This window comes from Sabethes cyaneus, chromosome 3 (assembly GCF_943734655.1).
Source record: "Sabethes cyaneus chromosome 3, idSabCyanKW18_F2, whole genome shotgun sequence".
Classification (NCBI taxonomy): Eukaryota; Metazoa; Arthropoda; class Insecta; order Diptera; family Culicidae; genus Sabethes; species Sabethes cyaneus.
Window position 1 is genome coordinate 252,011,798 of NC_071355.1, and position 144,179 is coordinate 252,155,976.

At 40.5% G+C, this 144,179-nt stretch overlaps 7 protein-coding genes across 9 annotated transcripts in view; 4 read left to right on the forward strand and 3 right to left on the reverse strand.

Moving 5' to 3' along the window:
* LOC128744505 (uncharacterized) overlaps positions 1 to 6,181 on the reverse strand; it is a 15,695-nt gene extending 9,514 nt beyond the window's left edge. The window contains exon 1 of the mRNA XM_053841566.1: positions 5,832 to 6,181. Within this exon, the coding sequence (XP_053697541.1) occupies positions 5,832 to 5,968 (137 nt within the window). The 5' untranslated portion in view covers positions 5,969 to 6,181. The remainder of the gene's footprint in view (positions 1 to 5,831) is intronic.
* Positions 6,182 to 16,186: 10,005 nt separating this feature from the next.
* LOC128740265 (dual specificity protein phosphatase 3) lies at positions 16,187 to 100,788 on the reverse strand. 3 transcript variants are annotated; one of them, XM_053835803.1, is made up of 5 exons: positions 100,187 to 100,788; positions 27,637 to 27,818; positions 18,179 to 18,307; positions 17,741 to 17,850; positions 16,187 to 17,681 (listed from the first exon to the last, which is right to left on the reverse strand). In XM_053835803.1, the coding sequence occupies exons 2-5, from the start codon at positions 27,786 to 27,788 to the stop codon at positions 17,479 to 17,481; spliced, it is 594 nt and encodes a 197-aa protein (XP_053691778.1). In that variant the 5' UTR covers positions 27,789 to 27,818; positions 100,187 to 100,788; the 3' UTR covers positions 16,187 to 17,478. The 3 variants fall into 3 exon arrangements, with proteins under 3 accessions (XP_053691778.1, XP_053691776.1, XP_053691777.1); XM_053835801.1 differs by lacking the exon at positions 100,187 to 100,788 and adding an exon at positions 65,715 to 66,226; XM_053835802.1 differs by lacking the exon at positions 100,187 to 100,788 and adding an exon at positions 65,715 to 66,223 and having other exon boundaries at positions 17,741 to 17,838.
* On the reverse strand, positions 70,968 to 71,680 carry LOC128740266 (uncharacterized). The gene is made up of 2 exons (XM_053835805.1): positions 71,380 to 71,680; positions 70,968 to 71,317 (listed from the first exon to the last, which is right to left on the reverse strand). The coding sequence occupies exons 1-2, from the start codon at positions 71,498 to 71,500 to the stop codon at positions 71,028 to 71,030; spliced, it is 411 nt and encodes a 136-aa protein (XP_053691780.1). The 5' UTR covers positions 71,501 to 71,680; the 3' UTR covers positions 70,968 to 71,027.
* Positions 76,316 to 78,590, forward strand: LOC128741088 (mucin-2-like). The gene is made up of 3 exons (XM_053836663.1): positions 76,316 to 76,322; positions 76,385 to 77,101; positions 77,854 to 78,590. The coding sequence occupies exons 1-3, from the start codon at positions 76,316 to 76,318 to the stop codon at positions 78,588 to 78,590; spliced, it is 1,461 nt and encodes a 486-aa protein (XP_053692638.1).
* Positions 83,888 to 84,601, forward strand: LOC128741089 (mucin-2-like). The gene is made up of 2 exons (XM_053836664.1): positions 83,888 to 83,894; positions 83,958 to 84,601. Exons 1-2 carry the CDS (start codon positions 83,888 to 83,890, stop codon positions 84,599 to 84,601), a joined length of 651 nt encoding a protein of 216 aa, XP_053692639.1.
* Positions 85,713 to 94,086, forward strand: LOC128741090 (mucin-2-like). Its single transcript, XM_053836666.1, has 3 exons — positions 85,713 to 85,788; positions 85,852 to 86,572; positions 93,432 to 94,086. Exons 1-3 carry the CDS (start codon positions 85,713 to 85,715, stop codon positions 94,084 to 94,086), a joined length of 1,452 nt encoding a protein of 483 aa, XP_053692641.1.
* Positions 100,789 to 107,005: 6,217 nt separating the features above from the next.
* On the forward strand, positions 107,006 to 109,781 carry LOC128740264 (polypeptide N-acetylgalactosaminyltransferase 3). Its single transcript, XM_053835800.1, has 4 exons — positions 107,006 to 107,351; positions 107,413 to 108,448; positions 108,504 to 108,605; positions 108,663 to 109,781. The coding sequence occupies exons 1-4, from the start codon at positions 107,224 to 107,226 to the stop codon at positions 109,383 to 109,385; spliced, it is 1,989 nt and encodes a 662-aa protein (XP_053691775.1). The 5' UTR covers positions 107,006 to 107,223; the 3' UTR covers positions 109,386 to 109,781.
* Positions 109,782 to 144,179: the final 34,398 nt, after the last annotated feature.

Consider the following 144,179-nt stretch of genomic DNA (forward strand, 5'->3'; position numbering starts at 1 on the left):
TTTATAACTATAGTGTTTTACAATCGACGCTGACTGCAGAAGAAAGTAATGAAACAAAAATGTTTATAGCATCCAAACAGAGTGGGACAAGATGCGAACGAGTGGAAAATTAGGTAAGGGAAGGTCACTTAAGCTACGCTTATTAGGTATGTGTACCGTTCCTTCTTTTATTTTGTCCAACCTACATGAGCCCTACAACGGGTTGGTAACCGCCTTGAAATACCGATTATAGAATGGCTTCAGCTTGGAGTTCGTCAAAAGGAAGCAAATGGAAGCGTGGATAGAGAAAGTTCCGGCGGAGATGGGAAGCAAGTATTCAAGTTTGGAGCAAAGTCAAAATAGCCGGAAAAGGAGAAGAAGACATCTCCGGCAAGCGAAAAAGGCAGGGGACCAGATAACAAACCTTCCAATCTGAAAGCACACTAAGTAGTTGCAAAGGATAAACTAGAAGCGAGAGTGATATGTTTGACAGCTGGACCGGTACTGTAGGGAGGTCCTGCTGTGGTCACCTCCCTTATGACCAGCAACACATCAATTCTGGAGGAAGTCAAAACGACAGCCACCAGCATTGACTTGCTGGGAAGAAGCAAAAGGGAATTGCGTTTTTGCACTGATGAGTGGCCTGCCTTCGATGAGTAAACTGTGCGATTAGAGATGCTGAATGGATTTTGATGAGGACGATGGGTAAACGAGTTGAGTTGCAACAGAAGGTCTCGGTGGTCCCTATAAAATGGCACTGCTGATAGAAAGAATCGCACGCAAGAAAGATCCATTGTCTCTTGTCCGAGACGAGGTTCACCAAGAAATATGGGGATGGAGTGGTTTCTGTTGCCAATTTCGCCAAATTCTCTTCCTACATCGGTGTTTGGTGTTACAAGCAAGATATCAAATTCTACGGTCCACCGTGTGGTTGGATCGGAGGCCTACATTCTTGTGCAGGACGAAAAACGGCAGAAGCACGACTACAAGATCAAGGTTCTGAAGGTAAGAAGGCGTATAGATTCCTGAGAATTCGCGCTTCCATGAGTTAAAGAGAGGAACTTTACTGTACTATAACTTATCGGAAGAAATGAGGAAGCCATCTGAAATCCTACAGAACGGAAAGGAATATCGTAGCATTTCCGGTTCTGAGCAGTCAGTTGGCCCGTATTTTTTTTTTTTTTTTTTTTTTTTTGAATTTCACCTGGGAGAGTAGCACTGCCCTTGCAATAGTCCTGCACTTTAATAGCTGGCTACGAAGTCTGTCGAATAAAAACAGAAGGTCAGGTTCCGATAACGGAATATAGCACCTAGGCTTTGCTTTTTTATTTTCCGAAGGGCTACCATATTCCCGAGCTCCAACTTCCTTGAACCGGACTACCTACTCGTGCTGTTTCAAGCAGTCGTCTCCATTTGACTTGGTAACTCAGGTCACTCGTCACCAATTACCCAGGCGCCTCAGGAGTCACTGTGGACCTGGACGAGACATCTCGCACGTTTGGCCCCATTGTTCCTGGTGCCAGTGGAGTTGCTGAAGGGTGCCGTTTTCGTCGCATTGTCGCCTGGTATCCCTTCGACGTAGCCTAACAATACACCAGATATACGATAGGAGTCTCTCCAAGCAGTGATTGCAGATCATGATGTATACGCGTCGTAAAGCTTCTCTATCAAAGTCGATTGTAAAGCCTTGCAGTTGGCAACTTTTGTTAAAACGTGTGACTCTTATTTTGATGCCGGCTCGCCGGTTTACACCTTCGATAGCGATGTTAAGTACCATACAGGGCAGTCTATTCCCTTGCAGTAACCCTCTGCGCGACTCGAGGAAACTCGAGAGTGCCACCAAAACACGTTCGTTGAACATCAATTGCTCTGGAGTAGCTTAGATTAACCGTGTAATTTTATGCGGAAATTATTTATCGTGCATTAACTATCATAGCTGTTCGTGCTCGATTGAATCCTATGCTGCCTTGAAATTCATGAAAACATGATGCGTGGGTACGCCCGTACCCCCGACATTTCTGGACGATTTGTCCGAGTATGAAAGTTTAATTTGTAGTATCACTGTAGTTGCCAATAATATATACCACTAACGCGCTGACCAAAACACAAACGTTACCATAAAGCCCGCTTGATATTGCCCTACGAAATATCTTACTATTGGAGGAAGACGGCGTAACACGATCTGGGGGAGCACTTTGTAGGAAGCGTTGACCAGCGTATTGACGCGACAACAGCTATCCAGCAGATTGCTGTTTTTATAGATCGGGCAAACCACATCTTCCATCCGTTCCTCCGGTAGTTTCTTCTCCTCCCTGCCACTGCAAGGAATTCTTTACCGTGCTTGTAGAGTTCTGCCGGAAGTCGGTCCTGTGTCGTAAAGGTGTTACGTTTTTACGACAAAAGTCCGGTTTTATCCAGCACTTATCAGATATTCAGCTGCAGATGTGTAATCTTCTCATGAACGAACGTGAGGTGATCGAGAGGTGGAAGCAGTATTATGACGAGCACCTTAACAGCGATGTAGCTGAACATGAAGGTGACGATATGGCAATAGATCTTGGAGCACGTGCAGAAGACGACAGAATACCAGCCCCCGACCTCCAGGAGGTAGCAGAAGAGATCGGTCGGCTGAAGAACAATAAAGCGGCTGGGGCTGATCAGCTACCCGGTGAGCTGCTGAAATACGGTGGTGACACACTGGCTAGAGCGCTGTACTGGGTCATTGTCAAGAGTTGGGAGTATGAGCTGCTACCGGAGGAGTGGATGGAAGGCATCGTGTGTGTCCGATCTACAAAAAGGGCAACAAGTTGGATTGTTGTAATTACCGCGCAATCACACTGTTGAACGCCGCCTACAAGGTACTCTTCCAACTTTTATGTCCTCGATTATCACCATTTGCAAAGGAGTTCGTGGGGCAATATCAAGCGAGATTCATGGGTGCCCGTGCCACCACGGATCAGATTTTCGCGCTTCGGCAAGTGTTGCAGAAATGTCGCAAATACAACGTGCCCTCGCATCATTTATTCTTTTATTCATCGACTTCAAATCGGCGTATGACACGATCGATCGAGATCAGCTATGGCAGATTATGCACTACTACGGATTTCCGGATAAACTAACGCGATTGGTCAAGGCGACGATGGATCGAGTAATGTGTGTTGACCTCCCTCCCCGGATTCATTTAGACGGTGATGAAATCGAGGTAGTAGAAGAGTTCGTGTATCTGGGCTCACTGGTTACCGCAGACAACGACACCAGCAGAGAAACACAAAGACGCACTATGGCAGGAAATCGTGCCTACTTTGGACTCCGTAGGACGCTGCGATCGAACAAAATTCGCCACCGCACGAAGTTAACAAATCTACAAAACGCTGATTAGACCGATAATCCTTTACGGCCATGAGACATGGACTATGCTCGTGGAGGACCAACGCACCCTAAGTGCTGCTTAGCTGCTTGGGGAACCACTCATCGCTCACACCGCAAAAATCGGTCGGCTGCGATGGGCTGGGCACGTCGTGCGGATGTCGGACGACAGCCCGGTTGAAAAAGTTCTCAATAACGATCCGACTGGAACGAGTCGGCGGGGCGCGCAGCAAGCAAGATGGATCGATCAAGTGGAAGGCGACCTGCGGGCCCTACGCAGACTAGGTGGCTGGCGAATTGCGGCCATGGACCGATTGGAATGGAGACGACTTCTTCGTACAGCAGAGGAAACCATGGCTTAAAGCTGATTAAGTAAGTAAGTAAGCTGCAGATGTGTTCCATTGCTTCATGAATGGATCATGTTGAGTGCCAGTTAGTGACGAAAGAGCTGGTTGCGACTGCGATGTGTCAGTTTACCATTCACCATTCTAGTTACTACAGTCGCCCCAAAGAATGTTAGCACTGAGAACGTGTGAGGGTTCACCAACCTTGAGCGCGATGATGAAAGCAGTCAAAGAACTGAAACACGGAAAAACAGCTGGGAACGATGGTATACGTGCCGAATTTTTGAAAGATGGAAGCGAACAGCTGTGCTGTGCAATGCATCAAATAATCCTTAGGCTATGGGACGATAAAGGATTACCTGATTATTACTTTGATACCTGGTTGGTACTTTTCTAGCAAATACATAGGTCACAGCCTCAACATCAGCAAACACAACTCTCTCCCACATCCTTGTCCACAGGGTAAGACCGTAGCAGGAAATCTTTGCTGGCAAATACCAGCATGGTTTTCCAAAGGGGCGTTCTCAAAGAACTAATAACCTTACGATAGATATTCGAAAACTTTTGGGGATTCAATTTGCAGACGCGCAATTTGTTAATAGATTTCAAGGTAGCGTATGATTAAGTCAAACAACATGGGTTCACCACAAAAATTACTATCCAACAGTACAGTAATATGAACAGCTAAGGCGTGAAGTAATCGAACTATTATCATTGAATCTCACAATAGAGATCGAGTGACCTGAGGGCGTAAGATAATCGATTTGTTGCCGTCAAACACGAAATTTGATTGAAATTACCTTTGAGATTTAGGAAATTATGAAAGCACAATGAATGTCCAAAAAAATTTATAATTTCACTGACGTGTTAGAATCAGAGTAGGCATTTTTTATCAGAATAAGACAAATTGTTTACAGCATAGTGTGACGTCACCGGAGCAAGTCACGAACCAATTTTCCACTCTTGCAAAGAAAACCTTCGCCTTAATTAGCTGAAGTGTTGAATTAACCCAAAGCCACGGTGTGTGATGTTCTGTGTGCAACAAGTCGTATCAAACCGTGACCGGAAGACTTCAAAATAAAAAAATAGATCAAAATTCCCAGAATTTTGAAACTTCTGCTGCTTTTTCCAGAGCAAAATTTAGGAGACTATTATGTTTGGTTCTTTTTATAGAAACGTATGCAAAACCTTGGGCTTAAACGTCTTTAAAGACTTGAAGCTCCTTTATCGACACACTCCGCAGGCAGCTGTTAGAGTACAGGGCAATTACTGATCTAATCTAATCTAACGTGAACAGTTTATTAGGTTTTACAGTCTGAACTGAGAGTGTATTTATAAATATGCTGTAAATGTAAATATAAATATGCTAAATCTGTTCACTTGTTCTAAAGGTTTTCAATATTCTATTATAGCTTTCCTACATCAAAAATTGCCTGAAAATGTGACACTTTCCATTTAATACTGATAGTGCATCGAAACTGCAAAACAAATTTGTCTTAAATTACAATTTCTGATAAAAGTGTCTTCTGAGACGAATATTTTCTCTGATCAGTGCAATTTTTCTATTGTTCTATTGTAGTTCAACACCAATCATCAGTTAAAATGAATAAGTTTTGAGTAGTTTAAATCGATTGTTGAATATTTATATACATTTTTACATAAAAAAGCACGCAGCTAAGTCCTGATAAATTTTTAGACTTGAAAACTGAGTAATCCTCAGAGAGGATGAAAATATATTTTTTTTAGCAAAATGGCTTTTCGAAACAGCATTAAGAAGTTGATTTAAGAAAATCATCAGATATTCAATCAATATTTAAACGAATCAACATATATTTTCAAAACCTGATATAAAGTGATAATCTGTTTCAATATTGGTTGCACTCATCGACGAAATAAAATAACAGAACAGTTTAAGGTTATGTTTAATTTGACAAAATAAACTATCGGTAACAATTTTCAATTATACAACCGTACAGTAGTCAGCAGATTATTCCAACGAAAGGATAGCTGAAACTCAATAAAATTCGCATGCACCTAAAACAGCTGGTGCTAGAAGCTGCTATTTTTTTTTGGTAAAAATATTTCTAGTGTTTATTTTTTGCTATGCACACTGCCTCTAAGTCTTCGTTCCCGCTCACTCACCTGGCATGCCGACACAGCTGGCCCGTTATGGCATCCCGCTTCAGCACGAATGGTAATCTGTTGGAAACCACAATCAGACTGCTCTTGGTGTTGGCCTCCTGAGGGCTAGTAATAGTAATCTCACAATTGGCCGACATTTTCACGCTGACCCGAACGGACAGTGAAATAAAGCACGTGTAAATATAAAACTCGATACACTTCCTATTTCGTTTGCTTTTTTATTGTATCTCTCACAGTCACCGACCGTTCTGCATACTTTAGATGCAAAAACTGTAACCTTTACTGCACTGTTTCCCCGCGGTCCCGTCGAGGGAATCGATTGGATACTTCCCGAACCGGAGGATGCTGCCTCTGGTGTGGTTGAGATTCAACTGACTTCCGACAGTGTGTACCGACAGCTGATAAAGGACTCATCCAACAAGCAGATTGACTGCGCCCGAGGCCAAGCCCGGAAAGTCCGAGGTGTTATTGTTTTGTTCATCTTTACAAAATCCATGTGTATAAAGTTTCGAAGTCCCAGCGCTGCTGGCTGATTACGTTGCCCGTCGTATGTGCTCGTCGTTGCCGCTATCAACCGACCGTTGCTTGCGCTGGCTATCTCGCTCCGGTTCAGAACTTTTAACAGCCAATGGTTCGGTAACAATCAACAGGCTGTGTTCTCACGAGAGCCTTTCGATAGAACATTGTTTACCCGACCGAGCACAATCTTGAGTTATTGGTTTACCGTTAAAGGAATGGTATTCGGCCATAAGTTTGCTCTATGCGCAAATTCATCATATTTAGAAAACAAAAAATTAACTTTTTGGCAATTATACGGCACCTGGGTAATAGGTTCATGCATGCAGCTAAAATTATTGTTTCGTATTGACGTAATGACAGTTATGATCTAGAGGATTTAGTAACAAAAATGAGGTTTTAATCTCTTGCTGTTGTGATCATCTGGAGAAATTGTCGAAAAATTCATCAGCTCTAACTATGAAATCGTCGGTCCGGCCTAAACACGAAATCAATTTCGTTTCCAGCCATAAACATCCAACATAATCAAATGTATTGTTGATCTTTTCTAGTATTTGTTTTGATAATAATTAAAAAATTTTAGGTACGTACTACCTGCAGAAGTGAGTGTACGCACGAAAGACAAATAATCACTCAAAGACAACGCGTCTCCTCCGACGCGTACCGAGTACTTCGTACGCGTACGATCAGTGGAGGTTATCGGAGGCAAATATTTCCCTGACTGCTGTTGTAGGCTTATCTGGGTGCTGCAGCCAAACAGTATTTCTGCTCCTCACGGCTCCTCGCAGGTCAGGTCGTTGATTTGGCTTACGAAATCATGCAGTAGAAATTCTAAACAGAGGCAAGGCCATCAAACTGGAACAGGGCTGATAGTCAGCCCTACAAGCAGGACACAGTCAAGGACGGCTGACTGGTAGGACTACTCGGAGTTCGAGGATTACAAAATTTGAAAAATTTATCTGCGCTTTGTACAAAGACCCATCAAACTCTTCCAACATAAATCAAATAGAAAGTTAAATAAACCACATGCTCCAGTGGCCAGCCACTTCGGATTCACTGTTGAATCGAGATTAAACGATTTTCTGGAAACGACTAGAATAGGTCAGTGCAAAACCACTTTCCACGAACGGAATCCGGAATTGTGTGTTCTTTGTTCGGTTTAGTAATTGCTGCTCCGCCCAATCGCGTATGCGGAATCAATCTTTGAACCCCGATGCGGACCGTAAAGATGACAAGTGGATCATCTGAATGCACTGTATGCATGACCGCCGCGCAGCTGCACTGATAAGAGAAGATGGCATTTTCAATCGCATCCTGAGCCAGTCGTAACTTCCCTTGTAAGCTGCTGGACAATGTGCACAATTGCATTCCTTCCCGTTTCAACAATGATGAACCGTTTTTGCTTACCGTTGTTTGAACGATGTGAGACGAAACACGGAATCGATGAATGTTTAAATTGTTTGGAAAACAAAATTTTGTTGAATGTCGTAGGAGCCTACACACCCCAGGGAAGACTCAATAGTTTTGTTTCAATTATGATTGTCGCCTGCGACTGGCGTGCCACGTGTCGTTGGACCGTTTGAGCAATTCAGCGAACCATAAAGTATTCTTTATTAGCTATCAATTGATTCTATAACGCAATCATTGCGAGTTCACAAACAAATTAAATTGCTAACAGTAATTCTTTCTGATTGTTGCAAAACTCGAGACAGACGTTCGAAATAAGTGAGGCGGCGGGTAGAGTAAGCCGCTATTTAATCAAACAAAACAATCACGACACGATGGCTTATCAGCTTTAAACTAGCTGATATGATAAGTAGGTTTCGACCATCACACCGTACGACGGTTAAATTTACGAGGGATTCTACCATAGTGCAGCTGCTATAGGAAACAAAGATTTTTAGATTTCCTACTTACGATACTGCACAACATCTGAAGTCGTTGCAATTTTGTCAGGATTCTAGTTCAGTTTTGATAAAATACAAACGAATGACGTTTAACCGTATCTCTCAATCGCTTGTGAATAAGGCGGTTAGTAACTCGTTGAACAAAAAGGCGTAAACGCAGACAAAGCTTGACCACGCATACGTGATTAAGTGATGATCCGGAATCACAAGGAATATATTCAGTTAGGTGTCCCTATCAAACGATGCCTTATCTATTTCTTTGCAGTCTAGAATTTTACCGGTTGGACATTGAAATTCTCGAATTGACCCACCACAAAGTCTAACATGTCCTTGGCGTTCAAAGTGCTATAACTGCCTTACTCAAGGTTCGATCTAATAACACTCAGCTGACTGAGTCGGAGACAAGGATACCAGGTGATTTATTGAAAAGTCTTCACGAATCAAGGAAAAATGTCTTCATTTATCTTCTTTCGGCTTCCCGCTCATTTAAATTGCATGGTGAAGACATGTCTTCACATGTCTTCAAACGAAGACATTTCACTTTTTTGTAACCAAAATGTCTTCAAAATGAAGACATATCTTCGCTTCTGGCATCTCTGGTCGGAGAGTCCGAGAATGAAAGCCTGTCGTGTGCAAATAGGCGAATATTTTTATCAATATTGTGTCAAATTATTCAAACATCTCTTTACAGGCTACTATCAACTACAACACTGAAATCGTTTCTTTTTACTTTTTTCATATCCGTACCTCTTTTTTAGCGCAGAGAGTTTGTAACCTATGTTGCCCCTCAGTCCTGACTAAACTGAACCACCAAACTGAAAATCCGCATGCCTCGTCTGCTCAGGCTGATTCTTCCAGATTGGACTTGACCCGTCGGGGTTGCTTCTAGTCCCTTTCTCAGCTCTACCTTCCGCTCAGCTTTCACCTTCCGTGAAATATTCGAATAGAGTAACAATTTCTTTGGCTTTCGGGTGTACGACAATCCTTAAAGTAAGAGCTTGTTCATGACTATAACGAAAAGCAATGGTTCAAGATGTTTCCTGTGGGGCACACCAGGGCATACCGGGATCCGGGAATGATGTTGACTTGTTGTTGTCGATCATGACATATTGCGATCGATTCTAGTTAATGATCCATTCCAAATTGATGTCGCCTATTCCGTACTTTGGTTGCAGTGATGTAATCGCATCTATATTTATTGAGTGAAGTCAAAAGCCTTAGCCATTTTTGTTTAAATTGCACAGTTCTCGGAACAAATTCTGCTAAATTAGTACCCGTTGCGTATCCTGAAAAATTGAAATTTTTGGTTCAATTACACGATTCAAGTGCTCATAGACGATGAATGATAATTCCTCGGTAATTTTTAACCAGTATTAGAACATTTTTTATAAATATTTTCCACAACTTTGGAAAGACACACAGTGTTGTTAAGGACATATTGGATTTGCTATGCAAGTTTTTAACATGAAACTTGGAATTCCAGCTGGTCCACAGCATTTAGATATTTTGAGAGCCAAAATCGCATTTCGGACATCCGACAACGAATTTATCGAGGGAGACCTGGGGGGGAATTGCTTGGGCTGTAGAATGGGGTGCCAGGGAACGCCAAAGGGTACAGTCTGTTGGAGGCCCTGACTTAGCTAGAAATTGCACTGTTCAACGGACGTACCGTTAGCAGTTTTCGTAAGCACGATCGCGACTCTATCATCGACATCGGTAGCCCTTGTTTGATGCCGAGCATGAACTGAAGAGTCGGTGAAGTGTATGCCCACAGCGCTCACTGAGCGATCAAATATACCGTTGACCGGCGGAATCCGGTGATAATGCAAAGAGCTAGAGCCCGCGAGCAAAAGTGGAAGACAGCGGCTTTTGACAGGAATGTTCCGTTGAGGCACGACGAGTGAACAGTGGAAGATCGAACCTGAATGTGCATTAATTGGCAAATAGCTGAAGGCTATTGTGGAGGTACTTTTCCCGCGATGACTGGTACGAATTTACGAGATGATGACTATTACGTCGAGAGTTCTATCCTTGGCTCAACGCTTTGGAACGGCATGTAAAATGGTGACTCTCTTTGAAACTGCCCAGAGGCATCGCGATCGTCGTGTTATCGGTGACAGACGAGTCACTCAGGAGGTACAAATGTTGATGACAGAGGTGATTGACCATAAAATGGAAGTCCTGCTGATAGATTACTACTTGAACGTCAACTGCCACGTTGACTATGCTGGCGAAAAGGCGGCAAAGGCTATCAATACGGTAGCCAGAATCATACCAAATAGTTACGGGTTTAGTAGTAGCTGTTAAGTCTACCATCGTCGATACTGTGGTATTAGGTATCGCAGCACTACGATCCAAGCGGAATCGCGAGAAGTTAAAAGGTACATTCCGACTCATGGCATGGCTGTAAGGACCGCTGGTGAGAACAATATCTTCCGAGGCAGTATGTGTTATCGCTGGAATCGGCATAATGCTTGTGGAAGACAACGACTGCTATGGACGACGAAACACCAGAGGAGCTCGGAAGCAGGCCTTTCGGCCAGCTATAAACGAAACAACAGATCTTAAGCACGCTAATGATAATCTACGATTTTATATTTATACTAGCTGACCCGACTTACTTCGTATTGCCACAAATCAAACTGTGTTGTACATAAATCGTGAATTTCGGATGATCTTTGTCACAATCTCGAGTTTTGCAAGTTTCTGAGGAGTTTATGGCTGTTGTAATATACAAACGTTCCTCACAGTAAAGTATAAAACAACTCCCCCATTGCTTAGCCTGATAAAATAAAGCGGATAGCATTTAAATATTCGCCCTCATTATAAACCATTTCGCTGAATACCATTTTTCGGAACACCAATTCAAGTTAAGAGTATATTTGTATTTCATTTGTATAGGAGCCCTCCCCACTGTTGAAGGGGGAAGGGTTCATAATTCCCCTCCTAAAGAGAGGAGGAGTCTCAATTCACCATAGAAAAAAAAATGCCTACAAAAACAGCCACATGCTAAATTTGGTTCCATTTGCTTGATTAGCTCTGGACTGAGGAAATTTGTATTTCATTTGTATAGGAGCCCTCCTCCTAGAAAGGTAAGGGGTCTTCAGTCATCATAGAAAACATTCTTGCCTCCAAAAACACTCACATGCCAAATATGGTTCCGTTTGATTCATTAGTTCTCGACTTATGAGGAAATTTGTATTTCATTTGTATGAAAGCCTCCCCCCCCCTCTGAGTGGAGGGAGGGGTCTCTAATCATCATAAGGACCTCCCCTGGCCCCAAAAACCACTACATGCAAATTTTTACGCCGATTGGTTCAGTAGTTTTTGATTCTATTAGGAACATCCCGACAGGCAAACAGAAATCCATTACCTATTATCTATACCTATAAATATAGATAAAATTTTGTTATACTTTGTTATAGAGTAAGGAGGGGTAAAAGTGCGATTCAATGATTTATCGGTGCAGATTCCGTGTAAATGGATGACTACTTTGACAGTTTGAATCTAACGTAAACTTTGGTTGCTTACGAAGCATAGTTGCTGAGTTATGTGCAAATGTTATTTTAGGGCGGTTTTGATGTAATTTTTCGTTATACGGCAAATACGATATCAACAGGAGGATATTACTTGTTGCACATTTGTAGCAGCGTTTTACATCACTCACATATCTGTTTTGAAAATAGGTGGGGTGGGTGAATATAATTTACAAACCATATTTCGCTTTTCCATCATTTAATCAAACCCCGTCAAGCGCCTAGCGGGGTAAAAGTACGATTCACGGACGGGGCAAAAGTGCGCTTCATGGACTAGGCAAAAATGTATAGCTAATTATATACAGCTTTAGGCACTATATTACAGATACAAGAAGTGGAAGATCTGCAGAAAACTGTGTGTTCTTCAGATGTTGGTCGTAGGAAAACAATGTTTTTCTGCTGATGAAACAAAAAACTAACGTTTGGAAAAGTTTCGATCTGACGGAGGCTGCAATACACAAGCGCAAAATAGGAAAGGTACAAATTGAGAATATTCGTTACCGAAACATACCGTAGATTGAAGGTAATATAGTTTTGTTAGCTACTGCTGTGCTAATTTCATGGATTCGAGCTTCGAACTTTTGCCCCGCTAGTAGGGTAAAAGTGCGAATCGGCACTTGATCAGAAGAATGAAAAATTTATTTTGCATAACACTATTATTTCAGATGATTTATAGTTGAATGTGAAGACACTGAGTTACTGCATTACTATAAAATATATTTTGTTGTAGTCCTTTTTTATATCTCTCGAAAATTGATGACAACTTAAGACATCGCACTTATGCCCCGCCCTACTCTATATTGTATACATGCTTTCCCGATATGCCAAAGTATTTTTACATTGCGTAGAGAATCACTGCTTCAAGAAAAAGTAATTTTGCTCATAGTTTGATATAAAAAATGGGGGATTGCTTGCTTTAAAACGCTGTATCTCGGGATCGGCAAAGAATACTTCAGGGCGATAAGTGATTCTTATGTAAAAAATCTGTGAAACCCGATGAAGTTGAAATTTTTGAGATCAAATTGTCTTCATTGAGAGAAAAATGTAAATTAAGGTTTCAAACTGAGTTTTTAAAATATTTGGCTGCCCTAGTTCTCAAAAATAATATCTTTTTCGAATTCCTTGGGTAATTTCCTTCAAAAATGTGAAAATAGTATATTTCTAAACCTAATATTTCTCGAGATATAAGCAAAAGAAAATAAGAGGTTTTGACAAAAACGGGTATTTTCCTTACAAATGGAAGTGCTCCCATTAATCGAGGAAATGTCCGATCGGCACCAAATTTTGGATTTTACTTCCTGACCGAAAACGAACAATCTGGCAAAATTTGGTTCAAATCCGTGAAGGTCGATTACACTGATCTCGGACACTTCGCGTGGAATGACCCATATGCTGATGATATCTTGGAAACTGTAATGCTGCAACATGCAGAATGGAAAATGCCGTTAAAATGGAATGCAAGATAATAACCCTAAACATACTGCTTGTTCGATCAAGTAATGATTTGAAGATAACAAAATTGATCTTAATCACTGGTCGGCACAGTTGCCTGGCCTGATTCCAATAGAAAGCCTATGGAAGATCGTAAAAAAGCCCGTGAGTCCTGTGAAATCAAAGAACAAAGAGTAACTGTTGGCGAAAATCCAGGAAGCATGGTACGCTACAGGGCCCGACAACGTCACCTTCAATTGCATAGCATCACACAACAATGAAGCAGCACCGCTTCGCTTTCAGACTGGCTTCAGTCACCGTCAGTCAAACGGGTTTCACTTCATCATGCCTATCGGGTTTAACTTTTCATTTGTACTTTTTTATCAAATATTCAGAAGCACGCTAGCAATTTTGAATGCAAATGAATTGAATTTGAGTAACATTTCCTATAATGCAACGCATATTATGATTAACCCGTTCAATATCGACAAATCGTGCCTGACTTTCAGTCGTCGTCAATTGAAACTGCCACCAACTTCAATTGAAGCTTGCTTGAAACGTTCTGCTCAACAAATGAAGCAAGTCGCTTCATGTATGAAGCGAAGGTAAGAGAAAGTCAGTTTCATTAATTTGTTTCGACGATGCCGGGCCCTGGTAGGCTATCTATCCCTGGGGCATGAGGCCATATCGCGTAGAGTTCGTGAAATTATTCGGATTATTCGGTTATACCACCAAAAATTAATGATTGGGTGAATTAATGAAACAGTTTGCCAAAGAAAGTAATTTCTGGTTTTATATTTTTGTCGTTTATTTTTAGGCTTGCTTGCTTGATGGGGCAATTTTTTAGAACATTCATATAACTTCTAAAACATGTTTATAGCGATTATAAATGAGTTACCTACGATTAAAACCGGTGATTTTATTGATTCTTGATGAGCGTTGGTCTTACTGTTTTTCCCGTTAATATAAATGTACTGACGAAGCAAGTTCCATTACAAATAAATCATAACAGATTTCTAATATTCAAATATCTGCAGAGCTAGAGCTTCAATTATTTGACGCATGTTCCTTTCAAATCAGTCAGGGTTTACAATCACTTTTTTGATAAAAATTCTTCCGCGTTAATAGCAAACTGTTACTCTACGAGCAATCTTCTGTCAAACTTACTTCTTATTCGATATAACCGAAGCAGACATATTTTGAAGCGAAATTTAAAAGCACTAAAATTGTGTAATTATTTATTAGTCCAAAACCGTTGCATTCCATTCATCGTCTCGTTGCAGTCATAAGGATTGAGGCACAGTAAGAAATATCATTTTGTCATAAGTTCATAAGCATTCCCAACCACTGTTTTACCATTTTATTTGGAATTGCTACACAAGAGCTTCATTCGATGCCTATGCCCTATGTTCTATAGTTATGTTCTATAGTAGTAACCCAATGTCATAACGAATATTTTTTGTTTCATCCTAACATATTGTAAAGCTATTTCAATTCAGTCAGCATCTCAATGCTGTTATTAAAAGAGGCTTTATTTTGTCTTCAAGTTTTACAGCGACAGTAACAAAATGACGTGGCCTTAACAGCACCCCAAGCGATATTAAAGATTTTAATGTTTTTTGAGATAACGAATCGTCCGCCCCGCTGGAACTGAAATCGATAACCTAAAGCTTAGCTTCGTTCGTATATTGACTTCAACGCAACGGCGGCGTTCCGTCATGCGTTCACAAAAAGCTATTTATTCATCCGTTAGAGTTTTTTCCGCTTTTCCGCAGTATTTTTTCGGCTGTAAAAAGCGTGATGAACGTGCTGATGGGAAAAACTACAGAGGAATAATAATTCTACTACGTGCTTGTCGAAAAGTGATAAAAATTGTTATCAAAGATTAAGGATGATTTCCTTGCCAACTTCACAAGAATTATTGCCGAATCGATACGATGGGTGCTTCTTGCACTGAAAGCGGTCGATTGGCTACATTTTATGAATTTTTTGGGTTTCTTTCTCTAATCGATGCATCTGTGAAGGTGAGCGAACCCGGTTAGAGTTACTTTCTGGTACAGACAAAATGTTAAACAAAGAACGATTAGCGATGATTATGACGATGACAAATTTAGTAGAAATTAACTATTACTGTTAGTGTTTTTTTTTAAATTTCGCTGAAAAGTAATAAATATGACAACTCTACTAGATTAAAATGAATAAAAATGTTTTGCAAAACATAATTAACACGCTTGACGCTTCTTTGATGGCTACGCATATTCCGTAACTGTCGTAGTTTGATCGATTTAATTAATGCTCAGACTTTTTTTATGTCTTCGGCAATAAAAAAAACCAACGATGAAATCCTTTCGGTTACACAAACCGATAAGCGGACGGTGAACGTCAATCTGGAAACATCAAAATCATCCTATCAACCGATGTTCGCAGCGAAAAGCGTTTTTATGAGCGAACAAGACGACATAGAAAATCGTGTAGTATTGTAGAGTAAATGAACATATATAATATACCTACCCCTCTGTTATAGTATGTTGGGACCGGTTTCTGCCGGTTTTCCAGCGGCGGTTAATGACTTTTCCGAACCCCCAATGGAGCGTAGCACGCATAAACGGAATTCACGCGGCGGCCGGCACGGAGCGTGCTGTTTCTACACCGTAAATAAAAATCACGCCAAAAATCGATCAAACGTGAGCTGCCGGCCGGCCGGCGCGGCGGCTCGGGTCTCGGGAACCGAAGCTTGGGTGTAGGTACATAATTTGTTTGCCACTTTTTAGTGTGCGTCCTCGATGGATCCATTCCATTGTGGTGTGGACAAGGATTTTCCCGTATCATGCCGGAATGAATTGTGGAAATATGCTTCGTTCGCAGGGTGCTTTTTTGTTTGTTCGACCCCGAATTGATGGCGAGACACACCCTAATGGAAGCTTTTCTTTCTGGAAAAAAAATTAGCAGCGGCTGAAAACTTTCAAATAATTTTTTTATCATCATCAGGCTCTGGTAAACCATTTGAGTAAGTTGTGTTACTAGTAATAGTTATTATACTGTTTAATAAAATTATTTATATTCTCTCAATATGTATATATGCTCTTATTAATGCTTCTATAGTTCAACACCAGTTTATCATTCGAAACATTACTTAAGTATGTCGTCTGTTGTTGTTAAACTTTTTCACAGTTGATTAAATATTTGGTGTGTTCCTGTGTTCGTGTACTAGGAGTATGTATAAGGATGTCGCTTTTAAACCTGTCCCGCGCGCGCGTTGGCTATGCTTTTTCTGATTCAAGTCTAGAGTGTTGGTTTCCAACCGAAAAATACGACAAAACGTGAACCTTTGGTTCGTCCATCCGATGAAAAAATATACATCCTTTTAAAGACTGGTTTGATTCTGTGCTCCCTTCATGGTCAGGTCAGTTGGTTGGTTGGTTGGTTGGTTCTACGTGGTGACTATTTTAGAGCTACTTCTTTGGTGGAAAGTTTCGAACCTTCCGTGCTTTTGTTTTCTACTGGTTTGTAAACGGCTAAGCCTCTCCTGCTACGAGGAAGGAAGATTTGAATGTTGAGTTTTTCGTTAAAAAATATTTCCGCAGATTGTTCGACACTGTGGCAAAATTTGTCATTGGTACGTACGTGTGAAGGCTAAGGGTTTGGGTTTGGGGAAAAGCATATGTAACAAGTCAGACATACATACAGTATTATGACTGCGCTATGATCGATAAAACTCTACCACATCTTGGGAGGGGGAGGGGAAACTATGTCTGTTCTTTTGATGACTAGTCCTTTTTATGGCAAGTTCTTTTGTTGTACGATGCAAGTTTTTTTTCTGCATATTTTCATTAGATGTGAGAGAAATTTCAACGTAAAAACAATCAAATCGTTTTAGCAATATGTACAGAAATATGTGGATTATGAAACCCGGGTTTGGGATAAATGATAAATGAAGCTGAGATCATTCCGTGGTTTTCGCTCTCAACTGAGACGCTTGCGGGGCTATTTTTCATACGTCAGCTCAATCTCCTTCTGACATGTAAAAACTGTGCCACATATCATAATCAGAAGAAGAAAAAAGCACCGCTTGGCGGGAAGTTCGGCCTCCCGTGGTTTGAATTTTCTAGCCAGACCAGCATGATAGGTGCATGTGGGAGGTTGTGATTAATGACAACAAACTGTTAAAACGAGAATGAAACGGAGACGATGACATGGGACTGGGGATTAGTTTGTTCGGGACCGTTATTTCTTTCGAAACCGTTGGCCACACTCGAGTCAATAGTACAATCGGTCCCGCTTCAGCTCGTTGTCCAGATCGGCGAGCTGCTGCAGGAAACCCTCGTTCGGTCGAATGTCACGGTGCATGCGAACCGTTCGGATCGCCTCGGCCGCCGACATCTTGCGGACGATCATCAGGTACGCCAGCACACAAGTCGCTGACCGGGACATGCCCATCATGCAGTGCACCAGGACTTTTCCTAAAAACGGATTCAAAGTTAAACTGTTTCAAGCATAAAACACCTACAGTTACACTCACCTCCACTGTTGATGCCATTTTCGATAAACTTGGAAGCGATATAAAAATATCGACTGATGTCCGTTGTCGGTTGATCAACCATCGGAAAGCCCATGTACCTGAAAGTGCAACTAGATTTTCTCAACGGTGGCATTCTGAACTCATCGCACACTGCCATCGACTGAGCCGGACGAACTTCCCACCGCTTGTGGTCTGCACGGCATCGGGGAAATCCGGCAATCAATGGCAGTCACTGCCAAGTCAACTAAATAACAAGGAACAAGTGCTGGGTGCGAGCGAGTTTTGGTGCAAACGGTTGCCTAATCGTGAAAATAAGCTGGGAAGCGTGACGTCATTTGTGTTGTGGATCTTAACAGTTCAAATTAGCTTTTACGCATCACACGCACAGATGACGCCACCGTTCAAGCGACCAAACCAAGTCTGCAAGAATCAACATACCTAACCCCGGACATGTCCCGATAGTAGCTGTGGCCGGTGTCCACCTGACCGAAGCGCGTTCCTTCGGCCGTGTTCAGTACGTGTGTGATTCCAATCAATCGTAAATACTGCTTGTTTCTCGCCGATGCCCTGAAATTGAAACATACAGAAAACAGGGAGAAGGGAAAGGTTAATTTGAAGCGACTAGTTTAATTATTTGGATTGGGGTGATTAGCCTCCGGCCGGACAGAATAAGTAATCAAACGTTCGTCAGCTCGTCCCTTCCGTTTGTTCAGTCGTGCGGGGGCACGAACATACGAGGACGAAGCTCCCCATTGACCAATCAGCGGATGTATGTTTTGAGGTTGGAAGCAGAACTCAAATGTCAGAATCAATTGTAGTTTAATGGTGGTTCTTTCTTGCTTTATTATTAAGACAAGGAAATGAAATAATCACAACAAGTTCTGGAAAGTGTTATAACTGCACACTCAAAGCACATATTTTAGGATATTTTGAAGGACGTCACAACTTGTATGATTATGTTTATAATGAGGGTCATACGCTCAATCCTACGTCTTACAATGTTAGGCGTTATGCTTTTTCCAAAGACTTGACTTAGAAATCTGAAAGACACTGCCTTTCTGTGTCCGTCTCGAGACATCCAAGTAATCAGGGACACTGGTTTTACTGGTCAAAGAAAGAAGAAAAAGTTTATAAAAAAAATCGCTACTGCAAAAGACAACTCAAAATCCGCACTAAACACCGCACTCCCCTGTTATAAAAAACCAACTTTAAAATCATTGAGGAAAATCTAAACAGAGCATAATTAAGAAAAGAGCAGTAGTATATAGTAACGATATCGATTTCGAGCACGGATTAGCCTAGTGTTCAGTTACGGTAAATTCGGCGGGCAAATATCTCCCAACAGATGTCCAAACGACGAACGCGGCAACGACGCTGCTAGACATCGAACGTGGTATCGTCCCATGATCGTAGCAGCCACTGACATGGTGACGCGTATCGAATTTTATATGGAAAACTAATATTTCGAGTTTTCCAATCTTTCCTGTGAAGTTTCCGATTTTTCTCGTCGTAAAAATGGTGGTGAAATTGCTCCATTTTCAAAAGTGATTTGACCTTTAGGGGAAGGGTGGTAAAGACCTTAAGGTCTAGACTCAATATCTACTCAAATATAACTGTATTGATCGTAATTTTCATACAAACTGAATTTTTCAGTCTCTGTCTAATATAGTTACAACGTGTGCTAGAAAATTTCTTCCAAAATTTATACTTTTTTGATTATTATAAACATTATGTATAAATCGGAGATTCTGCACATGGGCGGGAAAGACGGACACTCGCAAAAAGGTGTCAAGCGTCGTTGAATTATTAGTATTAAGAAAGATTAACATATTTCATTATGTATTTAGGAAAGAATTGGTTTGGGAGAACCCCCTTTCCGATCGCCTCTTTGAGCGAGGAAATAAAACGGTTCCCTTCAATATTTTAATTAGTGACGAATTAATCGTTTCTAAAAGTTGATCTATTTCAACTGTTATGTGACTTCTAGTTACTTTTACATATATAATATGTAAGTATTTGCAATGTTAAATCGCTGTTGGGCAACATCAGTTCTAAATCTTTGTGTCCGTCTTTCCCTACTTTTGGGTGTCCGTCTTTTCCGACTTGGAAACCATTTTTCAAACTTCAATAACTTTTTACTAAATATTCAGAAATTCACCAGACTTCGAGTGGATATTTAGTGAAGGATCAAACTAACGCGATGTCGTGGATATAGCATGAAAATATTGTTTTTTAACTACTTAACAGCTATTTTCTTCACACACAAAATTACATCGGTTAGTGTATATGCGCATTTTTTCTTTGTTTTGGTTATAAATTTGACAGCTGTGCTGCTAAAAATCGGCAGTTCAATTCAAAAGTGTTCATTCCGTCTATAGAAACATTTCCCATCATTGATTTGCTTCAAAATTTATTGTTTATGAAATATGACAAGTGTCCATCTTTCCCGCAGTGTCCGTCTTTACAGCCCTTCCCCTATGTGCAAACTAGCTGCTTGTCCGATCTTACTCGGAGTCCCTGTGTTTCCTTTGTCTCTCAGCAACTTGTACATCTGTTATTGTAACGAAAATTCTTTTTACATTTCAGAACCTCCCCCTCATTAACCGTTATGTGTGCGACAGGGTACCCGAGTACCTTTTCAGTTTTAAAATAGTTATAACTAATTCAATTTAAAACATACGTCATTGAAATTTTGCGACATCGTAAAACTCGTTGATCTTAAGTAATTGAGGTTTTTTTGGTGCATATCCATAAAGGGGTTTAGCAATGAGAGTCACTTGAATTTTTTTATTACGTAGGAGGGCGACAAGGGTACCCGGGTACCCATGATTTGCTATCTTCATAACTTTAGTTATGTTGAACCGATTTGGATGAAACCAGTGGCATTTGATTCGTACATTTATCTAGTTTTGATTAGATAAAGCGTTTGGCCATCAAATGACAAGTAGTTCCCGGGAATCGGTAGTTCCGGAGCAACATCCGGTAAAACGTGGGAAGCCGCATGTTTTGAAAGAATATCAGCTTTCAGTAAACCTATTAGCTTTGAACTTGACACTGTGGACCCTTTTTTCATCTAATTATATAAATTGGTGACTTTAGATCGCATTGGCCTCTCCAGAATTTGGTTCCTGTAGGGATACAGATGGCGAGTTGGGTGCCTAATCCAATATTAGAATTGGTTTAGCGGATCTTTTAGATGTTTTGAACTGAAATGGTCAGTTTAGTACTGATTGATAATTTCGGAACTGGTTCCAAATGTATAACGGATGGTTCTACGTTTTGAACGGTTCTGATAATGCTAAGCATTATCTTGAATCCTGCGGTATCATCTGTGACCCCGTAGAAGCCATTTTCGAAATAACCAATCAAAATACATCGAAATGTAAAAAATATCACCTACCGAACTAATTCCAAGAACTTTGATACCCATATTGCTAGGTTTTACCTCCAATCCTGGACTGGCCACCCATGACCCCACAGGAACCTACTCCGGAATGGCCAACCTGATTCATCTCATTATATGAAATAGTACATTGTATGAATTTTTAGAGTTTTTATATCCGCATGACTGATTTTCCTGCAATACAATCATTTCTCTTCCTCACAGCGGACACTCTGTCGGAATTCCGGATTTTCGGGCCCCGTATGTCTTTTAGTGGCCAAATGGCCAAATGATTCAAAACTAGATAAATAAACGAATCAAATGACACCTATTTCGTCGAAATCGGTTTGAAATTGTTGATGTTATAACAATATCAATTTTGGGTACCCGGGTACCCTTGTCGCCCTGCTAAAGGTGTTTTTTTTGTCGCACACATAACGGTTAATGGTCACCCTATACCCATTTCAGAAATCTCTTCTTGTGCAGCCGCATTTACAACTGCTATCGTTTCAAATGCAAGAAAAACGCACCCTTTTACCCATTAGAAGCTTTCTTCTCTTTGAAAAAGATTGTCTCCCACCGCGCTTAATCTTTTATGTCAAGAAAAATGTGTGCCAAATTTGAACATACCATTCATACTCACTGGGGGAGGGGCCCTCCTGTTGGCTCCTTTCCAGTCAGATCCCCTTTTTGTCACATCAATTAAGCATTCAAACAGAAGCCACTTTTTGCACGTTTTTTTTACGCGGTTTGTTTTTAACGCGCTATTTTTACGCAAATTCCTTCGGAATTTATGCGGTTTCGTTACGCGAATTTAAGAATTTACTCATTTTTACCTTTGTTATACTATAACAAAGGTTTAAAAATTGGTCGAAAAACACGAAATTGATCCGAGGCCCAGAGGGCCAAGTCACATATACCAATCGATAGGGTTCGACGATTTGAGCAATGTCTGTGTGTGTGTGTATGTATGTAATGATTTTTTCTATCGCCTGTTTCTCAGAGATGGCTGAACCGAATCGTTCGCTATTACTTTTATTTGAAAGGTATTATTGTCTAGTAGATCACTATTGAGTTGCTTCGTGACACGACGTTTCGTTTAAAAGTTATAAGCAAAAATGTGAAAAATACGTGACACGGGTTTCTCTAGAACTACATGACCGATTTTAACGATCTTAGTATCAAATGAAAGCCCCTATTAAAGCTAAATTATTCAGGAATTTTTAATTGAAAACAAACAAGTAGTTTAAAAGTTATGCTTAAAAAACCTGTTTTGACAAGGTAATAATTATCGCCTGTTTCTTAGAGATGGCCAAACCGATTGATGCGCTGTTGGTCTCTTTTGAAAGGTAATATATCCTAATAGATCACTATTGAATGATTTTTTGATTGGACGTTTAATTTGAAATTTATGAGCAACCGTATACACCACACCAAAATTAAAAATAATTTATAATGATTTTAACCAAGATAATTTACCTAATTTCAATTATTTTAATATCAAACGAGAGGTTTTGACACTACGAATATATATGCAAAATTTTATAAGAATTGGTTGTACCGGTCAAAAGATATTAACCCTCGAACACTCGCGGCTACTTTTGTAACACAATTACTCGTGCGCACTATAACCCCAAACCAAAGAAAACGTGCGCACTACAGGTTTGACTGGGAAAACTTGGTTTTAGGTTTATCGAACCTTTAGAATAGTTTCTTGAAATTAAAAGCTCTATCGTGGAATCTGAATTTTGATTAATCCCCCTAAAAGTGAAATAAAAAAAAATTCTTCAGTATCAATATAACACATTGATGTGTTCTGCAAAGTTATAGAGCATATTATTACAAGAAATTTTGCTAGAGACAGTAACCTTCCATCTCTGCAGCTAAGATAGAAAAATTTTATTTATTGTATATGAATTTGTAAACTCAGTTTTTATATTTTTGCTCTTTTTGTAATTGTTGTATGACTTTTTCTTGTATTACAAAGTTATACAAATGATAAAAATACACAGCTTTGCTGAATATAGTATACCTCTATGTTTGCTTGTTTAGGAACTGTAGAACATTGATTATAAAAAATACCTTAATTTTGACTACAAATTTCTCGACTACCAGCAGACGGATATATTTTAAACATTTTACATTGGCTAGTTTTGCTGCATACAGACACCATTTTTCCATATGAAGAAACGAGAGAAAATTCCACTTGGGGTCAATTGCGGTACACCTCGCATGCTGATTGTTTCGTTTCTGTGATGGCGGTTTATGCTGATCTATTTTCCCAACAATTTAAATTATTAATGCATTGAATAATTATGATATTTTGCTCAGAATAAGTTTATTGAAGAATATACGTTAGTTAATCAACGATTTGTAACTTTATAACAATATGGCGTTGAAAAACCTACACGTGTTGTACAAAATACAACAGCGTGAGTAACCGAAGGTTAATAAAAATTGATTAAAATTATTCAAGTAAACTCTATTGATGTGAATCAAATAGAATGGCATTACAGGACCTTTACTAGGCAATGTATATGTTAAAGAATAAGATTTCCACATACAAGTTACTTTTATTTCCACTTACTCAAATTAATAACAACTTACTTATCCTTACTCAGCAATTTTATGAAAAAAGGATCTATCAAAATTTAAAAGTATTTCTATTTTGTTCAAAATTTGTAAACTTATTCAATTTTCAAAAATTTTATGTAAACCAACGCATTACGCAACTTTAACCAATAGATGAATTATGTTCCGAAAACGTGTCGATTTCTATCTCAAATAACAAGTAAGACCGTATAACAAAGGTTCCTTTCACCACTAGGTGGATTAAATCGGGTTTTTTACGCGAATTTCGGAATTCATGCAAATGTGTTCAAAACTTCTATTTTTACGCGTAGTTTTGTAATTCACGCGGTTTTTTGAAGCGAATTTTAGAATTTACGCGGTTTTTTGAGGCAAATTTCGGAGTTTACGGGATTTTGATTTACGCGGAACGTATCCAAAAATATATCCATTCCATTTGCTTTATTACTTCTCGAGTTATGAGGAAATTTGTATTTTATTTACATGCTAGCCCCCCTCTTACGGGGAGGAAGGGTCTCTGATTAGCATAAGAACCTTCTCTGGTCCCAAAAACCGCTGCATGCAAATTTTCACGCCGGTTCTGTAGTTTCCGAGTCTATAAGAAACATACAGACAGACAGACAGCCCGCTAGTAAGTAAATTCGTGGAAAGTTACTAGGCCGGTTTTGTGGATGGGCGATCGACAACGAACCAACTCTGTGCTGCGACAGATCCTCCAAAAGTGTCATCGATATCAAATTCCTACGCATCACCTATTCATAGACTTCAAGGCCACTTACGATACTATCGACCGTGAAGAGCTATGGAAAATTATGGACTATACGGTTTTTCGGGGAGGCTGACTACACTGATTGAGGCTACGATGGATGGTGTTCAGTGCTGTGTGAGAATTTCGCGCCCATTATGTGAAAAAACCGGACAACAATCCCGCAAAAATGGTGTTCGCTTCGAATCGGTTGGTACCGCGATCCGGGGGCAAATTGATCACTTTTTTCAGGAAATTTTTAATATTTCCGTTATTATAAGACAGTGGCGACTCGTCCGCATGTTCAACCTGTTCATAGGACAGACAACAAAATTTAGCGTGGCAAAATTATTTGCATCACTCGTTCATGATTTCGTTTGCACCGACACATATGCAATATGAATTTAGTTTAGTTACGAAGCTGAAAAGCAAAACGTTCAACACGACGTTTGAACGTTGCTTTAGATATCACAATGAACAAGCAGACCAACACATTATTCCTGGTGCTGATTGTTGATACTAGCACCAGGAACAATATGTTGGTACGAAGGGGATTTGAAAATAGAGCGCGATTCGCATGCATTATTCGCAAAATTTTCTCATTAACTCGTTCATCTTTAGCATTGAACAACTTACGCATTTACCTATTCACCTATTTGCCAACGTTTGCGTGCATCACAGAAAGGTGGTTATTCTTGAATTTGGTTCAATAGGTGAATTGAACGAAAAGTTTCAGAGACGAGTTTGCTGGTAAAGTCAACTTTCGTATTCCGTAGCTATTTATAATGTTTATTTGACGCTTGAAATATAGCATTGATTTGCATTTTTCGCTGGTTGAACAGGTAAGCTAAACCCCAACGAGGCGCCACTGTTATAAGAAATATTTAAGATTATTTAAGATTTTAGGAACTGGTACTGGTATACTAGTCTAAAACTGTAATGGAAATCTCTGTTGAAGTATTTTGTTGAGTTCTAGTTTGAAAATGTTGTACTGCAAAATTTCAAAACAGCACTTTGAGGTGAAATTGTTCAATTTATTTTTTCATCATTTTTGAGTGTAATATATATTTAAACGTATAGAATTTGGCTAATTTCTTTTTTTACGGCAAGTCGATTGAATATTTAAAAGTTGTGTCCTTACATAAAGCAAACTCTTACTTCAGTCGAGCGACCAAGGGAGATGTTTTATTTAATTAATTTGTTATTCGTCATAACAACTCTTTAAAATATAATTTTGGCTTGTAATTGGACAATGAACTAAATGATAAGTCTCTTTTTGGTAGTATTTTGATGAAAAATAATTTGTTCATTTGTTTATTTTTAGGTAAAAGAAAAAATAAACACAAAGCATTGCATTGTCACATGGTAACCATGGTTACCGGGTTAAAAAAAGAGTTATTTTCGTGATACTTTTTCGAAAAGTTCATATTTTTCACTTGTTTCAATAACAATTATAATACAACGATCACTGTTTTGGATCGCAAACTGTCACCGGGGTTTGAGTTAAGATGTTTAACGTTCATTAATATCATATTGATGTTTGAAAAATATGTTTGTTTACAACGCATAAAAGTCGAAACAAATATGCCACGAATAGAATTTTATTTTAAAAGTGATTTAATGAGTAGTTCATTAAGAATTCTCAATAAAAGAAACCTTTAGCTAATTGTTCAACATACTAAGAAGTTTTAAATGTTAAATTTGTTTGAGTTGTGCGTTTGATCAATTTCACTCCGGTGATCAATTTGCTCCCGGATGACGGTACCAGGTGTGCAGCGTGCTCGACGGTTAGATCAAGACTGTCGCAGTGGCCTTTTAACCCAATGCCCTTCTGGCATACAAAAAAAATGGAGCAAGACCTGGAAAATGAGGGACATTCAAGACATTCGAGACGCACAGCCATGGACCGAGTTTGTTGGCGGAACATTGTTATGCAGGTGAACTCCTAAAGAACATCGCACCAGGATAAATAAGTAAGCCGTAGATCGTTTATCTCGTTTTGATGCCCGCATGCCGGATCACACGTTCAATAGTGATGTTGAACAACATACAGGACAGTCAATCCCCTTACCGCAATCCTTTGCCCAATTCCAAGGGACTTGAGAGTGCCCCCGAAGTATCGTGTATTATTTGGCATAGCTGTTGCAGCTCGACGGTATCGTATGCCGCCCTGAAATCCGTGAAAATATATTGCGTCGGTACGTTGTACTCCCGAAATTTCTGGAGGATTTCTCTTGCTTTTGGGGATAGACAACGTAACAAAATATGGGAGAGCATCTTGTAGGTTGTAGTATCAGTAGCCTAATTAGATTTTTTTCAACAATGTTGAGTTTCTTAAAAGAGTAAGAAATTCCACTGGGTGAACATAAAAAGTTTTTGAATAATTATATATCTCCTCTTTATTATTTCCTCATTTCCTCATCTTAAATCAACTTTTTTTGTTTAGTGTGCTGTCCAGTTCTCTTCAAAGTTGAGGTTCTGTAAGTATCCGATACCAGGGAGGTTCTCTGTATGAGCTTTTTGGTAACGGGGGTATACGGAGGCTTAATCGTAAAAGAAAATACGATTTTTGATGTGAAAGGTTTTAAAAGTATCAGAGAACGGTAAAGTTCCTAAATCGTAGAAGCAATCAGTATATTTTCATGAACACACTCTGCCTTGTACTTTTTAATAAAATTGCGATTGAAAGCATTTATTGGTATTAAAAATTGTCAAGCGTTCCTATCACCAAACTCTCCCTAGAGCCATTGGAGCCTTGCATGGCTTTCATAAAAATTCAATTTAGTCAACTTTATTGATTTTACGCATGGTCACTCATCACAAATTCATACATACAAATTTGTAATCAAATTTTCAACAGCTTTCATCACAATGCTTTCACTACGATTGCTTTCTAAATTGCTCAATAGGCTGTATCCACTTCCTTCCGTTCCAACCAACCAGCTCGGCGTTGGTTTAAAAGCTAGATTTTTTTCCCTCTAGCCAATACTTTCAGCATGTTTTGCGACCCAGTTTCTGCTTTGTGAACTGTTCACGAAGAAAAAAATCATACCGCCTAAAACTACAAGTTTCGAGAGGAAGCAAATTGGCGTTTCACTAGAGTGCACTTTGCTGCACGAACGGAACTTCCCGTTCGCTCGTCATCGAGACTTCTTGTACTTTTACTTCTAATATACTTACGCATCGCCGATGTACAGCCTAGGGTAAACTTCATCACAGTCAACGTCGTATAATGCACATTCGGAACGTCGCAGGCCCAGCAGCGGCCGGCAGGGAGTCACCGAATAGTGCAGGATCCGCTGCAGCTGCCGACCGGTGGTCTGATCTGCCATCTTGTCGTTATTGCGATAGTGGGTGAGATACTGTGGAGAGGTAGAAAGTGGAAAACAGACAAAAACTGCCGTCAGTGGTTTTCTGTTGAGCTTGAATGGTTGGAAAAAGCTGGTGGAAAGTCGCTTTTAGGTAGGGTTCCTACATTTCGTTTTTGGTTGGTTGCTATAGAAGCGGCTGTCGATGTTTGGCGATGCCGAATGCCGGTGGCACATTTTCGTGACAAGAGTAGATTTAATTTTCCTTCTTCCAGAGGTCAGGGTCGTACTGCGTGGTGGGCTGAATTGGGGGTGCCCCAAACCGGTGTCATCAAAATGTGTAAATTTCATTTGAGAATTCAAATTCCTGTGCGTTCGCAAAATCACTTCAAGGATAGGACAAAAATTTAATTGGATGTCAAGAATGACATGACTAATACTGTCGGTAGTGTAGCAAAGCAAGCATACCTTCACGGAAACTAACTGTATGCTTTTCAGGTGCTTGAATATTCCGTTTCGTTCCGTGGCTTCCAATTAGTGTACGAATGTACTGTACCGGATTATCATGTCGAGAAGCATTGGTAGGCTCGTGTTCCCATTTTACTACGGCGGGAGCCGTAGTTATGATAATCTGTCGTTAATTTATTCAGGATGTTTGAATATTCCTCAAGAGGCTCGACTGAATAAGCAGTCGTGCGGTTCAGCTCTCTGCAAGGTCACCCACACCATACTGACGTGGACAGTTTTGCTGTGGTCAGCAGTGAAATGGTTGCAGTAACGTTCTTAGTGGTTTACATTCACTCTGTACAGAGGACATTACTGTAACTTCTAGACTATATTTCTTGTCACTCGTTTGCTGTTTGTACAGTCAATAACTGTAGGTTAATATTTTTGGCGACCTCGTTAACCCCACCTCGTTAATTTATGCTCGTAAGTCATAAATTCAATTACCGTTAAATATTACAGTAAAGTGATATTGCGAAATTATATATATCCATATGTAAGATATATTTTTCCGTCGACATTAAAATTATTGGGAGTTTTTCGTTGGTGATTTGGCACACCCACTAACGAAACGTGCGAATCTAAATTGAAAACTATCCAAGATTGTCGATGATACAAAAAAAAGCAAACTGGAAAAATTGCAATGAACGGGACTCGAGCCAAATTACCTTCAGCACGATCTTTTGTACCGGTTTAATTCAACTAATCTCATCTGTTATTAAAACATTCGACTGTTAGTCAGCATTCAATGTATTTCACAATCACATTACAATCGCAATTACTTCAGCCTTCACCCTGCTGCTCCGCAGAAGCCATTCTGAATGGTGCTTAAATACTGTATGCACCATTAAATGTTCCGCATTTTCTCTGTAGTTTTCCGATCACCGAGAAGTTTGACGCGGAACATTTCCGCTGTTACACTGCTCTTTCTCTCTCTTGGTTCTTTATCCGTTTCAACATCCCGGTGTTGTCGAAATCGAACATTTGACCTACTGCTTTTTTCGGACACTGGATAGTTCAGATCTGGATTTACCTTTTACAGCATTGGTTTTATGTTCTGTTAGCCGCTTGCTCCACTGAGCATTTAGTACATGTTTTTATCTTTTTTCTTGCTCCTGAAACGGCATCATTTAGCCTAGTTAACATCCGATTATAGGCGATATCTGTTGGTTAAAATGACCTGTAATGCTCTGTAATATGTTTCTGAAATGTTTTTAGTTTTCCAGTTGTTTAATGGGGACATTGATATTTGTTCATGAAAATGTAATCAGTAGGAAGAAGTACAATGGCGAAAAACTTCAAAAACAAGGTTGCAAAACTATATTACAACCCATGAAAACTTTTAAGAGATTTCTTCTAGCTCCTTAATTTTTTTTGATTGATGTAAATTCAGTTTGTTTGTTTTTGGCTTATGATCATAAAAGTGACAAAGTTAAACGGCAATTTTCCGTATACAAAGGTAACTAGGAGTTTAGCCAAGAAAGCATGTAAGATAAAACTCCCAATTTGTTAAGTATGGCTTATAAGATCCGATGGTCAACATGATCAAATGCTGCTTTCAAATCAGTATCAATGACATCGATCTGGCCAGCCCGTTTTATAGTGCACAGGCATGCAAAGGCAACAGAGAAAGATTTTTTATTATATCGGTTTGTGTATGGGAATGAGAAATGGATATTCTTCGACGAACCTCAAGTGGAAAGAAAACGACAACCTCAAGATAAAAGAACATACTAAAATAAGCTACTTTGCTAAGTATAGTAACTATCTATCTCTTACTGGCTGCGAAATATAATGATGTGCCTAGCAGGAGCACTCAAAAGTCAATTATGCTCAATAACTTTGCTCTCGATTTTTTATTGCTTTCAAATGTTCCACAAAGTTATTCAGTATGTATGTTCAGTATAAATACACATTTTCTCTGAAGACTGTTTGTCGCTAGGAGGCATATTTAATGAGTTATAAAAATATATAAAAAAAATCTCACCATTCAAAAAAAATTCTGCTTCGGACAACTTCGCATAAACCAGACAACTAATAGTGAAAGTTCTGAAGTATGACTGAAGAAAACAGAAGAAACGACCGCGTTATCAATAGGTGTAACTCGCCTTATAAGCGGTTTTAAAGGATACTTGGTTCTCGTTTAAAAACGACGCTTTCCTTGAAATTTGACGACATTCTTCTGCAAGACGGGTTTACCTTAACAATACTGTCATAAACCGCTTAGTTGGTTGCGAGGTACGATGCTGGTCCAACAAGCCAGTCGTCGTATGTTCGAATCTCTGCTAGGCGGTGCTGCTAGATAGAGTCAGTAGAATTGTTGCACTAGCCCTGTAACTATCCTGTACTCTAATAACCGGCTGTGAAGTCTGTCGATAAAGAAGGATCAAGTCTTAGAAAGACGTTTAAGCCCAAGGCTTTGCTTTGCTGTCATAAAACACTTCTAGAACCATATGCTTTTGAAAAAGAGATCATACTGTAAAGAAAGAACATTGTAACATATACAACCAATATGCTAAAATGGACGTCTAGACCTGGGTAAATTAAAAAAGATAGGACGAACATTAAGCAAAAATCTGTCCCATATTTTGAACACTCTTTCATCTGCACGTTGCACGTTGAGCCCCTCTGTCCCTGTTTACCCTGGCGGGTAAAATAGGCCGGATTTCCTTACTAGTGTTGTTGTCCGCAGTCATCAACGATCCCAAATACACGACTTTATCTACCACTTCTAGTTCGTTGCCGTGTGTGGGAGGCCCGCGTTTGTTTCTTTTGAGCCCCTTCCTTTCATGTATTTGGTCTTCGACGCATTTATTTTTAACACAATCCTCCCAGACTCAGACCCAGACTTATCCCAACACTCACCGCGTCTCAAAGGGTCACGAGAATGTCCCGAAATACCCACGAAACACACCACTCGATCCAATAAAGCCCTAATCAGCCACGCCAGTTTATCCGGAAAACCATGTTTGTGCATTATCTGCCATAGCTGATCTCGATCGACTGAATCGTATGCTGCTTTGAAACCAATAAAAATGTGAAGCGTGGTCACGAACTCCCGACCTTTCTACAAAATCTGACGGATAGTGAAAATTAGGTCCGTTATTGCGCGATCCCCTATGAAGTCCGCTTGATAATTTCCTACGAAACCTTGTGCTATGCGTTATGCCGCGGTAGTTGCAGCAGTTGAGTCGATCATCCTTTTTGCAAATGGGAGAGACCACTCCTTCCACTCATTCTTTCGACAACTTTTCTTCTACCCAAATGTTGGAAATTACCCTGTGCACAGCCGTTTTCATCGTTTCTCAGACATGTTTATAAAGCTCTGCCAGTAGACGGTCCATACCAGTGCACTGTAGTCCAAAAGGACGAAAAGTGGAACTTTTTTCCCAGTATCTTTTGTTTTCATTCTATCAGTTACGGTCTTCAGCACTTTTGTTCGTATGAATATCCCCCTTAATCTAAAACTGTCTAAAGTTAGTCATCACTTGCTATAATGAAAATTAAAAAATAACTTTTTGTCTTAGGAAGTATGGACATAGTTTAGTATTCAAGCTTTAAATTTCCATAGTCCCCAACCACCCAAATGAGAGTACGGCAAGCATACATTTTATGTGTTCCGCGTTCGCTAAAGGCTCGATACACGTCCTTTTTTGTGTTAGTAGATAGACACATGGTTTCTTCGGCAAAGTTATGGAAAATATAAAGGCAAACAATTTTGCTAAAGAAATAACAGTTCTATCTCTATCGAGTATGCACTCATAGAGCATTTAGAGCGTTTTCCTTGGAAATGTTTTAAAAATTAGTTTTTTATATTTAGCGTATGTTGGTTATCGCTTATTTAAGCTTTATTTCTCTTTAATTTCACGAGCCAGAAGCGATAAATTTGTAAGGAAAGGTCCTAGTGATTTGCAATCTTCTACAAAAACGTGTATTTTGAGTCCTTCAATAATCTTCTAGAGCCATATATTCCTGTAAAATGCAGCCAACACAAGCTAAATATAAAAAACTAATTTTTAAAGTATTTCCAAGGAAAATGCTCTATAGCTCTGCACTAGATAGAGATAGAAAAGTCGTTTCTTTAGCAAAGTTGTTTGTCTTCATATTTTCTATAACTTTGCCGAAGAAACCATATGTCTATCTACTAACACAAAAGAATGGACGTGTATCGAGCCTATAGCGAACGCGAAACACATAAAAGCTATGCTTGCCGTAGTCTTATTTGGGTGGTTGGGAACAAGCGGAACTCATACAAGTTTATAGTACCCAACTTAAGCTTTAAGATGAAGCGCTGTTTTCATAAATCCGCTTGCCCCATTTTACCCCACACGCTCATGAAGCTATGGAAATTCAAAGCTTGAATATATGATAACTTAGAAAGTAAAAGTCCCAGACACTGCAAAAATGTGTGTTTTGAAAGCTTTGATAATTGCCTAGAACATTATATTCTTGTAAAATGCAACTGAGAAAAGCTAAGTATGAAAAACCAATTTTTAAATTTTTAAGTTTTAAAGAATATGCGCTATAGTTCAGCACTTGATAAAGATAGAAATTTTATTTCTTCAGTAAAGTTGTAGTTTTTACAATATTCACAACTTTGCCGAAGAAACTATGTCTATATTTCCTAACACAAAAAAGATATTTTTTTTATTTTCATTACAGTAAGCAATGCCTAACTTTTGACAGTTTTAGATTAAGGGGGATATTCATACGAACAAGTGTGCTGAAGACCATAAATGATAAAATGAAAACAAAAGATACTAGGAAAAACGTTCCACTTTTCGCCCTTTTGGACCATTGTGCAGTGGCTTTGTTGGTGACCATCTCCAGGTATTTTAAAATTAATTGGGATTTACTAGGGCTTTCAAAATTTGTCATGAAAAAGTTGAACCGAAATGTTTCAAATCAAAGAGCAGATATTAGGCATGCTCGATCGTGGAAAATTAGCTTGATGCAAACTTCGCCGCCGTTACTAAGCATTTTAAACTTTACAAGTCCTTATCAGGGATGCTAAAAATTTTCATTCAAGAGTCAAATCGACATTTTCAAATCTAAAAATCACAGAGGACACCCTTTAGACACAAAGATTCATTCAAATGAAGAAATCGTTTTCAACACGTTTTTGATTTAGTAATTTCAAATTTATTTTGGTAATTCTTGCTTGAATTGATTGGACACATGTCTTGGATTCTAGTGAAATACAGTAAGTTGTAAATTTCTGTTAAAATCTTTTGGCAATTTAATCAAATCAGGTTCTTTGGAAGGTTGGTCTTGCGTAAGTTGGTCGAGTATTAGCTGCTGCTATTATAAATTTTGCACCAACACCAGCCGTGCGGCTGTGTCTTGTACACAATATGCCAATTTTACGATTGCGTTATGTTTCGCTCCTGAGCTATTGCCAAAAATGTAAGGAGCAGTCACGTGCCTAGTTTTTCGGTCATAACTTAGATGTCCCTCGACATTGCATGGGAACACTATCTGTAAATTTTTGTCTTAAAGGGGACATGAACGACCAAAAATTTTGAAAAAATCATTATTTTTTTATATCAGATTTTGATTCTGCAATCTTTTCCGCTTATTTTGATACTAAATTTGTAATGATCTGACCACGGAAAGTGGCCGAAAAACGATCATACACATAACCATTCCACGGCGTGGAACAACCTCGGCGGAATAAAACGCCGCTCCTGAAAAACCATGATTTTCAAACTTTATTTACCTTTTTCTCAGAAACTACACAACGTATTGGAACAAACTTTTTTTTTTGTTTTGTTGGTAGTAGCTTGGCAAAGACTTTTATAACTTTTCAGTTTTTTAAACAAAACACAGCTTGAGAAAAAAGAAAAAGAAGACAAAATTTTATTTTTTCAGGCATCTATTTTTCTATATTATTTTTATCTATTATTCTATCTATTTATCTATAGTATTATGGAATGGTAGAGAAGAAATTTTGTAAATTCTCTAAGAATTAGAACAAAGTTTTTTCTGCTTTTCTTTGGAGTTTTTCACCACCGTGGTGAAAATCTTTTTCCAGATGATATTTTTGCTAGATTGCAAAGAAATATAAAAATTGTTCTAGAGCTATGAACTTCTGAAATAAGCGATATCCGATATCCGATAAAATCGTAAATTCCCAGGAGTTTTCTGGGAAAATAGGAGACTTTGAATTTTTTAAATATCGTTTCCATTAATAAGACCGTTATAAATATTTAATGAAGTTTTTTTCCTACCGATGTTGGGTAATATTGAAAGTGAGTGAAAACATAGCAATGAGAGTTTTTAAACAAGCAAAAAATTAAGCGTTTTTACTTAAAATTTAATCGTGAAAACCAAATCTTTTCTTATTTACCATATTTAGGTACTTTATCATTTTTCATGCAGAAAACTTTCAAAAGAGAGACATATTCGACAATTTTTTTGGCCTTCGATTTGTACATTGCAAAAATTGTACATTTGAAAGTTTGTATTTCCATTTTTTCTTTGAAATTTTCTATAACAGCAGAAAGTTGTGTCAAAAACTTCTTTCAGAGGATATTTTTCTTGAATAGATAAGAAAATTTGCTTCCGATATTTCTCCTAAATTGCTGAGAATTTTCTTACATCTGCATAAGAAATTTAAAAAAAATTTCTTTTGAATTGCTATGAGAAAATAAAAGACCTCGAATTTTTTAAATATTGTTTTTGTTTGTAAGTTCGTAATCTCTGCTCGTAGACAACATTTTATAAAATTCCGAGACGGTTAGGCTAATACCTGAAGGATAATTTTGAAATAACTATACAAGCAAAAGGTGAGATCTAAAGAAAAGTGCTTTAAAGACAGTTTTTCTTCTAAAAATTACTTTCTTCCTTCACCTCATTTTGAATTATCACGTCAGTTTTCGCAAAATCAGTACCCAAGCACCAATTCTCGTTGAACACCAATTGAACAGTTGTATTAGTATTGGTCACAAAAAAGTCGCAATTCTCAATAAAAAGAGTAACCTATAAAGGCAAAATAGTCCTTCCCATTTATTTTGATAAATTAGTTTATCGTCACTCGTCGCTTACCTTTAGGAATGACCGAGCCATGATTAAATTTTCGTGGTGTTATATAAAATAAACAACGGAATTCGCACTGACTATTTTTTGCTGACAAACACACAATTCTCTTTTCGCTTTCCCAGATTTTTCCCTAATTGCACAATTGTTTCCACTGCTTCGCTTTCCTCGTTGTTATTCCAAATAAAATAGAAACTTTTTTTTCTCTTCTCAACAACCCGATGACAATACTCGGATGTTATAAGTTTAATCTGGTGTTAAAAATCTTTGAAAAACTCCACAAATCCGACGACGTTCGTTCACTGCTCGCTGGAAGCGAGATTCAGCACCATTAACGAGAATCACGTGCCACCGAGCGACCGACCGACCGACCAACCGAATGCAAACGCAAGTCCTCGCAGAAGAAAAATTCGCACGCGCGCGCTAATCCCTCAGCTCTCCCGTCGCTCGACCGGATTGGACTACACCTGAACGCGGAATGATAGTGCCTTACTCCTGTCGGTGGGTGGGCTCCAATTTACGAACCATCGTGCTGTCACCGCGTCCGCTGTCGAGGCTGCCGAGTGCGGTGGGCCATGCAGTGCGGTCAGAAACATGCGGTAGAACAAAAAAAAAACCTCCTCCGACGATGGCCCGCAAGTTCACCCCGTTTTAGTACTACTACTAGCTATCTACTAGCATACATAGTTTGCATTCAGCGACGAATAGAATTAATGGGACCCGAGAGAAGGGCACAACAAAAGCGACAGGACATCGTCGTCGTCGTCGTCGTCGTCGTCGTGCCAGCCGCGAATCAAACCAGGACGAATCGGACGCTTCAAAACCGCGGTGGGCGGGAGAGGTTGTTGGTTGTCAAGGAAGCAGGGTATGGTTTTTATTCGGATTTTTTTTTATTGTGCTTTCATTGTCCTCGGCCAATCGGAATGGGTTGTGTTGGAACGGAAGTGCTGTCATGATGGGAAAATTGCAGGCACGTAGAGACAATCTAGCGGATGTTGATGAAAAATTGCATTGTTTCGAAATTGATTAAAGTGAAATTTGGCCAGCGGATTGAGTTGAATCGTACTAACCTAACGAAGATGGGTTACATTTGAATGACAAGCATATTTTTATGAAAATAAATTTCAGTTTCATTGCACCGCTGAACGATTCCATGATGAATAATGGAAAAGAATGCCTACAGTTGAACCGTGTAGTCCGCCGATTGTGTGGATTGTGTCTATTTGACTGAGCTATCGCTGTTGCCTTCGGATATTATCATGTTGCGGTAAACCTTTGGTTGGTGTTTTTAACCAAAAATTCAACAAACCACACAGGAACGCGACGTCCGTTTTTGTATGCCACCTGGATTTGGCGCCCAACACCTCTGCTGGGTTCTTCCATGCTGTCTGACTGTGGACAGACGTTCTCGGTCCAATTTCGATACATTATTCAGTACGCCAGCTTTTCCACCGGTGAATTGTGAAAGCTGATTGTTCCGCTCATCAACTATTTACGTACGGATCGAATTATTTGCATCGAGCAGAGCAGTGAGCTGCGCTCGATGTTACATTCATTGGTTCAGAGGTTTCCCGATCCCAGCTGGGTGTTAGGGGAGTTTTTCGAGAATGTTCCGTGGAGGTTGGCAGACTTTATTAGCGAAAAATGAGCTGTCGTAATTTACTTTTTCTATGTGCATAAGTAGTGAAATGAGAAGAAGTTTTCCAGAAGTTGTGAGAACTCGTGCGGAGATTTTCCCCTGTACTTCTGATTATAATGAATAAGAAATAAAGACTGCATCGTAAAATATTTCTGGTTGAGTTTATAAAAGCAATAAAATATTACATTCATATATTGTAATTTTTATGAGGCCGCAAGTTATGTTTCATGTACCGAATCAGTTAATGATACTAAAGTATAAAAATTTATCCCTTTTTGCAGACTACGAAATAGCGTGCTATCAAGTAGTAAAAAGAAGTATAAATAACCATCTTTTCCAAGCAACAAAAAGATCAATGCTGATGCAAGCGAACGGAACAACAAAGACTTTAATTGCATGCTGAAAACCAATATCGTGGCATCATGACATCGGAGCACTGAAAGCCCCGAATGGATTGAGCCAGGTAATGAAATCTGACACATGTCAGTCCGGTGACCCCGATTTCAAGTCACTCGCTGCAGCAAACCCAGGGCAGGCACTGCGGGTGTGGCTGCTGTGAAGCACAAAAAGTCAAAAACCCCCAAGGAACAATTTATTTTATTTTGTTAGTGGCCTCGTCGTCCACTTCCAGAGGAAAACAACAGAGCCAAGCAAGGATCGAAAAAAGCACTTTAAATAGCTTCCAACCGCAGGCGGAAAAAGTTTTGCGCTCGTTCACGGTTTTTCCTGGCTTTCCGTTGCAAAGTTGTAAGTGCATGCAGGCGGTTTGCATGCGGTTGGCGGAGGATATTTTCGTAAAAAAAAAACAATAGCCAACATTGAGTCAAGGATGGGGTAGGATTTCATGACTCTAGCTAATGCTGGACGGATTGGAACAAATCATTTTCTAGTACTAAGTAGTGGTTATGAATAGGATGCAGAATATATGATGTTTGATGTTTGAGTAAATTAAAAACTTTAGAGGAATGAGGAGAAACAGTTCATTCATCACTGTACGGTTACAAGGACGCACAATTGTTTAGAATCCGGAATGATTGCTTGGCTTAGACACGCAGAATGACTAAGTCTCCAGTCGAAACTAATGGAACAAACGTGATTGCGTTGTTTCTCTTTCATCGACCGACAAACTACGAGAAAAATTACGTGAGTCATTCGACTTGCTGGTGTCTGCACTGGTAATACATACATATGTTCAGTACAGCAACTAAACATTCAAAACACGCCAGACTTTCATGAGTAGTCGTTTCTGCTAGTTTCAGAATGGGTTTTGTTTGATTAATTTAGCTGGTCACAAAAGTATTCAACAAATTTCATTTCTACCTCAAAATTCGTTTCGGTTCAGTCATTACTTCTCATATTGACATGTAGAATAGTTGCTGTTCATAAAATTCCAATAAATTATAACAATCATTAACCCATTCCGAGGGACCGAGCTTTGAGCTCGAATTAATTTTTATTAACCGTAACCATCGTGATGGGCCACAGTCTGCGGTGCCGTTTTCGACAGCCGTCACAGGCAGACTCAATGATCGCCAATGAAGCCGGCCGGACTGATCCAGGGTAGATGATGGATGGATGATGGCGGGTCGATGAAATTGTCAGTAGCGTAATGACAGCGCAGCGACGACCGACGGTCATCGCGATAATCGGACAGGCAAATAAATATTTACAACACTGCTGCGCTGGCTGGTGATAAAGTAAAGGAAATTTATTGAATGACTCCGTGACTGCGAGCAGACACACACACACTGTAGTGTTTTGAATGGAACTTTCTTGTCAAATTAAGGTTAGATTAAAGAAAAGAAACGAAGGCATCTTTTATCAATTTGTTTTTTTTCTGCGGAAAGCTCTGTGAAGTGACGTAGTTAACTCAATTTTATTTGCAACTTTTGTCTAAATTCTGTTCAAATATTCGTTCTTGTATTGCCGCAGTCCGGGAGTCCAAGTCAAATGTTGATTACTTTCCGCTTAGTGTATTTTTTCGAACATGGTGTGCCGGTAAAAAATCGCAAATGCTAGGAATCGATTCGTATCCTGGACAATAAACCGAAAGCAGTTGAGTGGGTGTCCGCGAGGAACGGGGAACAATCACAACCGAATGAACGCAATAAAATAGTGGTTGGTAGAAAGCAAAATGCGGTTGCACTTGTCCAGAATAGTGTACGTCTACTGAATGATCATCACCAATGCATTCACGTGAACAGGAACACAGCTATCGAAATAGCTTTTTTTAATTTTAGCTACCACGTGCTGCTTCTACAGTTATGGCTGGCGTTGTTATTGGTCAGTTTTATAGCATGAATAAGCAATTAATCCTAAGCAAAGAACCATTCCAATCTGAATAAAGCATAAATTTAATTCTGGTAGCATCAATTCCAGAAAAAAAGACAGTACGAAATTTCAAAGTGCTCTAATTTTAGCCAAACTTCGTGTACTTGTTTCTTTTCGGAACATTTTAAAGTTGTAAAGTTGTTCATTTCGTACTTTGGGTGCTTGCTTCTGAAATTTTTAAAGGTGTGCCTTTGCATTAGAGATTGTGTCTGAAACGTTGTTCTGTTAGTTCCCAGAGGAAAAACTGTTTCGACACTGTCGCTTATGTCTTGCAAAATTGGACTCGAGCCTGATAACATACGGGACGTCCGTCGCACTGAATCCTTCATCATGGCCTGCAGGTTTACTATTCGGTGAATTTATCGATCAGTCAAAAAACTCGGACTCGGACGTCAGGGAATTGCTGACAAAAGTGAACGAAATCTTCTTGGCTTCTCGTGATTGATGTTTTATTATCATCATATTGACGGAAACCAGATTGAACGTTTCCATTAATTCTGTGCAGCTATTCGGCAAAAGATTCATCGTTAGTCGCTGCGACCGTTTTTCCCGTATTAGTGATAAGCAGAGTTTTGGAGGTGTATTGGTCACTGTCGCCCGGCAGTATCCTTACGTTGTTCTCACGCCATTGCATGCAAGCAGGTTAAAAAAAAATATTTTTGGCTGTATACGGTCCTCCTGACAAAAGCCAGGATCCTGGTGTTATCGAATCGCACGTATCTTCTATTCGTGAGTCGTTCGAAAAAAAAACTCGTCAAGTGACGCTATTTGCGGTGATTATAATCGATTGGTTTCGAGGTACGAAGCTGGCCTAACAAGCCAGTCGTCGTATGTTCGAATCTCGACTAGATGGTACTGCTAGATAGAATCAGTAGGATTGTTGCACTAACTCCGTAACTGGCCTGACTCTAATTAGCCGGCTGTAAAGTCCGTCGATAAAGAAGGGTCAAGTCTAAAAAAGTCATCCAAGCCCGAGACTTTGCTTTTTGATCTACTGATTATAATGAAAAAACGATCGTTTGTCTTTTTTGTTTCAAATTTTGGTTGGCTTTTGGTCACGGGTTACGTGCGAAAATATTTATTTTCCGTTTATAGTCGACGTTTCGAATCATATCATATTCGTATAATATGATTATACAATCTGTGTTCGATGTGCCCGGCTAAAATCTGTTCTAGAGTAACAGGCATTCTACATTGCAATGACACAATCCACTTGGGGACGATTCAAATATGACGTCCACTAAATTTTTGCTTTTTTAGACCCCCCTCTCCCCTCTGTCCGATTGTGTCACAAAACTCAACCCCCCCCCCCTTTGGACGTCACACAAAACTAAAATAGAAATAAAAATCGTGTTAAAAGCAAAACGTGTTTTATAAAAATAGCTTAATCTTTTAAGAAGTAGTGTAAGATTCCACGTTTTGCTAACTTTCTCCACCCAGCGAGTAGACTTTTACTGATTTTTTTACCGAATTGCTGTATGTAATGTTATTAGTAAAAAAACATTTTTATGGACACGATTTATGAACTGTGAACAAAGGCTCTAACAACTTTCAATTGCAAATCGCCACAAATCAATGAAGAAATGAAGTTTTGGTTTCAATTGAAGAGCACCGCTCCGCTTTAAAACAACTTCAATCTGCATCGGCGAGGCAGGTTTCACTACATCGTGACGATAGCTTTTAAAGTTTATTTTGTACTTATCTATCAAATATTTAGTAAAAGGCTAGAAACTTTGATTGCAAATGAACTGAAAATGATTTACCAGCGCCTCTGTGGTTCAAAGGTACACGGGTACCAGTGAGCGATACGCCCTGGCAGGTGTTATGGGTTCAAATCCGGTTATAATCTCTGATTACAGCTTGGTTCGACCCATGCACCTTCCAGCATTGGACAAAAGATAGGAGTCACAACGACAACTTGTTAAGCATAGCTACCTATTACCCCCCCCCCCTTCCTTTCCACCCTTCCCCTTCATTCCCGAAAAAAATTCTTCTTCATTACTTCCCCTTACCATCCCTTCATCAATTGTAGAATCATCGTTTCAAAAAAATATTAATAAGTCTGGTGTTCCTCAAGGAAGCATTATGAACCCTTTGCTATTCATATTATTCTCCAACGATGTAGTTATGCTACTAAAAACCGGAGGTGCATTTATCTATGTAGAAGATCTTAAATGATTCGTAACCATGCGTTCCACGGACAATTGTCGTTGGCTCCAAGGATTGGTGGATGCCTTTGTGAGTTGGTGCAAAATCAACCATCTGAATGTGATTACAACATAAACGGAAACACTCTTTGGAGGGTAGAGCAAGTTAACGACCTCGATATCTTACTGGACTCTAAACTTTTGTCGAACGCTCACCGTTCTACAGCTAGAATTTCCAGGACTCGAACTGTTTAAAATCTTTATATTGTGTCTTAACCAGCCTCTTACTTGAAAATGCCTGTGTAATTTGGCAACTACACCAGCACACCTGGATACTATTCATTTAATATCCAACGACGGCTTGTCCTTATCATCCCTCTTATCAAGAATGTTGTTTTTCTACTTTGTTTGGACACAATGGATCGGTTCGGTTCTGATGTCGATGAGATAAATTATCAACGAATCATAAAAAAAATATACAAAAATGTTTATGCTTATCTATTTAAATTTTGAAAGGATTTAAAAAACCTCGATTGGACCTTGGACGGACATTTAAGGCTTATAAAGCTACCAATTATTTACTACGACTACGATGCGAACTACGATAGAGTCAGAGACCAGTAAAACAGAAAAAACACACCCGGTTTGGTATACACTGAACCACAAATCTCACAGAGATAACACCATACTGCATTCAAAATATGGAAATCGGTACTCACAGACACAGGCTTACACAGACTTGAAGGCAGTCTCTAGCCGTGCGGGCCATGATTTGCTTTTGGCCAAAGTAAAGCATCTGGATGCGGTGTCTAACTTTGTAGACTGGCTAACGTCATATATACGCTAACCGACGTCTTTCTGTGACGCACATTCAAGTCCATTTTGTAATCGATCTGGTGTCCCCACAAGGGAGCAATCTTGGACCTTTGCTCTTTTCACTATTCTTCAATGATGCATGCGCAGTTTTACCTAGAGGATGCAGACTTCTGTATGCATATGATTTGAAACTCTTCCCCATTGTAAAGTCCATTGAAAATTGTCCCGAGTTCCAGCGGGTTGTAAATATCTTCGTCGACTGGTGCAAAACTCACGAGGGCATCATCAGGGTGCGTAAATGCTCGGTCATCTTTCTCAACCGCAAAAAGAGTTCGATTATATGGAACTACAACATCGATGGCTAGTCATTGGATCAAGTCTCCATTATCAAAGACATCGGTGAACGCCTTGATGAAAAGCTCTCGTTCCGTGAGCATTACTCTTACATACAGAGCCGGCGTTTAGTCCGGCAAACTCGTGCGGTGGGGCGGAGCCTCGCGCTTGGTGATGACTAGAGAGAAATGTTAAAAATGGATACAATACACTTGGCTGTTCAGAACGGAGGCTTCGATCAAATGGACACTTTGCTCTTTTGAACCAATGAAATCGACAGATTTAGATGGTATTTTACACGTTTTCTTACAGAAAATGTACAGCGTTATAATGTTTCGCTTTAGGACATATCCCGGAGAATTGGCGGAAAGTAGGCATACCTAAGGCAAATAATTAAGAGAAAACCATGCAAAAAGCTTTCAGACCAATTAGTCTGACGCTCTCAAGTTAATAGAGAAAATCACGTTAACTATATCCGCAATAAGTTGAGGAAATCAACATACATATCAGCACGGGAAATCTATCGAAACCGCTCTGCACTGCGTTGTGACGTTAATTGAGAAAGCACACAAACAGCAAGAGACTGCACTTTTTGTGTTTTCCTTGATATTGAACGCGCTGTAGATAATGCTTCCTTCGCTTCAATGTTTACTGCTCTCTTTCAAAATGGAACCGACTACAATGAGCTAGATTTAAGCAATGCTTTCAAGCAGAGAAATCACAGCATCGTTCGAAGATACATCGGTCAGGATTTCGGCGATCGAAGGAAGCCCACAAGGAGCTCCCTCGCGCTTGCTTTGGTCACTGATAGCCATCGCATTCCTTCACAAGCTATCACAGCTTAGTTACAAGACTATTGCCGAGGAAGTAGTACTTATCGTCAGAGAAAAGTTTGACGCAGTGCAGCTAGGAGCTAACCATGGTATGATGTTTACAAGATGGGCTTAATATGTACCGCACAAAACAGTCGTTGTATCATTCGCTTGATGAAGCAAATAATTCTGGATAAAAAACTAAACTTGGCTGCCCATCTAGATTATGCAGGGTTGTAGACTAGACAGTTAACCCTCTAACGGGCAACACCGTAAAAACGTTGCGATCAACCTAATTTTTTATCATGAAAGTACACACGAAAAAACTTTAAGTTCTGATTTTCATGCAAAAATAATTCAGGGTGTCGACTCAAATCCAAAAATAAAATTCCCTGACTTTCCCTGATTTTCCCTGATGCTTCAAATATTTGGGTGATTTCTGGCTTAAGTTTTTAATCCTTTCGCATGGCTTATGCGAGCTGCTGAAAACTAAAGCTAGATTTCTTCATGTTTTACGAACACATATCAAAGATTCTTAACCTATTTCTTACCAACGTTTCGAAAACGCCCTCTTCTATCGAGTATCGAGGGACAGTTATGTTTGAGGTATCAACTTGAATCCAAAGAAACAAAGATTGAGAAATAATCTAATCGACCTGTTTTTGCACAAAGCTTAGATGTTACATACAAAAAAATTATTGCCGTGTAAACATAACAAATCTTGCTAATTTTCAGTCAGCTCAAACTAGTAACTTTACCGCTGGAAGGTGGACACATGTCTGCGAGTTTTCAGTTAAACTAAAACAAAACTTTCCTGGGAGGGATCGCAGTAGCCCGCGAGCGCGGACGGACGTGAAAATTTTTACTTCGCGAATTTTTCTTTTTTTAAATTGAAATATTGAACTTCGATTTTAACATAAAATTTAATTAACGAATTCGTCAGAAACCGTGTGAAATCAGCCCATCGAAAAAAAGTAAAAGTGCAGTGCATTTTTCCTTTTGAAATGTGGAAAACTTTCTGCTAATTGGCGGTCGATGTGTAATTCAGTTTCAAGTTTTGCGTGGCTGGACCATTTGAAGTGAAAAATAGTGTAATATGTCGATTCTGTCGATACTTGTAAGCTAAGATTTCCTACCATTTCGTCAGTTTCGGTTGTTACTTGCCGATTGAATCTTGGAGCAAGTGAGAAGGACCGGAAGTAGGAGGATGAGAGTCCGATGTGCTTTGACTTTTGTAGCTGTGGATAGAGCTGTAAAAGTTAAATATCTCCGGCGGTCAAAGCCGGTGTTTGGCAGGATGCAACGATCTAGAATTGGAGCCAACTCTTAACAAATCGAAAAATTTGAAGAAGCCGTCGCTGTCGAATTGGTTAAATTTGAAAGTCTTGCTCAAGCGGCAGGTGCCGAGTTCATCCAACGGTGGCAGTAGAAAGGCAACAAGACCTCATTGCAGACTGATGGTGCGGCTGCTACGGGGTAATTCGAAGCAGCAGCAAAATATTTAATATTGAGCCCAAGAGGAACTGGGATCAGTGCCATCCAGAAGTATCCATCTGGCGGTTCGAATCACAGCACAAACTGGGAAGTAAATCATTTCCTCTTGTTTATTTTTTATTTGGTTATTTTTGAAAATTTGGCCTTATAAAATAATTTATGTTAATACTTTTGCTAGTTGGCTAGTTTAATCGATTTTCAGAGAGCGAAATAAGGCGCTATAACCTTGGCTTATTGCAGCCTTGCTTTTGGTCTAAAAACCATAAGTTCATCCCCGAGGGTCCGGAGTATCACTTAACCTTTATTAGCAAAGATACTCCCAACGAAACAAAGTTTTAATCAGAAACGGTTGGTACGAGACGTCCCCGTTTCTTCTTCCCCTGTTGATTTTGAAATGCATCTATGTACGAATAACTTATTCGCACAAGATTCATTTCGTAAATCGTCTTTGCGGCAATGCTTCACAGTTGGCCTGGCCGATTAAACATTTGCAATATATCACTGATATTATGCAAATGTTAATACAGACAAGAAAATAATTTGAAATATTTCTATAAATAGAAATAATTAAAATTATTTCCAGGAATCCTTAATTGTGGCTATGATGGTATTAATAAGAATAAGAATAAGAATAAGAATAAACTAAAACAAAACTTTCCTGGAAGTTCCAGCTTGTTATCTTTGCTGCAAAAAGCATGGGGTTAAGGAGATGATTTTCCAAAGATTTTTGGTACAAAAATGTGCGTTTTGCTGGCTTCGAGGTACGGCAAAACTTTAGCTAGATATATTATTGGAAAATGTCCAAATGGCAAATATTTTAACCCTCAATGGTGGACAGTTAAGACTAAAGCTGTGTGTCATGATTTCGGATTGCAACTATCGAGGCTTGAAAGCAACATTGACTCGAAGGTAGTTCGGTGGCCGGCCGTTCGGTCCGATGACCGTATATGGGTATTGAGAATTAAGGCAAATTCTTCAACTACAGCTTAATCAACGTATAGTCACCAACAAATCATAAATTCGATGGTACTAGGGACGAATTGAACCGCCCAGTTAGCTTCGAGGTACGATGCTGTTCTAACAAGCCAGTTGTGTTCGAATCTCGGCTAGCTGGTTTTTGTTAGACGGAATCAGTAGGATCGTTGCACTGACCCCGTAATTTTCCTGTACTCTAACAGTAGGCTGCGAAGTCTGTCGATAAAGAAGGATAATGTCTAGTGACGGTTAATGCTCAAGACTTTGCTTTGCTCTGCTAGGGACGAATTCTATGACAGGTTCGAAATGATTTATGGGGTGCGCACGACTTGAAAATTCAAGACTCTAGCTCCCAGATCGATCGTGTTTAACGGTCAAAACTTTTTGGAAGTCACAATAGGGGAATTGTGTATAACGTGCCCCCCCTGGCCAATGTGCCCCCCCTTCGTTTTTCGCTAAACAAGCGAAATCAAAATGCAAAACCACCCAGAAACCATAGTATTTGATGGAACTAGCCTACTATGCAAGTATGACAGTTATCACATGCTGTAAAAACAAAACAAAAATAAATTTGTTTTTGGGCAGCTTCCGATGTAACTTTTGGCGTCATTTCCATAAGCTATTTTCTTGTCAAAATCTGTAAATAACCGGTTGTTGTGATTCGATTGCGTAAAGTGAACTTCAAAAAGACATCCCTGCCAAAAATAACGGTATGAAACGCTTGATTTGCTTTAGCATTTAATATTTTTTCAAATAAGTAAAAGCAGGCCAAAATGCCCCACTTGCGGTGGTGCAATTTGCCCCCTTGCAAATGTGGCTATAAACATAGATAAACAGATCTAAGTTGAAGCCAATTGCCATTATTTAATTCAATTAGTATTGTAGAGCAACCGTGGTGGGAATAATTTGTTACCAACGTCCAAATTCTAGGTAATTCAACTACCCGGTACAAAACGCCACAGCTGCAGTATAATGTGCCCCATGCAGAAAAGAAAAAGTGCACCAGAAGGCCGAAACTAGGTTTATTTTACATAAAATAACGATATTTTGCAAAACAAAGGAAATAGTTTTACTTTCTACAAAATAGAGTTGGTCTGTCACTGGTAGAAATACTCAAATTACCGTATTGGGCATATTATACCGCAGGTGGGGCATTTTACCCCGTGCAGACGAGAAACACAACATTTAGGTGCTTTTATTAAATAATTCTTAGCATGTTTATTCCACAATACTAAATGAAATAAACAATTGCAATTGGTTGTCAGCTTAAACACCAACATATACACGTAGTTGTAACGTTAATTTGGGGAAGTATAACGGAGATATAACCATTTATTCTTAGGCGGGGCACATTATACACATTTCCCCTATACAGTCTTTTCTTAGCGACTTTGAGCACTATCTCGACGTAAGATCCACGCAAGGTTATCGAAATCGGCGAAGGCTCGCACTGAGAGGATGTTGCATTTCAACATCTAGCGGTTTACGGCATATGACGTTGCAGTGGAGTACACCAGAAAGCTTGATCAACGAATCGCAGAACAGCAGGACGAAAGGGAATAAGACGTAAGTAGGCTGTGGAGGATCCGCCATAGCGCCAACAACTACGAGGGAAATGATAGGCACGACGTGGGGAAGACAATCACCCTTATTCCGCGAGTCACGTGACTCAATACGACAATTGTCATTCGCCGTGACTCGAGTCGAATTGAGTGCTGTCACCTAGGTGACAACCGTGTCACCTAGGTAACAACCCCGTGTCACCTAAGTGACAAACCGTGTCACCTAGGCGACAATTGTCACCTCATTCGCGATGACTCCAAATTAGTTACGTCACTCGCCTCACAGAATAAGGGTGAGTGTAACAGCTTGTTTGATGTCGAATGCCAGAAAATGACAAATGAGAAGAACCAGGCCAAGAGTCGCATGCTCACTGCGGATCACGTCAGAACAGAGAAACATGTAAGCTTTCTGCGTATTACGTAACCAGCTGAACCAGTCCCGAAGGTTGCCAACTCACATAAACGCAAATTCTACAGAACGTTAATGCTCCCGGTAACCCTTAACGGACATGAATCATGGACACTGAAGGAAGATGATCAATGCTTGGGACTTCTGAGTGTAAAATTCTGCAATTGGTGAAAACGCTGTAGATCGCGTGTAAATAACAGTATGTATCCCGCTTTATGCTCTTGATGGCTGCACCGTGAAGTGCGTGAGGCCTGCCATTGCCGATTTCGAGCACTACAGCGAGTGAAGTCTGACAATTGTACGGCGCAAAACAAATAAAAAATTTACGGCAAACTGAAAGATAATCGAATCGCCACTAGACATGTAACAAGTTTTAATTCAACCGATCAATCTGCGTATATTTTACACGAAAATTGATTTGATTCGAAAGTTGATCAACAATATTGCCGGGTAAACAAAATTTCCCTGATTGAATTTCGAAATTCCCTGATATTCCCTGATTTCCCTGATCCAAAAATGAATTCCCTGATATTCCCTGATTTTCCAGGTTTTTCCAGGAAATCGACACCCTGTAATTATCTGGAGGAGCGCCAGGTAAGAAAAAGTCCAATTTCTCTTTTTCCTTTTTTATGTCTAACGCTCTGCCCAGATATTTTTTCAATTCAGATATATTACAAAATTAAAATAATGCATGAAATTTACTCATAGAAAAACTTTTTAGGTCAATCATTTTGTTCTAGATGTCCTTTTTCCACAAAAGTAAAAAAGGAAAAATTCGCACATTAATTATTTTTGGAATTTTTGTTTTTGAAAGATGATAAGTTTTGAATGCATGGTCAGAATGTTATGATATTAGTATCAGAATGTCAAGAAATCTGTTCGGAACACATTTTCGATATTGCCAATTAAAAACAAATTTCGTATGCGGCTCTGGAGCTCCAAAAGCGAAGGCCGTCTACAGACGGTCTTACCCGTTAGAGATTTAAACAGTGAGCTACGCACGATCATGGAACTCCCAACTGGTCCGCTCCGCTCTTTATCATTTAAAGAGCGTATGACGATTCCGACACATTGTAACTATGAATTTGAAAGTTCGGCGCATCTGTTTTGTGATTGCGACGCTCTTGCGTTATCTAGGCATAACTTCTACAAAAGTTTGCTTCGTACTCCATACCAAGCATAGAACCTAATACTCAAAAGGCCATTGATTTTATTATCCATGAGAACAAAATTGGGACACAACATTACAACTATCTAGCTCAACTTCATCATTGGGTGTGAGCAGTTTACAACAATCGAAGACTGCCCTAAAGACGATCATTAAGACTGTCACAGTGGCCTTTTAACCCACCGCCCAACCCAATGGGCCTCGCTGGTTAAGGTTAAGGTACAGGGCCTCGCGCACTGTTACGCCGGCTCTGCCTACATAATTGCAAAATCCAATAGAAACTTAGGATTTTGCGTCGATGGTCGGCAACTGACTGCTCGCTTCTACCGCACTACAGTTGATAACCGTCTATCTTCTCGGTGATAGAAGCAAAGGGTCATACAGAAGTAGTCACCATTGGTAGGGGTGAAAACTGGAGGGACAAAATTAGATATGAGACTATCTAATATAAAGGTGCGGTAGTAGTTTAACTGCAAAAACATTTGGGTACCAACCGAAGGAGTGTGGTGTGGAGTCCCATCTGTCATTGAACGACCTGATAAATTTTTGACCTACATAAATCGGTTGCCCGGATAACCGTACGCTTAATTATCAATTCCACGGTATGTGATGTGCAAAAGCAATTTGGATAACGAACTCGGAACCTAGAAGTGGGAAAAAGTGGCCCTTTCTGTTTATCTTTTCTGAAGCAGCACAAAGTAGAATAACTTTTCAAGCTTGACAAGCTGTCATTAGCCAAATTCGACTACACTATAGATCGTCATGTTTCATTCGAATATTAGGCGTTAAAGTCCTAGTTTTAAAAAGAAATAAGACAGCCTAATTTATGTAATTTTTTGAATCGAAGTTTCACGGAAAAACCGTATTTGTCAGTTTTCCGTGGATAGCAAATATTTTCTATAATTTTATTCGCCGTTGAATGGATTGTACCTGTGCGATATTATGAGCATAATAACGGTACATTTTTGTATAGCATGAATATAAGTAATTTGAAACTTAAAATTAATGAAAGAAGTTAGTTCATAAAGTCGTAGGGACAAACCGAATGCTTGCACAGTGCTTCAGATAAAATTTAATTTTATACGCTTTCTGAGTTCCTTCATTTAATACTCAACTTTTCAAATCTATCTCTGAGCTGGTAAAAGTTAGGATTATGACTTGCAATGGATATGACTTTCCCAAAAACCAGAAGCTAGTTGCTCGTCTTGTGCTGCAATTCAATGGATCACAATCAACTCTCTAATCGAAATAATAGTCGGACAAGGCCACCGATTGGGTTCGGTTCACTTTCCGATTCGTTTCTACACCGGGGGGGATCTCACCCGAAAACACTCACACCGACCGGGGTCGTGAGTGCCCTGCTCTGTGCTGTGGTATTTGTATCGGATGCACTCCTTAGTTACCGTATCGTTTACGATTTGTTGACTTTTCCCGCATAATCGGAATGACTTTTCCCGCTAGACACCACCCCTCTGAAGGGGTGGCGACGAAGGAAAAGTAGAAAAAACTTCAAACGTGGCACTTAGCCCAGATATTGCAGTTTGTTTTATTTTCCCCATTCGCTAGCGTTCGTCGAATCGGCGCGTCAAGGGCATCGCCGCAGCAGCGAGTCTCTTCGTCACTGCCGCTGCTGGTGCGCTGCGCTGGCTAGTGAAAGGAAGGTCGCCTGACGGTTTGAAAAATGAACTTTTCGCTGCTAGATAGGTCCTAGGTATGGGGCAATTTTCGCTTTTTATTTGAAGGATTCTTGCCAAGAAGTGGGCTTCGATAAAAACGATTAGGTACCGAAAGGGCTAACGTTACTGCGCCGTAGACAATGTTCTGCATTGATGGATGGTCTGGATGGATGGATGGACTTAGCAGTGGGTTGGATCTTCGGGCAGTCTGTTTTTGCTGCTGTTTTGTAGGGTTATTTTCAACTTGAAAAGATTAAGTATGGCTGTAAAATAAATTTGGTTCGATCCACATTGGCTTGAGTGGCCTCCGCTACGGACATCAAATATGAGTGTGAAATTAAAACACCGAATTCACAAATCCACTCCAGTTAATGGGATCGAGCAGCGCAGGCAGCCGGCTGCCCTGCTTTTTACATTTCATTCCGTTATAGTTAGATATCTGAGTAACATTTTTCGAAAGTCTGAAAATAGCTTGCGACGAGATCATTTCGCGCTACGGCCAACTGTAGAGCCGAGCGAAACAATCCCTACTAAAGTATGTATGCTTTTGCACGTTGTTTGAAAATGAATGACAGAATGTGAATCACCTTCTTTATTATGTTTTCGACACTTCCCACTCGGTTTAGATTCCTCTGAAACATTCCAACACTTTTGTCTGTGCTAATTCCAGTGTGTTAAATGTTGGGACCATGTACAAATTTAAATCTAGAACAAGATTTTTTCGATAAATCATACAGTCTACGGTTGTTCATGCCTGTATTTGTAACCTATTTCTTATCTGACTCTAGTGCTGATAACCTATTGACGACTCTCGTTTCAGTTCTACCGTGTGCCAATATGACAGCTTCTCGGTCAGTGGCATCGTATTACAATACAAGATAGATAATATTTTGACGGGCGGTATGCAAGAAGCAATCTATTTTTGGCGTCCCACTCAGGTGGAGACGGTCGTACTTTAACGTAGATACGTTCGAGTCGACTAGAGGTGAGGTGCAAATAGCTTAACACGACTCGCTAGGGTAGACAAGAATACAATTGAGAAATATCAGCTTTAATTTTTTTGTTCGTACATTCCTTGAGAGACGTGAGAGTTTGGAATAGGATGGACGTGTCGTTGTGAGCAGGAATCTACATTCTTGCTTCGAACATTATATACCATGAAGATTTTTTTACTTAGTGGTTTTCGAATGACATTTCTGCCAAAAAAAATTAATTGTCTCACCGATAGGTGAATAATTAATTACTGCACATCTATAAATATCATTCTCGACATCTATTTCGAGATTGAGCCAACTGCAGGCTAACGATGGTTACAATTAGTCGACAAAGACGGTCAGGTTACTCGCAAAACCCAATTATAATTATCCGTTCTAGTACAAATGAAAGCTGCCAAAAGCTATCCTACGGTGCAATCATTGACAAAGAATACAGTCGCGACAAACGGAAATTGATTTGCAACAACCTAAACATCATACTAATGCAAGTGTCACAAAAATTCGCAACTCATTCGACGCTGTGTCACAGAGAATGAACCATAAAATTAGCATGTCTCCGTATATTGCAATGCAAAACTCGACATTCCATTATTGGCAGGCTGATGACGCTTTTATCAAGCAACACAGATCAAAGCACGATGTCGCCATCATCATCCGTTGGTTTATTTTTGCATCCCGCCAAGCGCATGTATGTAAACAGCATCTAATTTCAATCCCGATTAGCATAACAACCAGTCAGCTCTTCCGCTGTGCAGCCCTACGGCAGCGGGCAGTCGCACAGTTCATCGGTGATGTTTTGTCCGATACGACCGATTAAGTGGTTGGACAACACTAGGCTGTAGCTCCACGCCAGCTCGTCCTGGTTGATGGGATTTCATGGTCATCGTTTGCAGAGAACAGATTTCGATTCAGCAGCGAATGAATCACGCGAAAAATGCGTGCGATTCGTGCACAGCTTTTCTATTTCTGTCCCACCATATTTGACTGTAAAACTAGAAGGGAGTTTCGTTTTCCGTCTGGTGAAGTTTGTTATTTTTATCTACTTCAGAGCAAAGCGAAATTGTTTGGAATGTTCTTTTGCCGATGGTGGAATTCCTATTTTATCAACAAACAACCATCAGCACAATTCGTAGCGTGCAGAGGTCAAACATTGGCTATATTGCATCCTATGCATGGCCCGCTTGCAAAATAAACAATTGTAGCGCGTCCGTCGGTGTATTATATTTAGATTGGTGTAGCCGTCGCGTTCTACTTTTGATTCCCGTTCTAAGCTCTACATAGCAACATCAGCTGGTTGCTATTAGTGCGCTTAACCGCCCAGTATCGTTTGATTTATGTACAAACCGCACGCACGTGCCGCTTGCCAAACAGCGTACAAATTGGGCACTACGTGGCAGTCATCATCTCCCCCCGCAGGTATATTGTTGCACAGGTTGGCACTGATACACGTGACGCGGGGTAATCGTTGATCCAGTTCCACACTTCGACAATCGCCGGAAGTCGATTGATTTGGTTTGCGATATGGCATTGAAAAAAGATGTTTGCTGATCTAAATTTGTGGTGAGGCGATTTATTGCTAACTTGTGCAAATTGAAACGGATAGAATCAACAAAGTGTAGAGCGAACTGTTTGGGGTATTATACTGTTGTTAAGGAATATTAAGTGTATTGACGCCTAGAGGACTTTCTGGAATTAGATTTCACGGTATCGAAATGAAATGAATCAGTCAAGCAGAACTTCATTTCACAGTTCAGCAGCTGTTCTTTCTCTTATCGCGGTGATGCAAACGCGTTTAAATACAATCGTCAAGAAAACTTTCCTTGAAATGTATTTATGTCGCCGTAATAATCGGAGGAGAAGAAATACTGGAATCGGTCCAGGTTTTCATCTCCTTCCCTTTGAATCCCTAAGAGTTTTTAACACCTAATATCATTTTTGGTTTGCTCATTGTAATCAGTAAAGCTAAACTGTTGCGTTTAAGTGAAGAAAATCGTCATGCCATTGTTGCAATACCATAACATCCTAAACAGTCTCTGTTTTGTGTCACTCACTAAATGGTCCTAATAACTGTATTGACCACAACTGGATGCCCTTAATGTGGAAGTGTGGTTTCAACAAGACAGTGCAACATGCCACACCGCAGTTGCTGCAATTCACTCATTTAAAAAAGAGTTCGGCAAACGAATGATTTGAGCGTAATGGACCTGTGGATTGATCTCCAAGATCATGCGATTTACTCCGTTGAACTATTTTTGTGGGGTTATGTGAAGTTCTACGGTAATCGAAGACTGCACTTCCCGATTGGACTTCTACCGAGCCACAGCGTTGCTAGACTTTGCATAAGATGAATCCGTCGTTTTACCATTAGTATTTTCATTACCGAAGAATAGGTAATAATATCGTTTCAAAATTAAGAAAGAAGTAAGTATTCGCAGAAGATACGTAGAAACATCTTTGACGAACAGATTTTTGCGTAAACAGTATGAGTGCCCAAGAGCAGATTGCTACAATTTACACTGACCATTGATCATGCTATTCTTTTGAGCAAGCTGGAGAAACTTCGGTGCACGGCAAGATTTCGTAGATCTTACGGACAGGCAAATTTTCGCATGACTTGGTAACTACCGGTCTGTCACGTTTACAAATAATTCTGATGTACCACAGGGTAGTAATTTATGGCCACTGCTATTCTGCTATCCACATAAACGATGTAGTATTACTAATGAAGGCCTAAGGTTTTTCTTTGCTGATGACTTGGAAATCTATATTGTAGTCAGACGAATCGAGGACTGCAGAATATTACAGGAGCTTCTCGATTTGTTTACTGACTGGTGCGTAAGGAGGAATTCTTATTGAGTGTCAACAAATATTGCGTCGTCAGCTTTCATCAGATTAAATGCGCAATAGTTTGATTACGAATTGTCCGGAGCCAAATTTGATAGGCTGGAACAAGTGAAAGGTCTTAAAGTAATACTTGACGAAAAACTCATCATGAAGTCTCACATTTCTGCCATTGACATTTGACAAGTCTAACGGGCGAACATGATGCATTGGACATTCTATCGCAAATCGGACTCTACGCAGAGTTTTACGATTCAAAATGATGCTTCAGGATGGTTCTTATCTTGTCAGGAAGATTTCTTCAGAACAGCTGCAGGAATTCAACATAATACGCTGTCAAGTGTCCCCCCCCCCACACTTTTATGATACGACAGTTCAACTGTTTTGCTGACCATTTCAATTGTAAACAATCTTCTCATATCTACCACCAACGAATTGTTGCACTTGACAATGCGACTGGTAATAATTAAAAAATTTAAGTTCAATTAGACATGTCTTTTCAACGAGTTCATGTCCGATGAATTATATATATAGTTAACCAGTAACGAAATTTAACCAAATTTTTAATCGTTAAATTAAATGAAAGCCTAATCAACGCTTGTATTTCATTTGAAGGTTTGCTAGGCTTTAATGTTTGTTAGTTATGCTAAAAAGTGGAAATAAATTTCGATGTCCATCTACTGTTTTCTAATATACTAGAGATTCTTTCTACAAGGATAAACCCCGCTTCATTCCACAGGAACCTATGGTCACTTTTTATGGCATTTGTTTCATAAGTTTTGTCTTTAATATTATTGCCACCTAGCTTTGAGGCTAGTCTAACAAGCGTATGTTCATATCTCGGCTTGGTGGTGCAGTCAGAGTCAAGTAGGATCGGTCAACTAGCTCCGTATTTGTCCTGTGCTCTAATAACCGGCTGCAAAGTCCATCGATAAAGAAAGGTCAAGTATTAAAGTGGTGCTTTGTTGTGATTTTTGACGGTATCTTTTCTGTCGTCATTTGTAATCTTTTTGAACATTTCTTATCGTGATTTTGCGTCTTTTACAATTTTTTCCTCGTTTTGTTTTGCGCCTTTTTGAGATTATTTGTAGTGTTTTTGGCGTTTTTTCATCGTATTTTTATTATTTTTGTCTTCATCACCTTCGCTTACTTTTGTTCATTTTTTATTGTCTTCGTTCTTCTTGACATCTTTGTCGTATTTTTGTCTTTTAATTGCTGTCATTTCATTTATCGTTTGTTTATTTTACGTCATTTTATTGTTGTCTTTTTGACGCCTTACCGCCGTCTTTGTTGTCTTTTCTTCCTATTTTTGTCGCCTTTTCATAGTTGTTTTGCCATTTTTTCATTGTAATTTTCGTCATCTGTTCATCATTTTCAATATTTGTTTTTGGCATTTTTCCTCTCATTTTGTGACGGATTTTTGACATTTTTGTCGTTACTATTTTGGCATCTTTTCTTCTTTATTTTGTTGTCTTTTCAACTTTTCATTATAACACATTTTTCAATTTTTCGTCGTCAGATTTATTGTCAAGACCAGTATTGAATCATACGATTGCGCGGTTGCTTATCGTTAGCGTGGTGATTGCCAATCATTTGACTGTTTTGCAGTCATTCGCTGCTCCAAACGGTAAAGGCAACTTGATCGAAACAAAAATGTCAACAAATTTTAGAGCGCGTTCGTTCTGCTGCGTGCGATCGGCGTTTGACTGAGCAAACTGCCAGTTGTGTTATGCATAGCGTTCGTATTCCACCTCTAAACGGACGGTGTGAACTTGAATGCGCGTTGGTGTGACTGCGGTAGAAAAAAGGATCGGTCGAAGCCCTGGTCAAGACCAATAAAAGATCTTATTACTGCCTATTCGTTCTACTTTCGTCGTACTTCCGTTGTACCTTTGTCATTTCTTTGTCGTTTTGTGCATGTTTTCAATGCAAAATGAACGTGTTAAATGTTCAACAATTTTTACATAAAAAGAGTAAAGTCAATTAATGTAAGTGGGACGAGGATTCCTGCTGCTTTATTATAAAGAACTAACGTTTGTCAGTAGTCGTTTGACAGTGTTAAATTTTAAAGTTCTATTGCACTACAGAAATTTCGTAACTGTCAAAATGTGCGAAGAAATAGAAACGTACTTCTACTAGAAAAATATTAGTATTACACTCAAAAGGCTCGTTCACTGTTGAGGGGGCTTAAAACAATCGGTCGTAAAAAACGTTAATTCACATTTTGGACATAAAACAAGAAGACGACAATTCAAATTTTGGACGTAAAACAATTCCCAAATCCGTAGATCTGGCATCCCTGTCAGTCGAGGAAACCACATCGACCACTACACCACATTAAATTCAGCCATTGCCTCGCCATTGAGGAATTAATAATATTCCAAATTAATATCATTTATTTGTATTTTCATCCTTCATCTGATTGGAAGTATTGGAACTGTATAAAGATGCAAGCCACGCACTAGAGATTATAAAAGTAAAAATTTATTACGTTACTAAAAAGACTCCATGAACTCAATGCATACTTGGTCGTAACAAGATAGAATAAAACAAATAAGACAAAAAACGAAAAAAGAAAAACAAACAAAGGTCTTATGTCTGTGTCATGTCGATTCTGTTCAATTCCTGATATACATGCTAGCTGGATAATTATTGTTACTCAAAGTTTTTCTGGCGGCGAATGTGCGTATTAGGCTTTGGAATTGTGCAATGGTCTCGTCGGGACCGAACCCGATCCTGGTGGCTGAACTGTGGGTATTGACCAGGAGACTCATCACTGCGACCATAACTCTAGATCTATTGCGATATCGTCAGGGTGTACACTGTACGCTACACTGTATTTCTTTTTGCTATAATCGCCTGAAGTGAGCGATATGTTTAATATTACTTTTTATGCGAGCTTGTGTGTATTTTAAGTTTACCCCTCCTTCAATTTTCAATTTTATCCATATTCCTCATTCCAGTACTGTCTCCAATTATAGCCAAGCCTGGCGCGGCTAACCAGTACATTTAACTATAAAAGTAGCTTTAGCATTGTCAAGCAGGTTTCATCGGGGTAATATAGAATTCAGCAAGATGGAAAGATATTGAGGGGACTAAGAATCCATGCTCTTGACATCGATTGGTTTGATTCTACTGAGATTTGAACCCACGATCATTCGCTTGTATTTGTTCTTCGATGTTGACCAGTTCTTGGATATTGTCCTTCCAAGATTCTGTAATTTGTATCGAAGCAGCCTTCTTAATCTGCGAGTGCGTATCGCACAGTTTCACATGACGCGTATTTGCGGGTATGATGCCTAATGGCATCATCATCAGCGCGGACGTAGAGTGCTTCAACCAACGTGGAACTAGAGACATACGGAGTATCACAAGAACGGCCTCGATGACCACATGGCAGCGGGCATGGTCTAATTCCACAAAAGGCAGGTGGACACTTCGACTTATCCCGGAACTATACGGGTGGTCAACAGGCGCCACGGAGAAGTCAACTTCCACCTGACACAGATTGTGTCAGGACATGGTTATTTTAGACAGTACCTGTACAAGTTTGGGCATGCGGAGTCCCCCGCATGTTCCGAATGCGTGGATGTTGAGGAAACTGCAGAACATGCTTTCTTCATATGCCCTCGTTTCGCGGGCGCGAGAAGCAACATGATGGCAGTGTCCGGACAGGACACTACTCCGGATAACTTAGCTCAAAGAATGTATTCCAGCTCGGACGTCTGGGGAGCGGTCAATGCAGCTGCTACCCAGATTGTACTTAAACTACAAAACCACTGGAAAGCCGATCAACGGCGAATAAACAGCCATGGTAGTTAGGCCCAGGCTGGCAAAGGGTGAACATGTGCATTCCATAACCTCTGTTCATTAACTCCTATTCCTACCTCCACGAGGTGCCGGCTGGGGTACGCAACTTCGGTTGTCGTATGCTAACAGGAAAGGGGGCACAGTGGCTCCCGCCCACATTAAGATGGCAGCCCCATCAGCGGGATAAGGACCTTAGGTTAACAGCCTACTGTACCAGAACACACAAAAAGTTAATGAAAATGAAAGAAGAAATCTCTCCGGATTATTGGCAACGACCTTTAGCATGAAAACACGGACACGAATCGGAACATGGAATATACTGACCCTTGCCCAGCAGGGCAAGCTGGCTCAACTTGCAAGGGAAGCTAGCCGCCTGAAGCTTGAAATCCTGGGGCTGAGCGAGGTCCGCTGGCCGGGTACTGGCGAACACAGGACATCATCCGGGCAAGTCTTGCTCTACTCTGGCATACGAGGTGAAAATGCTACTCGTGAAAGAGGAGTTGGATTCCTACTGAGCCCAGGGGCACATGCGGCCCTGATGAAGTGGGAACCAATAAATGAGCGAATAATCGTTGCCAGATTTAGAACACGGGTTAGGAACCTTACGGCAATCCAGTGCTATGCGCCAACAGATGCTGCCGACCTGCAGGAGAAAGAGAGCTTTTACAGCCAGCTGAACAGCGTGGTTGAGAAAATCCCGAAGGGGGACATCCAAATTCACATGGGCGACTTCAACGCGAAGATTGGCTCAAACAACGCGGACCTTGAACGCGTCATGGGACGCCATGGCCTAGGAGAGATGAGCGAAAACGGGGAGCTGTTTACAGAATTCTGTGGTAATAACGACATGGTCATTGGTGGATCGCTCTTCCCCCATAGACCAGTACATAAAGTCACGTGGGTTTCCCGCGACGGCCGAACAGAAAACCAAATCGACCACATCTGCATCAGCCGGAAATGGAGAAGGAGCCTTCTTGATGTACGCAACAAACGCAGCGCTGACATTGCATCCGACCATCATCTTGTTATCGCTGAGATACGTCTGCGCGTCGCGCGTGTCCAACGACGGGAGGAGAAAGTTGGGTGCCGCTACGACGTCCGCCGATTGGAGAATCCTGAGGTGAAAAGGGCCTTTGTTGAACAACTTGAATCTCGAGCCTCGGAGTTGCCATCTGGTGGAACCGTCGAAGAGCAATGGACCGGCATCAAGAACGCCTTCATCACGACCAGTGATGAAACCCTCGGCAAAGCGCGCAGTGGGCGGAGGGAGTGGATTTCGGATGAAACTTGGAGGAAGATCGACGAGCGGAGAGAGGCGAAAGCCGGCATTGAGCGAGCGCGGACCAGATCGGCTAAGACAGCTGCCCGTCAACGATACGCCGAACTGGAGAGGGCTGTTAAACGTGCTTGTAGGCGGGACAAGAGAGCCTGGACTAACTCCCTAGCCGAACAAGGAGAAACCGCCGCCGCCAATGGTGATATCCGTTTGTTGTACGATATTTCTCGCCGCCTTAGTGGTGCCAGGATGAATACAAAGATGCCGCTAAAGGACAGAGCTGGTCAGCTATTGACTGACCGTACAGAACAGCTTAAGCGATGGACTGAACATTTTGAACAACTCTTCCGAGTTTCAAATGTCAGAGACCAACAAAACCAGCAGCGTACGACGCCTACAGTTCGTCGAATAAATCGCGTGAACTCGGAGGCGCCATCGCTGGATGAAATTGTAGCAGCCACCAAGAGTATGAAATCCAATAGAGCGCCAGGGATAGATCGTATTTCAGCCGAAATGCTCAAAGCTGACCCATCTTTGTCAGCCCAGATGATGCATCAGCTTTTCAGCAATATTTGGGAAACCGCAACTTTTCCGGTGGACTGGATGCAGGGCATATTGGTCAAAGTCCCTAAGAAAGGAGACCTAACTGAATGCGGTAACTGGCGTGGCATCACGTTGCTCTGTATTACTCTCAAAGTACTCTGTAAGGTAATCCTCAACCGGATCCAGGAGAAGATGGACGCTACTCTCCGGCGGCAGCAAGCTGGATTCCGTGCTGGCCGATCATGTGTAGACCATATCACAACGCTCCGCATTATATTGGAGCAGATCAACGAATTCCAGGACTCTCTTCTGCTGGTGTTCGTTGACTTCGAAAAGGCGTTCGACCGACTCAATCACGAAAACATCTGGGGCGCACTTAGGCGTAGAGGAGTTCCAGATAAGCTAGTCCATCTCATCGAGGCTCAGTACGAGGCGTTCTCGTGCAAGGTTTTGCACGACGGCGTCTTGTCCGACCCCATAAGGGTTACTGCTGGCGTGAGACAGGGCTGCATTTTATCACCGCTTCTGTTTCTCATCGTTATGGATGAGATATTAGTTGGAGCAATTGACAGTAGACCAAATCGAGGATTGCCTTGGAATCCTCTAACGATGGAGCAGCTAAATGACCTCGACCTAGCCGACGACATTGTCTTGCTCGCACAACGCCGAAACGATATGCAGAGCAAGTTAGACGACCTCTCCGAGAGCTCCCAGGCAGCAGGTCTCACAGTCAATGTAGCGAAAACTAAGTCTATGGTAGTGAACACTGACAATTCCACCAACTTTACAGTAGCGGGACAACAAGTTGAGCAGGTAGCCGTCTTTCAATATCTTGGTAGCCAAACAACGCCCGATGGTGGTACCAAGACTGATATAGCCACACGGATCAGGAAGGCCAGGGGTGCCTTTGCAGGTCTGCGAAACATTTGGCGCTCAAACCAGATCACTCTACGTACGAAAACCCGAATCTTTAATTCAAACGTTAAATCCGTACTGCTGTATGCCTGCGAAACGTGGTGCGTCTCAGCGGAGACAACGCAAAAACTGCAGGTATTCATTAACCGGTGCCTGCGATATATTATTCGTGCCTGGTGGCCTGATAATTGGATATCCAATGAGGAACTCCATCGTCGGTGTCATCAACGGCCGATAGCCACAGAAATTCGTGAGCGTAGGTGGAAGTGGATCGGACACACCTTGAGGAAAGGAGCGAACGAGGTTTGCAGAGCAGCACTCGACTGGAATCCACAAGGACAGCGTAGAAGAGGCAGACCCAGAGGCTCATGGAGACGGAGCTTAGCCAACGACATCCGGGCTGTAGACGAGAACCTATCCTGGCGACAGGTAAAAGCCATGGCGGGTAACCGTCAGCAGTGGAGATCTCTGATTTCATCCCTTTGTTCTGCCGGACCGGCGGACATGGACACATAAGTAAGTAAGTAAGTAGTTAGGCCCAGTCCAGTAGTTATCTAAGAGAGTGCGTTAAGCACAATAGCCCTTCCCTGAAGTAATACCGATAAGGTGGTGCCAGGGGGATTGAGGCTGGAGACTCGAGTAGGGTTTTAGTGGGTTCAGATCCTCACGCCCCATTAGAGAGGTCGACATACCAAACCACACTCCCTGAGTTGTCTTCTCAGGTGTCTGATAGTACCATATCTTCTAAGGTGCTCAGCAGATTTCCCTACTCGTAAAAAAGACTTTTTTTGTGGTATTATGTGAACTCTCCGGACAAGGCCGATAGGATGATTGACGCATTGGAAGACAATATTCGCCACATTATCACTGACATATACAATGTGTACATCCTTAATTTCTGTAAACAGTGATCAAAGATTGGACTTCCCGACTGGACTTCTTCCGAGCATGTGTTGCCAAACTTTACTGAAAAAAATCCGTAGTTTTACAATTTGTATTTTTATCATCAAAGTTCGCACGTGTTTTTTTGCAAAAAAGTGACAGAAGCTCCCCGTCCCAACAGGTCCAAGATCACGACCAGTGCTGTAAAAAATCACTTTATCGAAACTCAAAATGATTCATTTTGAGTTAATACAATGTCTGTACATATACTCCCCCTCAACTGTGTTTTAGCTTATGCGTAGTTTATGCTCAAAAGGTTGGCTACATTTAATCTCACTAATATCTTCCCTACACATGGTCCCTAACACTCACGCTATCTTATTCTAAAGGGGCTCTGTAGCCGCAAGGTTACCGAGTCTGCTTTGACAAGCGAATGGTCATGGGTTCGAATCTTAATAGAATTTGGCCATTCGATGTCAAAGTGACTTTAGTATGGGTTTATTCTCAAGCCCCTCATCACCCTTCCTTCATGCTGAGTTCTACATTATCCCCAAGACGCTTCTTATGGTTAGTATACTGGTATGAAGACCTATTGAGGTAATGGTTTTGAACCTCGTGAAGATTCACCAGTACTAACTATAACGAGGCGAAACAGGTTTGGTATAGTAGGACATGCATCGAAGCAAGGGTAAAACCCTCATACACATAAGCACGCATAAAAGAAAATATAAGCTTATCGTTGACTCAATAACGATAAAGCACAGAAATGCAAGCAGAATACAGCATACACCCGGGCAATATTACAATAGATCAATAATGTGGTCAAAGTGATAAGCCCATACAAAAAAAAATCTTATTCTAACACCTATACCATTCAGGTCGCTCGGAAACGCTAGGTAGGAGAATCCTGATAAAGAAGTTTTAAGAAAGCAGAAACGTCTCTCGTCTCTTATGGCTTAACTGTCGCGCCATGCGGTGCAACCCTTAGACTCCGATTCCCCGCGGCTATGGTGCGATTTCGAAATAACGTGTTTAATTTCGTCAACCATAAAGGTGTGCAAAATCAGCGCTTTTATGGCTGATGTTTAATTTCAATTTCCAGAAGGCGAAATGTTTGCGTTCTAGGAAATTTTTTTCCCAATAATTTATGCCGGATGTTGACCGTTCTAGTTTCGGTTCAACGCGGCTCGATGGCGTGATTGAAATTATTTCGCCCTGACTCGTCCGGGATTTCATCATCCGGATCCGGGCAAGATCTAAATGGGGATAAGTAGCGGGCAGGGTCGCTACAAAGGAAACATCTGGTAATCAGTCATCAGTCGACAAACGCAACGGTGGGCCGGGTGGTGAAATCATTCAAGAAGACCCAGATGACCAAGCGCCCAAAAGTTTTTGTTTTGGCAGACCTTGCCAGGCAGTGTGGCAAGATGAGTCAGCTATACATCACGACTGGAACCACCAACGGAAAAATCTAACAGGACGAGTGCCTTCAGAATCTCCTGCTGCTCTTCTTGTGATTTCACGGAGCACGAGACGCTGGTTTGGCCGGATTTGGCATTCGGATAATCCTGTGGTCAGTGAAGTGCCAGTGATCGAAGTAAAACTGTTTAGTACATTTGACGGAATTCCATCAGTACCTCAAATTGCAGACCTGTTTAACTTCAAACATGCATTGAATATATGTTGAAGGTTGGAGGTTGGCGCTAAACTGTTTGTGGAAAAGTTCACATAAGTCGGCGGTAGTTTCTGCTTCATCATTGTTATTCATTGTTGTTGAAGGTTTGTTCTACGAATGACAGATGTATGTATTTGTCTTAGCATTCTCGAATTTGAGAAAACGTGAGGAAAAGCTTTTACGTCTTCTTCTCTTACACACGCGAATAAGCGTGCGGGCCCTCGCGAGCGATCGGTATCGAAGGTTTGCGTTAAAATGACGAGCGAGAGCGCGGGTTTAGCAACACTGCTTCCTAGGAACTCCAACAAGCAAATGAGTTTGTCGGTTGTCAAATTCCTAAGCGGGACAACGTGTATATTCCTGTCTATGGAGAACTAATTGATGGCATGGTGAGCCATTCTAGAATCACTGTAGAGGGCATGCTGGAGTCTGGTATTGCTTGTTTTAAAAATTCCAATACTTAGTTGGTAAAGATACTGAATTGTGATCTGATCCACCTAGTCCCATAAGCTCAAGTATTTGGCTTGAATATTTGAGTTTTTTGCATAGCGAGTTAGGAAAAATGAGTTACACAAGTAGTTGATTCTTACGACCGCCTAATATCGCAGTATGGTACCATGCGAATCGTGCGAATGATATTTGCTAAAAAGATACTGAACATATCTCTATTGTGTATGACGTGACGAGATAGAATAAAACAAAAAGGCACAGACGTTCGATTTCTGCTAGACATGCTAGCTGGATATCTATTGTTATCCAAAACTTTGTTGCCAAGTCGATTAGTTTTTGGATTTGTGATCTGAAAATTGTCTTGTAATTTTCATCGACAATTAGATTGGTTTTTGAAACAGGTGAATATAAATATCTCTTTCGTCGTACTGCCTTTAGCGACTAAAGGTCAATTCAGATCAACCGTCAGCGATCGGCAACAGAACGTAACGTCGGCAACGATTCGAAGTGTGCATTCACACCAGTGGGTAGCGTCACATCACGGAACATCAACGTACTCGTGTGAATGCGCATTGCAGTACAAACGCATGCAACCAACATGTTGATGTTCGGCGATTCGGCGACTTTCCGTTAATATTCATCTGACGGTTAATGTAAATAGGCTTGAATGCATCGCTTAAGATGTGAAACTAGTTAAAGAAATACTGTTTACAACGTTGTTTTCTTCTTATCTCATCTTATTTGAAATTGTGTTTATGGTGTTTGGATCCCAATACTCGGTAAATACATTCGAAACCACCAAGAGGAAGCATGGTTTTAAAGAAATTAAGTACCAACAACAAAAATAATTTATGATAAAGTATTTGTCGTTACCTCCTTCACCAAAAACGCAACCTTGCGTGTTACAACTAAGCGCAGTATACATTTAAAACAGTTGAACTCCCGTCTTGTGAATGCACTTTTAAGTGCAAGAATTTAAATGACTGCGAAGCCAATTATTCACCCTCAACGGTTGCAGCGGAATTAACCGCGCTGACCTTTTGCCAAAAGAGGTTGCACGTGCGCCAACATTCCGCATAACATTGTTTACGCCTACCGCAGCGACAAATATCGACCCAAACGGCTGCTTACTTACGTTAAGTTTACTAGAGTAGTTTAACGAATCAACAGAACCAAATCAAGCGTAAATAATACAAGCAAAAAGAGCGCAAGTGATCATCCAGCTGCAACAGACCTGCCCACCGGGTTTTTATCGATACCTACGCCTCGGTAGTCGGTACCTAAGTGATGCGATGCGAGCCGTGTGATAAGCTAATGCAGATTGAGCGATTGAACATTTGATCGAAAACGTGACTCGACGCGACGTTGATGTTTTGCCAGCAGATTTGGCTGGCCAGCACCGAACGTGGGTGACGCTGCGTCTCCATTTCGATCCCTGCATGGTCAATCAGTTGCCCTGTTTAATTTACATACGTCTAGCATCGAATTAGCGAATAATCTGATGAACCTATCTTCCAATCCGATTTGTTTTATACGTTTTTCGTTTTTTGCGACTAAACCAGTTGCATTGTAGTCACGTCAAACCAGTATCAGTTTTAGTGGGACGACATAACTATAACCTTGATATGAAAAATTTAATCACATTAAATTGAAACCTACCGCATATCTCCACGACATTTTTCTGAATAATAAGTTTTGCTATCGCGAACACTGGTGGATTTGGCTGGAATTCGGTTGAATCCGCGGGAACCTACACTCGACGGTATCAATCGCCAAAATCATTCACCCTTGGCTGGCACTTTTATCACAACACAGTGCAATTTTTCCACCTGTTTGCTGTGCACAATTGGGCTTTGCTTCCGAACCCCGCTCACGGTCGAACGAAAGCAACGAGGCCTGGACAGGAACTGCACGTATCACGGGCCTGAGCTGAATCGCCGAATCGCGATTTTCCGCACGCTCAAATCCCACGTAAATGTCCGACGATCGTCGAAATGCGGCTCCGACGGAAAGCACTTCTGGCAAGCGACTGAACGCGCTCTCGCTCTTCCCGTCCGCCGATATTCCCGTTTGGATACGTGACGAGTGGAGTGAGCTAGAACTGAGACGCTGCTGTGCCACCACGGGAAATAACATACGAAAAATTCGCAATATCACAAACACCCTCTTACGGCACGGGAGGCATGAAGGTATAGATGATATTATGATGGTTCATCAGCGTGCACATCTGAATGGTCTACTGTACTATACTTAACCAACGCGGTGGATTTTCCACGAGCTGACCTTTATTTACTACGAAGCTCTCGTATGGATGAATATCGCCCCAATTGACGGGCATCGGTGTGAGTGGTTCAAGCGCATCGGAAAATAGACCCACGCAGTGACAGACCGACCGTGAGTGACGGGGTTTTCCATTTTCCACTTTGCTGTGAACGTTCTAGCTCTGCTGATGGTTCTCGCATTGTGGGTGGGTCGGATAACCGGTGGGCAAAACGTTTCGGGAGGAAAACTCAATGGCTGGATCGTGTGTTGTATTCGAATGGTCAAATGGCACTGTTTTTTTTAATTTTTCGGAGTGACGTCATTTTCATCTTCGTCTACCACATGAGGACACTCTTACTTAGTTCTAACTATGATCGGTGCATTTGCTGGCAATATCACATACGAACAAAAAACTTTTTACTGTCCATAAATTGAATAGTTCCCACATATTAAAGCTAATTCGTACTTCTAAGTTGCGTATTAATATTAAAAGACGCAAGGACGTTCGAATTATGCTCTGCTACAATTTTTTGGACAACTTAGGTTTGCTATCTACAACAACTAAACTTTTGAAGTGACAAAAGCAGTGCGTAGTTCACTTATATTAGACAAACAATTTACCTTCAAACAATACCTTCTGTGAAAAGTTTGACATTTGAACATTCTATTCACCCTGATATTTACACCCATTTGCAGTTATAGATCTTTTCGATCTTGGTCTTCTCAATGACGCATAGGTTAGAGCCTGCATTCTGTGTAATTCTATTCCAATGCATCAAAATGCTCTTTTTATGTTATTATAGTCAGTTTGCGTCAAATGTAAGAATTATTTCGAAATATTTTTTTCTTGGGTATCAGTTACTAATGATTTTTGACAAAAATTGGATTGACAGGTCAGAAAATAGGAAAAATGCGAGAGTGAAAAGCATAAACAATGGCATGAAAAACGAAAGAATAACGTGATAAAATAGGAGGAAAAACGGGACGTGAAAAAAGAACACAAAGCGCAAAAGATAAAAACGGGAGAGAGAAGTGAGAAAACAAGGAGACTGGACAGAAAAAGATGAGAAAAGAAGGAAGAACCCTAAAGAAAACGAAGAAAATGAGGCCGAACTAGAAAGAAAAATAAAACAAACCAAAAAAGAGTAAAAAACGGTATAGAAAGGGAAGAAAAAAGGAGATAATACGAGAGCAAGACTATGGAAGCGAAAACAGAAAAGGGAAAAGACAGGACAGAAAAGAAAGAAAATAAGCAGAAAAAAGAAAACAGAAGACAAAGGGATAAAGCAGGACATAATAACGAGGATAAACTAAAAACGGGTTAAAAAAGAGTTAAAAACGAGACCGAAAAAATCAAAACAGGGCAGAAAATGACAAAGAACGGAACAGGAAAAGCGAAGAAAACGGGGAAAACAGAAGAAAAAAGTCGAAAAACGGAACAAAGGAAATCTAAGACTCAGGAAAAGGGAAAAAACGATACAGGAAAATAAGAGTAAAGAAAAGAAAGAGGAAACAGTGGGAAGTAAACAGGAAAAATGAGAGAAAAAAGAAAAAAACCTGACAAGAAAGGGAGTACCGAGCAAAAAACAAAAGAAACCAAAATGGAAAAGAAGAATAACGAGAGAGAAAAAGAAAACCGAAAGAAGAAATGAGAAAACGCGGTCAAACGGGATATAAGTGGAGAAATATGGGACAAAAACCGGAAAAGTGGCACAGAAAAAGAAGAAAATATTTACAGGAAAAATGGAAAAGAAAACACGAAAAACAAGAGATTGAAAGAAAAACCGAAGAAGCAAGAACAGAGTAGAAAGGCAGAAAAGATGGAAAAACGGCGCATCCAAAAAAGGAAAACGACGCAAAACGTAGAAAAGGATATAAAAAGATTTGGAAAAATACGAAAACTGGAAACGACAAAAAAAGAGAAAAGACTGAAAACAAGAGAAAACAAAACTAAAAATAAGAACAATGGAACAGAAATCGAATAAAAACAGAACAATAGAACAGGAAATACGTGACAGAAAAAAAGAAAAAGAGGAAAAATGGATGAAATGTGAGTGTAAAAACCAAGAAAACGGTACAGGAAAGAAGAAAGTAATTTCGTGTGCATATCGGGTTTGAAGTAAAATTTCAAGTTTTTTCCTTTTTTTATCGACTATAGGTATAGGTATAGGCACTTCTTCTTTTCCGGAAAGAGTGAACGTTTGATGTGACAAATCAAAAATAAGATGAACTGAAAATCTTGGACTGAAAATATCAAATAAGCGAAGATGACATTAAATCGTAAACCGGAGAACAAAAACGGGATATTTTTTTGAGACGATGGTTCTACAATTAATGAAGGGACGGTAAGGGAAAGTAATGAAGAAGGATTTTTTTTGGGAATGGAGGGGAAATAGTGGAAAGGAGCCAAAACAGAATAAACTTGAGAGAAAAGAAAAAACCGAGCATAGTAAGAGAGAAAAAACGAAACAGGCGAAAAGGATATCGAAAATCGAAAAGGATAGGAGATTTAAAGAGTCGGAAAAGACGAAACTAGAAACGAAGAAAGAAAAAGGAAGAGAAAAGACGAAAAACGGGAAAGAAAATTTAAAAATAAGTTAAAAATAAGAAGAACAACAGAACTGAAAATATGAAAAAAAACGAAACAATGAAGTAAAAAACACGGATCAGAAAAAAAAGGAAAAATAAGAGAAAAAGAAGAAAAATAAAAGAAAAAGAAGAAAAAGAGAAAAGATGAAAAGCGAGAACAAAAATCTAGAAGACGGCGCGGATCAAAAGAAATAACGAAATAAAAAGTGGAAAACGGAACTGGAAAAGAGAAAAAACAGAAAAGAAGTGAATCGTGTGTGAGAGTAAGACAAAAAATGACAATCCTGATTGCAAGTAAAAGTTCGTGTCTAATTTTGTGTTCATATTCAAGTTCAAGTCTAATTTAACGTCCAATATCAAGTACAATTTCCGATTTAAAGCCCAATTTCAAGTCTAACTTAGTTTAAAATTTTAGGTTTAATTTCAAGTCAAATTTAACAGCTACAAAAGACAGTCTTCATGACTGTCGCAGTCACATTTTTGAACCCAGTGGCCTCAAATGTAATGTCTAGTCCAATCTCATGTTTAATTTCAGTCCAATTTACGTCCAATTTCAAGCTTAAGCTTAATTTCAAATCCAATTTTTATTCTAAGTGTAATTCAATTCCAACTTTAAATTTAATTTCAAGTTCAATTTAAAATAAAAATTTTAATTCATTAAAATAAAAATAAAAAAGTCCAACTTCCAGTGTAATTTGAGGCCCAAAAAGTCCAAATTAAAGTCTTCTCTGATGCCCTATATCAAGTTCAATTTGAGGTCCAATTTCTATTGTAATTTCTAGTCCTACCCTAACTCAAGGTTTCATACCAAAACATTCTTCTGAAAGTGTTTTGATAATATCTGATAACTTAATGTTTTTATGGAATTGCCTGCATGCTGCATTATTCTATTCCAATATTATAAAATGTTCTTTTTATGTTGTTACGTTTTTGATAATTATCAGTTTAAGTCGAAGGTAAATTTTATTTTTTCTCTTAGTAATAGAAAATGTAAATAAAAATACTGATAAAGTCAATCGTCAAGCACATATGTTTTATTATAGTAGAAAACCACACACCATAGAATTGATTTTTTCTATATTTAAAGCCAATAAATTTTCCTTATTGACGAAAGACAAAAACTTTTAAATTTCTGCCTTTGTCAGTGTCCAATCGACTTGCAAAATTTCGTGTTCGGCACAGATACAGATTAAGTCTGCAAGTGTGAGGCGAAATGTGCCTCTGCCAGATAATGAAGATAAGAAAAAAAATAGAATTAAATGGAAAACTTTCTCAGTCTACAGATTTTACTAAGACGCTTAACAATGGTACTTTGGCACAATTTATGTAAGCGGAAAAGTTTCTTTGCAAACTTGTTTATTAAAAGTTTTGTGAATAATTTTTGATTGTTGTTCAGAAAAGTGCAACAGTTAACATTCCTTTATTCAACTTGGGTAACCTAGAATGTAATTTCGCAATCCTGTTAGCAAACTGTATTGAAAAATACCACCAACACACATAAACAAGCAATGAGGAAATTTATCTCCCATTCCCAACCCCCCACCAGGGTAGGGCGGGCTGGTGGTGATGTGAGTGACCCACTGCAACCCGACGCATTCCGCTGCCACCAGCTGCTGAGTTTCCGATCGAGGTTGACATTGGCACTCATTCTATCTAGTAAGCGAGTAAACAGCAAGGTAAACAGCGAAACCGTCTCCGCTCCGCTGCCATATAGCACCAAGCGTCGTCCGTCACCATGGCAAAGCAAGCGAACTTGTTTTTAGTTTAATTATAAAACGGACAATGGTGCCAGCAAACGGTGAGTCACTTTCGATACCGAGACGCTTTGACTGAGTACCTGCAGCTTGCTGCCAGAAGACAGCAGTGGTTGGCGAACGGACTGGGTCAGGTTTTCCGGTGGGCGTGCATTCAACCTGAAGGAAACTGTTTACGTAGTACGCCGTCAAAATAAACAATCGAACCGAAGGTATTTCCAGCGATTGGGAAATCGAGCGGGTACTGTTTGGTTTGGAAAAACAGCAAAAATTGATTAAAAAACAATTTTTGTTTATTTCACGGACCACTGAATAAAAGTAATTTGTTTGAGTTTATAAAGTTGACGTAACATTCAAAGAATCTTCGCTATTGGTGTAGAGCTGGAGCCGCAGTCGGAGGAGTTCCGATGTCCTGAATGCACACGGAGTCCGCTTCTCGGTTGCAGGCGTTGGTGATCATATCGAAGATCAAACCATCGCTGCACTGCATCGGGAAGGCATGTTCATCTACGCAGAGGTAGTATTTGGTACAATCGTCCGGATTCGGAATATTTCCTGTTCCCTGATTGCTCTGGCATGGATTACCTTCAGTTACCTTCACGATACAGACGAACAGTACTAACAATGACACCACCAAGTGGAGACTTTTCCAGTTTTCTACACAAAACAAACAATAATTAGTACCACCATCCAAGAATAAGCAATTTTACTGAACGCACTTGTCATTGTAAAACTGCTGAAACACGCGGATACCGTTCTGCACCGTTTCACCAAATTTTGTGCACTGCCAGCAATTTTGTATTGCGAAATCACTTTTAACACGACCCCATCAGTAGACATAATCCATCACTCAACAGACATATCATGTATTTTTTATCAATTGTTTTATGTCATCACTTGTCTCGCTGGACCAACGTAGTGTGGGCGAATTAAATACCACAACGCGAAGCTTTGCAAAATGTTTGATAGAAAAAGTAGACTGTAAGCTCTGTAGTCGGTAAGCATTTCTATTCGTGACGTGTTTCCACAATCATAGATAAATGATCTCAACTGGTCTATCAGCAACTGAACATTTTCGGAAATAGCAATTGCAGGTGCACTTTCCCATCGATCATGAATCAGAAAGCAACGACTTATAGAAATGTTCTGCTTGTTCTTTGCATTGATTTTTAAAAGAAAATCATACCCCACTGAATGTAAAGCAGAATTCAACATGCGTTATTTACTCGTAAATGATCGCGAAGTGATAAGAGATACCAATGGCATTCGCATTGTTTGTCGGTTTGCAAGTGAGGTCGCAATCTATAGCAGACTAAAGAAAATAAAAAAAAATCACTTTTTGTTTTATGAAATCCTGCTAACAAACACTAATAATTCTGTTTTTCATTACCCGCCAAATCATAATCCAAAATTAATTGCCCCCACAAGCGGGCGTCATTCCGTTGAATGTATCGATGTTGGAGTGTCAGCGAAAATGAACTTCTCTGAATGGGAAGTGGACGGTGGTTTTGCAAAGCAAAAGGGAAACATAACCCGACGTCAAAAGTAATGTACCTAACTGTTTACTGATTGATATATTTAAGAAAAGCACACGTGTAACGTGTGCCTCACAACTGCGATAAAATACTGATAAAATATTTTAAAATTAGATTGATGAGAATGTTGATCACAGGTGGTCCCATTGATGAAGCTAATCTAGCTGGTAATGAGTTGTTGTACAGTGGGTTGCCGTTTTTTCAGATTTCATATGAATTTAGGATGAAATCAACTAACAAAATATTCAAACGTACTTATTTGACAAGGCACAGCCGTTTGTTTTTTACTTAGGATTTATTGAAATAAATCAGCATAAAAATTAGAACGTTTTTGACGGATATAACTGATTCATTTCTTGACGGAATAACCAAATTTTCGAACAGAAATTTTTATATTTTTATAATAATTCGTAATTCTTCGCACATTTCTCGTATTCATAAACACAGACACACATGCATAAACGAACTAGCAGTTGTGAAACCAGGCTTGTTTTTGCTCATCTTAACCATAACGAGACAGAGCCATCTTCGTTTTCTATTTAATCCTTTGCTCTGCCTCCGAATGATGCCCGAATACGGGTTTCATCTTGCGCAGATAGAGTCACTGGTGTCCAGAGATAAGCAGACGATTGGATACCGACCTTTCAAAAGCATGTTTTAACCTAAAAATTATTATGTAAGCGTAGGATTACAATACGTTGGATCTTAAAAATACCAACCGATTCGGTGAAGAACTTCAAAATTCCACCATGAAGACTTTTTTTATGCAACTTTTATAGAGAAGACGGGACTAAGACATTTGCTTTGGTCTTAGCCCACCCGTATTGAAGTTCAAAGGATTTGAAATTAAACACAAAATTGGAATTTAGATTGGATAAGACTTCAAACTGGACTTGAAATTGGACTTAACCCATGGTTACTCGCGCGGTTGTATTTTGTACAACGCCTGTGAAACAGTTCACTTTATCTCGGTATATCTCGGAATTCTGGCAACAAAGATCTTTCAGTCGATGAACAAAGTTTTAAGTTGGACTTAAAATGTGAAATTAAATAGGACTTAAAATTGGACTGGACTTTAAAATAGAATTGAAAGGTGGCTTGGAATTCCACTGAAGCTAAAATTAAACTTGCGGTTGGACAAAACATTGTACTTGAATTTAAATTCGAAATCTAACTTAAATAAGGCCGTTGATTGGACCTGACATTAAAGTTAAAATCGGGCTAGAGACTTATTCTATTTTTATACAATTAATTTAGTTATCGTAAGCAGGGCTTGAAAAGGGATCGCAAGTTGAATGTGACTGCCGTGAATGCGATACTTTCCGCATTCAACCTCCGCTTTTTGAACGATCATTTGACTGTTTTTTGAATCCAGTCGATCTGCCGCTTGCGCTGCTGCCGTCTTACAATTCATGCGGCCTCTCTGCAAAAGCAAACAGTCGTACTCCCGCTTTGCCCCGCTTTGCGCATTCATCTGAAGTATCTGAACTGCAAACTGTCTGGAGGCGTAAGATGACGTATTTTTTCGTTTCTCTTTTTGTCTCCAAATCCGCTGCTCACAGTAATAGTTTGTCAAATTAAATTAAATCGCAATTTTCAAAGCAAAAACTATTGAATGTGATAAACTACGTCGATGGTTGCTAGCCAAACGCTCCGCGCACTTCTGTTCTACAAACTGTGAAAACTATATCACCTATTTTAACTCACCTTAACCCGGACGTCGGTCCGATGCAAGCAAAATGTTCGTTTGTATTGGACGGAGTCCGACTGACTTCTTCCATGCACATGTAGTGGTTATTTTTTTGTAGTAGGTTGAATATATGATAGCGCCACATAGCCACATTTGCAGTCATTCGCTGCTCCAAACGGTAAAGGCAACTTGATCGAAACAAAAATGTCAAAAAGGCATTGAACGCATTCGTTCTACTGCGTTCAATCGGCGTTTGACTGAGCAAACTGCCAGTTGTGTTATGCATAGCGTTCGTATTCCATCACTAAATGGACGGTGTGAACTTGAATGTACGTTGATGTGACTGCGGTAGAAAAAGAGGATCGGTCGAAGCCCTGATCGTTAGAATACCGGGCTATAGGAATGACAATTCCGAACTTCCCAGTTGCTGAAATAACTGAAATTATTCAGTTATACATTAAGTTTTTAGAGAAGCCTGAACATGCCAGTGGATAGAGTATAACTAGAAGCAGAGTTAATCTTTTCTTCACACACTGGAGACTAGAGACTATTTGCTCCGTATGCCAAAGGGAATATCGGACAGGCAACTATATGGACCGAATGGATTTGCTTCGTGACCTTCGGACCAAGCATTGGGTAGTGCTCCGGCAGAAAGAAAAGATGAAACCAAACTGAGCTCATTCGGGAGGAGGGTAAAGCAGCAAAGCAATGCAAAAGAAAATAAATTCTCCATTCCTTTTCAGAGAAGGTCCACTTTTACAAAGAAGAACAGATAGAGCGCAGACCAATTCGTTTTCTGAGCTTTGCCAGTAAAATGCTGAGATTAGTTTCAGATAAGCTTGTGTGAAACAACCTTCGTACGTGGAATGATAAACAAGAGAGCAAACAAGCATAGCTCGTTATTGAGTAGTTCTACCTGAAATATATAATTAACAAAACATTTCTGATTTGGATTAAGATTTACCTACATGTTTGATAGGATGAAACATGCACCTTTCACAGATATTACAACTATTTAAAACGCACTAAATGAAACTTTCGGATTGTTTTGTATAGAAAATACTGACAAAGTAGGGAGGCACCGAACCGGAATGACACACAGTACACCGTAGGCAACACTCGCGCAAGCAATCTGTACAGGAAGTGCCATACAAAATCTTGCTGCATTGTAAATGATGCATTGTGCCTTCCAAACTTTGTACACGAGTAGTCCAGATTTTATGTATATTTTTTGCACAAAACCTGTGTAATGATTGGATGACCTTATACAGTGGACTCCCGTTCGTTTGAACGATTCCTCATGCAAACTAACGGGGTTACTTTTTAATTTGAACAACTGGTAACCCGAAATATGCTGAAACCTGTGTGAACTGGCCGCCCTGCTCTTTAATATTGTTTTGGTGGTTAATTTTAGTTGGCAGTTGCAACTGCGAATATTGTATTTTCCGATCGGATTTCTATCTTAATCGTTAGGAAAACGAAATGTGAAACCGATTAATCACGCTAGGTCAGCACAACCAAATCGTGTTTATGTGCATTGTCTGCATAAACAAATGATGTCATGTTGAGAATGACATATGAACCATTTTGAATTTGCACGTCGTGCAAACCAGCGGGGTTCAAATTATAAAGCGTTCAGATTAAAAATGGTCAAACAAACGGGGGTCCACGGTGCAATCAAGAGAGCAACATCTAATTAAACTGTGAAGGTGGTAGGAAGGCGGAGGGAATTACTGATAGGTACAAATATGCAGTTGGCTTAAGATGCCAAGGCTGTAAATATTCCCAGTAACATTCTAGCATCGAAAGCTTAGTTAGTTCTTTCTGTTACGACTATCCACTATATTCTAAATTTATTTCAGTTCAAGTTTTTTGCGAAATAGGGGAGGTCTAAGAAAAGCAGTAATTTTGAAAAAATGTGAAAGAAAATCTATTATGTTTCTTTTTGTTTTTAATTTTGGTGAATTAAACAACTATGTTTAATGTAAACCAATTTATTATAAATTTCAATTAACATTCCCGAAGTTTTGTTGACCTTCAAAATCGTATGATATAAAAATTAAATGGAGGTACAATGATTAACGCAATTATTATTTTTAGAGCTGACAAAACCAAGAATAGATAATGACGGCCTTTGTAAAATCGCTTCCGTGTACGTGAATGAGCAGTGAAGCATTCTAAATTATGCTGATATCGTATCACTATCTAACTAGATACATTACGATACACGAATTGATTGCAGAACTAAATCGAATGGTGCAAATTCTTTGCACTAAGAGAAACCATGATTGATAACTACCACGTGCCGCTCGAACCACAAATGTCGATACCACCCCGTTCAATATAAGTGGTTATGTTCTGGCTCAGTGGAGTTAGTTTAAATTTGATTTCTAACAAAGTTGCACGCAGAAAGTTTAGTTACGACACAACATGTTGAGTATGTTGGCTGATGGTTTGATCATTTGTACTGTTCTATAATCATTCGTATACTATTTTCAGTTTACTGGTTTATAGCATCACTGATTACAGGTACGATAGCATTGGATAATCCATGCAAGACACCTGATTTTGTGCAACTGCCTGATCCGGATGATTGTACAGCTTTCATAATCTGCATAAACGGTTTTCCATTTGCTGGAAAATGTGGCGAAGGATTAATTTTTGACGTGGTTACTAACAACTGCAACAGAGAATCGGAGGCAGTTTGCGTGAAAGATTTAGTCACTCCACCCACCGCTGGGACATCTCCTGACGGTACTACAGCATCCACCACAGATTCCACTGGGGTATCGACTACAGCCGCCGTTACTACAGAAGCTCCTACTGCTCCAACTCCTTCTACACTCGTACCTTCGACCACAGAAGCTCCTACGGCTCCAACTCCATCTACAACCGTCGCTACCACCACGGTAACTCCCACAGCTCCTACTACTTCTCCAACTGTACCACCCACTACTACCATCCCAACTTTACCACCCACAACCACAACCACTACCAACGCTCCAACTCCTACTACCATTCCCACTGTAGCTCCCCCAACGACTCATCCACCGGGAGCTCCGGATTGTCCCCCGTTGGCAGTTTTCTTTGCTCCGCATCCGAACTGCAACCGCTTTTTCCAGTGCTACTTTGGAAGCTTGTTCGTACTCACCTGTCCGTCGAATCTGCACTGGAATCAGCAACAACAGTACTGCGATTGGCCGTTCAACGCCTCGTGTCAATCCGGAGTCTAATTTTTTTGTGGCCTAGTTGCTAAGCTAAGTTAGTAGTGCTGTGGCTAACCAGGTAATGAGATTTATAGTCTACACATTTACTCTATGAATAATTAAATCGAATTGAATTGAATAAAAGAAAACGATAAATTTTATTCTCTGCAAAAAATCACGTTCCTACTGTGTTTTACAGTTCAGATGAAAAAGTCATTAAGTTACCTTAACTTAGTTTAGCGTTCGTTTTTCATTCAGGATGCGACAGCTACGGGAGTGTCTTGTTGTTTTATTTGCTACGCAGAATGCGATATTCATGTACAATACTGAATCATATTTTAAACGCCATAATTTATTGACCAGATTAGTGTTATGTTGATTTCTGAACATATATGGTGCGGTGCATATATAAGCGGTGACTATTAACACTGTTGTATCATTCATCCAAATCAATTCAAACGATATTCGTTCAATATAAAATCAAGGATGAAGTTTATCTTTACACGAATTATAAAGAAAATTAGAAGTCATGTTGGAACAAAATGGCACACAAGCGATTTCGGAATCCCTTCCACTAAATGCTATCAAGATTGGTAGTAATCATGAATCACTCCATAAAAATGATTAGCCAATATCTCTGGCGGTTCAGTTTAAGCTTGAGTTTCGATAAAGTTGGAAGCACGAGGTCTTCAGAGTGTAAAATGATAAGTAGATTTGCTAATTATTCACCGTTTTCCATCAATAATACTCAAACCATTTTAGTGTTATGGATTTTTACTGCCTTAATTATTACTGCGGGAGCAGAGGAAAATCCGTGTCGAACCGAAGATTTTGAAAAATGGCCTGATCCAAATGATTGTGCGAGCTATATTATATGTATAGGAGGAGATCCGCATCCCGCACAATGTGGTAATGGATTGATCTTTGATGTAATAGCAAATGATTGCCGGCCTGAATCGGATTCTGTGTGCGTTAAGGATATAGCTACTCCACCTACGCCAGATGACCCTACCACGCCGCCAGTTACCACCCCGACTGTTACTCCGACGTCCACACCTGTTTCAACTCCTGTTCCAACTCCTGGACCATCTCCTACTTCCGCTCCATCTCCAACGCCCACTCCAGCTACTACTCCTGCTCCATCTCCAACCCCAGCTCCTACTCCTGCTCCATCTCCAACCCCAGCTCCTACTCCTGCTCCATCTCCAACTCCTACCCCAACTTCACCTCCTTCACCAACCCCTGCTCCAACTCCCGCTCCCACAACGGTCCCCACACCGGCTCCCACTCCAGCAACAACGCCGCCAAACGGAGGGGCCCCACATTGTCCTCCGGATAAGGTCTTCTTTGCTCCCCATGCAGATTGCTCGAAGTTCTACCAATGCTACTATGGACACCTGTACGTGCTTTCCTGCCCTCCGAATCAGTACTGGAACCAGCAACTGGAGCACTGCGATTATCCAGGCAACGTCACTTGTCCATCCGGACTATTATTCTAAGCTAAGATTAAGGGTAAGATTATTCTAGTGAGTGTTAGGTTAAGACTATGGTGAAAGTTAGTTATAATAGCAAGTCGCGTCGAATGAACCTACAATTTATAAAAGAATTAAAACAAAGGAAAAGGTATCAATTACAATTTGGATTTGGAAACACATCTGTGCTATTTGTTCAATCTGTTCAACACCTTGCCAACATTAAAATGTTTCTTGGTTCAAAAAAGTGGTCTATAAATTCTTTAATATCTCTTAATTCATTTCAATCATTGCTTAACTGTCCATTGATATATGAAACTCCACACTAGCTACACGCGTAACAGTTACCACCTTCATTCTCGCTCAATGAGAATGACTCTTGGATCAGCCTATGCACTCCTGAACGCCTGTCAGTGGTGTAACATCGAGACCCAAAATGGGTCATTTTCAATTTCAACAAACAAACGGGCAAACGGGACATCAAATAACAGTATTTCTCAATATACGAGTTCTTTATGATAGTTTTCGCTACGCTTTTTCTACACTTTTTGTGCATCAGTTAGACCCGAAATAAGCTTGAGTTAATCTACACACTTCGGAATATCCGCGACACAACACTGTTTATTTTCGAGCTTTTGTGAAATATTACGAATGTACATAATCGGAAATCGGATCTGAACTGAAAAAATACGATCCGTTACATTATACCGAACACACGCCTGAATCAATCGTTTGCTTAGAATCGAATTAAAGCAAAACCCATACTTGGAATATAGCATATCGGAGACTCGGCGGCCTTCAACTATCTCGGTTACTCAATCCTCACTTTCTAGTGCTTTGAAGGGCGGCTCAAATAGCGTCTGCCTCAGAGCGAACGACTGAGTATTTGATGCTGTCTCCTGCAAGCCATGCCTAAGATAGCAGTCGCATGAATGGTAAGGCTCCCATATACTACAAACAACAAATATGGAAATACAGAACAGATCAATCCGCATAGGACACGGTATTCTTTGCCATGAAACGATTAATGGATAATGATTGGTAAGTCGGTACCTGGAATGTCCGAACCCTTCATGAACTGAACATTCATAGCACAACTGAATAATCTACGAGAGAAGCTGTAGGTATGAAGCGCGTATAATGCTAGAGAGTGGCAAATGGAATGGACCAGGTCAGGAGTCACATGAGGCCGTATGAAGAAACGAGTTTGTTTTACTTTTCCCATAAGATTTACACGGGTAAAGCAGGATTACACGTAGGACTACGAAAGCGGGTACAATTCAACCGTGCTTGATGAAAATGTTCAGCAGTAAAAATTTGCGTAACAAAAATTTATAATTTACTGTATTATAATAAATGACCGAAAACATTTATATGCAATTGTTAAATAAAGTTAAGTTCAAATATTCTAAATATCTGTACTAACCGAAAATAAATCGGTTGAAAAAAGGGATGTTTTGCACTGTGGCATACTTCCCAAGCACAGACGTCAAATTGGTATAGATTTAAACGTTGTAAAGAACCTGTTGGAACGGGTTGGTTTGTTACTTTTTTTTGTAAAAGCAAACCACACTAAACATTGTTTGACTGTCGTTCCTGTCTAAGCAACCCGATCAGGAGGAGCTAACAAAATTATAACATGATATGTTTACCAATGGACTATTTCGTTACTGATTTTCCTAACAACGGTTGTTATAAATTAGATAAATTATAACTGCAGTTGTTATAAATCAGTGGCGGTGAGTGGTTGAAATAACAAAAATTCTAACTAAACTTCTTCTAGTAAGTATCTGATTCCGAACAGAGCTTGGTATGGTTTTATCTAAATTGTGACACATTTTGTTAAAAACCAATTGTCAGTATTTCCAGATATTTCAAAAATGTGTCAGCAAATAAAAATATTCCAGTAAATATAATAAATGTGATGCGGCATACATAGTTCATTTACTATTGAATTAATAAGAGTAATAAGACTAGTTTTGTGGTTGCAAATAACATATTATGTTATATGGGTGATATTTAGCATGTTAGTGGTGAAGCCTATATTGCTCATTCATAACTAAATAAGTTACAATTATCAGAATCTGTTTTAAATTTAAAAATTTTTGATTGCTTCTTGCTTCTTACTAATTTGTAACAGATTATGTTATACAGGGATACCTCGATATAAGACAATTTATAATTTCAAAAAATTGTTTATATCGAAATTGTCGTATATCGAAATGTGATTTAAAAAAAAAAAAATTGCATTAGCGGTCGCCAATTAGGTCTGTGTTGTGTGTTTACGTTTCATTTATTATTGTTTGAGCTATTAGTTTTGTACAATTTTTAGGATTTTTATTTTGAAATAATGAACATTTTCATGGCGCCGCTTTTAGAATGGAAAATTTGCTTTGGTGTCGTTACCAACTATGTCTAAGGAAGTTGTCTTATGTTGAGGTAAAAATTGTCTTATATTATAAATTATCGTTTATCGAGGTTCCCAAGTAACAGAATCGGTTTTATTACACTCTTATGATGGCATTTAAGACCAAAATAGTTCAAGAAAACCGCCATAAGAGTACAATAAAACTCACATTGTTACTTGGGTTGCTTTATAACGAGGTTGTCTTATATCGAGGTATCCCTGTAAATATCAAAATGTGTTATAAAACTAATAAAAGGGAAAGTAATCACGAAGAAAATATAATTCGTTAATTTTCACTATTTAGTGATTAAAAATGAAAAATGTAATAAAAATCACATTATTGCAACATCTATTATGAATCAATCCAAAAAGTAAAGCAAAACCTAGGAGCTACATTTTGTTATCGAAACTTGACCTTCTGTTTTTATACGACAGACTTCGCAGAAAGCTGTTAGAGTACAGGACAATTGCAGGGCCAGTTGATACGATCCTATTGACACTCCCAGCCTAGATTCGAACATACGACGACTAGCTTACTAGGCCAGCATCATACCTCGAGGCCAACTGCGAGACAATAAATCAATCCATTGGTATTCACACCATCAAAATTCATTCATAATTGGCAGAACGTTCAAAAATTTTCATTCTTTTGGTCACACTCGAATTTTTTGATTTTTTGGAATGACACCCTATCTCAAACCTTGCCGTACGACATTAAGAAGACAATTAGTGAACTGAAATGGTCGCTCCACAAGGACTCAGATGTTTATGCTAGTTTCGGGAGCACAACTTGCACGCTTACAATCTGTTTGTTGACTTTAAGGCGGTGTACGATTCAGTCAAACGAAATAAGCAGTGGGATAGAACCGAAAATGATGAACTTTTTGGTGGAGTACAAACAGAAAGCGGAATGTGGCGTAGGCATATGAACCTCGAGCTGGCATTGCTTGGAGAGAAATCTGCTCGCTTCAAAAACTCCACTGACACCAGGAATAGAGGAGCTCAACGTGCTAGATAACTCGAGAACGTTGAAGGGACTGTCGAGACGCTCAACGAATTGACGACAACTAGCCTGATACTGAATATACCACGGCTCAAGGAGCTAGAAGAATTGTGAGCTTCAATTTCATTGCTTTTAGTACATGCCCTCGTTTCAGTTTATTCATCACGAAAACGGCTGAGGCATGATTTTAACCCATCCAGTGTCGTACAAATCACGGTCCTTCCAGCGTCGTACACAAATAGTTGCGTTGGAAAACCGGTTCCGGTACCGACTTTCGTACGATGGATAAGAATCTCTCCAAGCAGGGCCAGCTCAAGGTTCATATGCCTACGCCACACTCCGCTTTCCGTTTTTACTCCACAAAAAAGTTCATCTTTCGTTGGAATACGGCAAGCTCACGTGTGTATATCTTCCGTAAGCAGAGCAGAGTCTCGAATCAGTGAATGAATCTCAGTTTGGTTAGCGTTTTATACATCTTCAGTCATCGACATAAAAACGTCTTGTTGGGGGAAAATTGGGCCCTATTTCCAGTTTAAATGCACCGTTGAATCTCCTCACTGGTCACGTTCGTGGGGGATGACGTAGTTTTCTTTTGATTGAAAATTGATTTATAGCCCAATCCTCCTAGTTTCCATTTTTATTCTGGCGTAGATTGCCTCCGCTGTCCAACAGTTTCTAGTAAGTTTCCGTCAAGTTCGTCTGAGAACTAGGCTTAGCGGTTTTCCTCAGGATCGTTCCTCTCGACAGTCCATTAACGCTGCTAAAACTAAGTACATGGTGACTGACAGGGAACGTAGGAGTCCAAATGGTGTGAGTGTCGAGTAGTGGAGCAATTCCCAAACCTTGGTAAGCTCGTGACATGTGATAACGATGTGAGCTACGAATTACAGTCATGAATCGAGTTTTCTACGAATTACTTAGTCAGTAGAACTTTCGTAGTTTCTGATCTGACGATTACTTTGTTGCTTACAAATAAATTCTCAAATATGTTGCTTTTCAAAATCTGAAATTTTCTAAATCGATGATGAATTAAATCTAAACTGTAAGAGTGCAAACCTTTCTTTGAATTTTTTTTCTGAAAATTGTGTAATCCATTCTAGCAAAAAGCCTAGGCTGACATCCCTACGGTTATCTACAATGATGATAATAAATTGCTGGCCCTAATCTACGGAAGTGAATATAACTACCTATCCAACCGTGTTATCAGCTAATGTAGCCTACCGGATAGGCTGCATTTTTTTCGGCGTTAATTAGGCAGCGCACCTGTCTGATAATGGCCCAACACAGACAATGGATTGTATTTTTTTGTTTTCTACTAATATGGTCAGGATTTTTTTTCTTGGAAATATTTTCAGTTAACAATTGTTATTATGAATCGACAAATTTTAAGAGAACAAAAGAAGAAAATTTCTACCTTACTAGATACTAGTATACTAGAAGTAGAAGGTGCTGTTACATGACAGTTTTCACGTAAACAAATATTTTTTTCTGAAAATTTTGAAAGTCAACGCAGTCGTTCAAAACTTTAGCTACAATTAATTTCAGCTGTAATTACAGGCGTCACGTATCAAAACGGTGTACTACAATGATGTAGTACAACTTGCATCCAATTCTTCCAAAATAAATCACTGCATGAGAGGCTATTATTAAACTCGATATGACCTTTGAATCAATGCTACCATTTTTTTCCATGCATCAAAAAGTGTCATGTAAGTTGTGAAGAACATAGTGAAAAAATGCTCGAAATTTACGTTGGCATACCTGCGATTTCGCAAACCTCTGCGCTGAAGGAAATCATGATTGATGATAAGTGCTGAACCAGTCAATAAAAGTGATTAACCGCGGCTTCAGCGAGGTCAGTTTGAATTTAGATTTTGACAAAGTTGCAAGCTTAGTAAATAGTTACAGTGAAAAATGAAAAGTAAGTGATCAAATATTTGGTTTAAAGGCCCGAATAAAAAATTTTGCAAATTACACTTTGCAGAATTCTGGATTTTAGCAATCTTTATAGTGCTAACTGTGGCAGAGGAAGACAATCCGTGCATAGGAAACGAAGGAGTTCGCAGATTTCCCGATCCCACCGATTGTACACGATTCTTTCTATGCATCGGAGAAGAGTCATTTCCCTCGCAATGTGGAGTGAATTTGATTTTTGACGTCGTCACAGAACACTGCAATGAAGAACACGTCTCCGTGTGCATTAAGGATATTGAAACTCCTCCAACGCCTTCAGTACCAGGTGACACTACAGTGACACCTCCAGGGGAAGAAACCACCGGAGTCCCAGAGGCGCCCACTCCAGGAGGACCAACAACAAATGTCCCAGAGGCTCCCACTCCAACACCTGCTCCAGTAACTACTCCAGCACCTGGTCCAGTAACCACTCCTACACTTGCTCCACCAGTGACAACTCCCACTCCAGCGCCAGTAACCACACCTCCGCCAGGTCCGACCCCACACTGTCCCCCGGATCAGGTATTTTATGCACCCCACCCGGACTGCACCAGATTCTTCCGCTGCGTCTTCGGAACGCTGCACGTGCTCGACTGTCCCCCGAACCAGCACTGGAACCAGGAACGAGAATTCTGCGATCATCCTTTCAATGTTCAGTGTCCATCATCCGCGTAAGGACCGGATGAGCCACAGACACGGGTTGTAAAAATTTACTGCACGTGCTGATTTATCTAATCAGTGCGACATTCTCCGGCATCGGCAATTTTACGGCGCAATTCAAGTTTCGGGATTACCAAGCTCTACCAAGCTCTACCGCAGCTTCGTCACTTTGCATTCGTCATCAAAAGCTTTCTCGACGAGTCGTGGTTCACATTTGAAAACAACCTAATACGGGGATAGTAATTCCGTTTTTTACTAAAATAGAAACATCTGATTCGCAGTGAATGAAGCACCTATGAATTAAATAAATTTAAGCGACTATTTTTAACTGTTACTAATTTATTGTATGAGTTAAGTTCGTTTGTTATGCCATTATCGATTAGTTATTTTAAATAAAACTCAATTTCTTTCTGCAAATTATGTAACTTCTCAATTTCTTTCTCAATTACTTTCTGCAAATTATGTAATAGGTTCTTCCAAAAATTTTAGGTTGATACCCCTAGGATTATCTACAATGATCTACAAAATTAATCTCCGGAAGTGAATAACCTATCCAATCGTGTTATCAACAAATGTAGCTTAACGAATAGGCTGCCTTTTTTTGGGTGGCAAATGTGATAAGCTAATCAGTATGGCATTAATTAGGCAGCGCACCTTTTCTGATAATGCTACAACACAGACATTGAATTGCGGTCAACTAATACGGTCAAGATTTTTTTTATTCTTTGAAATATTTCCAGTAAACAATTGTCATTATGAATCGACAAATTTCAAAAGAACCAAGGAAGAAAATTTCTCCCTTTAGTATACTTAAAGATACTGTAGATTTTTTTTGATAATTAGAATAGTCAACTCAACCATTCAAAACTTTAGGTACAATGGAATTTCGCAATAATTATGGGCATCGCGTACCAAATCGGTACAAAATTCTTCCAAAATAAAACACTTAAACTTAAGGTAACCCAATTTTTTCTAACGTTTCTAAAGTTTCATGTAAGTTTTGTAGAATATAGTGAAATAATGCCCGAAATTTACGTTGGAATCCAGTGGCATACCTGCAATTTTGCAAACCTTTACGCTGAAAAAAATTCATGATTGATGATAAGTGCTGAACCACTCAATAAAAATGATTAGCCACGGCTTCAGCGAGGTCAGTTTGAATTTGGATTTCGATAAAGTTGCAAGCTTGGTAAAAATGAAAAGTAAGTAATCAAATATTTGATTTAAAAGCACGAATAAAAAATGTTGGAATTTACACTTCGCAGAGTTATGGATTTTAGCACTCTTCATAGTGCTAACTGTGGCACAGGGTGATAATCCATGCATAGGAAACGTAGGAGTTCGCAGATTGCCCGATCCCACCGATTGTACACGATTCTATCTATGCATCGAAGAAAATGCGTTTCTCACGCAATGCGGAGTGAACTTGATTTTTGACGTCATCACAGAAAACTGCAATGAAGAGCACGTCTCCGTGTGCATTAAGGATATTGTAACCCCTCCAACGCCTTCAGTACCTGGTGATACTACAGTGACACCTCCGGGGGAAGAAACCACCGCAGTCCCAGAAGCGCCTACTCCAGAAGACGAAACCCCGGGTGTTCCAGAAGCGCCCACTCCAGGAGAACCAACAACCATTATTCCTGAAGCGCCCACTCCAACACCTGCTCCGATAACCACTCCTTCTCCTGCTCCTCCAATAACCACTCCTGCTCCTACACCTGCTCCACCAATAACCACTCCCGCACCAGCTCCAGTTACCACTCCTCCTACTCCTGCACCAGCACCAGTAACAACTCCAGCCCCTGGTCCGATCCCACACTGTCCCCCGGATCAGCTATTTTATGCACCCCACCCGGATTGCACCAGATTCTTCCGTTGCGTCTTCGGAACCCTGCACGTGCTCGACTGTCCACCGAACCTGTACTGGAACCAGGAGCGAGAATTCTGTGATCACCCGTTCAACGTTCAGTGTCCATCATCCGCGTAAACCACCAGTCCACCGGTGGTAGGATAGGACTGGATGAAAATTTACGTACTGATTTATCTAATCAGTGCGACATTCTCTGGCATCGGATTTTACGGCGCAATTCAAATTTTTCAGGACTCGCATCGGTTCGTCACGCGGTGTTCGTTATCAAAAGCTTTCTCGACGTTTCATGGCTCATGTTCGAAAACAACCTAAAACGGGGATATAGTTATTCCGTTTTTACTAAAATAGACAAATACAGTCTTCAGTGAATGAAGTTATTTTAACTGTTACTAATTTATTGTATGCGTTAAGTTAATTTAATAAGCCATTCATGATTCGTTAATGAAAATAAAACTCGACTAGAATAATTTCCATTTTTAACTTTCAGTTTTTAGTTGAACTTCTTGAACTGAATTTCGTAACGTGTGTAGAATCACAGTAGGCATGTCAGAATAAGTGCACTTGTCTTCATCGTTGCGTCACCTCCTGCACGATCACGGTGAGTTGGCCGAACTGTTGAATTACTGTAACTTGACGGTATGTGATGTCTTGAAACGATTTGAAAAAAATATGACCTCGTAATCCGGAAGTGGCAGAAAAGCAAAGCCGTTGATCATAAAATTCGTTCAAAAGTAGTGACAATTTGAAAATAATTCGAAAAAGGGACCCGGAATTGTCATCGATAGACGCAGCGAAAATGGCAAGAGTTTCCTAGATCCAGAAAGTATGTACAGTGTCGGACAAAACATTAACCACTTTCATGCAAAAAAAATTCAAATTAACTTTTAACTGCCAATTCAAATATAGTATATGCGAAAACTAGCGGCACGAACTTATACTAGTATGACAACTTTGAAAACCGAAAGTTAACGCAATCAAAGCAACCCGTTTTAGCTAAGACTGTCAAAAAAGACAAAACCATGCCTAAGGCTTTCAGACCGATAAGTCTTACTTCAACGCTTCTTAAGCTGATGGAGAAAATCACGGATAACTATATCCGCAATGAGTTTTTAAAAAATTCTCCGTTACATGTAAATCAACATACATACCAGCTTAGTGACGTTAATTGAGAAATATCAAGAGACGGCACTTTGTGCTTTTCTTGATATTGAAGGCGCTTTCGATAACACGTCCTTCGCGTCAATTAATACGGCTCTCTGTCAAAAGAGAATCAACCACACTACAATGAGCTCAAGCATGAGATTCAAGCAATGCTCTCGAGCAGACAAATTACAGCATCATTGGGAGATACGTCGGTCACGATTTCGGTGATCAAAGGATGTCCACAGGGAAGAGTTCTCTCTCCCCTGCTCTGGTCACTGGTGGCCGACGCACTCCTTCACAAGCTATCACAGCTTGGTTATGAGACCATTGCTTACGCCGACGACGTTGTACTTATCGTCAGAGGAAAGTTTGACGCAGTATTGTCAAGTCACTTGCAAGGAACTCTAAACACCACCATGTTATGGTGCTCACAAGAGGGACTTAATGTTAACCCCACCAAAACAGTCGTTATATCATTCACTAGGCGAAGGAAACATACCATTACTCCCCATATACTGAAAGGTGTCAGAATGGGCTTCAGTAATGAAGTCAAACACCTCGGAATAATTCTCGATAAAAAACTGAACTGGGCTTGCCACCTAGATTATGTTGTTAAGAAAGCAACTTCGGCTATCTGGGCATGCAGCTCACTGTTTGGGAAAACCTGGGGATTGAAACCTCAACTAGCCTTTTGGTCATATACTACTATTGCACGGCCTAGAATAACCTATGCTGCAGTCGTATGGTGGCCAAAGGTGAATGAGGTGACAGCCCAAGCCGAACTAAACAAAGTTCAGCGCCTGGCCTGTCTTACAGTTACCAGTGCCATGCGTACAACACCTACTGCAGCCATGGAGGCAATGCTATGCTTACTGCCTTTGCATCTTCATGTGAAGAAGGAAGCAGAGCTCGGCGCACTACGGTTGCAAAGGAGTAAAACTATTCTCGAAGGTGAATAAATCGGTCATTTTCGCATACTTCGGGAGTTCAATCTGACACCCTTAGTAACTTCAGTCTCTGACTGCATGAAAGCCATGCCCAATATGGACGTTCCATACGAGGTGATTGAAACAGATCACTCAATGTGGAATAATGGAGGGCCCGATCTTCCATCTGGAACTATCTGCTTTTTTACAAATGGTTCAAAAATGGGGGCCTGCACAGGCTCCGGAGTCTCATTAGGAAAGTGGCCCACCGTTTTCAAGCAGAAGTATATGCAATATACATCTGTGCAACAATATGCTTGAAACGAAAGTACAGGCATGCGAAAATCGGTATCTTCACGGACAGCCAAGCAGCACTACTGGCACTCAAGTCCGCCAAATGCGTGTCCAAATTAGTTTGGGAATGCAGCACAGCATTGAGGGAGCTCTCCCGCCAAAACAAAGTTTTATTACTTTGGGTGCCCGGTCACTGTGGAATCGAGGACAATGAATTTGCTGACAACCTAGCAAGACAAGGATCACCTCAGCAATTTATTGGTCTTTAACCGTTTCTGGGCACCTCCACATCCGCCGTGAAAGGCGAACTGATGACATGGGAAAAGCTAGAAATAGCATCCCGTTGGAATCAAACATAGGGTTGTAGACAAGCCAAACAGCTTATCTACCCAAACCCTGCAGTAGCTAAAAAACTACTCCATTTAACTCGTAGTGAACTACGCATAATCACGGGACTCCTAACAGGACACAGCCCCGCTCTTTATCATTTGAAGAATATCGGCAAGGTATCATCCGACACCTGCCGCTTTTGTAACTCTGAACCTGAAAGTTCAGCGCATTTGCTCTGCTATTGCGGAGCTCTTGCGTTATCAAGGCACAACTTCTTTGGAAGTTTCCTTCTTACTCCATATCAGGTATGGAGCCTAAATCCCAAAACGATCACTGGCTGTATAAACCATGTAGTACCGAATTGGGGCACAGGATTACAACTATCCCGCTCAACTCCATCAATAGGTATGAGCGATCCGTAAACTGTGTACAGCAATCGGGGCCTGCCACAAAAGACGATCATTAAGACTGTCGCAGTGGCCTTTTAACCCAATGCCTTTCTGGCATACAAAAAAACCGTTTTAGCAAGATGCACTGATAGCTGTCAAAAGTTGAAAACCAATGAGACAAAATTTAGGACCAGTTCCTCGTTTCGGCTGTTTCGAGTGTTGTTTCGACCGATTTTTGAAAAAAAAATTGATGGTTTCTCGGTGGAATTTTGTGTTTTTTGGATCCTGGTGAACCTCCAAGAATGATCGCTTCAAGGCCTCGAAAAAGATCCGGGACGAACTGAATTGAGTTCCCGGACAGTTCACCGGCGGCTGGTGGAGTAGGGGCTAGGCGGTGAAAGCTCCCGGAAGTTCCCGATGCTGACGCCCGAGCATCTGAAGGCGCGGCTGAAGTTCGAGAAAGGCCACTTCGATTGGATCGGTCCGGAGAAGGAAGAGCAGTGGCGAAATATACTGTGGTCCAATGAGACTCATCAGTTCTGATGGAAAAACTTGGGTTCATCGCACAATACGCTGCGCTTACATTTTCAAGCGTGGAGGAGGGAACATTATGGTGTGGAGGTGCCTCTCCTGGTACGGGGTTGGCCCCCTGTACTGAGTGGATAAGACCATGAATCAAATCATGCCCAAATCCTAAGGGATGTTATGCTGCCACACGCCGAGTGGGAGATGACCCTGAAATGGCAGTTTATGCAGGATAACGATCCTTAGCACACCGCCAAGACCGTCAGAAGGCGGTTCCAGGATAAGAAAGTCGACGTCATGGAGTGACCAGCGCAGTCGCCGGATCTGCTCCCTATAGAGAACCTATGGGAGATCTTAAAAAGTTCGGTGTACACGGAGAAGTCGAAGAATAAGCAGCAACTGTGGGAAAGGATCCAAGCTTGTTGGTACGCCATCCCGTTCACCACGTACCAGAAGCTAGTGGAATCCATGCCAAACCGGGTGCATGAAGTGATGCAGTGATGCAACAATCCAGTAAACCATTTGGTTTGTGTATCTCGATTGCTGAGAACTGAGAAATACGAACGAAAAAGCTATATTTCACGCCATATAAGAAACATATAAGTACTAAAGTGGAGGCAATCTACGTGCGAAAATTTTGACATTTATTTGTAATTCTATCGCCGGGTCACACCTTCAATAGCGATATTGAATAACATACAGGACAGGACATCCCCTTGCCGTAACCCTCTGCGCGATTCGAAAGGACTCGAGAGTGTCCCCGAAATGCGCACGTAGCACATCACTCGCTCCAGAGTAGCCTTGATCAGCCGCGTCAGTTTGTCCGGAAAACCGTACTCGTGCATTATCTGTTCTCGTTCAACTGTATCGTATGCTGCCCTGAAATTCATTTTTTTGAAACGGTGGTTCTACAATTGATGAAGGGACGGTAGGGGAAAGCAATGAAAATTTTTTGAATGGTGGGGAAAGAGTGGAAAGGTGATGGATTTCATAACCGATGTCATGTCCAATTCAAGTTAAATTCAGTTCTGATTTCAACTCCAACTTCGATTGTTCTTTATAAAATTAAATTGGAAAAGTCGTGATGGTGGAACCGAAAATTCTGGAGATTTTTACCTGATCGGATGATAGGATTTCTGCGATAAGTAAATTGATTGCATGAAACGATCGGTGACGGCTACGGTTACAGTTATTTGATAAATTACAAGCCAAAATATGCTTTTGAAAGGTGGGTGTCCCTATCTTGTAAATTAGTGCGTCATCAGTTTTGCAGTTAAATTTGCAGTGATTAACCCTCCAGTGCCCAAGTTTTTTTTTTTCATTTTACATAATTATTTTGTCTTTCACATGAAATAAATGCTTCAAATTAACGTACTACTTAGATTGTAATGGGAAGGTATGAGTGTATGTTAAAAAGAAGCATAAAGAATTTATAAGGACTAATAGAGGTTTCCTCCTAGCCTGGCGGGGCGGGGTTGGCCGCTAAAGGCGTAATTGATATCTCGACCAGCAAAAAACACAGTTGATATAGGTACTGCGATTGCTGCAAACTCGATACGCTTTCGGTCTTAGTGACTAACTGAGCCAAGCCTACTGAGTATGGACACGAAAGCTTTCCAACGAAAGAAAAGTTTTGCGAGCCAAAAGCAAAGTTCCATGGTTTTTTTTTCTATTCCGGCGTGTATTTGCAGTTGATTTTAATTACTCTTCTGAGCTGTTATTCGCTGATGCCACTGAAAACAACTTTCTCTGGCATTCCGTTTGCATAAAATAGCAGATTGTGTTTCATCTCTTAATGGCTACTAAAGTTTTTTTTTTTTAATTGAAAAGTTTCAGATGAAAATAGATCAATAGTTTCTGCCAGCCTGCATGAATTAAAGCTCGAAAGGTCAGTCAGACCAAAATCAATATTTACAGTTCAACCAGTCCTGTAAAGATAAAATTTCCACTTCTTTACTGCCACAGGAAATTATGGCAAACAATTATATTTTAAGTAAGGCTCTAAACTAGTAATTAGCAAAACAATTATTAAAGTTTAATGCAGAATGGAATATGTTGAACAAATTCGTTAGGGTGACAATAAGACATGATCGATTTCGCTCACTAAAACACGTTTCTTCATGCTGTTGATTTTTGTCCCGTCGTGTAGTTTTGAACAAGTTTAGCACCTACTTCTGAAGTACAAATAAGTGTTACTGGCCAAGAGCCACAATAAAAAAACGAAAGCCCACCATAGAACCCTCATGAATATTCGGTTAAGTGTGATGAATAATGTGCTCCGCTATCGACAACTTCCACCATCTTCCATGGTCACAGAAAGGAAATTTAGTAACGATGTTCATGTTTTCCGTAGGAAAATCCGTCGCCCGATACTGGTACAAGAAGAAAAAATTAATGAAAGACTATTTATTCTGTCCTTTGTCGCTTTCGCTTGATCTGTGTTGATGTTGGTCACCGATGAGGGGCGATATTGTCACTGCCATCGACGACACGATGACAACAAAAACAACTACGAACTTAGCGAGAGGCCCAGCAAGGACGCCGACGACGACGACGACGACGACGAATGGCTGCGAAATCCTGCCGCCGTTTGCAGAAATTGCGCTTCCCATTGAGGTTTTGGTTATTGGATAAGATATTCGCCGCTCGGCTCGGCCTCGCCGCCGGAACCGCACTGCTGTATTGTATTATAGGCGAAACTATTCTATTCTGCTGGCTCATTCAAACGTAATTGCGCTTCGGATCCACCGACCGACCGACGAAGAGCTTCCACTACTGGGTGGCGCCCGAAGGCCATTCAGCAGGATGTCGTTAGCAAATGAAGCGAAGAAATCCATTGATGATTTTTTGTTTGCCTCATGGATTTAAACTAGAGTGAACGATTCTACACGAGCAGGAACGAGAAGCTTTGAATCGGGTGGCTTTTTCAATTAGTATAACGAAGTCTTACAGAAAGTGACTCAATTCAAACGAGATAAAGGCGTTGGAAACTCTTAACGAACTACTTTTATTGAATCGGAGCAGCCTTATTTATAACTTTTCAGTAGAAATTATGATTTATTAATGAATGCTGTAGATAGTGTTTATCGAAGGGGAGGAAACATGTGTAATTTTTATCAGCAGTACTGGACTGATGAGTAATGACATCCGTGAAATGAAATGATCAAAACAATTTTTGTTTAGTTTGTGAATTTCTGCGCTTTGTAAGCGACGACAGAAAAAAAATCTCTGAGTAAATTTTGATTTGAAAAAATGATCAGTAAGTTTTATTGCAGCAATAGAAGACTAACTAACAAGTAATTGTTACTTATTAACACATTCACTTCAGATTTGTTATGGTTCGCATTGATAGCGTTAATAACCAGTGTTCAAGCATCAAACAACCCATGTGAAGGAGTCCTCGGATATGCACAAGTTCCCGATCCGAACGACTGCCAATGGTACTTCCAGTGTATCAACCATTTCGGATTCCCTGCGCAGTGCTCTACTGGGTTGATTTTTGATATTCTCACCAGCAACTGTAATCGGCCGGAAGTATCAGTATGCATTCTAGATGTTTCGACACCACCAACACCGACCGGTCCTTCCAATGCAACTTCAACGACCTCAAGTACTACGCCGAAGACTTCCACAACTAGGAAAACTACCACAACTACGAGAACATCCACATTGAGGACGACGACAACCACTAGAACTTCTACACCGAGAACGACCACACCAATCACAACTTCAGTACCGGAAATAACAACAACCACAGAAACATCTTCACCGGAATCAACTTTAACGGAGGAAATTACTACACCAGAAGCGACTACAATTACGACAACCACAACGATTGATCCAGCGCCGATTTGTCTTCCGGATCAACTGTTTTACGCTCCCCATCCGGACTGCAATCGCTTTTTCCGCTGTATTTTTGGTTACCTATTTGTGTTGGAATGTCCTCCAAATCAGTACTGGAACCAGGAAAAGGAACAATGCGATCGTCAAGAGAACGTGCAGTGCCAGCGAATAAACTGATATGTAATCATAAAATTTTCTGCCGCATCAATTGTCGAAGGGTATTTTGAGAACAAAACGCTTCAGGACAGTAATAAACTTTCATTTGCTACTAGAAGCGTGCAAGATTCTATGCTTGTTTAAACCTATAATTTAAAGTAAACGAATAGAACAGAAATGAGCTGGAACCAAGGAAAATCCTGTTGAAACCTACTTGGAAGTTCGACAAGATCACACTTCCCCGCGGTGGAGGTTCAGGATGTCATTGGAATTCTTTATAACAGGATGTAGTGTCCAAGTGTCCAAGATTAGGTAAAATCTTCGAGTTCCGATTCCAAATTCAGCTATAGTGCATGTACCGTGATCAATGACATATCTGGCGCTGGCCCATGACAAGTGCCCAACTTTAGTTGCATTTACACGGGCGGCGTGGCCAGACAGAACCCTTTGAGTAAAGCACCATAGGGACCGCTTTGTAAATCGGCAAGAAACATGTACCACTCCACGGGGTTTTGCATCCTAACAGAAACATCCTATGAACGAATTCAGCTGGACATCGACCTCCCCATTGTGGAAGCCAAGATCCTAGACTGAAAAAGAGTAGTTAGCTGTTGGATAGCGATTAGAGACGTCCATTGACCGTTCGTACGACTCTATCACGCAACCATCTGTTTCTCACGTTTTCATCGGCTAATAACACTAAATGTTCCACTATTATTGATCGTACGTTCTCGATTTGTTCGTCTTGTGAGTCCTGTCTTGCCTTCGAGTGCTACGGCGTTCAATGTAGTTTTGATAGATTGCACCATGCTCTCCCAACTTCCACCCATGTGTGGTGCTGAGGGAGAATTAAATCTCCAACGCGTGTGGGTGTCAGTGAAAGTGCTGCTCAAATTTTCAAGTAACATTTGCTTTCCGGTTTCTAACTCGCTACTAGCACTGAAAAAGTTAGTTCCATCGTTGTATATTTCTACGCGCAATGAATCGATGGATAGCCTTTTTACACGAGTCAGTGGGGTAAGCTACTAACTTGCCCGATGGATGGGTAAGGAAAAATTTACGCTATTGAAACCGGTGTGCGTCACCGCTATTGCTACCTTCAGTTAGATGCTTAATCGCCCACAGACAGCGCTGGAACGAACCAGTTATCGGGTTTATACCAAGGATAATTATATTGCCAAATCCTCGATGACCGATGATGCAAACTTCAAGAGAAAACTGAACAACAACAGTTGACCACTGATGTGGAGTTCGACCTGGACGAGCCATCGTGCACGTTGGGCCCCCCCTTCTCCTGGTGCCGGTGGGGTTGTTGAAGAGGACTATTTTCATCGCACTGTCGTCCGGCATCCTTACGACGTGTCCGGCCCAGCGTAGCCTGCTAACTTTCGCTAGATGTACGATGGGAGTCTCCCCAAGCAGCGCCTGTAGCCCGTGATTCATACGCCTCCGTCACTCTCCGCTTTCTGTTTGTACTCCGCCAAATATCGTCCGCAGCACTTTGCGCTCGAACACGGCAAGGGCGCGTATGTCTTCCGTGAGCAGCGTCACGGCTTCAAGTCCATAAAGAGCTACCGGTCTAATAAAAGTTTTGTACATTGTTAGCTTCGTGTGGCGGCGTGCGCTACCTGATCGTAGCGTTTTATGAAGGGCAAAGTAGGCCCGATTTCCCGCTTGGATGCGCCGCTGGATCTCCTTACTAGTGTTGTTGTCCGCGGTCACCAGCGATCCCAAATACACGAACTCCTCTACCACTTCTAGTTCGTCGCCGTCAACGGTTACCGTCCGTGGGAGGCGCGCGTTTGTTTCCTTTGAGCCTCTTCCTTTCATGCATTTGGTCTTCGACGCATTTATTTTTAGCCCAATTCTCCTAGACTCCGCTTTCAGTCTGGCGTAGATTGCCTCCGCCGTCGCAAAGTTCCTGGCAATGATATCGAAGTCATCTGCAAAGCCTAGAAGTTGCCTACCGTTAGATGATTCGGATTTGATCTGTGGAAAAAAGTCCAAAAATAAGAGGTCCCTTGAGGACCTTTCGTTTCGTTTCTTGACTTCACAATAATCTTTATAGATTTGTTATTCCCATCTGTGTCTTTTGAGTTGATAGAAAAACTTTATCACAAATTAAAATTACAACATTACACTTTTTTGATAAAGGCAATAAATTTTAAATTCCAATCACATTAAATTATGTTATAAGTTCGGCGCGCACCGTTCTTCTCGTTTAATTTTAAAACAGTAATCTCATTTCTTGAACCTCAGCCCTTTGTAACTTCGGTTCGTTAAAAATCGGGATCTTCCCAAAGATGTCCAATTTTTAATTTTCTTTTGTCCTGGCAACCATTAATTGATAAATAATATCCTTGTGGCTATGAATGCCGTGGTTGTATACCGCTCGGTATCTCGGTATCTGTATACCGCTCGGTGAGCAATCCTATACGGGTGACCCCTCCGTCTCATACATAAAGCGACAGACTTGGAGTGTTAACACGCATGCTATAGATTCCAGTGGGAGCTTTCCCGCGTGAGAGACCCTTCCGTCCCAGACGCAATGCGACAGAATTGGAAGAATATCTTACTTAGGCTCACTTACTAAAATTTTGGAATTTTTTTTCTCAAGCTATCATAAAAAAAACAAAGTTACACGAAAAAGATCTGATTTACCGAAACTAAAGATACATTATCCATTGTTGAAAAAAAATTAGTGTTCATTTGAAAAAGGTCCGTAATCGGCTGTTCGGCGAAGCGTTTGATGTCCCAACAGGAGCATTGTACGGTCGTTATATTAACTTTGCGAATGCATCTCTTGATTCTACCAATCAACTGTTTGCAATTCGTGGCTCTCCAGTTATTTTTGTACACCAAGGAACTCAAAATCCCGAAGAAATCTTCGATTGGGCGCACTGAGACAGATTTTACGGGTCGTGGTTTTTGGGTAAAAATGGGATCGAATGGGTATTCAGGAACGATTGTATTTTTTTTTTTGGCGTAATGCGACCATGCTCTATCCGGCCAAAACACGTATTGTCCCTCTGCATGATGTTTTTGTATAAACGGGATCAAAATTTTCTTCAAACATTCGTCTGGTGCATCTTAGTTGATAGCCAAACTAGAGGGCTTATTGTTGAAGAAACGAGAAAGAGAACGACGTCCTTCTGCGTCCATAATTTTGGCTGGTCTTCCACTTGCGAATAGTAGTTGGGCATCTTAGGATATGGTAAACAGTCGAAGCCGCAACATATTCGCTTTTTAAATGTTGTACCGTAAACTTTTTCCCGAGATTTCTGTGGAAGTTTGTAAAAGTGTACAACGCGCTCGCGGAATGCTTCTTGTTTTGACGCCATTTTAAGCAAAACTTGGCAAGCATAAACAAAATAAAAAGTACTGACAGAAAGAGGAGAGAAAGAGCTAACACATACACACTGTAGTTTCTCCCTGAGCTCGTTTGTTTTCGAGTATAGGGGCCTCCAAAATTTTAGCTGTCACCTGTTAGATGACAGCTTACTCAGGTCGGTAAATATATCGCAGAGAGAGCTTTCCCGCATGGGTGGCCCCTCCGTCCTAGACGTAAAGCGACAGACTTCAAGGGATATCACCCACTCAGTAGACAGCTGGCTCAGAGGTGCACCTAGGAAATTTGGGTTAGGAAATTTCAGCAAGGTTGAAGAGACAATTGGTATTGGAGAAGCTAATTCACGCATTGTAACCGATGGTTACAGTGGATAGATTAGCGTCAAACTCAAGAAGTATGGCTCGCACAGTGAGAAACGTGAAGAGTGCCACCCAACGCTTCACCGAACTTCTTCCAACCTTCACAAAGTAGAGTCCAAAATAATCCAAGCCAACCAAGGTAAATGAACGCAGGAACGGGGTTGCTCGTGCTCGAGGTAAAACTCCCATTTTTGGCGCAACAGGAACGGCATTGCATACAATTCTTTTTATTTGACGTACAGTACTTCTAATGCCGGTATATGAAACTTCTACTTGACTTCATTGATAATCGTCTCGTTGTTCGCATGTCTGAGTTTTCAAAGATAATAATCCAATAAGAGATTAGTTATATGATATCCTCTAGGCAGTCTACTCTGCTGCTACTATAAACGACAATCCACTCTCAGCACACCGAACTCGTCGATTAGCGGTGGGAGTTTGACCAACGGACTAGCTTTCTCCAAATGTTTTAGTTTCGTTTACTCCGCATTCGCATTGTGTTTCTGCGCCGTCTGGAAATGCTTCCTCATGAGCCATTTTCCATAGGATTCGTTCTGCTGCCTGCCGCTCTTGACATGTAAGGTCACCTTTCGGAACGGTCATTTTCTTTATTTTGCACTTAAAATTTTTTGCAAACCGGACGATATATGCCACGCTGTGCAGCAATCTCTCCCACTTGGAGTTAATTGATTATATTTTCTACTAAAAATCACGTTACTTGTCTTTTTCAAGTTTAATTAGGTGATTAATTAATTTAAAAAGCTCCACTTGACGATGACCCTTATACGTCTCGATTGAGTGGAGGTTTGGCATGTGAGAGAGTTCTCTTCCCAGTTTTTGGTTATACCACTCCATGACCTTTGCTCCGTAATGGCAGGTCAGCAAATCCGACCAAAACAGCACGGAACAATCGTGTTGCCTTAGGAAACACAACAGACGTTCACGTAAATGTTGCAATGAAAATTTTGCTCTTTAAGCCACAGGTATCTGTAGGGAATGTACCGAGTTAGATGAATCAACGTAAAAATAAATCTGATGAAACTGAATTATTTGCTTCAGTGTAACTGAAAGTCTCTCGCATGTGTTGCGAGAATTCATCGTACGAACGATGAGGGAAACAGAGAGAAATCAAGAAATCGTTCAATATGAGACTTACGCATACTGGGGCATGTTATATTATGCTCGAAGCAAAAAGTCAGTTTTTGGACGAACGTAGACTTTATCGGTTGTTGTTGCTCTGTCGTCCGAAAGGTTCGGTTAACAGTGACTTACACTGACGGATACTACAGTATCGATAGTCGATTAAACCAAATATTTCTTAGCAAACATCCACAGTTTCATGACCGGTTGCCGTATGAAACTCATTTACTTTGAACAAAGACGTTTGAATTTGAACGTTCTGTTAAATGTCGAATAAGTCATACAATGCAGCCAGGAATCATCAAATATAACTTCCCAAACTGGAAATAGAATAAGAAGCAACCACAGGAACAAACTCGTATTCCATTGTTAAGTGTCATTATAATTTTGTCATGCCAATATTAACTCCTAAATAATGGACAGAAATTAATTTGCTTTACTTAAATGACTTCGTAACGTTACATGATACAGATTACAATAACAAATTAATGACACAACATATTTTAACAAATTCCTTTAAAAATTGTCATTAGCATTCACTAATACTATTTCATGAGTTTTTGCATGAATTGGTTTGAGGAATTGGAGTTAAGTTGAAAATATTTGAACTCTTTTGGTACTTATTTCGCTGCTCAATGATACCCACATCGCAATCATCTGTTAAACAAATAAAATACACACTAAACAGCCAATCCGACTAACAACGACCAGCAATTTCGACTCCAATCATGCGATTGGGTTCAACATCCCTTCCATCATACGGGGGCTTATTGGTTCAGACTGCAATCATTTCCCGGCAAATCCTACAATGATCCCCGCTATTGAAGAGTTCGTTACACCCATCAGGCCAGGAAAAAGAATCCAATAACTGTCGAAGCCGCATTGTTCATTTGTGGGAAAGCGGAACGTGAACCTCTAGCCCCGGCATCGCACCGAATCCTGGGCTCAATTTTCCTTTCCCATCGCTTTCTCCCAAAGCCATCGTCCTCCTGTCCTGTCACCTCGTGCGTTGTTTAGCGCACCCAAACATGGCACAATGGCGAAACATTTCATTTTCACATTCCTCGCATACGACAGCAATAATCCATTCGGAAAATTTTCTCCAACCATACGTTCGTGTGTCTGTACACACATACGAACGCTAAAATCCAGAACTTTTGCTATCAATATTTCTCACACCTCCGGTGCTTGGTGTTGGACAGTGCCGACCTTCCTTCAGCAACAACAAAGAAAAAGATAAACGATATCTAAAAATAGCCATCGGGATACGTACGTACGTCGTGCGCCGCCGTCTGCTACGGGATGTATTCCGATGTCAAAACTGCGTATTTTCGACGTTTGTTGATCCTTTGCGCCGGTGAAGCGAAACTACTAGAAGCGTGCCTCAAGCAAGTTCATAAATCAATTTCACTATTCAACTGCTCGGACATCGTCCACTAGCCTGAGCCTATAAAATCACTATAAGTTTGATTGTTACTCACAGCAACAGCACACGCTCGTAAAAAGGCGACACTCCTGCAAACGGGAGAACACCTAAGAAGCGTACGTTTTATTGCAAACACTCACATCACACTCAAACAACCGGATGCACTTCCCATCTGTCCCCGGTCGCGACAGTGGAAAAAGCTGTCACAAGACGCAAAAGTGAAAACTTTTGCTCCACACTTTCATATTTTCAAGATTTTCTGCCACCAATCACTTTCATTGCAAATTCAGTCCAACACTTGAAAGGATGAAACAGTTCCGGAATTATCTTAAATTAGCAGCAACAACAAGAACTAGAGACCGACGAAGCGGCAATAACAAAACGGCTAGATACTAGAAACAACACTCAGCACTGAGCACTATCCAGTCTCTGCATAATCTTAGTTCAACAGCATCAACCGCGACGCAATAAAAGATTCATTCACTCGCGAGCGTGGCCGGTGTTGGTGTGGTGCAAATCAGCAAAAACAGCATCCGCAGCAGCTGGCAGCTCTCGTCACACTCATCTTGCGCCGGCTTCTCGCTGTCGTCTGCGGGGAAAAATCGCGTGAAAATTCGTCCTTCCCGTTTATTTTCTTCAACACCACCACCACCGGCACGGACCAACACCAACGGGACGATGGGTGAGCTTTTCTTCACGTATTTTTCTATTCTTTATTTTTTTTATTTCTTCCTTCTTCGGGCCACTCGGCGAGTCGCCTATTTGGAACACCGACTAAGTTACTGTTAGTAGTCGAAAGCAAGGCTTGTTGGAATTTAGTTTCGTCAAGCAAGTTGGACTTATGATGTTTCCCAAATGACTACTACGCTTCTCAGAGGCGAGCTTTCGGGTGATCCGGTGCTTTCGGTCGGGACGCTTCGGGACGATGACGCACGAATACAAACGACTTTTTCATGAGGACGCCACATCGCATAGGTGACGTTCCGCGCGCTGTGCTGGGCTGTGCTGTGCTATGACGACAACGGCCGGCGGAGGGAAGCTTGCTGCCGGTTAAGATGACTGACATCCCTGACGGGATGCGAAAGCCGGTAATTAATACCGAGACCGACTGCTGGCATTACCACTATAACCGTAAGATACGATGTGACGGTGTGCTTCTGCTGGATGCTGATAGTGCGTTTGTTGAACTTAGGGGAGCTATGTTTTAATTAAGGACTCCTTCGTTCTTGGCATTAGAAAGTGAATGAAACCCGGTAGTACGGTTAATGGCGATGATTATACTATCCGTTTCGATCGAATGGTAATGACAGCCCTAATGATTTCCTATCATGAACTGAATGAGTAATTTGTAAGGATGCTCTCGTTAAGCTGTTTTAACAGTAATCATTCTAAGCGGACGTACCCATACGTAAAAAGAAGGTGAATCATCGGCTTTTCCAAAGCATTTTTCGATTTCTGTACCGTAAATTAACTTGTATCAAATGAATAGATTAATAACACAAATATCGTTATTTGCAAAATTAAACCATGCGCTTGATGGGTTTGAATTCGCTTTAAATTACTAATAAATGCTCAGCCGGAAAGTAATAACAAGATTTCATTGTTATTTACAATCCCTTGGACGCCGCGTACTCTCCGCTGGATCACGCTACACCTGGTCTAGCCATCTCGCTCGCTGCGCCCCTGGTAGTCTTTTGGGTAGTGGGTAGTGGTCCGACATTCTTGTAATTTTATGGTTCATCCTCCGCTTCCATACTTCGTTTTCCTATACGCCGACGAAGATTGTTCTTGGCGCTTGTCTTTCGAAAATTTCGAGCACTCGCAGGTCCTCCTCGAGCATCGTCCCCGTTTCATGCCCGTAGAAAACAAGTCAAGGCTTAGTCTGTTCGTCCGCAATTGCTTATGAAGCTCATAGTAAGCACGACTCCCGCTGATAATACACCTTCGAATCTCACGGCTGGTGTCATTGTCTGCCGTTACCAGTGAGCCAAGGTAGACACTAGACAAATTTCTCGACTGTCTCAAACTCATTGCCGTCGATCGTTACATTACTGCCCAATCGGCGTCGGTTATCCTCAGTTCCGCCGGCCAGCATGTACATTGTTTTAGGCATGAGAGACCATCACCTTGACGAAGTCGTCTGTGTGATTCGTATGAACGTGACAATCCACCCGAAATTCGAACATAAGCACTGTGTACCATCCATCGTAGACTGAATCAATTTGATGAGCTTCCATGGTTTTCCAAAGCTCTTTCCTGCCAACGAACAAATGGTGCCCTTTTGGGGAGGATCTGTCGCAGTGCAAATACATGATTTGTTGTTGACCGTTCTTCAACGAAGCCGGCTTGATAAATCACCTCAAATTTGTTCGCAATTGGTGATAGACGCCGGAAAATGATTTGCCGCCATTCAGGTGTTCATCGAAGTGCTACTTCTACCTTTCGATTACCTCACGATCGTCAAAACACAGCCATTCCTATCATCGCGACACATTTCGGCTGACGGCACAGTCTTTGCGGGATCCGTTCAGTTTCTGGCCACCCGAGCCAAAACATTCTGATCAGTTACTAGTAGAACTTTTACGTTTCCTGAGAACGATGCAGCCGCTCCTTTGGTCTTATGGTGATTATAATAGCGATATGGTTATGACTATTTTTACAAGCGTTATAATTTATATGGGACGGATGCTAAATTTCCCGAACGCATAACGGTTAACCAATAAAGTGGTAAAATAACCCAAGCAGCAATGTGAGTTTTATTGTATTCTTATTGCAGCATTCAAGACCAATTTTGGTCTTAAATACCATCATAAGAGTGTAATAAAACCCAATTTGTTACTGGAAAATCAACCATGGTCTTAGCCAAGCCGAAATTATAACTCAAAGAACAAACAAAAATTACCAATAAAGCTGATTTTTCGTATATTATTAGCAGCTACATCAGCGTTCCCCAACCTTTTTTGGTTCACGAACCCCCTGGCGGAATTCCCTATACTATTCTGTGGCTAACATAGTTTTTTGCGTAACCCCATTTGGGAAACGCTGAGCTATATCATAAGCTTAACTACTACTAAAACTTAGCTAACGTGGTTTGAAGGAAGGTGAGAAATTGCACCACCCACCCAACGCCTTATTTCGGCGACCGCATCAGTTATCAATCTTGAATGAAAGCTTGCACAAAACGGAGTAGCATAAAAGCAGTGAATTATAGTTTACATGCTCACTTGTATCTCATCTCACTTCTCGCCTCTGAATTATTTATAGGGGAATGTGGTATAATGCAAAGGATCAAAGGATCATTACTACCGGGGAGCCACATGGCCTGCGAGGAGGAGTGGGTTCGAATGCGGTTGTAATTCTCCGATTACAGCTTGGTTCGATCCATGGAATACGCCAGCATAGATAAAAGATTTTGGTGTACAACTTTTTAAGGGGGCATAGTACTTTTTCAATTCTAAAAAATCAATTTTTTTCATTGTTTATATCAAAAGATTAACATTTTAGCATATGTGTGAAACCGTTTCGATGAATTGCAAAAAATGACAAAGTTACAGTTATTTGTACCGCGCATGTCTGGAACGATTGCACAGCGCATTAAAACTTCAATGCCGTTTTTCTCGAAACCAGGTTTTCAAAGTCGGTACCATAAATATCTCATGAACGGGTCAAGCGATTCGCTAACTTCTGTTTTTGTTTGAAAGCTTATAAAATTATCTTGTCTTTGACCCATCCTTTTTTCGATATTGAAATTTATGTATTTTTTAGAAACGTTTAATGTCAATTTTTCGGCTAAAAAACTGAGTTTTATGTTTGAATGTCCGCCATTTTGTTATACGTTCGAATTTTAAAAAAAGCATGGGTCAAAGACAAGATAATGTACTTTCATGTCGTTTTGGAATTTTTCATTTCAAGGAGCCGTAGGGGAGGAGGGAAGAGGTTCCCATGTATAAACTAAATTATAAATATTAGTATAAAATACAATGCTAGAATGCAAAAAACCCGAATCAATTCGCCTTCCGCGTTATCGAGAAAAAAATATTTGAAATAAGGGCAAAAATATGGTGTAAAAGTACTATGCCCCCATAAGCGTTGCTTCATACGACCCTCCCTTACACCCTCATCTTCTGCTCTTTCTCCTTCACGCCTGGTCTCAATCTGTTAGATCCTACGACTCTTTGTTTCATTACTTGCTTCTATCGTTTTCTCCGTAAATTGTAAAATCTACCGTTGTAAAAACTTAATTACATGCCTGACCTCATTCACTGAGCCCGCCCAGTTAGCTCCGGGATACGATGCTGGCCTAACAAGCCAGTCGTCGTATGTTCGAATCTGGACTGGGCGACGACATAGGACGGCTGGAATGTACCGCTATAGAGTTAATAGGATCTTTGCACTAACCCCGTAATTTTCCTGTACTCTAATAACCGGCTGTGAAGTCTGTCGATAAAGAACGGTCAAGATCCGAAGGACGTTTATACCCATGACTTTGCTTTGCTTTGTCCTCATTCAAGATCAAGACATAAAACTACGAGGTTAGTCTACTTAATATGCCTGACCTCATTTCAAGGTCAAGACAAAAATCACGAGGTTGGTCTATGGAAGGAAGAGTTTAGTGCTAATTTTTGTCATAGTAAGGAAAGCCACTAACTTTTATTATTTCTTGGCTAAATTTTAACGAATGTTCCAAAAGTTCTTGAGCTGATTTGACTCAAACACAATTACCTTCTGATCCGAGCACTTTGATTTTACCTATTTACTATAAAGCGATTATTATAAGCACGTGATTTCAATAAATTTCGTAACTGACTTTATTTTTTAAATTCGTCGTACTTTTTTTAAATTCTACCCACGTCAAGTCGACAGTTTTACCGTTGATGTTTGTTATAAAACAGTTAAATGTACTTGAGAGATTTGTGTACAATCCATGTACAATAAACATCCGCTGGTACGACAGTATAATCAATATATATAGAATGCCAGTGTCGCTGGTGTTTCATGGATATTTTGGCGGCAAACATGTTGCTGGTTCGTGTCTTGGATACGGGAACTACGTTGTCAAATTGTCCAATAGAAAATTTTCCTGCCGACGAAATACCCCAAAACGACCAAACCGGGTGATTTATCCTACGTGATTTACGGAAAAGCAGAAGGATTTTTTATTGGGTTGCCTTTTTAGTTTGACAGTCAGATTCCCGTTTCGAATCGATCACTCACACATATGCGCATACAATGTAAATACGTAATTTTCAAATGTGTGATGTTTACCACGAGCACTGCAGCGACACTGGCATTCTATATATATTGATTCTACGGGTACGACCTTTTTCAATCGGAACCTCGGTTCAAGCACATTGAAAAATAATCAAACGTCATAAACAATTGACGGTTAAGTTGATCGGACGGACATTGATTGCCACAAAAAAATCAATACGTTTTTTTCTGCTCAGTACTTTTGTCAATATAGGTCATATCACCCCATCGACCTCTCTAAATCGAGCTGCAGTGAACGTCAGCGACAGCATGTCCTGGGCTCAAAATTTGACAGCGGGCCCAAATCAAGCTGCTGGCAGTCGAGTGAAACGAACTGATGAAATGCTATTTCATTTTCGCTCACGCTGAGATGTTGGCGGCAAAAGCATGGTTGCCTGTCGATGGGGTGGGTCACATGCAACACTTGAAAAACCACCCCATTGACAGGCAACCATGCTATGCTAAGTTCCGAACATGTTTCCCGGAAACAGAGAATTCAGTGGTCCTAAAATTGGCCCCAAATTTATACATGTGCAAAAATCTGTAGAAATAACATTGCTGCACGAATCAACACGAATTTCAGTCATAAATTTAAATTTGTGTACACTCAAATAAGAAGATTATTGAATTTTGCAAGATTTTCGTAAAGAGCAATTTTACACGAAGTGTACAGACATGTTGGTTAAATTATTATCACCCTATACTCACGTCAGGCATCCGCACCAGCTTGCTAGAGTGACTTTATACAGAGTGGCGACAAGTCATCCCAAATGTATGCAATGCGGTTTTCCCAAGGTTTTTCCACAGACAAACAGACATAACTCTTGGAAGAAAAACCAACAAAAATTATCGTAACTCACATTTAGCCTGAACACTAGCGCCATCTATGATCGACATTCCCAAATATCAAATAGCAATATGGGTATCCCTCGAAGTAGCAAGTATTTTTTATGGGGAATTCCCCTTCTCTCGTCAAAAAGCGCCACTTTGACCAAAACGGAGACATTCCCAACTAAGCCTAAATTTGAAATGACGGTTTAATCGGTACGATGAATGGAAAACGAGTGTTATGTCTGTTTGTCTGTGGTTTTTCTTTCTCTTTCCTGCATACGCGTTGGATACGTCGTCTGCTCGATTGGAATGACACTGACAGATAATTATCAGTCCAATTTTGACATTGTCGCCACTCTGTATATAGTCACTCTACAGCTTGCATGCAAGTTCAGTACCGGGTGGTGAATATTATTTTGACATTTCTCACCTCACCACTCTCACCACTTCATTCGTTCATAAACAGCATAAAAAACACATAAACATGTTTCACGTTCTCTGCAGATGCAGAACAGCACTGTCACATCGTATTGATTAGTTTGGTTGGTGTATAGCTAGAAGGCATTGGCAGCCAGCACAGCAATAAATAATAAGCATTGATGGGCAATCGATCCGTTACCGTTGCCAAGTTTTGATCCAAGCGGGGGTCTGTAGAATGTGACGTGCTCTATCGGTTATTTTCGGTGGATGGCGATTACGTAGCGTAAAATCGGTGCAGGTGTAAAATCAGAAGCAAACTGGCAGGTGCAGAAAAAGTCCAGCTGCATCAACGAGCACACGAGCGGGCCAGGCCGCCGTTTACAATGTTCCGACTGCGGGTTAAAATATTCTACATTTATATCATCATTTCGTTTATGCTTTCCGCCTATCTGTTTTATCTGATCTCGAAATATTCGGTGGAAAAGTTCATCAACTACCAGCGACACGTGAAGTGAGTTTTATTTTGCACATTAAAATTTCACTTTATTGTTTTCATTTTCATCTTATTTTAGAAGCAGTAAGTTTCATGAGCGTCCCCGAATACCGCAGATTGTGGGCCACTACGTAGGAGCCGGAGGAGCAGTGGGAAATGTTTCCAAAGATTTCTTGAATACAAACAACTTTGCACCCATTCCCGGTGTGGGTGAGAACGGCGACCCGGTTGTGATACAGGCGAAGGATCTTCTAAAAATGCAGCAACTGTTCCAGTTGAATCGCTATAATCTACTGGCCAGTGATCGGATTGCTTTCAATCGATCGCTACCGGATGTGCGAAAACCTAAATGCTTAGCCAAGGAGTATCCTTCTTCGCTGCCAACGACGTCAATTATTATCGTCTTCCATAACGAAGCCTGGTCGGTGCTGTTGCGGACGGTGTGGAGTGTAATTATACGATCACCCAAACATCTGATCAAGGAGATTCTTCTGGTGGATGATGCTAGCGATCGAGCCTTTTTAAAAACACCTTTGGAGAACTACGTACAAACACTTCCGGTGGTGGTTAGTGTGCTAAGGCTCAACAAACGAGAAGGTCTGGTTGCGGCGCGTTTGATGGGAGCTCGTGTTGCTACCGGGGACACCTTGACATTCCTGGATGCCCACTGCGAGTGTTCACCTGGCTGGCTGGAGCCCCTGTTGGCACGGGTTCGCGAAAATCCGCGAAAAGTCGTCTGCCCGGTGATTGATATCATTTCCGATGATAACTTTTCCTACATTAAGAGTTTTGAGTTCCACTGGGGTGCGTTCAATTGGCAGATGCACTTTCGTTGGTACACACTGAGTGAGGAAGAGCTGGCGGAACGGCGAAAGGATACGACGCTGCCGTTCCGGACGCCGGCCATGGCCGGTGGATTGTTTACGATTGATCGAAAGTTTTTCTTCGACATTGGAGCCTACGACGAACGGTTGAAGATCTGGGGAGGCGACAACCTGGAGATGTCGTTTCGGGTCTGGCAGTGCGGCGGTGAGGTGGAAATAGCACCCTGCTCGCACGTTGGGCATTTGTTCCGAAAGAGTTCACCGTACACGTTCCCGGGGGGCGTCAGTGGGGTAAGTTTGAGCTTGGTTGCAACGCAATTTTGATGATAATGATAATTGTTTTTAGATTCTTAATGAAAATCTTGCCCGGGTGGCTCTGGTTTGGATGGAGGACTGGTCAAAGTTCTTTTTCAAGTTTAACAAGGGTACGGAAGAGTTTAAAAGTCTGGTAGGTTGTTCGGTTATCAATCTGTTCTTTCCTTTTAAAGCAGTTTATGTTTTCTAGAATGTCTCAAACCGAATTGCATTGAAGAAGCAATTGAATTGCAAATCCTTTGATTGGTATTTGCGTAAGATTTGGCCTCAGAATTTCTTTCCAGCGCCGAACAAATTTTTCGGTCGCATTCAGCCCATCGATCTCAGCACTTTTGATTATCAGGAGTACATCACTTTGATGAAAAAGATCAATCTGATCGTAAAAAATCTCAATCCGGAGCTAAAGTGGAAGTTTCTGATAAAGTATCTTTCGGAAAATGTAAAGAAAATTGCCGAATCGATGAAAATTGCCAAGCACAGTTCTTACTGTTTGCAAAAGCCAAAATCAAACTCGCTCATCAATCAACCGTACGGACAGTCGTTTCTGAAGAAATGTTCGCTCTTGATCAACATCCTCGACGAAGAATTCGTGATAGATGACTACGGCCGAATCATGACCGATGAGGGCGTCTGTTTGGATTCGTTCCGAAAGACCTCCGTGGACGGAGGTCAGCTGATAGAGAGTGCCAAAGGGATCAAAATGGTAACCTGCGGAAGCAATAAGCCCAACCAACGGTGGATTTACGAAACCGATACCTACCACGTGAGAAACATGAACGGAGACGATTGCCTCGAGCGAGGCATGACGCTGATCAAGGACGACAGCGACGACAAGTACGAAGTGTTCCTCAATCCGTGCGATGTGCGAAATGAGCTGCAGAAGTGGATGCTATTTCCAGTGGCCTGGAAGTGAAGCTGACTTTTTCCCATCTCCTAACTCAACAAATACTCTAATGCACTAGTTAACAGCCAGCAGAGCACTTCAATTGTAAAGATAGACAAGCAAAATGAACAGTATTTTAGAATCATTTCATCGGGAGGTACTATTAGGTTCAATTTTTCCCCTGCGGGAAAAAAGACTATTAAAATACAAATGCATGAAACTACATGCCAAACATTCCAGACGTATTGCTCAATGGCAGAAGTATGCACAAGTGAAACTAATTTTGTGAAACAAATACTTTAAGATTAGGTTCGAAAAGCTTTTGCTAACAATTTTACCACTTATCCGATCATACTGGTACTGACGTATGTACTTATTTTGTCCGTTAAGATTAAGTTTGAATCTGTGATATTACCGTCATTCGAGATAAACTAAATAAATACAAACTTCGATTAGTTCACCGAACGGTAAATGTTTTATTGCAGGCTCCAGCCTGGGCTGCATTTATTTGTCAATAATCTTACTTTTTAGGTGCAAATTATTCTAATTCTGGAGATGAACTAGAGTTATTTGCCCTTTTATTCCAAGTTTTTACACATTTACACTTCTTAGGCAAATACTCGAGCGTGGCTTTTGAGAAAGATGCTTAAACGGGGCAAATGTTCACTTTGCGACAGATCTTTGGCAAAATTTAACTCGAAAACCTGCCCATATCTTCATAGACTCCATAGACTTCAAGGCAGTGTACGATTCAATTAAACGAAATGAGTTGTGGTGGATTATGTTTGAACATATTATTTTTTAACAAAACTGATTAGGAAGTCGAGTGTTAGATATGGTGGCTGGTAGATGTTATATGTCGGAACTGTGGTTGTGGTAGACGGAGTAGGTACTTTGAAGCGGTCGATCAATTCATCCTCTACGGTTTATTAGGTCAGATTTTAACTAGTTAATAAGAAGCTTATCCAAATGGCTGACAACTGAATCTACAAAATACAAGATAAAATACATCATTGTCTCCATAAACCGTAGCTGATATGATCTATGGTCAAAATCAATTTTTTCTACTGTGTACTGTTTTGGCTTGAGATACAGAAAATTTTCACTTACCATTCGCAGCAGGTGACAATTCTTAGATGATCCTTTGAGCATAAATGCTAGACGGTCGAGGTTGGACATTTTTGGTCAACTCCTTTGTTGGGAGGCTTTGTTTAGCCGTGCCAAATGGAATGTATGAATTCTCTTTTCCATATATAGTAGGTTGTCGTGAAACTGGTGTTACATTAGTATGGCCGGATCTTTTTCGTACAATATAGTTTTCAAACTTCTGTGTGAGACTCAGTTTGGACGTTGCTGGACGTTCGGGTTCTAAAGTGTACTTGATGCGTTTGACAATACAGATTATGTCAAAATCGTTCGGGTTCTTAAAGACGTCCTCCGTAGAAACCGGTTTTGAGCGTGAGGGTGCAACATGTGTCACTGTATATGATGTTCGTGCGCATATAGCTCTTGATTGTTTTGAATGATGGCGATGTGATGAACTGCGACTAGAGCTTCGCGAACGCTTCCTTTTGCGTGGCGGGAGCGGAGTAACGTTGGAAGACATTGCTGTTTTTTTCTGCATTTGATTGAATAACAGAAAAAAGATGAATTAATGAAGGCAACTGCGAAATTGCTCTATAGAGAAATTTTGCTATTGACAATTTTTATGCAATTGCACGTTTAGAAAATAACGAATTTGTGACGACTAAGCTCGCGTACAAAGTGTATCCTGTACAAGACGACTAATTGTTCTCCACGAGCACAGCGCTTGAGGACCTGCAAGAACTCGGAATTCTTGAAAGATGAGCTCTAAGAACGATCTTCGGCGTTCAGAACAGAGGATGGAGGCGGAAGATGGACTCGGATGAGCTAGCACAGCTCTATTGCAAGTCCAGAATTCATGACTACCATGAGATAGACCTTGGAGATGGACAGGGCAAGTTACAAGAATGCCGGACAACTATCCTGCAAAAATGGTGTTTGCTTCAAATCTATCTGAACAAGACGACCAGGGGCGTAGCAAGCCAAATGGTTAGACCAGGTGGAGCGAGATCTTACGAAGAGTACGGGGTGTCCAAGGAATTGGAACTCGGTGGCACAAAATCGTGTGAATCGGAGAAATTCCGTGCAGCAGGCTATGTGTTAGGACGGCAAGCCAATTATGGAAGGATGGAAGATGATTTGTACGTACAATTTATAAGTCGTAATTACCTGAAAATTTTTCAACAACGAACAACTTTTAAACTAACAACTTAGGAACAAATCAACAAAGGTGATTTCACCTAAAATAATTTAAACACAAAAAGTTACGACATGTACGAGCTTGTAGTGCAGTGCTGGCGGGCGACTGTCGAGTCTCGAGTCGACTTTTGTTTGTTTTGACCAAGGGGTTTCCAACAGCAAAGATTACTACGCATTTTTGAAAAAAATTACCTTTGATTACTTTACTGATTACCTCTGATCAGAGGTTGGAAAATGCACAAAATGATTAGATACGCCGAGCATCGGCAAACAGTCATGATAAAACAACTACGCGAGTGGTTCAATTCGCCTATAATAATGAGCAACATACACTCACGCTTCATAGCATCGCTGAATATACGAATATCGTGAGCAACGCAAAAGTGCGAATTACTGCCTTCTGCTGCTTGTAAAGCCACTAACACTACTTTAAACTATTCCCTTTTCGTGGTAATATTTTTTTGAATACTTTCCGGCATTCCTGGGCATTCTATATCCGATAAATCGAACACACTCAATGTTCAATATTCAATTTTTGAACGAATTCTGATGTTCACATTGAGGTTCTGTTCGTGATAGAATTCAAAGCTGATGCGTGCATTATCGGCGAGGCTAGGGTTGCCAAGTGGCCGGTTTTTGGCCGGCCCGACCGGTTTTTCACTTGCAAAGCCGGTGGCCGATCAATCCAGCAAAAAGACCGGTTTTCCCACGTATGAAGCCGGATTTGTACTTTTTGCCTGGTTTGTTAAATTTTCTGATAAATTTATTACCAATCCTGAACAGTGGATCATTGAAGATAGCTAGTTTTGCAGTGATAATACCTTGCTTCTGGCGGTAATATACATTAAATTGTCCACTAGCGCCAGAAGCAAGTAGTTGTCACTCAAAAACTAGCTATCTTCAATAATTTACACAGGAAACTGTCTAACGCACGTTAAACATTACAGACAAATCCTCTAATATGCTGACACCCCCCCCCCCCCCCCCCGCATTTTTTGAAAGCAGGACCGGCCGGCCGGTTTTTGTAATTTTCAGACTTGGCAACCCTAGGCGAGGTAGACGAATAGTGTATGTTCATGAGGGATGTTCATCGATTCAAATGATCACTTTTTCGTGAATTCTCCAACCACTGCCTCTGATTACCAGTAATCAATCTCTTGTGATTATTTACTATATATTAATCATGATTACCAACCATTAATCATGATTACCACTTAAGATTATTATTCATTACTCTACTGATTACCATTGATTAACTAATTAATTCGTAAATGATTACAAAAGTAATCTCTGATTACTACGCACTCACACGCCCTACTGGAAACCAGCGGGGTGGTGTGGCTGTCAAATCACATACATTGTCCATGTCCCACTCCAAAGTAATTTGATATATACCAGGTATGTGACCATCGAGGGTTGCATTAGTGTGTGTAGAAAGAAGAAGAAATAGTTCTGAAATATGGTGGAACTTGCATGAAAATTAAAACTAAATTAATTGTAATTAATGAATGCAGCTATATTATTCCAGACAAATATTTGAACATTTACAATGAAATGTAAGGAATATATTTTAAAGTCATTTGCACTTGTAGCCTTCTTTATTATGCGTAAAAAATTTGAGAACATGGGTGACTAACTATTTCGATGTGCAATTGAAAAATGAATTAATGTTAATGTAATACTTCACGATCAATACGGTAAGATGATACCTTTTTATCATAAATTTACCCGTCTCAACACCATGTAGAAAACCATAAAAAGTAATCTTAGATTGCTACAAAACGGTCTTAGAAGATAATTAACACTTTAAAAGCTTACCAGAAATCAGACGAAAAATATCGCGGGCGGATAACAATGTTGCTCATGCTGCTTATTGAACAATCATGTCCGAGCATTTTAAAAAAAATCTTTTTTGTTTTACTACTTGTAGGAAAGCGATATAACGACATTTCTTTGAGACATCTTGATACCGCTCTGACGAAAAAATTTCCGCTTGCAATTTAGAATGTTGCACTTCATTGTATTCATGAAAATACATACTAGAAATAATGTTCTAAGCATAAACATAAAAGCTGTAAGAAAAAAAAGACAAATCTTGCGTATCCAACGATTCTTTAAAAAAATTAACTAATTTTCCATACAAAATGCTCGAAGTCTCAGAACTAGTGTAGATGTGTTAGTGCAAAGTGTATATGACAGCTCGCATTGTCATATACCTGGTATATATCAATTAACTTTGGTCCCACTCATTGGTTTTGGTACCTTTGGCACAGAGAACAGATTAACAGGCTCGAAGGAAGTAATCGATTTTTTGTGTGTAAAATCTGTCGGTAGCACCCTCCAGAAATAGTTTGCCAAACGCTTTAAAAAATATCCATGCACCTTTATCAATATTTCTTTGTACTGGAGTTACATCAAGGGCTAGGGTTGCCACCAAGTATAGATCGCAGAATTTGACGCTCAAAAACCCCAAGCACTCGTCTATCAGCTTCCTTTAGCGTCCATGATTCGTGTCCGCGACTAGTTTCGTCGGAAAACCATGTTCTAGCATTATCTGCCACAGCTCATTTCGTTTAACTGAATTGTATGCCGCTTTAAAGTCCACAAACAGATGGTGTGTCTGCAAGTTGTACTCCCGGAACTTGTCTAGCAGCTGACGCAGGGTAAACATCTGATCCGTCGTGGAGCGACCCTCACGAAAACCAGCTTGGTACTCGCCGACGAAGGACTCCGCTAACGGTCTCAGTCTGCAGAACAGGATACGGGAAAGTACCTTGTAGGCAGAATTGAGCAATGTAATTCCTCGATGGTTTTTACACTCCAGTCGATGTCCCTTTTTGAAAATTGGGCAAATGAGGCCATCCAACCACTCCTCCGGCGTTTGTTCTTCCTGCCAGATCCTGACAATGATCCGGTGGATTGCTTCGTACAGCTTTTAGAAGTTCAGCCGGGATACCGTCGTTCCCAGCAGCCTTACCTTTTTCAGCTCACTGATTGCCTTTTTAACCTCCCCCTGCGTTGGAGGCTCCACAGCATGACCATCGCTTACAATTCCTATCCTGTCCCTACTGATCTCCACATTTACCTCTCCATTCAACAGTGTCTGGAAGTGCTCCTTCCACCTGGCTGCTATCACCGTTTTGTCGGTAAGCAGGTTGCCAGCACTATCATTGCACATAACAGGCATGGCAAAATTCCTGCATCTCCCCGTTTTATAGAAATTCCGTGTGTCGTTGCTGGCGTATCGCTCCTCTGCGTCGGCGAGCACGTGCGCCTCGTACTCGCGTTTCGTTAGACGATGGATGTACCTGTGACATTCGGCATCAAACCAGCTGTTACGCTGTCTTCCTCCACATCCCATTTATATCTTCTCCTTCTACCTGCTGTTCTGCGATTCGTTGGTCAAGCTTCCTGGAGTACTCCACTGCCACGCCGTCTGCCGTTAACCGCTGGATGTTGAAACGCAGCGTCCTCTCAGTGCGAGCTTTCGCCGTGTTCGACAGCCTTGCGCAAATCTTACTCACTACGAGAGAGTGGTCAGAGTCGATATTTGGTCCCCGAAAAGACCGTACATCGATAACATCCGAAAAGTGTCGACCGTCAATCAAAACACGATCGATCTGAGAGCTAGAGTCTCCATTTGGATGCCTCCAGGTGTGTTTCCGAATATTCAAACGTGGAAAATACGTGCTACAGATGGCTATTCCTCTACCCGCGGCAAAATTTATGAGCCTCAGATCGTTATCATTGGTCGACAGATGAAGGCTATGTCTACCAATGACTGGACGGAAGAATTCCTTTCTCCCGATCTGCGCATTTGCATCTCCGATGCTTATTTTCACGTCGTGTTTTGGGCACTCTCCATAGGTCCTCTCAAGCCTGTCGTAAAACTGGCCTGTCCTTAGCATCATCGGATCATTTGTCGGTGCTTATAAATTTGATTAGGCTGTAGTTGAAGAATTTGCCCTTAATCCTCAACACGCATATACGTTCATCTACGGGCCTCCACCGGATAACTCGTTGCTTTTGTTTTCCCAACACTACGAAACCGATTCCATGTTCTGATTTCTTATCGCCACTGTAGTAGATGTGGTACTTGAAAGAAGTGCCTACAATAGGGTCTACTGCACGGAACTCCCTTTCTCCGGAGTTGGGCACCGAACTTCCTGAATAGCAGCGATCTCCACTCCGAGTTGATGCAGCTCTCGAGCAAGTAAGCCAGCCCGTGCCGGTTCATGGAGAGTTCGGACATTCCAGGTACCAAGTTTCCAATTGTTATCCCTTAATCGTTTCCTTGTCCCTTGCCGTGTCCTATACCGATTGTTTCGTTCTGAATTTCTTTCTTCGTTGTTCGTGGTAATTGAGTTTTCGGTATACTACCTCACCGGGGTCGCGATACCTACATCCCGCTGATGGGTCTGCCATCTTAGTGATAGCTTGCGGGATACAGCATTTCATATTCAGCCGCCCGTTTTGAGACAGACGCTGTGTGAGCCTCCCCTTACCTGGTGAACAGGCACTCTAGTTCGCACCTCCTAGCTTAGCTGCTTCAGTAAGTACATGAAGCATTTCCGGGTAAGACCATCATCGACCGTCATCATTTGACTTAGATCTGCGTGGAGGCGCCAGGTGGGAGCTTGAGAGAGCCGGATACGCGTATCTTTTACTGTGAGTATTTCTAGTTTCCTCTTGCTTAGGAGCTTTGGAAATACAGCTCATATGGAACTTACCTCTCTCCAGCACTCAAAATAGACCATTTTCGTCGAAACTGCCGAGCCAATTTCCTCTTCAACAAACCGGACGTCTAAAATTCGCGCATTTATGAAATGTTTTCAAAACGTTTGTTTTTGTGAAATCAAAACAACAAGTTCATAGGGTGCGCGTATGTGAAGGCGAATAGAGTTTCCAAATATTCAGATTTAAAATGAACTCGGCCAATCTGCTACTCGTCGCCAATTCGTTGCACGTCTCGATACACGCAAGTCGGCTTCAACCTGGTCGAGCCACCGGGCACGTTGGTCCCTTCTATTCCTGGTGCCGGTGGGGTTCTTGAAGAGAACGGATTTCACTGCACAGTCGTCCGGCATCCTTGCGACGTGGCCGGCCCACCGTAGTCTCCCAACTTTCGCTAGGTGTACGATGGGAATCTCTCCAAACAGTGCCTGTAGCTCGTGATTCATACGCCTCCGCCACTCTCCGCTTTCCGTTTGCACTCCACCAAAAATAGTCCGCATCACCTTTCGTTCAAAAACGGCAAGTGCATGTATCGTAAAGTAAAGTTACTGTCGCAAGTCCGTAGTGGACTACCGGTCTGGTTAGCGTTTTGTACATCGTCAGCTTTGTGCGGCGGTGTATGCTCCTAGATCGAAGCGTCTTGCTTAAATACTTCGTTGGATCTCCTTACTCGTATTATTGACAGCGGTGACCAGAGATTCCAAATATACGAACTCATCAACGACTTCCAGTTCATCGCCGTCAATAGTCACTGTTCATGGGAGGCAAACGTTACTTTCTCTGGAACCTCTTCCCACCATATATTTGGTTTTCGACGCATTAATTTGCAACCCAATCCTCCTAGTCTCCGTTTATAGTTTGGCGTAGGTTGCCTCCGCCGTCCTTAGGTTCCTAGTATTGATGCCGAGGTCGTCTACGAAGGCTAGAAGTTAGCCACTCTTGCTGAAGATCGTTCTCCTCGTTTCGATGCCCACTCCTTCCCCTTGTCGCGACCCTCTACGCGGTTCGAAAAACTCGAGAGTGTCCTCGAAACGCGCACGTAGCTCGCTTTAATCAGCCGCGTCAGTTTGTCCGGAAATCTGCCATATCTGTTCGCGTTCAACTGTATCGTACGCTGCTCTGAAATCCACGAAAATATGATGCGTGGGCACGTTGCACTCTTGACATTTCTGGAGGATTAGTTAGTTATTGTTCGTGTCGGGCCCCATAGTCTGCCCGATCACCGGTCTATACATTGCTTCCCTGCCGACCTGGGCGTTCATATCCCCGATGACGATCTTGATATCCCGTCGTGAGCAGCTGTCGTACGTTGCCTCCAGCTGCGCATAGAACGCTTCCTTTTCGTCGTCGGGTCTACCTTCGTGTGGACAATGAACGTTTATGATGGTGTAGTTAAACCTGATTACTGTGTCTTAATTAAATCTCCTCAAATATGCTACAGATAAGTTTTTACTTGCAGTCATAGTTGAGAACTTTTGCGAACCACCTTGTTTGACGGTACTCTTGAAGCACAGTGAGGTTGTGAAAGTGAGGGATTTCCGACCAAATCGCATAGATATTTCACACAGTAATGATTGTAGGCAATTTCCTTAAGAAATGTAACACTGAAGTGAAAAATGGGACAGTTAAACAATTAATTGTTTTATTGTTAGGAAAAAAACACGCTTGATATTCTAGTTTTTTTTAATTTATTATTTATTTTTTTACGATCCTAATTCCGCGATGTTTCCACGCATTCATTTAGATCGTCTATGACGAATGCCAATCTATCTTGCACTTGTATCATGACTGTATCTAGACACATGTGAAGATCGTCCAATATGACTTCCGCTGCATCTCTGTGGCCATCAACTTCCTGCTGAAGCGCGCGACGATCATCGTCCCAAACTTTCGTAAGCAAGTTATACTCGCCCTGTAGAAAAGCTAAACGATCCGCAGCCGTTCGGTATCTTGCATGGCTTTCCACAACTTTCGATCTTCCATTCGTTCCGTCCCTCATGATACGGTGAGCGTGTAGGTAGAAGTGATATTGCGCATCAACCGATAGGTCATTATGGGCGAAAAATGCACACCAACCGAGATCAAATGAAATATACCCAGCAAATAGGTCAATTAATAAGTACGCAAAATCGAAACAATGCTGTGCTTCCGGGTTTTCGTTGGCCCATTCTCCAACTTGCACTGTTGTATTCTTGTAATAGAACTCCTGCCGTGCGGAAAATGTATAGTTCCCCAACATGGTCAGCACAAGCCGAGCAGTTGTAAGAAATTCGTCACTGTATTTAGCTCGTAAAGCCTGCACATCGCGGTCAATTTCATTACCCAGTTCGTTGAAACGGCTTTCGAAATCCTCAGATTGAGCAGCAATCGTACTGACCAATGTAAGCGACAACAAAATTACACTTGCTAAGCTCTTCATTTCTATACTAATTGTTTTGATTTGAACTAACTACGTGATACTGACATATTCACCACGGAAATTTGCTTGTCTTATCCGGAGGTCTTTTTAGCCCGATAAGATAATTCTTGCCCGATCGGAATGGCTTATCCGTCAGAGCTGTTGACTAATTAGTCACATCTATTTGGCGAATGATTGGTTGTCAAATATGAAGTGTGTTGTTTCAATTGAGTGGAAATTAATCCAATAATTTTAATTGGAAAATAAAACGTTTACAAATAGAGAGTATTTTATTGAACATATTTTACTTTTACCGATCCATCACTTTGATTTTGGGCCATTCTTTCCAAGCACTCGTCTAAATTACCCATGATAAGAGTAAAATAATAATTCATTGTTGTTTCAACTTTATCTAAGCAGGCATGAAGATGCTCCAGTATTTGCTCCGCTGCATCTTCATGTCCGTCAATCTCCTCCTGTAGTATGAGCCGATGATTGTCCCAAACATTCTTAAGCTCCTGGTACTCCGTTTGTAAGAACGCGAAACGTTCCTCAACCGTCTGATATCTTGCGTAGCTTTCGATGACGCTGGACCTCCCGTCTGTTCCCGCTCTCATGATGGCATGAGCGTGCGAATAGAAATGATGCTGCGCATCAGTCGATAGCTCGGCATGGGCATAATGTGCACACCGACCGATGTCGACCGAAGTGTAGTCAGCAAACACTCCTAATAACATATAAGCATTTTCGAAACAATGTTGCGCTTCCGGGATCTCGTTTGCCCATTCTCCAACTTGCACTGTTGTATGCTGACGATTAAACGCTTCCCGTAGTTCTATTGTATAGTTTCCAATCGCGCTTAGAACGAGCTGAGATGTTTTCAGAATTTCCTCACCATTATTGGCTCGTAAGATTTGCACTTCCCTATCGATCTGATCACCTATTTCATCGAAACGGATTTGAAAATCCTCAGATTGTTCGGCAAACGCGCAGACGACTGCCGTCAAAGCAAATATCACTCTTGCTAAGCTCTTCATTTCTACTGAACGACAATTTGAACGGAACTCTTTCTATTATATTCAAAATCGTTTCGGAAGTTGCTTGTGTTATCCGGAAACCTCAATACGATAAGATAATACTTTTCCGATCGGATTACCTTTATTGGGTCATTTCGAGCAACGACAATGGATTCTTCTAAACGATATGGAAATCAGTGATTGCTAGTTAGGTATGCGTTCCTCGTCAACTTGCAGATTCACTTTGCAGTAGAGTGCAGGAACGTGTTGTAAGATTTCCGCCAATATTATTACCACAGTGCTCAGAAACCCAAAGGGAACGAAAATTAGCGTCATTGGGTGGTAATGATCGTGCAAGTGCTACGATTCTATTGTCTCTTTAGCTCTTCTTCCGACGCAACCCAGATCCCGACGTATCTTGATGTATTGCCAAAATGTACGAGGACTTGTCACTCACATAAATTAGCTTCGACGTCTGCTATGACAGAAGATAGCAACTCTTCGGTACAAGTTACAATGTTTTGATCGATGGTATGGACTTCGCCAACCGAAGACAAATAAACATAGTTCGTAATCATCTTGGTGTAATATTGGACCTGAATTTTTGCACGAAACCTGCAAGAGTATGCATCCGCAATGCTTTTGTTCCGCTATTACTATTCGGCCCTCATACTGAAGGCCTCTGCAACCCCGTCACGCATATTTGGATCAAGATCACTGGACTTTTGTGAGATTCTCACCTCTTGAGGTTGATAAAATGTGAAGCATTTTTAAATTATCCTAACCAATCCTAACCTAACCAACTGGATTCAATCGAAGGTTGCATTTTGAATACATCTGTGAACTGTTTGCCTATAATTTTGCTTCGGTATTCAATATTTTTTCTCCTCAAGACTAATATTCAGAGCTTGATGTCATATACTAACGGATATGAAAGCGGATTCGACCGAATTCGTCATGTAATCATGTTTGGTACTGCTGACCTGCGCTGCGATCCACTCCTATCGGTAGTACATTTGAACGTTTACGATTAGGTTAACACACTTCGGAACTATTCGTCCATGCATCCGATGTACCGCAGGGTAGCAACCTGGGCCCATTATTATTTATTCTATATTAAAGAAATTGTACTCATGCTTAAATACACCTTCCTTATCACAGCCGGTTATTAGAGTACGAGGATGGGCTGGTGACTCTGGTAGCAACACCTAAGCAAGGCACTAATATCCGTGTGATGCGAAATACCCGCTACTTCGAACGAACAATACTATATTTAACTCTGAGCGTAGAAAGCAATGCGCATACGGTATATTTATGATAAGATTGTACAGATTTCGTTGAGAATATTCGAATGCGTGGGAAACGTAATAATCAGGATGATTAATGTAATGGCAAGTATAGTATTAGTATTCGATTAGGCAATCATTATCTAATCGTGCTTAAGCTACCGGATAAGACAAACAATTTCCGTAGAGATAATTCGTTTATATTGTCTTCTGAAAATGTCAGTACTTGAAATGATCGGACTAGCTAAGCAATAAATTTGCATTAATTGCAAAACGAGGAGATAGCCATTTTTCAATCGTATTATCGTACAAAATAGATTGAAGAGTCCCAGAATTCCATAAAGTTTCGTAAATGGGCATAGTTTATGGATATGTTCAAGGTTCTTGAGCCAAGTGTCGTAGAACAGAAATTGCAAAAAAATATTCTCAACAATCCAGAAAAAAATTGCAAAAAGTTTTCCACAAACGCAACGGCGTAAAACTACAAAATAAATAGAAAAAATTATATTCGCTGACAATATTTCAGGAATTTATAGAATCACTCAGCACGCAATCGGTACGATAATTTTGAAAAATGCCCTATCAGTGAAAGTGTTACCCCCCACGGTGCAAGTCTAATCAGAGATTTCGAAACCATTTCGAGGAAACCCCTGTAAAAGTACTTCAATCGGAAAAAAGTTATCTTATCTCCGGATAAGATAATCAATTTCCGAAATAATTTTGTATTTAATGGGAAGAGTTCCATTTACATCTCAGTTCAGTTCAGAAATGAGGAGCCTGGCGAAAGTGATAATTACTTTGACGGCAGTCGTCTGCGCAATTGCCGCTCAATCTGTGGATTTTCAAGCCCGTTTCGAAGAATTGGGCAACGAGATCGATAGGGAAGTGCAAGCCTTACGAGCCAATCACAGTGCTGCAGTTCTTGAAACTTCTCAACAGGTTCTAAGCTTGTTTGGAAATTCTTTGATAACAATACGAGAAGCCTTTTTTCATCAAAATATAACAGTGCAACTTGGAGAATGGTTGAACGAGAACCCGCAAGCGCAACCTTGTTTCGATTATGCCTTTATGTTAATGAGATTGTATGCCTACTTCATTTCGAACGACATCGGTACGTGCGCAAATTTAGCCCACGTTGAGCTGTCGTTAGATGCGCAACAGCATTTCTACACGCATGCTCATGCCATCATGAGAGCCGGAACAGACGGGAGATCCAGCGTCATGGAAAGCCATGCTAGATACCGGACCGTTGAGGAACGTTTGGCATTCCTACAAGAGGAGTACGACCAGCTGCGGAATTTATGGGACAACCATCGGCTCATACTGCAGGAGGAGATTGACGGACGCAAAAAGGCAGAGGAAATACTACTGGAGCATCTTCATGGCTGTTTCGATGCAGTTACTACAACAATGAGTTATTATTTCAACATTGTCAATGGTAGCTTGGAGGAGTGTTTGGAAGAAGTCCACGACAACCGAAGTGATACAGCGAAAACAGTTGAACCGGCTCAATAAAATAATTTTTGCTGAAGATTCATTTTTGAGGGTCTGTCATTAATGATGATTCATATTACAAAAGATTCCACACTTGTAGTGGACAAAATTTGCTCTAGCAAAACTGTCTGCCAAGTTTCCGAAAATTATATAGACACATTCCACGCATTTCTACAGCAAGGGATCAAAATTTAAAATTGCATCCGTCGCACCCTTCTATTAGGTAGTCTGTACTACATGGTTTTGTTGCACTCTTCCAATTTTACCGTTCCACGCACTTACTTGGCGAAATTATATTGTTCTTTGTATGACTGCTCTTGTTTCTGCCGCGATAAAAAAGAAGAGAGACAGTTATCTACTCGGTAAGTGCGGTAGGAAAAGGCAGTGCTTTGCGGCATCAATATCACCAGGGCCTGGGGGAAAAGTGAAATTCGAACCAGATTATGATTGGCTTCCATCATAGCTTGGTTCGATCCGTGGACCTGTTATACAAACTTAATAAGCGTTGCTTCAATGGCTCTCCCTTACTTTCCTGAGATTTTCACCGATTTCAACCAAATCCAGAGGGTGAAATTCTATAAGGCGCCTGCTCGCAACAAGGTTCGTAGCAAATTTAAGTTTATTTTTTATAGTGGATAAGTTTTGCGAAAAAAGTGGCAAGAAAACTTGCGTTTTTGTGATAGATTATATCATGAATTCGAAAGTATACGAAAGGAAATGCCTTAACGAACGGACTTTACCCTTCATTAGGTCCCATGATCGCATGATCCAGTTAGGTTTTGGGCCGATTTAGCCAGCAGCCGTTACAGCAAGGACGTGGCAGTCCAGTCCATCCTAAAAGAGCTTACTTGCTTACTTAAGTGGCTTGCCGTCCTAAGACGAAGCCTGTTGAACAAGATTTCTCCAGTTAACTCGGTTGTGGGTTACCGCTGTCCAATTCCTTGGACACCAAGTACCCTCCGCCAGATCTCGCTCCACCTGGTCTAATCATCTTGCTCACTGTGCTAAACCTAAAAGAGCTAAATCCACCCAATTGTTCACAGGTCCGTCCTATAAAAAAGTAATGAACCAATACTTGGGTGCTCCGTAGCTGCAAGGTTACCAGGTCTGCTCTGAGAAGCAAGTGGTCGTGAGTTCAGATCTTAGTAGAATCGTACCATTTGATGTCAAGTGGCTTTAGCATGGGTTTATTCTCCTCAATACCCTTCCTTCATGCTGAATTCTATATTACCCCGATCAGGTATGGAAAAAATTGCTTCTAGCGATCGAGAACATAGGAGCGATCAGATTCAGATTCAATGACAACACGACTTATGAGCGACAAATACTTTTTTTCTCGCGGTTAGGTAAAATGATAAAATACTGTGATACCGTTATGGCTGAAAATTGGTAAGAGAAGAATATCTTGTGATTAAAACTAAAGATTCACTGTTTGTCATGAACTGTACAGATCGTGAGCTTTGCGTGTGGCGATGACTCATAGATTTAATCAAAATCACTGATATACCATCCCTGACCCCCAGAAAACCTCTTGACAGTGCAAAAGTCACTCTTATAATTATAATTAGTGTAATTAAATGTATACAATTAAGTGTGGTTAGAGGCTGGTAAAGGGCTCGATAACTCGTATCATAAGTGCCACGCCCCAAGCGTACCGCAAATTGGAAAAAATGGCGTCACCCGAAAAGCAACGTCACGAATTTATTTTGCACAAACACCTGGACAATCCTCAATTCTCTCACCATGAATGCTGAGACTTACGTCAAGGCGGACTTCCGGCAGCTTTCGGGGCTACTGTACTTCACCGCCCAGCACAAGTTTAATGTTCCGGAGGAAGTAAGGATGCAGCAACTTACATAGTTTGCCAAGAAATACATCATGTGGCAAACGGAGTGCACCGTTCGTGACTACCGGGACTGTAAATGGCCAGATCTACCTCAAGGAGTGTTTACAGAAGCATCTGCCTTCTCTGTCGAAGTAACACGAGGACCCTACGATCTTCTGGTCGGATCTATTTTCGTACCAATATTCAAAGGATGTATTGGAGTGGAAGGAAGCCAACGGAGTCACTTTCGTACCCAAGGACATGAACGCCTCCAACATTCCGGAACTAAGGCCCAAAATACTAGGCTATTAAGAATCGACCACTACGGAAGCATCCCAAGGAGCTCAAGTCTGAGTAAGACTTGAAGAAAAAGTGGATGTCCGTACAGATGAAGCAGCAGCTAGATTGTACAAAACTTTTTGAGTGGAGTTAAGCGTAAGGGACGAGCATACGGTTATGGTATTGAAGTTGAATGATACAAATATGGCAAAATATATTTTTGTTTGCTTATATTTTGTTGTCTGAAAGTTTGAAAAGGATCGGTTTCTTCCGTGGTGCAATTTGATGTGGAACACCCTTTATCCCTACCTCCTCGTGGTATCAACCGGAATAAGAGCAACCTTAGCGGAGATCAGGTAACTAACTCCGGTGGAAGCTAAGATCGTTTACCAACAGGGAAGGAGGTACTCATGCCTGCGCTAAGTGTTGGCAAAAGGAATAGCCTTGCCAGCCGTGAGCGCTTGTCTTTAGGTTAAAGGCAGCTTATGACGGCTTATGACGATGATTCCACTGCGATACTTATCAAGAACACAGCTGGATCCCAGATGACTGATCTAGAGCGGGAGGCTGACTTATGTGTCTCGCCAGCTATACCCAAGACGGCAGACCTGTCAGGCACTCAGGTATCGCAGCCCTAGCAAGGCGGAATGCCAAAAATTCAGACTATGGCTCGAATGTAGTAATTACCGAGGCATTACTCAATTCTGCGGACAAAATTGTCTCCCGCATCCTGTTTCTTAAACTGAGCACTAGGGGCCAGAAATCAAAATTTCGCGACAAAAATATTTGCGGTTTACCGGCATGTCTCAGATCAATGTGGTCTTCGGCAAGGGGTCATCCAATATATAGGTGTTAACTTAACAACAATTTAAGTAATAACTTTTAAAGTAATTTTTTTTTTATTTTTTTGGTTTCAAAATATTAAAGATAAACCAATTTCAAGTATTTTTTCTGAGCATATCAAACTTATACCTTTTACCCATTTTCAGCAATAGACCTTTGTTTATAAACGACTCCTGAAATCACATTTCTACTTGTAACAGTTGACGGAGGAAGAGGTACAATCTGTGTGTCCAGTGTTGGGCACAATTTCGCTAATTCGCTAAATCGCTTGTTAGCGGCGCTAAATTCTGGTTAGCGAGTTAGCGTTTTCGCTAAATTTGGAATACGTTAGCGAAACCGTTAGCTTCGCTAAAAATAAACCCTTGAAATCGCTAACCGCTAAATCGCAAAAGCTGCATGAAAATTGTGAAATCATTCAAACTTTACATCACCATTTTTATTTGCATTGGTCAGAAATAACGTCACAAATCAACAAGTTTGTATGCGGTTGAATCACCAAAATAATTACTGCCTGGTGAATGACAGAGGAAGTATCATGTATACCGAGAGGTCCACTCATCTTTTCCAGACAAGTCGAATTCAAACGAGTTCTAATTGAACCGAATTTTGATTTCCGGCAATAATAACATAAGAAACAGACACTGATAGAGCATGCAATACGGAACTGAAACACGAATATTTCTGGATAATAGAAGTTTCTAAGTTTCTTTCTTTAAGGCCAAACAAGTTGTGATGATAACGTATGCATTACAAAAATAAACAAAATACGGACCGCGATTAAAAGAACTTCTTTGGGAAATGGCGTATGTAGTCAAACTAAAATCGTAACAAATTTTTAGTAAAATCTCCGACGTTTCGATCAGTGACTGTTTTCGAACTAAATGTGCTTAGTGACAGTCGTTGCCGTCTAACATCAAGTAAGTCTCGTCATCCTTCGCCGTGAAGGTGTTTTTCATCAGCACTTTCAGCCTTCAGCCAGCCACTTAAAAATGTCCATTTTGGCGAGGTACTTTTTCACTGTTGAATTCCGACCTCCCCAAGGCGCTTTTCAGCTTCGAAATTTTGATTTCTGAGGCCGTTGCAGGTAACTTTTGTTGGGACGCTTCCCGATGGACCAAATATTTAACTTGTACGATTCAGTCAGCGGCGTACGATTCATTTAAACGAAATGACGGATTGTGACGGATTATACTTGAACAAGGTTTTCCAACAAAACTGACTAGGCTGATACGTGCTGCCCTTGATGGTTCAAAATCAAATGTCAAAATAACGGCTGAGAGATCGGACTCGTTTGCGACGTTAGATGGTTTGAAGCAAGGTGGCGGGCTATCGAATATGCTATTCAACATTCCATTGGAAGGTGCAGGCATGTAAAGAAGCGGTACAATTATCACGAAATCTCACATGCTTCTAGGATTCGCGGATTACATCCATATCGAAACTCGCGCTCTATAAACTGCTAATTCTCCCGCGTTCTACTGCCACGAAACGTGGGCGTTGAAAGAGAGCGACCTACGAGCTCTTGGTGTTCTTCAGCGTGAGATTCTTCGATTAATTTTTGGCGGTGTGTGGAGTGTGGCACACCGCATGAACCACCGAATTTACCAAGTATACAAAGATGCGAATATTGTGAAACGACTCAAATACGGCAGGCTACAGTGGGCTGGCCACGTAGCAAGGATGCCGGATGAGAGACCAGTGAAAACAATATCTAGCAGAGGCCATAGACTTCGAGGCAGACCCCGTTGAATGACCGCTGTTGACGAGGATGTTAGAACAGCGGGTGTTAGGGGCGACTGGAACGTGGCAGCCCAAGACCGAGAAGCGTGATAGTGACGCCTTCTAAATACGGCCCAGAATCGACAAGCGGATTGTCGCCGAAACAGTAAAGTGAGTAGGAATTCAAGGAATGAATGGAGGAATGGAAAAAGTTCGATGATGATAAATTTACCTCCCAAAACATCTTGTAAAAGCAAAGCAAAGCCATGGGTTTATACCGTCTTTAGACATTACCCTTCTTTATCGACAGACAGACAGGTTTTAATTTTTTCGATTCTCGGACACTCCTTCCAAACACTCATCGAGACCTCTCATCATAACAGCTAAGAAATGATTTTTTGTTATCATAACTTTATCTAAACAGGCATAAATATGCTCCAGTATTTGTTCCGCTGCATCTTCATGTTCTTCGATCTCCTCCTGCAGTATGAGCTGATGATTGTCCCAAACAGTTCTGAGCCGGTCGTACTCCGTTTGTAAAAATGCTAAACGTTCCTCCGCCGTCCGATATCTGGCATGGCTTTCCAGAACGTTGGACCTTCCGTCCGTTCCAGCTCTCATGATGGCATGAGCGTGCGAGTAGAAATGATTTTGCGCGTCAGTCGACAGCTCAGTATAGGCATAACGTGCACACCAACCGATTTCGTCCGAAATCAAATAAGCATACGAGCCCATTAATATGTACACATAATCGAAACAATGTTGTGCTTCCGGGTTCTCGTTCGCCCAGTCTGCGATCTGCACTGTTGCATTCTGACTATGGAACGCTTCTCGCACCGCAGCTGTAGATTTCCCAATCACCCTTAGAGCAAGCTGAGAAGTTTTCAGAATTTCATAACTATTTTTGGCTCGTAAAATTTGCACTTCCTTGTCGATCTGATCACCTAATTCGTCGAAACGGGTTTGAAAATCCTCAGATTGATCGGCAATCGTACAGACGACGACTGCCGCCAAAGCAAAAAACACATTGGCTAAGCTTTTCATTTCTACTGAATGACAATTTGATCGGAACTCTTCCTAAATAGTTTCGAAATCTGTGATTGAAAAACTATCTTTGCGGTATTCTCATGGTTTTTATGGCATATTTTACTTGATGATGACCCAAATGGGTTTCCCAAATGGAGATTCGTGAACCTCCAGGGGTACACTGAAAATTCGGTTCGCAACAAAATAGAATACGAAACTCCGCCAGGGGGTTCGCAAACCAAAAAAGCTTAGGAACCACTGTATTGTACAGTTGAAGTAATGCAACGTTGTTGCTATCATCACACTTCAATATATTACGAGGACACATACTTTCGCTCTGTTAGGTAGAAAACGAAACGTTTAGATACACATAGAGTTAGTATTTTATTGAAATAGTTTTAATTTTTTCGGTTTTTCACTTCGATTGGCACCTCTTCCAAACACTGTTCTAGATTACCATTGATAACAGAAAAATAATTATACATTGCAATCGTCATGTTATCTAAACATTCATAAAGACGCTTCAGCATATCTTCCGCTGCAAGTCCGTGCCCGGCAATCTCCACCTGCAGTTTGACCCGATGAGTGTCCCAAATATTCCGCAGCTGGTCGTACTCCGTTTGCAAGAATTCAGAACGTTCCTCCGCCGTCCGATATTTTTCATGGCTTTGCACAACTCTGGACCTTCCCTCCGTTCCAGTTCTCATGATGCCATGAGCGAGTAAGAAGAATTTCTCTTGGTTAACTTGGGCATAATTTGCGCACGAACTGATATCCAACGAAATGATGTAAGCGTACAATCTTATTGACAAGTATGCAAAATCGAAACAATGTTGCGCTTCTGGGTTCTCGTTCAGCCAGTCTGCGACTTGCACTGTTGTATTCTGATTAAAAAATGCTTCCCGTGCTGCCACTGTGGAGTTTCCAATCACGGTTAGGACATGCTGAGTTGTTCTAAGAATTTCATCACTGTAACTGGCTCGAAAGATTTGCACATCTCTGTCGATCTCGTTGCCCAATTCGTCGAAACGGGTTTGAAAGTCTTCGGATTGAGCGGCAACCGTGCACACGACGGCCACCACAGCGAATATCACTTTTGCGAAGCTCTTCATTTTTACTGGACGATAATTTCATCGGAACTCTTCCTATTATATACAAAATCACTTCGGAAGTTGTTAGTCTTATCCGGAGATCTTACCACGATAAGATAACTCTAATCCAATCGGATTACTTTTATTGGGTTATTCCGAACAGCGACAGAGCTTTCAAAATCATTGAATGATGACTAGGTTTGTGTTCCTCATCGAGGAAAGCTCGTTTTACATACGTGCTTTATCTCAATCAAACACAGGTGAAGTTTGGTTTTGTTTCGCAATTGTTCCGCTCCGAGTAAATGTAGTCGCTAATCGGATGCCAATATTATGTTGTTTGCATCACCAAGAATTGAGTTCTTTATCGAAATTAGGAAAAATTCTATCTAGCACGTTAACGAGACTTTATCATACACTGACTAATTAAGCTCAATTGCTCCTCGTAGAAGTGCGTAGCAAATACAGATGAAGACAACGTTAATTTTGATAAATTCTTCAACTATCGTCTAAACAACGTCTACGCTTCGACAAATAATAAATCCGATTATGCTAAGAACGAGTTCTATTACAGAACGGAGAGGACCTATGGATAATGCCCAAAACATGACGTAAAAGTCATCATCGGGGATGCAAATACGTGGATCGGGAGGGAGGAATTTTTCCGTCCTGTCATTGAAAGACATAACCTTCGTCTGTTGACCAATGATAACGATCTAAGGCTCATAAATTTGACCGTGGCAACAGGAATGACCATCTGTAGCACTGGAGCATCCAATTGGAACCTCCAGCTCATCGTCGATACTTTTCGGATGTCATCGATGTACGGGTTTTGCGAGGATTAAACATCGACTCTGACGACGAGATCTAACACACTACTATTAGAATCTTACACACAACCTTGTGCAGTGATAGTGCTGCAACCTGCTCAACCTGCTTACTACCAAAACTGCGGTAGCAGCCAAGTGGAAGGAACACTTCCAAACTAAAAGCATTTGTAGAGGTAAACACGGAGACCAGCAAGAACAGGATAAGATTTTTGAGCGGTGGCCAAGCTGTGGAGCCATCAACTCTGGAGGAGGTTAAGAAGGCAATCAGTGAGCTGGAAAACGGTAAGGCTGCGGTATGCCGGCTGAACTTCTTAAACCGGGGAGCTAGCGGTTGTACGAAACAACCCTCGAGATCTGAGGATTAGGATCTGAGAGGAAGCTCTTTTGCCAAATTTTGTTAAAAATGACATCAAAACACTATCCAGATATCACATTGTTCAATTCTGCCTACAAGGTGCTCTCCCGTATCCTGTTCTGTAGACTGAAACCGTTAGCAGAGTCCTTCGCCGGCGAACAGCAAGTCGGTTTTCGTTAGTGTCGCTCCACGACGGAACGGGTGATTATTTTGCGTCTAGACACGTTTTGGGAGTACAATTTACAGACTCATCCTCTATTTGTGGACTTTAGGGCGGCGTACGATTCAGTCAAACGAAATGAGCTTTGGCAGATAATGCTAGAACATGGTTTTCTGACGAAACTAGAATAGCGGATGAGAGTTTTACCGTTTTCCTGACGTTGGATGGACTAAGGGGATGTCCTCTCTAAACTGCTATTTAACATTGCCTTGGAAAGTGCGATACGAAGGGCAAACGTGGAAATGAACGGAACTATCATCACGAAATGCCACATGTTTCTTGGTTTTACAGATGACGTCGAAATCATCGGGATCAACCGTAGAGCAGTGAAAGAGGCATTTAGGCCTTTTTAATGGGAAGCAGCGAGACTGAGACAAAATTTGCGCACTACAGAACACTAATCTATCCGGTGGATTCCTCCTCAAAGGAAGCTGATCGACGAGTGCTTGGGGTTTTTGAGCGTAAAATTCTGCGATCTATGCTTGGTGGTAAAGTACAAACTTAGCATTACTTTAATGACCCCCTCTTACCAAACTTTCCGCGCTTTCCCCTTCACATCTTGTCACGTCCTGGAGATACTATCAACAACCTTTGTTTTATTACGAAAAATTAACCATACTGCTCTGTAAGCTTCGCCACTACTGGTCACATTAAATGTAATATTTTGTCCTTTAGTTTGTAAAATTACACAATACTAATAATTTATCGTTTCACTTTTGGGTTTTAATGATACTATTAATTTTCACCGCCCAGCTAGCTTCGAGGTACGATGCTGGTCTAACAAGCCAGTCGTCGTATGTTCGAATCTCGGCTAGGCGGTGCTTGCTAGTTAGAGACAGTAGGATTGTTGCACTGGCCCCGTAATTTTCCTGTACTCTAATAGCCGGCTGCGAAGTCTGTCGATAAAGAAGGGTAATGTCTAAAGACGGTATAAACCCATGGCTTTGCTTTATTAATTTTTAAATGTCCCTTACAATTTTAGTTCTAGATAATAAGTTTTGTTTTCGAGCCAATTATTTAGGTTTTAAGTAGAAAAGATAAGAAAGAAAACAAAAAATAATGTTATATTTTCTACTTACTTATACGTATTCTACCACTACGTTGTGAAAATGGTTTTATAACACTAACCCGAATACCAAAAGCCCGAATAACACATGCCTGAAGGGCACTAGCCCGAATGCCACAATGATGTTTCAAATTACTTACTATATTGTGAGTTTTATTGAAAGTTACAATATGGAGTCCATTAGTATCATACCATTTTAAAACATCTTTGGCATAGTGACAGGATGCCAAATCAGGCCAAAACAGCGAGGGTACATCATGACTGTGTAGGAACGGTAACAATCGTTTCTGCAGGCATTCTTCACGGTATATTTCTTGTTAACCGTTACGCTGAGCGCTTGTAATATAAACAAGTATTATATTTTCAGAAAGAACAGACATACGTCTACCACTCTGTAAAATATTTCACTCATTGTTAATGTATTTCTGAAGCTGTGTGTGTTTAGGGGTGTCCAAATTTTGTCGCGAACAAGCCTTATTCTTGAGTATTCTTGGGATTCAATAAAACTTAAAGCAATGTTGCGAATTGAGCGAGAAGTCAACGATGCTTACTCACACGCGAGTTAATATGAGAAACATACCCAAGCAACACAGCTTGTTATAGAACTTTATAACATTACATACATCAGCACTTCTCAATTACCAGAAAAGCGCAATAAAGTAAAGTCTAATGAAACAACAATTAAAAGAAGTATCTATCAGGTTATTTCAAACCAAACGTTATTATAGCATAAGCTACAACTTGTTCTTCCAGTTTAAATTTAGTAATGGAGACATAATAAAAACTTCGTGTTGACATGTTGACAAAAACAAACATTATTCATTTGATATGAGCTGTCAAATAAATTCATGTTATCACAAAACATCTCAAAACCTTAATAATAACGACACATGTTTTCAAAGTACGTTTATAGTACTCTAAAAACGACTACTTTCCATGAACATTATTTTCTAACTTGTTTTGTGTGTTACTTGGGTAGTATTCAACGCTTACATCGTGTCGTAAAACAAACAGCCGCCGGTGCTGTGTGCAGACATTCTGCTACCCACACACTCGCGCACGCAGCCCCTCACATTGTCTTCCTGCGCAGCTTATTCGCGAGTCAAAAAACTCATGAGTAATCAGCTGCCCGTGAAGCTAATGGAGACCTGTGATACTTTTTCTCTTCTTCGTCGTCTTCGCCCTCGATTCTATTCATGGGCGGGACTGCGAACCCTCGCGAGTGCTGATTGGTATCAGCAGCTCGGGCTTCAACGACGAATGAGAGCGATGACCGTAGCTGTTAGCGTTACACTCGCACACTCCCAGAAACTTGTTGCAGTGCATGAATAAATAAGATCCAGGGTCCGAAAGAATGAGTACGCGTCTGTGAGGATATTAGACCACACGATTGTGGGGTTCGCAACACTGATCCGAAAGCGAAACCTGGGTGCTACACTCCGTTTCAAAACTTAACCTTCTGTTTTTATACAACAGACTTCGCAGCCAGTCGATCAAAGTGGATAATTACGTTTCTAATAGTAACATTCACGAAATCAGACATGTCTTCATAAAAAAGTAAATATTTTGACTTAATGGCAAAATGTTCAAAAAAATGTAATCTGCGACATTATAGATAAAAATTTTTTCTAGATGATTGAAGGCGTAGTCAGGCTGCGAATATTTCGATTTTCTTTCTGTTTAGATTAGTGCTATTCATATTCGTGTTATTTATTAACCCTTTGTCTGTACACTGGGGTCAATTTGACCCCAGGCCACTTTGAGAAGCTATAACTTTTTTATTTTTCAATGAATTAATCTACTTTTTTCACGACTAGGTGTGTCTAGCGGAGATCTTTTATAATAGAAGTTATTTGATCAAAAAATTTCGAAAACTTACGTTTTGCGACAATTTTATTGAAAAACTTACGTTGTCTGTACATTGGGGTCAATTTAACCCCAAAATTCAAATTGGTATATCTCAGCGAAAAATGGACAGATTTCCGAATTTTCAGATGTTTTAGAAATGTAATTTAATGGACTAAATAGTAAAATTATGAATGGTGACTTGGCGAAAGGGACCTTTTACAAGGAGGGGTTTTAGTAAAGAAAAGTCGGGAAAATCAAATTCTTCTGACGTTTATTTCACGAAATCCATACCACCTACAGCGATGGTTCCTTCTACAAAAATATACGCGTACATGGGATCTTCAAAGTTACGTGTGGCATTTTACAGGATTTGTTCGCTAGGTGGCGGTAAAGCGAGAATAATAAACTTTTTTTGTCTTAAATTTATGAATGCTACTCGTGTAAATCGTTCTTGCTGGTGGAAAAATTGGACAGATAGACTAGATTTGCAGTAAATATGGTCTTGTGACAGATAAAATCTATGGCTAATAGTGTGATTCAGAATTTGATCGCGAGGTGGCCTTGGTGTTCCATTTGTTTTTATGTTTTTATCGCAGCTTAGAATACTGGCTGAATCGGTAATGTATTGGCTATATAGTATTGCGAATAATTGTTACTAGTTTATTTTTACTTATTAATGTCGAAGACGACAATCTGTTATCGAAACAATATGTTCATACACAATAAATAAATTAAAACAAAAGGCATACTAGCGCCACCTGGTGGTTCAATGCTGTGCTAAATTGTCTATCATAGAATGACCTGACCAATCTTGCCGTAGACAGGAAACTTGCAAGTCATCTACTTGTTTGACTGCGACCAATATTTATAAAATGGTACACGTACACCACCTGGTGGATTAATTCTGAACTGTGCACCAAGATCTTATCTACCACCGGACTATGTATACTTCGTATCTTGTGTATATATTCAACTTTAGCGAGGACAAGAAAGATTTACACGAGCAGAAACCAACAATTTGAGATCAGAAAAGATCGTTTTTTCCGGATAAACGCCACCTAGCGAGCATATCCAGTAAAATGCCACACATGACTTTGAAGATCTCGTGTTCGCGTATAGTTTTGTAGAAGAAAGCATCGTTCTAGCTGGTAAGGATTTCAAGATATAAACGTTACAAATCTGGAAAAATCCGATTTTTCCGATTTGTTTTCACTAAAACCCCTCCTTGTAAAACGTCCCCCCGGCCAAGTCGCCATTCATAATTTTATCATTTAGTACATTAAATTACCTTTCTAAAACATTTGAAAATCCGGAAATCCATCTATTTTTCGCTGAGATATATTAGTTTGAATTTTAGGGTCAAATTGACCCCAATGTACAGACAACGTAAGTATTTTTTTGTACAGACAGAAGGTTAACTGTATATTGGCATTCGATAGAATGATTACATCTAATTGTATCAATATAAGTCTTGCGAGGTCTGATGAAGTTATGATCCTTGGTTGGTGCGTTCTCAATAGCTCCTCTTACCAATATATTAAGAAGCATCATTAGGATAATATAAAATTGCTAATGAGTGACCTGAGAATAACCCCATCCTTAAGTAGAATGGTTTTGATTCTGCTTAAGTTTCGCTCATCAGAGTAGATTCTGCAACCTTGCGGTTACGGAGCTCCTAATGTTACATTCGGGTTAGCGTTATTCGGACTAGTTGCTTTCGGGCTAGTGGTATTCGGGCTAAAGAATCGTGAAAGTAGCCAATTTTCTAAGAGTAGAGTGATTTATCTTTTTTGGACTAGCGTTACGCCTACTCTATTTTAGACATTTCCATTTGATTTTACCGGCAAAGTCCAAAATAGAGTACGCGTAACGCCTGTCCAAAATATATAAATCACCCTATTACTGCTCTGTTCGTCGGAGCACTAGGAAACAAGGGTAACCGCCAAGTGTTTTTAGATTTTCAATGAAATCTCCTGTGCTCTTAACTAATCGGCGTGGCATAGCTTGAAACTCTTTCACTAGCCACGTTGCTACTTTTCGGTTGTGGAAATGAGTGGAGATGGAAATGAGTGGAAATGAGTTTGAAGTAATTAGCGAAAAAGTGGTTTCTGAGAGATCTTTACATAAAACGCCCTGTGAGATAGAAACTATGAAAAATACGCCTACTATGTCTTTGGCAAAGTTACTTATATAATCTTTAGTTACAACTTTGTCGAAGAAATTATCCTTCTATCTCATTTCCACAAAAAGTTATAATGTGTTATGTGTTTACAAGCCAAACTGGAACTTAGCCGTTAATTTCACATTAATTGTCTTTTAGAGTTGAAGAAATTTGCTGAACATTGCAGGGAGCTATTATGAATCGTTTAGCCGCAAACGTAAATTTCCACTTAGTTTTCATTTTTGGACCACTGTGCATTAGGTTCAAAGGCCATTGCGACAGTCTGCTAATACCTACTCTGAGAAGCACGTGTTCGTTTCGTTTGAGCCCCTGAGCTCGTTTGTGATTAGTTTCTCGCCTTCAATCCTACACATGTCAGGGTTCGGTGTGTAGCCTTTAACGAATTTGATTCACCTTCTCATAAAACTTGCACGTGTTATTAGCTCCGAATAGCTGTTCTCATTTTCCTCCTTTTGGTGCTTTTTGCTCCTCACGGTTGTGGCGGAATTTGGCCATTTCTCCATAGAGGCACTGCTCAGATAATAATTATTCCAAGCAATTATTTTGTATACTCCGGGGCGCTTCAGTTTGTGCCGTGGTAGCGACCTCTCCGATGGTCGAGCGAATTCTATTCCAACCATCTTCCAGGTTCGAAGTACCCAACTTCTCGGAAAAAGGCATTGCCTTTTCTGGCATTCGCGTGTGGTTTTCGGCAGATTGCGAGTTATCTTCCTGCCTGATCTTCAACCGAGGCGGACGTTGCCTCCAGCCTCGCGTCATCTTCGGCTCAACCTTCGTGCGGGCAGTACACGTTGATGATGCTGTAATTGAAGAAGCGGCCCTTTATCCTCAATGAATCCAGTCCTCGGTTCATTGGTAGTACTACCGCTCGCTCTGGTAAAGCTGGGCCTTTCCGCAGCGGATCTTCCAAACCTTCGTCATCTTGGTCGATGTCGAATATTCCGATCCGTTTTACCTGTTGGGTTGAGATAGGGCCCCAGGCTGCTATATCGTAAGCCGTCTAAGTTATTGATACTGAAGAAGTTCTCACGTCGAGATCACCATGCGTATTTATCATTAGACAATAACTTAGTAGTAGAATTTAAGCATAGCATTAATTTTTGTTTTCTTTTTTATCTTTTCAGGTACCCTACAAAGATGCTCAATTAACATAACTACCATAACCCGCACCACGCTTTCCGTTTTAAAAATATTTACAACCGATATTGAGCAGACCGATATTCGCGATATTTTGATAATGACGGTCGATGTCGGTCACGATGGACTGGTCGATTTTTTCGAATCGACAGAAGATGGTCTTCCTTACACTGCTAGCAAAATTAAATGAGCCAACAACTTGATTGAAACGGTTCTGATCGAAGTTAAAATCAGCCGAAATATAGCTTTTGACGATCCGCACGTAGACGAACTCCAGCAAGAAAATGCCAATGCATTGGGAGATACAAAAATTTAAAAAGTAAAATTGCAACACACGAAATAAGAAAATCAAGCACGTTAACAAAGGAAACACCAATCGTGGTTTAGTTTTTATGTTTATTTGCTTACAGTGTGTCGCTCGCGCTCACGAGCTGTTGGCTTCGTGAGCGGGCTGTGCAGAAAGCCTCTTCGAGGCTATGCGGTCGCGACTGTGTAAGCAGCAGAATGTATGCACCAGCGGTTATTTGTCGTTGGTCGAAGAACACAGAAAAATATTTCAAAACCCTAAGAACGTAGTTGTAAACGGCAGTCAACATTTTGTTAATTTACATATAGTTTATATTTCATTGACCGGGTTTCTTCGCTTGTCACTTCTTCCAAACACTCCTCTAGACTATCATTGATAATGGTAAAATAATAACTCATTGTTATTGTGACTTTATCTAAACAGGCATGAAGATGCTCCAGTATGACTTCCGCTGCATCTTTGTGTCCGTCAATATCCTCCTGCAGTACGAGCTGGTGATTGTCCCAAAATGCTCTTAGCTGATCGTACTCCGTTTGTAGGAATGCTAAACGTTCCTCAGCCGTCCGATATTTTTCGTGGCTTTGCATAACTCTGGACCTTCCATCCGTTCCGGCTCTCATGATGCTATGAGCGTGTAAGTAGAAATTATATTGAGCGGCAGTCGATAGCTCAGCATGGGCAAGAATTTCGTCACTGTAATTAGCTCGTAAGATTTGCACACTCCTATCGATCTCGTTTCCCAATTCATCAAAACGGGTTTGAAATTCTCCGGATTGATCGGCAAACGCGCAGACAAATGCTGCTAATGCAAATATCGCTTTCGCTAAATTCTTCATTTCTACTGAACGATAATTTGAACGGAACCCTTTCTGTTATATACAAATTCATCACGGATATTGGTTGTCTTATCCGGAGATCTTACCATGATAAGATAACCCTTATGTGATGGGATTAAGTTTATTAGGTCATTTCAAACCACAACAGAGGTTTCGAAATCAGTCGTTGTTAATTGGGTTCGAGGAAAGTTCGTTTCACGTACCAGCTAGCTTGCAGGGCATAAATAGTTGTCTCGTTCAGCTACAGGTGAAGTTATGCCAGTGTAATCAGAAATAACAACCATTTTACCTCACGTCGTTTATCTGATGTTATGTTGCGACCCGACACATTGGAGGACCCCTCTTTGCATTGCCAAGAATTGAGCTGCTTATCGAAACGAAGATAGTTCCTATCCACGAGACTTAATCATATAATGATGACCAGTTGGTCATACCCGGATGTGTTTACATTTCATCATTTGGTAGTTAAACTGTGGAATGCGCAATTTGTCTGGTGGTAATGTTTCATTTATACCAATGAACTGTAAATTGCTCTTTTCAGCTTGTTTTGTGGGGCTCAGCGTCTTGAAAAGTTTAGTATCAATCTGTTAAATTAATAACTTGATTAAAAAGATGAATTGCGGTTAATTGAAAGTAATATTATCCACTCGAATTCGCAGGATAGGTTGTTAATTGTTATTCCTAATTTGGCATATTTCTTCGAGTACTCTCAAATCAAAACAATAAATTTTCTTCATTTTGCAACTTATGCAAATTGATTTTTTAATCACTCCAACCAATGACATCAGAACTGAGAACTCTTATTGATATGAATGAATTATCCACGAAAATTGCTTACCTTATCCGGTAGCTTAAACGGGATAAGATAAGTTAAGTTGCCCAATCGAGCACTAATACTGTACTCTGATGATGTTAGCGCCATCATATCAACTAGGTATCACGCGTAATTTAGATTACAAGATAAGATGCATGCTTTCCGTATGCAATCGTATTTTACTCAATGAAATGCGTACGACTTTATCGCAGATCATCGTGAAAATACTTTACAATCACCGCCTTAGCCGTCACAGTTGGATTCAACACGTATTTCGGACAAGTTGGAGGCCCTTGCTTGTTTCCTGTGGATGTTTTCAGAAAAATATTTTACTTAAAGTCTTAAATTTTAAATTTAATCCTTATTTCACCCTTAAGAAGATTGTTTGTTGTTCAATATTGATTACTTGATTGCTTTGTTTTAATTTGTAGTTAACTGTAGCTGAAATTTACTGTCTTTTTTCACAATTAAGTTTTGCCTTTCTCTCATTATTTCTATTCATGGTGTTTTTGAGCTTGACAATGAAGGTAATTTCGGAGAATGTTGAAACTGTCATCATCTACTGTGTGTGGTGTACGTACGTGATACCATACATGTCCAAAATGAAGTTCATTTAGTTTTTCAAATTAATTATTTTTATTAATTTCAAAGGTACACATTTGTTGTTTTGCGTCGTCATCGTCGTCGTCGTCGAATCAACGATATCGATGGACGCGTGTGGATTGTGATCGCGATGTTTTGTGTGAGGATCAGCACAACATGCTAACATCGCTCTATTAGACTACGGAGTTTTGTGTGCTGTGACGATTTCATTTATTTTTTACTTTAAAATACGCGTACGTAAAAAAAAGGTAGTAGAATCGGAGGACGAAGAATAGAGAGGAGGGCTGTTATTGTTTGTGAACCGGCTAGGAAACCCAGCTCAGACTAAATTAATTGTTAGACTTTCGAGAGAAACGCGGGGCGCTCAAGTGGTTCTCTTGTAATACTTTTTTTGTTTGCATTAACTTAGGCGAACGAACTAACTTGCATGCTCTGTAAAATGGTAATTTATCCTTGTTTAAGTTAGTATACTTTAATGGTAACTTATCTTCTTGCTTGTAAACGGTGCTCATTTATGAAAACGTATTTTTCTATAAGGAACACTTGCTGTGAATTGTATCTGTAACTTGATCTGGAACTTGTCTAGGATCCAAAAAATATTGTATTTTTTCTAAGCTCAAAGATGCTTCTTCTCTGATATCACCACGTATTTTTACGACATCACTAGTGAGACTGGTTCAAAAAACAAACAATACTTTCATTCAGATCACATTTGCGCTGGACAACGGGTCATCAGGATAGCCATCGTTTAATGTTCCGCCCTTTTTGTGCGTGTGTTTTTTCTTCTCTTTTCTATTTTAGCCATTTAACTAGGGACTACTTGATTAACAATCGGTTGCATTAAACTAAGTAAAAGTGAGTTAACAAGTACAAAAAAAAAACTTCGAATCTATTCAACTAACCAATGATAAACTTCAACAAATACTTGTAACGTTCTTGTCCGTATCGGAAACAAATCAAATCTTTACAAAACGTTATTTTTCTTTCCATTATTTTTTTTTCTTCGTAACACACTCACATATTTTTAGTACGAATATCGCTTATTTGGCTTTGGTTGAACTTGTTTTTATTTTTTTTTTTTCTTCATCTTATTTTGCTTTCTTCGTGTCTAAAAAAAAGTGTCTCTAAAATTTTGACGTGTCTTACGCCCAACCTAGTGTTGTATTTACGTTTATGTCTAGAAACAAAGATCATATGGCAAAACGAGTATTTTCCGCTGCGCATCCGTTGCTTGTGCGCGACAGGAGGAAACGAGTGCTTACACGAGCTACTAGTTTTAGTTGTATTAAAAAAAAGAGCTTAAACGCATAAACTAAAAGCTAAGGAGCTATTTTTCTATAGTACAATTTGAGTTGTCGGTTTTGATGAATTGTGTATTCTTTTTTCTTGTGTGATTTGTTCGTTAGCAGGACTATCAACTAGCTAGCCCTTTGTGGGTGCATTCTTGCGTATCAATTGTGATAAAACATAATTCGTCCTGGATAATCTCCGCAAGAGCATTCATATTCTAGAGGCAAAATACAAAGAGGTTGCAAACTTACCAAAGTGCTGGACAGGAATTTCTTTCTGTAATATTGCATTTGCTTTTGTTTGTGGGTGGACCGTTCGGTGGTGGTTGTCGTTCACGAAGAGGGGGTTGCAGACGGACTACACTTACATCGAGGTATCCCTGTACATCCTCTTTTTATTTTTTTGTTTCATTGTTATGTTATTTATGTATCGTATTAATATTTGCATTTTTAGTTTTCTTATATTCGTTTTGTGATGGGTCGTGTGATGTTTGCCTAATTTTTGCAGTAATTTAGTTGAATTTTGGTGCGTTATTGATGTCTTTTTTTGTAATAATGGCAATTATTTCTATGCTCTCATTTTTGTATTACTTTGTATCATTTTTATAATATTGTATGTTATTTTTTGTGACGCATTTTTATTTTACTTGGTTTGACTTTGCTTATCTAATTCGGGTTCTTTTAGTAACCTATTTCAACAGAATCTTCTTAATTGTTGTTATCATTTTGGTGACATACATCCCCCTTTTAATTTTTTGTTTCATCATCATATTATTTTTGTATCGTCTTTGTGTCATTTTTGCATAATTATTATTTATAGTATTATTGAACCGTTTGCCCGCCCTGTTAGCTTCGAGGTACAATGCTGGTCTAGCAAGCCAGTCATCGTATGTTCAAACCTCGGCTGGGCGGTGCTACTAGAGTCAGTAGGTTCGTTGCACTAGCCCCGTAATTGTCCTATACTCTAATAACCGGATGCGAAATCTGTCGATAAAGAAGAATAATGTCTAAAGACGATTATACCCAAGGTTCTGTTTTTTTGTTGAGCTATTTTCACGTCAGTCTTGTGTCATTTTAGTATTATTTTAGTGTTATGCAACGCCTACAAATAACTGCTGTGACATTTTTGTCATAAAATTACACGATTTTGCATCCTTTTCATTTTAAAATAAAGTATGAAACATGAATCTTTTGGCTAAAAAGCTAACAGTACTTATTTTTGCGTCATTTATGTGTCATATTCGTGTCATTTCTATGCCAGTTTTTGCGTTATTTTGTATATTTTTAGAGTTTTTTAATTCAATTTTTTCTTTTTATTCCTGTGTTATTTTTGTGTCAAATTTGAAATGTTTTGTGTTATTTTTGTATAACGGTTCATATCATCTCTTTTGTGTTATTATTGTGCCATTTTTAAGTTATTCTTGTCACTTTTTGGTTTCATTTTCCTGCATTTTTACATGATACTTGTGCGCTCCAAAGTTAAAAAAAATTATAAAGACATTATCAGAAATTCAGACAGAACGTGCCGCCTGAGCTAAATGTTTCTAATAATGGCTTTATAATTTTGTTTCAAATTTATAGTTTTTCGGATCATCTTTGTATTATTGTTAAACTCGTTTCCATTTTCATTTTAGTATACAATTTTGCGTTAGTTTGCGCCCTCTTTGTATCATTTTGGGCCATCCATAAAGTACGTCACGGTAATAGGGGAGAGGGGGGGGGGTTGACCTAATTTTGACGGTTTGTGACGTGGGGGGTATGAAATTATGTGACGTCACATGAAAAAAATTTCAAATGGAAAATTTATTCGGGGAATTTCAATTTATAATTTATAACTTTTTGAATGGAAACTTTCTATTTTCAACATAAATGTGTGAACAGTATTCAATTATTCTTCTAGTATGAAGGTAGGGGACTAGCACAGTAGTTATAAACCAGTTGTGGCAACCAATTGATAACTAAATACAGTCATAAATAGAACCAGCAACCAGAAATGAGAAAAGTGTGCTGCTTGGGACTCTCCATTAAAAGACTTTACAGAATATGCTGTATACCACTGCAGAGCTCCTTGAGTACCGTCCTGCCTAAAAAATTTTTGCAACCGCAAATAGCAGTGACGTGGATATACGCGAAACATTAATCGACGACACTTCAGCGACTTCTGAAGCGTATCCGTTCGCAGCAATTGGAGATCATCTCCAAAGCCGTAAATCAATGACTTATAAGCTCGAAAATTTTCCTTTTTTTTTATTTACTGAAGTTCATATTTGTTATTTAATGAATTGACTGAAGTGATTTATATTGGTAGCTTGAAATAAAAAGGTTAGGATATATATTTAATTTTTTTGTTCTGAAAGATAGGAGGGGGGGGGGGAGGTTTGCCGTGAGGTGACGTACCTTCTCAGGGGGGATCATGAATGTGTGACAAAATGTGACAAGGAGGGGGGGGCGGAGGTGGGTTTCATTTTCATTTTGGTCAAAATTTGCGTGACGTACTAAATGGATGTCGCCTTTCTGTATTAGTTTTTTCCATGTTTTTGCCATTATTATATTTTTATTTTCATTATTATTTGAAGCGTTTTTGCAGAATTTTTGTTATTTTTCGTGTCATGCATCCTCTTTTTAATTTTATTTCTTGTTTTATTTTTGTATCATTATTGTTAATAGCATTGTTGTTTCATTTGTGTGCTCTTTTTGGGTTATTTTTGTATCATTTTTGTTTTACCCATCTTCTACGTTCAATATCTGTGCCATTTTTGTTTTTTTTTAAATTATGAAGGCTTGCATCCTTTTCATTTAATTTTTAATAAGGCATGATTTAAAATAGTGCACTTATAATTTTTTAACTTTACTTTTTGGGTCAAAAAACAAAAAAGAAGAAAACTGATCCAATTTAATTCTACTATGTGTATTTTATTCACGACAGATACGTATTTCGCCTACGACTTGCAGGCTTCTTCAGTGTCTGTTTTCTGTTTCGAAAGAGTTATAAATATGAAAACCGTAATTGTCGTCCTGTGCTGGCTGCAAAGTCTTATCGATTAAGTAGGGTCAAGTCTAAAAAAGACGTTCATAACCTAAGCCGTTTTTTTGTTGCGATAAAACTGGAAAACTTCTATTGAAGTTTTCTGGAAGAAATTGGCCACCTCGAATTTTTTTTAATATTTTTTGCGCGTGTATAAAATTTTTGAAAACTCTTCGGTAAGCCTTGCAAAAAGCGTGTCACCTGGCATAATTTTTAGTTTAAAGGGAAATGAGTCGTCATGGATTTTGTACATTTCAAAAGCAGTTTTTTTGTTTGAAACTAAAATTCTGTTTATGAATATATATTCGCTGTGTTATGCAA

Coding starts and splice junctions, on each gene's coding strand:
- LOC128740265 (XM_053835801.1), bottom strand. Junction 18,308..27,636: donor AGGCTGTACATCGGCGATGC/GTAAGTATATTA, acceptor TTTCAATTTCAG/GGCATCGGCGAGAAACAAGC. Junction 17,851..18,178: donor CGGGACATGTCCGGGGTTAG/GTATGTTGATTC, acceptor GAGAAAATCTAG/TTGCACTTTCAGGTACATGG.
- LOC128740266 (XM_053835805.1), bottom strand. CDS start 71,500: ATGTCTACTGATGGGGTCGTGTTAAAAGTGATTTCGCAATACAAAATT. Junction 71,318..71,379: donor CAGCAGTTTTACAATGACAA/GTGCGTTCAGTA, acceptor TGTTTTGTGTAG/AAAACTGGAAAAGTCTCCAC.
- LOC128741088 (XM_053836663.1), top strand. Junction 77,102..77,853: donor TTGGCCGTTCAACGCCTCGT/GTCAATCCGGAG, acceptor AAACCATTTTAG/TGTTATGGATTTTTACTGCC.
- LOC128741090 (XM_053836666.1), top strand. CDS start 85,713: ATGATTAGCCACGGCTTCAGCGAGGTCAGTTTGAATTTGGATTTCGAT. Junction 85,789..85,851: donor AAGCTTGGTAAAAATGAAAA/GTAAGTAATCAA, acceptor TACACTTCGCAG/AGTTATGGATTTTAGCACTC. Junction 86,573..93,431: donor GTTCAGTGTCCATCATCCGC/GTAAACCACCAG, acceptor GTTAATAACCAG/TGTTCAAGCATCAAACAACC.
- LOC128740264 (XM_053835800.1), top strand. CDS start 107,224: ATGTTCCGACTGCGGGTTAAAATATTCTACATTTATATCATCATTTCG. Junction 107,352..107,412: donor AACTACCAGCGACACGTGAA/GTGAGTTTTATT, acceptor ATCTTATTTTAG/AAGCAGTAAGTTTCATGAGC. Junction 108,449..108,503: donor TCCCGGGGGGCGTCAGTGGG/GTAAGTTTGAGC, acceptor AATTGTTTTTAG/ATTCTTAATGAAAATCTTGC.